The following is a 144,179-nucleotide window of genomic DNA, read 5'->3' on the forward strand; positions in this document are numbered from 1 at the left end:
CAGCGGCCGTGGGGTAAGCGTCGGGTAGTTTCGTGACGTGGTTGTGGTTGCAGGAGGCCGGCATCACACGGCGCCGAACGGATTTAGCCGTACGCGTCAGTTCCAGAGCGGATAAATATAGCGCTGTAGCCGGAGATGCCGTGAAGCCAAGTGGCGGCGCGTCGATAACCACTGTTTACAGATCGGCGGCTGACCCTGCCGCCTCCCGCTCCGTTCACACCTATAGGTATGTCGAAACTTCACATGTGTTTAAAATTGCCCGTAACAATGAGTTGTGGCGTGAGTGTTCGTGCAGCGCCGCGATGCGCCGCTCCACTGCTGAGGAGCAACACAACATGTGAACTGTTTTGTACTCAATGAACGTACTCGCAATACCAGGGCATTCGGATATTTCTTAAAGTCTGGAGTAATCATTGAAATATTTTGTCTTGACGGCTTGACGATTTTTCCACTCGTACATTGCAAATGAATGGTCATACCTAATTACGTACTTATAATTATTGTTTTTGTTTTTTTTTTCAAAGTACATATTATGTTGGTTAAGGAAAAACATTTTTATTTTTATATATGTCTACATTATAACTCTAACTTTTAAAATAAATGTAGAAAGTAATTTGTTATTTAAACATACGAGTCTGTTTTAATGTTTCTGGGTTGTCCTTTAATTCTCTTTTATCTTTTGTGCATCGAAGAAAAAGCAAAATGACCATCTGGTGACCAAGTGCGTAAAATTCTGCTAGAGAAAAAAATGTGCCTATCTGTCGTGACACATTTATAATTTCTATTATTTTTTAAATATTTAACTGACCCCTAAATATTAAAGTTGTTTTGAAAATAAATATTATGTTATTATGGATAACATAACGTTATTATGATGTAATAGTAATTTACCAATAATTATGCTCAGGTATGCCCATGCATATCTATTTAAAGTACATATATTTACATTTTATACCTAAGATAGTTAGTAAAACTCTTCATGTCAATTTCTTGTTAAAAGCTTTAAAGTAGCAACATTAAAAAAATCTGGGCAGGTACGTGTGGATAGGATATGGAATTTAATAGTCCTAGAGGAGTAGTTTTTGTTTCATATTTGAAGTTTATTATTATTAAACAATTAATTATAAGAAAATTTTAATTGGTAGGAATTGTAACTAACAAAAGAAAATATTAAAAAAAATCAGATTCGATAAAAATGATATAAGTTTAAGACGTGAGGTTTTAAGTAATTTATTATAATATGTATATAATAAAAAAAATGTTATAACAACCTACCTTAATCAATTTAGAATAATAATTAGAAAAAATTAAAGCAAAAGAAGTGAGTAAGATTTCATTTAAATCATTTAATGTATAAAGTTTGTCATTTATTTTCCTTTAATAATTGTTATTATTATATATATTGGCTGTAAAAACATTAAAACAAGCTCCACTCAGGTTAACTGAATACTAGACGGTTAAATGGTCTGAACGAACATTGAATGTATCTAATATATTATGTATTTAATGAAATAATTTATAAATCCGAATGATGATTGATCAAACGATCACAAATTCATTTATTTATTATTGTTGTCCCAGGTAGAACGGATTGAAGACAGCGGGAGGCGAAGAGCAGGGAAGTGTTTGACGTACCTAATACCTAATGACAAAAGGTAATAAGTGAACACTAGTGAATTACGAACACTAGTTCTTATTATAAAGAGTAGTCCTACCGTTTGATTCAATATTATCACTAGATATACACTTAGAAAACTTAATATAATTAATTATTATTAATGAATCGATAGTGCTATCATAGAACCTTATTAACAACGTGCCGTAATATATGTTTATATTGCGCACAATATTTAGATATCGTAATGTAATAATGTTATAAATATAATTAAAAAGTTCAATGACAGCTCTGCTTTTAACAATCGAATATTAAGTATTATATTGATTATGAGATTTTCTCCAGTTCAGTGAAAGACTACATAAAATTAATTAAATAATTGACATGTATTAATGGTCTTTAATGTACATACCACTATACATTGTTATGTTAATTACGATTACGTTAGCGATATAGGACTTTCTACATGTAATTAAGAACTATCTTTTTCTAGTCTTTATGTTGGTAGTTAGTGATTAATTACATATTAAGGTAAGAATTAAATACTGTATTACGATGTTCTAAAACAAACTTTTATAGTTTAATATAAGAATTCGTGAATACAAATATTCAATGTTTACTTAATGAATATTTCTGCGACCAGTGTTGATTATAAACATGATCCGATTGACAATGAAAAATGAAGAAAAATAGTTCTACTATACTCTGTTCTTTATTTAAAATGACATAAGTATGTTTACTTGAATATATTAATTATAATAAAACAAAAGTTAAAATGAAATCTTGTAAAATAAATTAACGATCTATTATAATAGATTTTTCTCTCGATAACTTTACAAGGTCTTCAAAAATTTGACAATTAACCGAAATGATTTTATGAAGAGTTAAAGGCGATCGTAAGTTGTACACATTGTTCTAATAAAATAATTGACTGGCGCCGTAAAACTTCCTCGAATCACTTCTTGCTATAATAATTATTATATATTGTATGAGGAATATTACAATTTATTGTATTCCTGAAAATAATTGTTGACATAGCAGTTACATTCCTGTTACGTTTCAGTATAATTTTAAGTCAATATCGAGAGCAAATTATCTAGGTACCTACTATTCGTCTACGGCATGAAGTCTAAAGTTATCTTGAGGATGTTTTATAGGCCGTTATATTATTGTTTAAAACTTCGTTTAGAATGTGGTTAAGTACTTATACAACAGAAACAAATCGTTGTTAATTGTAATTGAATTATAATGTAGTATTAGCTCGTACCATAATAGAAAACCACGATACTGAATAACAAAAAAAAAATGTTTTAAATCAATAAATGTTAAGATATATTATCTGTATAAAATTTCTTGTATAACGATCTCATCTATAAAAAAATGCTATTAGAAAAATATTTTACCTGTTAGGTATATTAAGTATTCAGCAAATTTGTCGATAATTATGTTTTATTTATATTAAATACAACATATTATATAACAACATTTTCATTATTTATAACTCTGAGATCTTTATGTACTTATTTCTTAGTATTTCTTTGCGGTTTACTAATTACATTAAATGTTGTATAAAATTATTATGTAATTAAATTTATGCTATATTACATTACATTACAAAAATATTTTTCACACTGAAAAAAATGATTCTAAATCTTAAATCGCGTTTGAGAACATAATGTTGATTTTATTATTATTTGGTTGTCATAACTTGTTTTTTAAAAATCAACATTTTGACGGAGACGTCCATTGAATACATTTCGACCCAATAATCTTATTATGTCTACCGATTAATTATACATAGATTCGTAAATGCTGTTATAAATTGTGCTTCCAAATAATTTGTGACGACCCTAAGAGAAGAGAAACTTAAGTTTTACTTTTTTAACCTTTTGATTAATACAGCTTGATATATTCATACGTGTAATAATAATTGTCTATCCACTTCTAATCATATTGATATAACATTAATTAAATATTGCAACACTATTTATTCTTGATTTTTTTTTGTAGCAACATTTCCATCTAATATTCACATAAAAATATTAAATGAATACAAATTAATATTAAAAATAGCTGCTGTGCAAATCGTGTCCGCGTGAAATTGTGGAAAGAATGCTAGCAGCATTTCCCCTTTGAATCGCAATTCCGATTCTCTGACCGAAAAAAGAACCAGCCCTTCTGTCACCAGTAGAGGCAATAAGACGGAGTTTCTTATTAGAATATATTATTCTCATTCTATTATTCTATTTATAGCTGTGTGTATTCGTATCAATTAATTTTATCTTCCGACACTTCCTTAAGGCAATATTAAAATTCCTTAAATAAAAAGCTATTATAAGCGTGCTTAATATTTTTTGTTACAATATTCTGTATGTTGAAGCACATCGATTTTTTATTTAGTTATTTAATTTATTATTATTTGTAAATTGCTTCCATATGAATGTAATCTGTATTAAACTATATCTTGCAACCTTTAGTATACCAAATGCATTTTAAAAGTACCTACCTAAAAAATATAATTAGGTTTTAGGTCCGAGTGGTCCTATTCCCTCAATGTAATGTATTCATAATTCCATAAATCTCAAGTATTAAATTATTCTTAAATACTTATCTAATAGATAATACCGACTTATTTAATTCAATACTGTAAGAGAATATTTAAAATAAATAAGTAGTGATGGAAATTTTAGATTATTTTAATTAATGACTTTGTGATAATTGTCTTAATTGTGTGTACATATGTATTTACATAATAAATGGTTATTTGTATTTAGCATAACTGCATGCGTTTTTATTTATCAATTAAAATACGTCCTTATTTTTAACGAGTAGGCACCTATCTATTTGCTAAACAAAACAAAAACTCGAGAACTCTTGACAATTTTAACTTCACCAAAGCGGTAAATCAATTTAAAAATTAATAATATTATCGACTGCTTATTATAAGTTGTATATTATATAAATAATTGTTAATTTTTGTTTTCAATAAATATTGGGACATTTCTTCTTTCAACTTGAAAATCTTTTAGAATTTTTCTATTTATACTTACCACCAAAGTAATAATTAGTTCATTAATATTTATTAATATTGCACCATAACAGAATTATTAATTAGCTGGAGGTGGAGGTATAATAAGACAAATAAATTGTGTAATTCAAAAATATTCAATTAAATATTTATCTGTTTCTTTATTCCTGTAGCTAATTTCAAGTCTTCTTCATCTTCTTCGAAGGAGTACCTACTTATTGAGAGCTATACTATATTAACATTTATTGGTACATTTTATCCGAAGTTTTACTTACGTAAAGTATGATCAAAATAAAAAAAAAACACTGAATTAGCACAGTAAACAATATTAGTACATAATACGTACCCACTTTATTAGATATACCTAAAAAGAGTAACAAATCATTCTTTGTTTTCATTGAATTAAAAAAATATATTACAAGGAAGTAAGAATAAAAAAAAACCGTTTTATTTTAAACTCACAAAAGAATTATTTATAATATAAAGTCAGTCACATCGCTGCGTGTAAAAAGAGTGAGCAATGTCATCATCGTAATCATTTCGATACGTCGAGTACGTAGTGGTACTTCAGCGTTGATTTAGACCTCGCATTCCGATGCTAACTAAAAAACACAAGTGGCGTTTCAAGGAGCTGAGCTTCATCACAACAATGCTTGGACACTTACCATATTTTTATGATCCCACAATCTGGCTTATTTGTACCATAACTCTATAGAGATATAGGTCTCTTTAAGCTGGTGGCCGCTTCCTCAAGGGGATCGTTCTGTCATTTAGTGTTGGATTCTTCAGTTGACGTCCACCACCCACTATAATCAAAATTAAAGAGCTTAAATAAAATATATACCTTAATAGAAATGTATTTTACTAAAGGCTATAATAAAACAACGTTACAACCACAGGTTTACCTACCTAAAACTTAATAATATCCCGAAATTATATTAATTAAAAGTATTGAGTAAAATAAATAATTTTATAATCAATCAATTTGTGTAGATAGGCTACAATAATAATACATTATTTATATAATTCATAAATTTATTTCCATTAAAAAAAACCATTTTAGGAAGAGGCTTTTCTATACCAATTTTTGTGTTTAGGTTCAATTTTTACGTTGATCGTTGACGAGTTCCTTCGTCTAGGGCCAATCCTGGATGCAAAACCATGTCATGTTTACATTAAAAATGTATTGTCATCGAAACTGAACCAACATGTAAAATTTTAACTCCGTAGTAAGAGGGAAAATGGTTCTCAGCCATCTTGCAAGATTAGATCTATTCTAACGAACGCATCGGTATTGCAAGCTAAATAAAAGCTTGTAAAAATACTAAATATGTAAATTTAAGAGACGCGATTTCTGCCGAATATCTTTTGAATTGAATGAGCAGTGACATAAACACTTTCAATATAATGACTTCTTTGACACCTATATATTCTTATTGTGGAAGGTAAGGGGTGCTTACTTTGGCAGTGTGTTGCTGTTTCGGTCAGTGAACCAGCTCATTGTTTATTGTTTTTCTACAAAATCTTGTTTACATTGGCATCCATATTATTTGTTTGAATGGTAAATTTCGGCCAGTTGGCTCGAATTACATAACTTTGGCTGAACTAGTCACCCACGTTCTATACTATATATTTTTTTTAAAGTTATTTTTATTGTATTTGTTTAATTTTTTTAAAGTATGATTTACCAGCTAAAATATAAGTCGAATAGTTTTTAGACGTATTTTTTTCTATAAAACATAAGAGACTAAATGATCAATATTCAAGAAAAAGTTTGGCGATAATACTATCTGGCTAATAAAAAAAGCAACCGTCCGTTGCATCGTTAATCATCTGTTGATGGTACCTTTATGCAAGTGTCATACGTATAGAATAGAACTTCTTATTTTTTTATTCTGAAATCATGTTACACTTCACACAAATGTACGATAGCTCATTGTTTCTGTATAGAATGGGGGCAAGTATGTTAGTATGAGCCGAGATGGTCCAGCTTAACCGATGATCGTGGGTTAAAATCCGGGCAAGCATCACTGAATTTTCATGTGCTTAATTTGTGTTTATAATTCATCTCGTGCTTGACGGTGAAGGGAAACATCGTGAGGACACCTGCATGTCATTATACCACAAGTGTATTCTACCAACATGCATTGGAGCAGCGTGGTGGAATAAGCTCCAAACCTTCTCCTCAAAAGAAAGAGGAGGCCTTAGCCCAGCAGTGGGAAATTTACCGGCTGTTACTGTTTAAAATTTATGTAAAAATTCGAAGATCAATTTGTGTATAAAGAAATTTAGTACAATACCATACAACAACATTAATGAATACTAGATAATTCTTAAACTAATATTTGCAAACGAATACGGATGATTTCTATTCTGCATGTCTGCAAATTTCCTAGAAATATAAATCAGTAAATGTTTGTATCAAATCCTCTAGAAACTTTAAAATTTGATGAACATTAAAGTATCGTAAAACGTATTACTGATCGCGTGTACCGAGCCTAAAGCCCACGCCATCTAACGCTCTGGTTTACGACAATGTTGATGATTATATTTTTCTCCGCCATAAACACGCTGTAAGTAGGTAACCACCGTAATTTATTGTAAAATACTAATTCAGTTTTATTTCCACTTTGTTTCTAAGCTCGAATAAACTTCAAAGTTCGTACGTTAATAAAATCGGGAGATAAAATTGAATTGTATATGAAATTGCTGTAAAAAGCGAAATTTTAACAGCGTGGATCATCAGCGATATATTAAAGTTTTACTATAATAAATAAAATGTGTACACGTGACGAAATAACAAATATTTGCTTTAGTATTCCTTGATTGTAACAGCATATTTAAATTGTATTTCTTTCTTATAGAAAGTGAGTACATAATGACAATTTATATTAATAATTGTGACAATTAAAAAGAAAGTGCCTAAAAGTAACCCCGAGTGAGTCAGACGGCTTTTCTTAGAGGATCGAAGGTCAATAACCACCTCATCTGTATGGATTATCTCTGTCTTAACGCGATAATTTAATCCTTTGTTTATCCAATGCCTCTAATAGTCCCGGCGCACCGGAATGGAAAGCATCTGAGCACAGTCATGTATCATACGTATAAGAAAATAATCCGCGGCGTGAATTACGACCGACAGTGCGGTGACGAGACTCCAATATTTAAGGTAAGTATCCTTTAATAAATAAATCAACGTTTTACAAAAGTAAAATTTAAAAAGCATCACCAAACATATTTTCGATATAAGCTCTTAAGATTTTATTTAATATTCCATCCAAATATAGCTACAGTATATGTAATATATGCATACAATTCTAAAAAAAAATATGCGAACAAAATCATATTAAATATTATATTTTATTGAATTATACAAAATCATGTAAGCTTAGTAAACATAACCTATATTACACGAATTAGTAGACATACATATAGATAAGTATACATAGGAGATATTATAACCATGTTTTTAAGATTAAAATTTACAAGATAAATATTAATACCATATTATATATAATGCTACAAATGTCTGAAATAAAGTTGACGATCGTAAATATAATGTTTTATTATCGTTGAATTATTTTTATTTACCGCAATGGCTTAGTGGGTAAGCACGTTGTAAACCGCAGGTCGAGGATGCAAGTAAGGAAGCACGATTGAGTTTTCATGTGATTAATTTGAGCTTATAATTTATAACATATTAGGTAATTTGTGGAGGAAAACATCATCACAAAATCTGCATGTAGGTATCGGATTTTTTCTTCATATAGCATTGTATTATTCTCCGTTAAAATATGCTAAGAGTTCAGTAATAGCCTTTGATTTTCCGCAACCTCGCGAGGATATTGGGAAACGAGTCCCAAGATTTCATCTTAAGCCGAGACCGACGGCACGATATTATGATCTCGAAGATATGGAAATTGACTTCTATTTATATAGCCATACATATTAAACTAAGCCTAAGTGGAAAAGAAAAATATAACCATCCGTTGAAAGCAGGTTCGCTGTTAATGTGAAGAAGATTTTTTTCAATTTAGTTACTGTTTATTTTTTATGAAGTAATGGTAAATGAACCGACCAGTTACCTCTTGACAAGAAGTTTTGAAGCGTATTCCATCACGCTCCTCCAATGTTGGAGAAATTCATCCGACAATTATTTTTTTTTTTATAGAATAGAAAGGCGGAAGAGCATTTGGTCGCCTGATGATAAGTGGTCACTAACGACCATAGACATTGGCATTGTAAGAAATGTTAACCAACGCTTACATCACCAATGCGCCACCGACCTTGGGAACTAAGATGCTATGTCCCTTGTATCTTTAAATAGACTGGCTCAACATACGAGTATATGCAGGTTTTCTCAGGGTGTTTTCATTTAACGCCGAGCAAGAAGTGAAAACTCAGTAGTGGTTGCCCGGGATAAAATCTGCGCTCCGGTTATAATTAACATGTTCTAGCCACTTAATCAACTCGCCTAATGTTTATTATAATATATTTATGTATTTTATCAGTTCTTTTTTTAGTATTGAATATAAAAATCGAAAATCAATACCGTGTATAATTCTATATGTATATAAAAAAGCTATTGTTTAACAAAATAGCAAATGACTTATATACATTAGATATTACATATAAAGGTATTAATCCTTATTCATTACTAAGAAGAAAATTTTAAAAGGAGAATATTATATATATTTACTCTTATTTAAATATTTACAACATCTAAATAGGTATATGATTATAATAATAAAGTTTTCCTGTTTTCCGATTGAATGAAGTACAGAGAAATTTTTAAGCACTTGTATACATATATATTAAAATATAATTAATCTACTATATCACAAATTTATCAAGTAACAATTAATCAATAAATATTATTAGGCATTAAAATAATACTGTTTGAATAAAGATGCTCGGTTTTAAGTTCATGTTCCAATGCAGGACTGACCAAGAACAATAACCATAAAACCGTAAAACTGGTTAGTTTTGAAACTACGGTAGCTTGTTACAGACTTTTTTCGCTAGACGCTGCTTTTCGAAACACTAGACTTACAATGTTAACGCTTTCCTGTAAAGTTTATTTCAATTAAGCACATTTGATTTTGATTTTTTGTACAAAAGCCATCTACGATTTAAATTATTGTAATAAATTGTACAAAATACTTTCCGAAATGTTAAATATTTTGTATATTAAATTATGTATTGTACTTACTATAATTGGTGTGAATAGTCTGAAAATTGTTCATTTTTTTATTTCATATCATTTTATTTATCAAAATCCACAGTATGTCGCAAACTCGGTACAAAATATTTATACAGCTTAATTTAAATAAATAATAGTTAAAATACACTTATATTATTTTTATATGCTGTTGGTATTTATATAAATTTTAATAATTATTATCCTCATTAATTTCCACAATACTTAAATTATTTGTACTTTCGACAATTTCATTATATTAACATTAACGTGTCGGTGCCGCGAAGCCACGAGTCTTTTCCCTATGATAAACCAGCGCAAAGCACCTAAAGTAGTTTTCACTTCAAAAATATTTCGTTTTAAATATGTAACGGCTATAACTTCATATTATGACGCGTTTTGACGTGAAAAAGGACATCACCCCTGAAATATAAGTCGTCAAAACGGCCCCACGTTCCTGCTACCCTCACCCGGATACGCCCCAGTCTTCCCCCAACCTGTCACAACTGTCATTCAGTCGTATTGACTGCTAGTCACTTTCATGTCACATTTCTGACTCAAATAAAGCTTGACGAAGTTGAATTAATTTGATTGCAGAAGTAAATATCTACTGCTGTTTTTTTGGAATTGAATTCTTAGCAAGTTTCCCACTTTACTAACTTTATTTAGACTAACAAAAGTTATAAGAATATTAATTTATATTATAATAGGTAACTGTTTTTTGTTTTAGATAGTAACCGTATCCGTTTAACAAAAACAAATTGTTTTATGGTGTTTATTTTATCTAATTTACTTTTAATGTTTAATTAAAATCAAAAACTATGAATTACAATTTTCCACGAGTACATTTTTGAAGAAGTTAATACGTCCAATATAAATAGTCTTGAAAAGTTTCAAGTCAGCGAGTATAAGTTTCTCGATAGATTAAAACTTTAAAAGCTTATTGGAAATCCGAGAAACTACGCTACCACCCGCAGCCGATTCGAAAAAGCAATTTGATTTGACGGTTATCTCACCTCCTACGTTTATATTGAAACTTAGATAAATATTTACTTTATCGAGTCTAATTTGGCACGGAACCGGCCACCGTACAGTGAGATGCCTTCCTTTTGGCCGACGATGCTATAAGACATAAAACAAAAGATATCTATTTCATTTTTAAATATTCATTGTTTATTTTCCATTGTTACGAAATCGATTTAGATAGCAATTATATGTGCGAATACCTATATAGAAGTGATTACCTTTATTTACAACCGTTCGTTATTTTCATAGTGAAACTATTATATTAAAATATAATTAAAACGTTATAAGCTTAATTAAATATTTTTTTATTATGATACATGCCCGACCGCCATCGTGTCCGTCGCCAAGTTTGATTCTCGCGTCGGGTATCGCCGCACACGTTTTCGTTTAGTTTTAGTTTACGTTTTACTACTAAGCACTTGTTAAGTAAATAAATAAAGGCGTTTTAAAATAAACTATTCTACTAATCCTTGACTTAGTAACGTTTACGCAACCGTGAGATCTTTGGACGACATTAGTTTTCATTTTATAAATGCAATATTAAAACCACAGTTATTAGATGTACTTTAAGATGGCTCGATCTCAATGTATATTTGTTTTAGTACGATGTAAAAAGTAACATGGAATTTAAATTAAAGTATCTTGATTTTTTTCTTTAAGATTAGCTAATAGAGCGTCACCCATGGTACATATCACTCATATAAATCTTCTATCGGGTCGGCAAAAGAAAATGGACTCGACGATGTATTGTGTGAATAGATTTATACTTCCTCGCCAATAAATCTGGATGGAACGTTAGACTACGCAATAAATTGATTTTAATAACGATTCATTCATCGAATCGGAGCCGAGCGGCACAATTAGGTGTTTCCCGGGAACGGTCGCGTCAGAACCGTTCGGCCGCCTGCGAACTGTCATTACAAAAATAGTGGGCCCAGAAAGGGTAGGCCAAGACATGGCCCATATGGACCCAGCCACGCGGCTAGTTATTTTAATTTCTTTCTTTTCGTTGTTGAAACACTCAGCGGTTATGTGATTGTCTAACGTTCGGAAATCCATCATTCTGTGGATTATACTAAGGACTTCGAAGTTGACAATCGCAATATGTTAACTATGTATATTATATTGTTATAATTTATTATAATCAAAAAAAATAATAATTTAAATACTTTTATTTATAGCATTTAAAGGGTTAAATACCTTTATAATTTATAATATCCGTAAACCCCGCCTAAGAATATTTTCTGGAAATAAAATCTTTAATATCATGGCGTCATTGATTATTATTTATTGTAACAAATCATTGATCACATAAATAGTGACAATATTAAATAATTAAAACCATATTGTAATAAAATGTCACAAACGATAAAATTTTATCCGATGTGTAACAATAAATCTTTACTTCAACATGAACACAAATTAGACAAGCGTGACAAATAGACGCGGCAGAAATAGAAACGCTGACAGTGAAACAAACGTCGATCAGCCCCGACCTAATGGTTTCACATTCCATTTTTCATGTTAATTTAAAAATAGAGGTGCTTTTATAACAATATTGTAAGCAGCGGAACTGTTAAATTATAGAACAGAAGAACACGGGTCATATTATTATATTATATGAATGGCTATTAATCTATATTTTAGGAACTTTATAATACATAACTTTAAAACATATTTTGATTATATTATTAAGATTTATGGTATGCAATATGCAATTTTGCAATTTGCATAACTTGATGCATATTTTGTAGACAAGAAATATAACACGATTAGAATCACTTTTATTCACAATTAAAAGCTATCAATTTTACAATGATGTAATCAATATCATCCAAACTATGAATATAAATGTGGTAGTGAGTTTGCTTGTGCTACGATTTGACGTCTAATGATCATCATGAAATTTAGTATACACATAGACAGGGATACAGAAAAAGATATAGGATACCTAACACCTGTCTCGCCCCCCTCCTCTCACATGCGGGTGAAGCCGCGGTTGGAATAATTATAAAATTATGTCATTTCCTGACAGTTATATGATGTCATCTAAGTGTACCTAGTTTTAATTAATCTTAATTCATCTTTGTATTCTAAGGTTTTAAATGTATCATACTTGCTTGCATTTTAGAACTATCAATAATAAAAAGCATTACCTACCTACTATTTTTTGCAGCTTTTATAATCTAAGGAATATAACTTTAATTCAATTTTGAACGATGAAGTAACATTTTTCATGTATTGTTGGTGCTCCATGTATTCAGGTAGCTCTATCTATCGTATCACACGATTTAATATGTTGTCAAATTGACAGGTAATACTGTGTACCGGTCTTTTATAAGAACTTTATTAACCAAATGATTGTACGGATATAAATGTGTTTTTCATGTGGGTACGCAAAATTAGAAAGTTTAACATGTAGTTTAATACTATTTTTTATATTACAATATTGCAGTAGGAACCTACAGATAGGTAGATAAAAAATGTTATTGAATAACCGGCATGTGACTTTGGTAAATTGATTTTAGAAATGTTTGGTGAAGGGTGAGTCTGAGGTATTTAAAGAACAATTAGTCGGCTGCTTCTCAGCCCTTAAGGCAAATATTAGCCTATTCCCGCCAACCCTCTTTTGGACCAATGCCGCCCTGGGCGTTCAGTGGAAACGGTTTATAACTCGATGTTTGTCCACTCCCCCTATGTACTCACTAATGTATTATTCTCCCCTTCCCGAGCTACGGCAATTAATACGAGCTCGTTTACGTGTCGATATTATATAAAATAAAAAATATGTTCACAACATTGATAATAAATTCAAATAATTTTTAATCCAATTCGACGTTAATGATCGCCTGCTACGAATCCGTTGTGTTTATAACTTTACCAAAACAATAATAATTAAATATTTAACGCGTTTTGCATATTTGAAGAATATACCAACAACAACAATATTATAAAATAAAAATGAAATCTAGAAGATCGTATATTTTAACACTACACAATTATTTATAATACACTTAAAAACATTTATAAATAAACAATGCAAACAATGTCAATCGTTTCGTTACGAATGCTTTAGACAACAAAAAAATTAAATAAATTACTTATTCAACGTATAAGTACAAAGTCAAAACAACAATTTAAGTGGACATAAATTTTATCCAGTAATCTTAAATTGCAATATTATGAATGCAGCGATCTACAAAACGGATTAATGTGAATTTGTCGTATTTTTCGGTTACTTTATTATAGATTAACCGAAATACAATATTATGATTTGACCGCAAATAACATCATATAAAATTGACTGACTTATTAAAATAAACTTTACTTACGCGCAACACAGACCGTAAATACATAAATATTATGTATCTATAATTCTATACATAGTTTTGTGCCTTCACAAACGTAATCTCTATCTCAACTTGATGGTGTTTAGTTGTAATAAACATATTTTTGTTAATATATCAAAACATAATCGAATGGATTTAATACTAGTAACAGGTTATAATATTATATGAGTAATTCTTGTAGGTGTATATATAAATTTATTTCGTGTATATCGGAAAGGGCTCCAACGATTTGGCTCAAATTTTCTATTAAGATAAGGGTCTTTCCTGAAAAAATAAAAAAAATCTGAAAAAAAAACTTTTTATTTGGGACTAATTTTATGTGAGCCGAAGAGAATTTTATTTGTAGTAATATAGTGTTGGTAATAAAAGTTTTGACTGTACAGTATGAATAAAGTATGTGTTAAGCTTAACAACAAGTCTACTGGTATAAAGTAGCTTTTTTGTATTAAATTGATGGATATAAAAACATTATATTTCTTTAATTATTACACCATTAGTAATAATATTTCCACATTATACTTCTACACGAAGTTATCAAAACATATATTGCAAAGAAATGAAAGTTCATGTCACCACCCTTAAATAATATGTCAGGAAAGTATTGGTTAATTGATAAAACCGCAATGTAGCGGAAGGCCACCAGAGCGCGCGTCGCCGGCGGTCTCGACCATACTCACAAAAATACCGAATGTAATTAAATGTAGATAACTTGCGCTTTATAGACGGCTGCGCGCGCGCCTGTGTTTGTTTAGTTTGTTATAGACGTGTTTTTACGCAATCTGGAAGTCGTAAATCGTGTACACCAAATTATGTCGTTTACAAAAATGAAGGGCACACCTTTCTGTTTCATTCTTTACACTATTCACTATACAATTATTCAACTTTAGTATTTAATTACGTGATTAATAAGAAATATTTGTCGTATGTTTACATTAAAAGTTACGTACGTATGTACGAACTTTGGGCACTTATCGCTCGTAAGTTACATGTCGTTATATATTTCCTATATTACGCTCGTGTGGACTGTTCCTCTATCTCTCCCTATCTTTAAAAATAATCCTATACTCATTATAAAATAATAATGAACACAATAAGCGATTACACGTTGTATTAATTCTAGATTTCGACCATAATTTATAATAGTTGTTTGATAAATGTGAAAATGTCGAATATTACGGTGTTTCTGCGGCGCGATAATCATAACAAACCCGCATTGAATGGCGCCAGGATTCGAGCTTACCGCTAACGACCGATCAATTTACCGCGGCTTCAGTTTTAAGTATTAGTCCCATATTAGTAAAAATTATTTAATGGTTTTACTTTACCACTGAAAAAATAAAATGATAATTTCTATTTTTTCATTTGTCGATAATGACGTTCTGATCGACTTTGGTCACGGCACCATTTACAAGAGATAGCGAACGGCGTAGGACACACATAGTCGTTCATGGGAAGGCAAATAAATACAATCGGAAATAATTAAGATGCTAAGGACCAAGAGCTATCCCTCTGTGCTTTTTGAGGTATGGGAATAAAAACACAGCAAAATATCATACTTCCCAAAACCCTATATATTTTTATTGGTCCCTTTGAATCTGCAATCGTACAAACTAGTCGCTAGACCAACGAAGCAATTTTACAGTGTAACAATATTGTTAAAATGAAGATAACAAAGTCGGTATTAAAAATGTGAAAAAATTAAAAATGAATGACTGGCTCCGAAATGCGCAACTATTGTCAGTTGGGAATCGATCTCGCAGTGGCTAATGTGGCGAATAATCCACCTCGCGCTCCGACCCGCGGGACAATACCAAGCTCAATATAATCCGCAAAAACTAACAATATCACAATTACCAACACGCCATTGTTGTCTAAGGCTAAACTTCTTTTGTGCATCTTAAAACATAGATATCAATAGTTAAAAATGTTGCAGCAAATTTTTTTTCAACTTTTGTATGTCGAGGAATATAACTTTAATTCAATTTTTTAACAATGTAGTAACATTTTGATGTATTGTTGGTGGTCCCCGCGCTATTCAGGTAGCTCTATCTCACACGATTTAATATGTTGTCAAATTAACAGGTAGACTGTTTACCGGTCTTTTCTTTATTGACTAGATAGTAAAAACATTTCGTCTCACTTTTGGGATAAGTGTCTAAATTTATTACAACTTTCCTCATTCGTTTTCCTTCTCATGTTATATAAGTTTTTACTATAATGTAATAAATCATGACGTTACACAGCAAATACATAATTTGTTTAAATTAATTTAAGTTACGTTAATTTGTTCGTAGCGATAAAATATATTAGTTTTGTTTTAAGTACCTTTGTCATTTATATGATACTAATTAATAAAAATAATAATGTCGGCCAAAAGAGTCGAATATAGGCCCATATTGTCCGTGTCAGCGAGGCAGAGATGTCTAAAAAATTGCAGAAAAAATAAAAGTTGACATGTCATTTTGACACCATTCATCCCGTCCGCTCGTCCCGGATTTTTTTCTCTAAAATGATAAACAAATGTTTCTAAAGATTCTATTTCAATGCTGATAGAGTTTAAAATCCACTTGCAAAAAGTTGTTTTTTTTTTTTGCTTTAACTACATTTCTTAATGAATCCCTACGAACACCATTCATGTCATTTGAAAAGTAAATAATAACTTTTGTCAAATAACAAATTACTTAGTTTTTGTAGTTGCTTTGGATTTTAGTGTGGATTACAATTATGATAATTCTAGTAAATTATAAAATAACCACTCACTGTGAAACAACTACCTACCTTTAATCTTCCGCCAATAATACCCATAGGTACCTAACCTATTTACTAAAAGGATCTACTTACCTTCTTGAAATAGTTGCCATAGCTTTAACGGTACCTATTTATCAGTACCTAATGTTAATCAATGTTTACAAGAATGCAGTCCTTAAATGAAATAAATAACATTTTAATTAAGAAATGTATGAAATTTAAGTTATAAAGATAACAAGTTATCGCGGATGGTGGGTCGCGGTACATTTGTTATGGGCGCCCGCGTGAACTCACAATGCGGGGATTAGTGCAGGTTTGTTCACTTTGTTCGCTTTTCATGGTTTGTTCAGAGCGCATGCAACTGAGGATCAGCACTCACGCATCAGCGGCGCCGCGTTATCGCGCCACGCCACAGCCTCGCAACCCCTTTCAATTTGATCCTCGGCGCGGTTTTAATTCGAAACTGTCTGCGGATCAGCATATTATGCGTTGTGGCCTTTGTAGTGATGTTCAATTGAGTCCGAGGTTGATAAACGAGAAACATCCCCTCAAGCAATTCGATTGAGGTGTAACTACTTAACTAGATTCTAATTTCGTTAGTAAGTATTTTTTATTATTATTTTTTAAATCAACAGTTAATATTTTTTTTACATTTATAATTATCATAATGAAAATAAATTGTAATGTTACAATACAATGATGATGTTTACGAATATACCCAAGGTATATCGAGTAACTTTAACATTTTTTGATGAATATAATATTTAATATGTTTATTTGTCAATAGTTATACATCTTTCAAAAGGTTTTATAGACTGAAGTGTTATAAAATGCATCAAATACTCAGCTGAAACGGACATCCGTACATATAAAAACCCGCCAAATTTCACATACTATAAACACTTTAGGCGGCGTGAGATCAAATCCAACGACTGGCCAATCTGTCTGTCATCTTTTTTGATCAGATCAAACGGTTATAGCGGGTCATCAACTGTGACATTTGAATTGATGACACCTGACTCAATACGCTATTGAATTATCGCAGGAATACCACGAAATAGCTTTACAATTAATCTAAGAAATCATTTAAGCTTCTTTTTATATAATAATCTCGAAACTAAGGTTGTGCATTTATTTGTTTGTGTATACACTGCATAAATAAATAAAACCTAATCTTAGTACCACAAATATAATAGATTATAATATATATAACATAATATTACAGTCAGTAATAAATTCGAATAGTTTGAATGTATTTCAAGTAATAGGGATTTATGTATTCATTTATGGCAATAAAAAATTCCGTTTTCGTAGTTAAAGCAATAATTTTATTTATGTATATTTTTGTCTGTAAGAGACAGAGTTAGCTATTTCTTTACATAGAGTCAAACAATAATATAAAACTACTATTTAATTCGATGATTTTTTGATATAATTAACTAAAAGTATTCTTAAATGTAAATTTAAGTGTCCTTTGAATCTGATTCTTCTTTTATTAATATTCGAATGAATGAGTGCCTTTCGTTACTCTTCTTGCAATTTTACAAGAAATGTTGAGTTGACATCTTAAGTTTCTTTAAAGTACATGCATGCCTACAGTAATAACTTCAAAGGCATTGTAATTAATTGAGCAATTCATAAGAAAAAAGAGCTAACACTCAAACTCCTTCACGGGCTAACGGTTAACTGATATTATCGCGCATTTGCGCACACTTGCATTTTGCTCATTCAATTATATTAAGTGTTTTAACGACTCAAGCAAAAACAATTCGGATTATATAATATTGTTTTGTCAAAAGCAGTATTTTTATATCAAGTATAATTTTCAATAAGGTTAAGAAATAATTGTTTAGATGAAATCTTGTAACTTATTTAAATCATTTAAGTCGTAAATAGTTTATTTCAATTATTGTTTCAGTTTTATATATAGTTGTAGGCGTAATACCTATGTTATTAAAAACAAGATAAATACACCATTGTATATTTCAAACCGACATAATAAATAAAAAAATACGTGAATATAGAAAATTGTAAAAAATTGTTGCGAATGAAAGAAAAACTAGTCCCTACGCCATATTTCAAACACTTATTACTTATAGAAATTCTCGATCCATTTAATCGATACGCCGTCGGCTTGAAGCAAACAGCTGCAATTTGGATTTAGCCTCCACGCCTAATTTCGGTCGGTAGACTTATTTTAACATTAAATACACACACACAAATATCCCCTGCGTAAACACATCTCCCCTAATATAGGTATCGGGTAAAAGAAGAGCTTATCTGTCTGAGTGTTTATTGAAATAACTGCGCTATTCGCAAAGTCATTGGGTAATTCAAATTAATTTTTATCCGAATATATTATTAATTATTACTTTAGTTTGCTTGAACTTTTTTAGTTATGTTTTACTTTTATTGAAAATTAAGAATATTTCATAATTGAATATAATAAAAATACATGTACTTAGTATGAACAATCTAATAAATAATATTTTTTATATTCTCGTAACCTGAAGACTCCTTGGCCTCTCATATCCATTTAAAGGAGCTTGGTATAAAGGCTGGTATAAAATTTCTAAGACCGTTAAAGGGAAATATTGATATTTTATATCTCGTGTTAGATCAGTATCAGCCACGTTGGAGAGCAATGTGGCGAGCACATGGAGGACGGGACGTAATTCAATGTTTAACCTCAACCCCGCCAAGTGTCCGCTAGCTACGGCACGATATGACTCCGTAGCTCGAACTATGACCAAAATACTTTGATACGAACAAAACAGTCGCGTATAAAAGTTTCACAAAAAATGTATATGTAACTTTACTTTCAGATGTCTTTTTATTTTTATTAATAAATATTAGTAAAAAAAAAACATTCTGAACGTAACGATGATCGGTTGAAAATACGTACAAAGCTAGAATAAATCATACACAGACATAATATGCAGTTTTATTCTAATAATAACAGATATTTCCATTTTGTACATAACTGCCCACGAAGGAGTGCATTCTGTTTATTGTTCCTGTATATACATCATACATGAACACTGTATATACATATACATATATGTGAATTTCTTTATTCCACCATAGCTTTTAAATGCCTGAACAGATTTGAATGAATAAGGTATCGTTAGAATCCTAGTGAAACCAAAACCCTAGTGAAACTGGCTATAAATTAATTCGATCATTCATTCAGGGCAGTCGTGTTTATTATTTTTTATGTTAAAATATTGTTTATTTCCATTATTATTTCATCAGTTACGATTTTATTTTTAAACGTTGTTTAGCGCGCGATTAATCGAACATATCTGTTTTCTTTGTCTATTGGAGCGAAATCCGTGTCTTACTAAGCAGCCACTGAGCATCTTTTATAAGTAAGGTCGAAAATCAATGAATAAATGTTGATATTTCAGTCATATTTTCCTTCTACAAACGCACAGAAGGTACATTACGGTTTTATTTTATAGGTACCTACTAAAGTTTGGTAATTAGTACATACCTACTCGCAGTGTTGCTGCTTCGACTCACATATTTTTAAAAACAAAAAGGATAAAACCATTGAAAGCGGAACCTCACAGCGAGAAACTTAAGAAGGATTTCCTAGACGGTATGTATAATATACAAGACAAACACATCGGTGTCGAGTCACTCTGGGTTCCGACAACACTTTATTTGTTTAACTACTTTCAAAAATAAATAAGATTTTTATTTATTGATAAATTATAAGTAATTATACTCGGTGCTATTTGTAAACAATGTTTCTTCTTACTCTAAATATATCTGATCATTAGTTTACAGTATCGACTGAAAGCAGTAACGAACGCGTTTTTCTGCGTCCTCGTTATGCAATAAAATGACGTTATAATTTTGCAATATAATATTATAATGAAAAAAAAAAATGGTCTTAAAAAACTCTACTTAGGTATTTTATAAGCTTCCTTAATTGAATTAGAAGTAATATCATAATAATATGTATTTTTTTGCATTATTTAATTAAAATCAATTTACAAATCCACAGGTGGTCCTCCACTTTAATAAAAAAAATGACATTTTCGAACTCAATTATTTTATAAAAAAAACATTCAGATTTAGTGTAAAATAATAGTATTGTATATAATACCTATACCAGATTGATTAATAAATCATCAACAAATCTGACACGATTACATCAATAATAATTAATGGCGACTCATTTCCAATAACAGCTATAGCTGATGGCGCCACTCACAGCTTCTCAAAATGGATCGCACGTAGAGACTTAAATGTTGATCTTTCGTAAAGCTTTTATAAAAATAAAACAACCGCTTAATATGCTTTACAAATCCGAAACATTATTTTTTATAACCGCAGAGCATGTGTCCTGAAATATGTATATCGGCTTTTTTTGAAAGCAAATGTACCTTAATTCAAAAAACTAAATATGGTTCATATGCAGCCTAAATATTTTAAAAATTTATATCAAAGACACAACACAAAAATGGTCTATATTTATAATTTATTTTATAAATAGAGACCGTACATACGTACCTATGCTACCAGTTGTGTAGCCATCGGAAACATTATTCAAAAAACCACCATATTTTTTTAAGTATTACAATTTTTATCCTCATTTTACCTCGGTCGCGGTACACTATCTGTGTCAACTAGCTAGAAAAAAATTGTCTGCAATGAATCAATTATAATAAATTATTAAAAAAAAAGCCGAGATGGCCTAGTGGTTAGAACGCGTGAATCTTAACCGATGATCGTGGGTTCAAACCCGGGCAAGCACCACTGAATTTTCATGTGCTTAATTGGTAATTATAATTCATCTCGTGCTTGACGGTGAAGAAAAACATCATGAGGAAACCTGCATGCGTCTAATTTCATTGAAATTATGTCACATGTGTATTCTACCAACCCGCATTGGAGCAGCGTGGTGGAATAAGCTCTAAAACTTCTCCCCAAAAAGCGAGAGGAGGCATTTGCCCAGCAGTGGGACATTAACAGGCTGTTACTGTACCGTACTGAATCAATTATAAGGTTATTAAGTTAAAACGAAACTTATATATCAATACAGTTAGTAAAAAAGTGACGAATAAAACACTATTTCATAGAAGTTTAAAAGTTGTTTAGCCAACGTATTGCAGTACATATATTGATTTCCATAATTAAAAAAAAAACAAAAAAAATCGAACTTACATACAAATATTTTCTACAAATTCATCATTCATTCACTTAAGGGATTAATATTTAAGAACGCTGTAAATATTGTCTTTTACTCATACAAAAAAAGCCTAAAGATAATTTCCATATTTCTAACTTCAAAAATGATTATTCAATACAAAGTTTTATCCCTAATTTTAACTTCTTGGATGACGAATTAAAAACGTTGTTCATCATTAAAAGATTCCACTCTTCAACTTCTATTTATTACAAAAACGAAACTCAGTCTTTAGGTTTTTCTAATTTTCAAGAATGACGAACTTCCATACCAAAATTCATCCTAAGTTCCTATGTATCTTAGGTGATGAATTTTCAACAAAATTTAACAGTTGTTTTGACTTATTAACGTGAGCTTAAGCTCATATAGATTTCAAGATTTCTAACATCAAAAATGACCAATTTCCATACAAAGATTTTCATTCCCGCTTTAACCCTTTTAGGAGAGGAATTTCGAAAAATCCTTTCTCAGGGCTCACCTAAGGAATCCATTTGAAAAAATCATTCGATTGACCCACCGGTTTTGGCTGTGCGTTTTATGTCAGTCGACTATTGTAAAATTGTATTAAGTAGATGTTATGTCATGTAAAATTACACTACTTGTATCATGTAGGCCAATAGTAAAATTATTGCAATTAATGTGATTATAATATCTAAATTATTCAAGTATTTCCTACAGCCCTCAAAACATGACAACGTCTCTTTTAGTCGAAAGTCATCAGTATCTTGTGCCAATTCTTAATCACATTCACTCGTACTAATGTCAAAAAAGACAATATTTGCGTAATCATATCACAGTAATAACCTATAATTTTTCTTTACACAAAAATTACGTTCCCATTGAAATTATTTTCAACAAATGTTATGAATGGAGGGCGTGCTTAATTTTAAGACACGACGATTAAATCTTCGAGCAATCTGATGCGCAAACATTGTCACTCCGCATTCCCGTCATCTTCGAGCCACCACGTAGGCGTCGATGAGGCCCACACCGATTTCAATGGGCCTCGAACAATGCTCGTCACTTGTCGCCTACCAAATCTGGTCAGTTTTGACATGTCGTCATGTTTTTATTAACGCCCGTTGTCAATAGTTCTACGGTGATTTCACGGCCGAGGGACTGCCCAATTTGCGACAATAGAGCGTACTTCTAATTCCTATTGTGGCTGTTACGAATTTACGAGTCAGTGTTATTGCGACGTACCCCACAATGAGGATTAAGATTAATTTTTTCAAATGACTTTAATGTTCCGGTGATAGGAAAGATGTTGTTCTCCCTTATCCGATACGACTTCCTCTAGTACTCTTTTCTAGATAGCAATGTATCTCGTACTGTACTTATAACAAGTTAATATTTTTTAAGAATGCTAAGTATTATTATTATATTATATATATATTATACAGGAATGTGACTGCTTAATATTGCTATTGATGCTTAATACTACTTATATGTTATAACATATGTATGTTTGTTATTTTTTAACTGGTATTTCAAAAAAAAATACAAAATATAGATATATTTTCTTTATAATCTGAATCACTAACATTATCTAGTAAAATAAAAAATATTACCTAACGTAAGATAGATAATGCACTATTAAGTGCATATATATACATACTATATATATTTATTCCCATTCACAATTCCATTAACACGTAAAGAATAACCTCTTTCTGAAGCACGCTCAACTTGAGTTTTTAATTTCCAATGTTTACACAGCCGATTGGATGATGACTTAACGTTTCGTGACAGTTTCTGATCTACAAAACGGCCAATAAAAGCTCCTATTGTTGTGCTTTATAAAATATTAAACAAAAAATACATTTATTTGTTTAGGAACCTCAAAACTATTTTGAGATCACGTTGCAAAATCTTCTGTTATTACTATAGCCATAAGGTCGTAAATTACAAAATAAAGTACAAAAAGTAGCGATTTATGAATTGAACGTGAATGACGTGAAGTACAACAGCCATGTTGTTAGGAGACCCCCCGGGATGTGATGATACGAAACGAATTAGAGGATTTATCAAGTGTAAAATATAATTGATTATGTTTTTATATACCTACTTACTTACCTATAATTTCATTTACCTTACACCATATTTTTATAATAAAAAGAAACACGCAAAGCTTTTTATATTACAAGTTGAAATATAAATTACATTAATTCATAGTATGTATGTAGTATAGTATGTAAATGTATTGGATAGTATATAAGTACTGTATAAGGTCGGCGGCCAGGGGTTGGCGCATGCGTCTTCCGTGTAACATTATTGAACGCTTTCGCTTCCCTGCTCTTGTTCTTTACATTGCATTATGGACGTCCTACTTATATAACGCCTTATATTGTATAATAACGGTATATTATTCCTAATTGTGTTTCCATTGATTGCTTATTTAAATTATTAAATAATACAGTCTAAGCTACAATTTTGAGGGTTTTAATATCATTTTCATCCTAATTATAAAATTTAAATTTCTTCACATGCTTATAAAGCTTTGTACAGCTATACCATAAAATATGCGGTAATTTTTTTTTTTTTACATATATTTCAAAGGTGCCTTAACACACTATGTTCAAGTATATATATCTACACTAAGTTGTGTTAAGGGTAATTTCATACAACAACAGTGCAGGCTCACCTACCGTCAAACGTGCTTTGTCATGAAGAGAATTCGTGCGAGTGTCCGCTCGTCACTAGTCAACGCGATGTACAATTAAAGAGTAAATGTAAAGTAAATACTACACATTTATTGTCGATTTAATCCATGACATTCGAAATAGAGTACCCATAAAATATGTTTGAAGTAATTTGAATCATACGTATAACAATTTAAAGCTATTTCTTGAAAGACAACATTGTCGCTGCGTCACTCGTTACTGCCCACGTTATAATATAAAACCTGCGGCTTGAAAACGTCGATGCTAAATATTTTTTATCGTAAGAATGAATATTTAAACATTTTAGAAACGATCTGGTTCTTTGGTTCTTCTGGATCTGATTTCGATTTGATTTCTCAATGTCCAAATCTTTTAAACGTTTATTGATATTCGATTAATTATAAAATTTATAACATCTAGTATCGTGTGTGGTCGTATTTTTTGTGCACATCTATGGCAACCTTTTGAATAACATAACTTGTTTTCCCATCCTGGTATAAGGAATTGGTTCTAAGAAACATTAAATATTTTGACGTACAATTACCGTAATAATTAATTAAACCTTTTTGCCTTATTCACTTAATACCTAATTAACGAACTCATGTTCATTATGATGACATATACTTTGATTACATTACGTTACGTATATTTAATTTTGATTACGAAAGAGTGATTATTCCACCTAAAAAGAACACCTCAATTTATATAAGAAGAAAAATTTAATATTGAATTTAATCGGACTGCAAAGTATTGAGCATAATTAGGTATCGATTCATCGTTAAGTGGATTCCTTGAGGCGGTGCAGAGTTGAGCCACAGATGACCGCGGGCTTGAGAACCCTCAGAATATTAATAATGCGATATTCAGTAAACGTTCAAACTTCACCTCGCCTTTGTAAAGATTATACTATGCTTACAAAGCAGATTAATTGTATAAATAATATTGATAACAGTTTGTTTCAGAAATTTTAAGTAGCGTCTATTTTATATCCGCTATCGTTACTGTCTTTTAAGGGCTTTATTCAATATTGTATAGTAATCGTACGTTTCACTAATAGCAAATTATTTATCAAACTACATTAATTAATTATTGTATATAAAGCACCTCGTCTCATTATCATCACTAGTGACAGGGCTGTTTATTTTTCGAGTTCATTTCTCGAGCACAGAGAATTGGAATTGGATTCGATGGAGAAATGCGGCTAGGACTCTTGCCACTATTTCACGCGGTCATGATTTGTACTATAGTTATTGTTAATTTTGATTAATATTTACTTATTTTTTAATGTTAATATTTTTTATGTATATTCATATCACCAGTAATTTACTTGATACCAAATAATGGCCATGATTTTTTCAATTGTCCATATTTAAAGTGCACTTATACTACAAATGTGACCGTATCGGCTAAAGTTATATCATTTAAAAAATAATAATATTATGATTTTTACCCTATAAACAACGAATTAAATTATATCATATTTTTTGTGTTTAATTATGTATCACAAAATCAGATAAATCATAATACAGGTAAATTTATTTTTCCATGGAAATCAAAGCGGACATAATTTAGTTTCGAACTTTATTTAATAATATTTATAATTTATTGATAATATTGTATTAACGTACGTACGAATATTAAAACGCGGTTATTAAAATTATTTCTGGTTTCTTTCATTTCCAATAGCTAACTGCGGTGGTCACCAATTGACCATCCAGCAAATGGCCAATTGTCAATCTGCCTCTCTTTTTCAAAATGAAAAGAAAATATAATTATTTAATTACATATTTTAGCCCATAGTATTAAAATTTATTGTCATTAATAGATATCTATGAGTAGGTATATTTATTGCAATGCAGATTTTGTTTACTGAAATACCTATAAAAATTGAGCAAATTGTTATTATGAGATTAATGTTAGTTGCGCGTGCAGCCGTAGTGCGGTTATTTATTTGTTTAAAGTTAACTCAGCTGAAGTGTTCGAAGGTTGGAGGAAACAAAAGCACTCAAACGGCTTTATGCCATTTCGCCTGCGTACAAGCGACTCACTAAAAACGGAACGCGGGGATACATCGGTTTACTTTTGGTTAAGAATTTGTTATTGTAAGCCATATGGGCGCAGGGCGGCGGCGCAGCGCGGGATTTTTTCTGTTACGACGAATTTACAGCCATAGTTAAACAATAGGACACATGCTTACGTGGCGATCCATCTGGGACGTACAAGACCTTCGAAGCTATTGTTAGGTCACGTTAGACCCGAAGCACTCTCTGCATTCTACAGATGGTTATGATATTGTAACGGTCGATATAGGATATATACAAGATCAGTTTTATATACCTATAATATTTATATGAATCGTGTTGTACATTTATAATGAGTACAAATTAAATGGTCTTTTCAAGTAAAAATAATTTGTTTTGAATTTACCTTTTGAAAAGTCTTTGGTATGTTATATGTTTGATTACTGTCAGTTATTTCAGACTTTTTGTATCATTTTATTCATGATAAGAAAAAGTTTTCAAGTTCTTCTCTGCATAAGAATTTATAAAATTCTTATTTGAATTATAATGTATCTGATTTTGGAAATTTTGTCAATAATTCTCGTATATTTTACCGTTTAAGCCTGTTTAAGAAAAAAGGTTGTGTATTATTTATTTATGTATTCAATTCGATATGCATTTATTAATTTACTAGTTAAAACTTAATAAATATTATTCAAACCTTATAGGCAGGTACTACCTACCTACTTACTATTATTTTTACTAGCGCATTAAATGCGACTTCACTCGCGTCGTAATTAAGAATACCTTGGGGATTAAATTTTCCTTGTAAAAGGAACCCGTGGCCAAATTTTCCCCCGTTAGTTAGGGCTCAGTCAGTTAATAAGTCTGTTATATATATATAGATAAGATAGCCTTTTTTTGGAGATTGCGGGATCGTGTCGATATAACGCATCTGCGGCTCCTCCCATGCCGTGCTCCGCTCTTGGCTCGACAGAGCTCTCGTCAGGGGGCGAAGGTAATCTCGCCCGACCCCGCACTCCTCGCTAGTGCGTACGGCACCGCGAGGCCATCCCGGGAGCCACCTTCCTCAGAGTGTCTTATTAGAGTGTCTTATTTATTTTATTAAAAGAACAATTGAAAAAAATGATTTTTACATCAATGCAAAGTGTGGCCTCCTCTGTTGTTCAAAAAATGTCGGCACCGATTATTCATAGATTCTATCTGTATGTTTATCTTATCCAGCGGCAAACACTTCCAATAGAATTTTAGCAATTCCTTCAGCTGTTGGATTGTTGTCACTCTGTCCAAGTCTGGGACATGCTCCAGAGACGTGTTTTAGAGTTGCGAGTGTGCTTGATGGGGTCAAGCGATTGTATAATAACAGTTGAGCAACTGTATGGATGAACTTCGTGAACGCACTTCAGCCTTTTCAGTGTTTCCGGGACGACGGATTCCATGTTATTTGTTCCCTACACCACTCATTTCGACGAGCGCAATTTCTGTGACGTATAGGTGAGCACCTGATTTGGCGTCGTGCTCGTTAGTCGTTCCCTTGCAATTTTGTACGATTTCGCACAATTTGGGGGGTAACTTTACTGGTGGTAGGGCTTTGTGCAAGCTCGTCTGGGTAGGTACCACCCACTCATCAGATATTCTACCGCAAAACAGCAATACTTGATATTGTTGTGTTCCGGTTTGAAGGGTGAGTGAGCCAGTGTAATTACAGGCACAAGGGACATAAAATCTTAGTTCCCAAGGTTGGTGGCGCATTGGATATGTAAGCGATGGTTGAAATTTCTTACAATGCCAATGTCTAAGAGCGTTGGTGACCACTTACCATCAGGTGGCCCATATGCTCGTCCGCCTTCCTATTCTATAAAAAAAAAAATAAATAACAACAACACCACTTGAGTTTTATAGCCTTAAACCTATCTCTCGGGCTGTTAACATCAGCTTACGTCTTGCAGTCAGTTGTACGTATCGGTGATATCGAGTAGTTATCCTCCTTCCGCGGCCTGGGTGCTGCGCAGCGAGATCTCCTGTGTTAGAGTAACGTCGCCAAAAACAGCAAAAATGCTTGTGTTGAAACTAAAATGACGAGATACTTGAGATTGTTTTATTCCCGCATGCAATACCTACAGCTCTTTTCATTTCATCTGCGCTCAAATGACGTCATTCCATGATTTTATGTCAGAGAGGTCAAGCGAGCAGGAGGCTCACCTGATGGAATGACTACCACCGCCCATGGAGACATGAAACACCCGAGGGCTGACAGGTGTGTTACAAGCCTTTAAGGAATGAGTACGCTCTTTTTTTGAAGATTTCTTTGTTATAGTTCGGTTCGGTTCGGAAAAATCACCGGTGAAAGCTGGTTCCACAGGGTGGTTGTGCGAAGCAGGATATGCCAGTTTCCAGATATCTCGGTGGTGAGGGTGTAAGTAATGGTTAACATATCTTAATTCTTCAATATCTATGGGCGTTGATAACCACCTGATGGTAAGTAGTATAATGGTATGGTAAGATGGTAGTGGTAGCTCCGCCTACCTATTTTATTTTAAAAAATTCACATTTATCCCGCGGCCTAGTAATTTATTTATGGGATGCAACTGTGAACCTGCTACTAGCGTGTAGTGTAGTATAGTATACACGACTAGTGAGTTAGCGGGAAAGACGCTGCTGCGGTGCCGCGCCGGTGTGGTTTAGATGCGATTTTTACTCTTTAACTTTGACACACATCGTGGTGGCAATTATGAAATGGATTTAAATTACAATTTTTACGCGATGTTCGGTGGTGAAATTCAGCGGCCTTCATCTAATCCAAGCAATTTCTCAGAGCATTCCCCGTGACAGATGCGATAGAAGATGCAGAGTGATCCAACATCTCTATGCAGATCCAAAGGATCAAGTCAGTCGGAAAAAACTTGATCGTCGAAAATTCGAGCTGCTCTACATTGAATGTGATCGAATAGAACAAGCTGGTATTGGTATATGGGAGGCCGAATTTGCACCTTGTAAAGTTTTAAACGATGACCCGCCGTGAAGTACTGTCTCGCCTGTTGAGCACACTAAACTTTTTTGAGTCCAACATGGCTTTACCTCCCTTTTGACCGCGGAATCAGTTCCGCAACATCAAAAATCAACATTGGAAATTTTGACGCCAAGTATCCCAATAATGGCTGTGGTAGCGAAGCGAGTTAAGAACGTAAAGAATGTCTCACAATTCAATTTTGTTGAAAACTCAATATACAAATTCTCTCAATATGAAAACTCAAAAATACAAATTATTGATAAAATTAAAAAAACATGACTAAATACCAAATTTCAATAAACAAAGAAAACACATTTAAATTCGAACAAATGCATTCGCTTTTAATTTTTTGAAAAACAAAACTTAATCGAAAAGATTTTTCTATCCATCCAGAGATAGATACGAAACGATATAACAATTGATTAATATAATATAAAATTTATAGAATGATGCATGTTGCTTAGATTTTTTTGATGAGTCTTTAATATTTTAGTCAGTGTAAGCCAAGTAAGAGCCCGGAAATTGATTTTTCTCTGTTATTTAATTTGAATAAGGGTATACTCGAATTATATATACAAAACTTTCTGAAAAAAACCTCTAAATTTTTATTTTTTTATATGATCAATCCTTTATAAGCTGCCTACATATTGAATAATTAATCCATTTTGTCATTTTTATTATGTCATCTGATCCGTTATATATATTACCTTTGTTAAGACATTATATTCATGATTAATGGTTGAATGACGAAAACAAATTATACATCTTTATATTTAAAACCTAACTAGGTATCTAATTGTGTTTTAAATGTTTGTTAAATAAAAGTGGAACCCGCATTAAATTCAAAGGCATCGAAAACGCGAATGCGCATTCATGACCATATAAATTGCGCTTGAAATATTGTGGCTAAGTTACCATGTTTATGATTAAATTTAACGCATCTTTGACGCCCTTGTAATCGTTGTGTTGAATTAAATATAATTCACTTTACATGCATTCTCTTGATGTCATTAATATAAAATTAATAAGTGTTGCGGTCAGACCTACTTGGCCGGTATGACGTAATCGTGTGGCCATGAATGATCGCTTAATTTCTCACACGTACAATTGTATTCTGCAGTCTTCATTCTCTCCTGTTTCATCATGCCTTTTAGCTGTATGAGGAACTTTTCTAAAAATGACTTCTACCCGATCTATTATTCGATTCGATTAATTTATAATCCTAAAATTATCGACTCTTTGGATTTTGAGACCTTTGATATATTGATAATTATTATTTTATTAGCTTCAAATAGTATTTTATTCTAATCCTGAAATCCGTAATTTCTGTTGGAGGCGATCACCTAGATGGAATATTAGAAAACAATTACTTTAGTTGCCTACAAGCTCGCCTAAAGCTCAAAACATATTTCGTATGTCACCAAAAATATCCTATCATTCTACAAATCAGAGAAACTATTCACTATAAAAATAGTTAGATCAAAATAATTGCAGACATCCCAAGTCACTTTGACATTCGAGACATTAAATTCTTGTTCAAAACACTAGTTATATCTGCAGGTTCAATATGTTACAGACCAGTAAAACTGGGAGTAGTAATAAAAATAATAATAAACAAATAAAAATCGCATCTAAACCACACCGGCGCGGCACCGCAGCAGCGTCTTTCCCGCTAACTCACTAGTCGTGTATACACTACACTACACGCTAGTAGCAGGTTCATAGGTGCATCCCATGAATAAATATTATTATTGTAGAGATTGATTAGGAATTTATGATTAATTTAGTGCAAGAGAGGACACCGGATAGGAGATGTGGATTTTTTTATAGAATAGTTAGCCGGACTTACCATACCATCATCAGGTGGTCAACAACGCCCATAGATATTGGCATTGTAAGAAATGTTACCCATCGCTTACACCCTCAACATCGTGATATCTGGAAATCCACAACAGCGCGATTTTTAAGGCATTTTCTGCTTTGTGCCACTCTGTGGAACTAGCTATCGATATCTTTTCAATGACAATTTTGCTGTAAATTAATAAAGAAGGAGGACATTAACCCATACCCACTATAAATGGGGATGTTGGAGAAGATCCAAAAAAGATTTGTTTATCATCTATTATATATGATAGCCTATCTGGGGGAATTGGAACCACGATCATCGGTTAAGATTTACGCGTTCTTAACACTGGGCCATCTCGGCATTTTAAAACTAACCTCGGACATAATTCTAATATGATTAGAATATGTACACAATACAACGAACTCGATAAAAGCGACAACCGACACATATTACCGATTGCCTAAATAAATTAAAAACAAAAATACAAACAATATTTAAAATAAAGTTATCTATTTTTGCTAGTATTTGTATTTTTAGTATTTTTTTTTGTATTTCTTTGTTTTACTTTTTCAAATTTTAATTTTATTTTGCTGTATAAAAGAAAATAGGATAACTTTGATAAAACATAATAAAATAAATAACAGCCTACTTGGTTAAGTCCTGAATTTTTTATTAAATTGATATCTATCTTTGTGTATAATTGAAAATTGCCTAATTCCTTTCATGTTTACATAGGTAAGGGGTACAACAACACAAGGAGGACAGTAAAACAGCCATAATAATTCTACCTATTTCTAATAAAACATTTGAACAGGTAACGCTGATTTATCAAGCAGCTGAACCGTCATCTCGTTGGAGTTGTCATTTTTTACTTTAAAGCCGGCTTATAGTTGTTTCAAATTTTCTGGTTTTGACAGATAATTTGGTAGTTTTTTTACAAACTATTTTCGTTTTAATTAGATAACAATTTCGTTTTGGTGAGGTTGCATACTTTGAGGCGCCACGAGATCGCTTACGCACGCCACCGTAATCACGCTTTAACCCAAGTATGATATTTTGTTATAAAATATAATTAATTATAAGGAATACATCTATTATATTATATCGTATGTGACTGACGGCTCGTTATCAGATCTGTGTATAAAGGAGGTAAAAGTGGAATATTATTTACACATTCGAAACACTTAAGTCACAAAACTCGTAACTAGATATTTGGATATGTATGGATGCGTTCTTTACGTATACTCCATTGTAATATGTTGAAAGTTTATGCTTTTATTAAAAAACTGATATGACACTTACACTTGATGGAGGCCACCAAACAGCAATACAGTATTGTTGTGTACCGGCTTGAAGTGAGCCAGTGTAACTACAGGCACAAGAGACGTAACATCTCACTTTTTATAGTGAGCAGCGCATTGGTGATATTAGGTATGGGTAATATATCTTAGGCGGTAGGGCGGTAGGACTACTTAGTAGGTGGCCCATTGGTCAGTCTGCTTAACCATTTGAAATAAAAAATAAAACACAAATAAAAATTGTATTTAATCAGCACGTATTGTCTTACATTTCTACTCTAATCTAAGTCCGAATCAAATGCAAATCCTTCCATGAATACCGTAAATGGTTTGATTGAAGCTTTGTTACGCAAACCTCCTTTTCCTTTTCCCATATTCTGATTTCTAAACTGTACATTCATGGTTTTTGTGGTGTTGGTGATGGTGAATGTTGCATTTGCTTTTTGAAGATAACTAGGTAATTTCTGCTTACGCTTATCAGCTTTGGCCTCCCACTCTTCTATGACCTCTACAAGGTGAAGCATCTCCAAAGCAATTTTTTGGATTTCATTCATATTTTCTATAAGCTATATAGAACAAAAAACAACGTATATTAAAATTTATACAAAAGATATAATTTCATTAAACTGTATTTTTTAAAAGTAGATCCTAATGTTTGTTCCGGTGGTTCAGAATATATTTTTTGACGTTATGACGTACCGATTTTTAGTGAATTGAGACAAATATGTTTACTTATTTATATTTAAGACGAAGTGATGAAACTCATCTCAACACTTGATCATGAAATGTCAAAAAGCGATATAAAAATAATTGTTTGCTTGTTCGGTTGACACAGATTGTTTTAAATGATCTGATTCCATTGATATATTTATTCCTATGATTATAGATACAAAACTCCTTACATTTTTTGTATGTATACTTATATTTAATGTTTTCCCGTCACTCTGAAGCTGTTGTCGTCGTTAAATATTCAATAACACAATTTTTAAGTACTTATAAAATTATATTTCGTTGTTAATAAATAAATCTGTTTATGAAAAGATTGCTGTAGCAGGTAAATATATAAAAAACCTTGCAATAGAAACAATCAAATTGAGAGGAGAAGAAAGAAGAAGACACGGCATTTTTTAACAAGCGGATGATTAGTACCCGCTGAATAACGTTGATTTTGATTAAGTGTGTAAATAAATTTGAAAGGAAAGTTACAAGAAATATTTCATAATCAATTAAAATTTGTAGGTTGTTTAAAAATAAGTAATTTTAAACAAACTACACAAAAATATAAATGTGATAGCTTGTTTGTTAGTCGATCATAGCACACAAACAACTGGACGAATTATAGTAATATGATTGATGTATGCATTATAGTTTATTTTTATGTAGTTACCTAATAACAATTTATGTTTTAAATATAATTATTTGCAATTAAATGAAGTGTATAATAATGACTAGGACGTAGTATTTAGTTCTATAAGAAAACCGCCGCTCTAAGCTTGTTCCCCCTGACGTTTTCTGACAGTCTACGGAATGCGTGACGAGTAATGCACTCGGCTACGATACGACGTAACGACATGATATCTTGAGATTTAACTGGCCATAAGATTAAATTGAACAATTAATTTTTTTTGAGTGTATATAAATTTCTTTTAATAAATTTTATTTATCATTGTTTTAAGTATTTTTATTCAGTTTATTTTACATGTATATAAAACAAATATATTAGTATACAGTATTAATTGTAAAACAAATAAAATAAGGTTAATACATAGGTACTAATATTATTATTTCTGATAAAGTTATAATTGAGCTATAATAAAGTAAACAATGAAAACTACATTATTTTTATTTATTAATCGCGTACAAATTGAAAGAAGGAAATAGAAAAATTATATATTTTCATTAATCTGAACTTTTTTCATCACTTGAAAATTCTTCATTTGAATATTCCGATATATGTTGATGATAATGTTATCCTGCGATAATTCACTAATTAACGGTCTATACGTATTATCATTGGTTTTTGTCAGCTGGTAAATAAATAATACATATAAGCCATTTTTTAATTACATTTTTTAAACGTTAAATCGTTTAACTTAAACCTCAATTCCAGACATTTCATAGTTCGCTTTTATACGATGTTAATCATTTATGTGAAAAAACTAAGGTATTAAATAAATATTACCGGATCTTGCCTATTATATAATATATAATTTATTTTGAGACGCTGAAAAAAGTCACCCAGTATATGTGGTAACATTCAACATCATTTTTGACTGTCTATTTTTTTTAATGCACTGTTGGCAAGGTATCCACATTGCAACATTAATAATATCGAGTGCAGCAGTCGTTAGAAAATATGACGCGCGTCTAGCTTTTACGTCCAAACCCGGATTTAGAGATGAGACAAGGCCTCTATAGGCACTTTGACATTTTACCCCAAACCCCCAATCTCATCCCAAAGCTGCTGTTGGAGTAAAATTATACTATTTTTGACTGGCCCCTCGACAGGTGGGGCCCCTAGACCAGAGTCATATACGCCTAGGCATACATCTGGGTTGTTTACGTTACTCACTGCCGACCGACAAAGACAGTGATAAACTCGCTAACCCCACGCCCCAAAGACAATCAGGAGGGCCAAGCTTACGGCACCGTTTTTAAGCAACGGCTTACTCATAGCAATACGATAGTAGGTATTATTAATTACGAAATATAATTTTCAAATTAACTTGACACAATAAAAAGAATTATTTGCATAAAACAACTTCAAATGAAACCACCAAGAAGGTTATATCTAATTAAAGTATTATTAACCTTATTATGACTATAGACATCCAGGTTTTCGATTGATGATATGTATAGTCTAGTCATTTTTGCGAATTTGCTCCTCATTCTGTATATCAATCGACCTATGTCGTAGGTAGGAAAAAATGTGTAATACTCCCTTATGTGGTTGACTCTCTGAACGTTTCGTATTGCGTTTAACAATAGCTCTCGATCCATATGCAGAAGTTTCATTTTCATTCTCGTGACTGAGTCACCTACGTACACTGTATTGCATTTGTGTAAAAAATCTAAAATATAAAAGCAAAACTGTATAGCCTGTTAGTCTTACTTACGTCTTACATTTCAAGAAAGGCATAAAAATATTCTAACCACACATTAAAACAAGGGTTATAAAACACAATGCAGAAGACATATTTTAAAATTTTAATGTACCTAGTTTTAAGAACGAAATGAAAATCGCTAAATCTGTTCGAATACTGAATAATTATAAAGATTTTTTATTGCAGTTTAAATTTAAACTCGATAAACATTAATTAGAATTTTTGCTTAATGTGCACTGTGTTTTCACGTGGTTTTATTCACATCACGTGTTGTTTTTGTTTTAAGATTATAATTATTGTAATATAATAACTATTAACTAATTTTTTTAAGCCGAGACGGCTAGTGGTGAGAACGCGTGAATCTTAACCGATGATCGTAGGTTCGAACCCGGGCAAGCACCACTGAATTTTCATGTGCTTAATTTATGTTTATAATTCATCTCGTGGTTGACGGTGAAGGAAAACATCACGAGGAAACCTGCATGTGTCTAATTTCATTGAAATTCTGCCACATGTGTATTCCACCAATCCGCATTGGAGCAGCGTGGTGGAATAAGCTCCATACCTTCTCCTCAAAAGGGAGAGGAGGCTTTAGCCCAGCAGTGGGACATTAACAGGCTGTTACTGTATTTTTTTTTATAAATGCAAGTTTTCTAGGTAAATACAAGTTTTATAAAAGGGTAATGGGCTTAAATATAAATTCGTATTAGTATTTTATAAGAAAATACTTGAAAGGGTAGGAACCTACCGTATACCACTTTATTTTATATTTTTAGTTATTTTATAAAAGGATATCCTTGCTTAGGGAGCTAAACGTATCTATATATAGAACTATTGAGTAAAAGGTAGCATAAATTAACTTTCTTTTAAGAATATGAAACAGAAACAAGAATTATAACGGTTAAAATCACGTTTCGAAATTTTAAAATTAAACCCCAAGAGAATCTCTGTGCGATAAAGCGAACGTAATATTCATCCTTATATACGTTCAAATTGCAGGTAAATGATTTTACCCACATACATACGTATATAGTTTACCTCGAAATTGAATTGTTGAAAACCATTGTGGTTAGAGACTAGGGGTTGTTACAAAAGTCAAGTGGGGCGGGAAGTAGCATTAGCTAGCGCCGCCCCTTTTGTGTTCCTCTATCCCTCTCTTACGTGCTAGTATTGATTTTAAGCTTCCACTTCCATTCACACGATAAGAGAATTGCTCACTAGAGCGGTACCTAGTAACTCAAAATATTTTAACTTATATTAGGAAAATCGCACAGTTAAATTAGATACCTACTAAGATAATAAATATTTATAAGACATTGGAAACTGTATTATAACAAATTTAATTCAATTAGAAGCTGTAGACGTAACTATAACTCCTTATATCCTTAAAGATGCCAAAAAATATTTTATGTTTTATCTTTTTGTTCAACAGACCATTTTAAGTTTAATACGACTGTGAAAATAATCTCGTTTTTAATTGTTAATTATTAAAAAAATATTATAAACCTTGCATTCGTATCAACCCCTGGACACCAGGATAAAATTTTAATAGGTCTATTTAAATTCATAAATTCAGCGAGCGCTTTTCACCGGCTCCTAAAATTCGATGACGGTCCGTGTTCATGTGATACCCGCCTATAAAGAGCCATCGCCATTTACATTTTAATTAAAGCCTAAGGGGATGCACCGGATAATTTCCAAATGGATTAATTGTGTTCACGGTGGCAACGGACGTGACGGGGTGATAAAATTCACAGACTACACTTATTACCTCACCCGTTTAGTCTTTTTTAAGCTACTGCGATAAAGATGTTTTGTGTTAGGAACAAAGGAATTCTTCGCAAACATTTTATCGCAATTTTTTTGTGAGTAATTTTTTTATTTCATTTTCATTAATGATATTTTATGTTCATGTACTATTTGACTTCTATGACGTGGGATTCTGGTATTTTTATACAAGTTTTGGACTGCCCTGAAATTTAATTTCTAATATATATATTATGTTAAAGCAGGCAAAAAACTGTTTCCATAACATCTACTAAGCGCACTCCATAGATGCTTATACAGACAGACGGATTATGTTTTGTGAACGAATGGTAAATTTGCCTAATAATCTCCTACATTATAGCTGAAATAGGTTCCTTTTTGTAGATTATATTTAAAATAAGTGAAAGTTTTAGTTTACTCGATTTTGTCTGTTTGATACGCGCTGGACTCAGGAATTACTGTGTCATTCCGTTTCCACATAGACAGAACTTACCTACAAGAAAGGTAAAGTATATTATTTATTTCACATATGACGTATCATATCTATGAAATTTAAATTTATAATAAGCATTAATAGGTACCTACATTTAAGGAGTCTAAACGACAACCCAGTTCTTAATTTTGACGTTTTATACTTTAATGTAGGCTATTTTATATTGTTTCTATTCTAATATTTTAGCCCAGGAGCATGTTCGGCGCAATGAGAACTTAAATCCTATCGGCAATTTATTTATTTAATTAGGATTACCAACATGACAACATGAGGTACCAAACGCTGTACTCGTTTAGCAAAATAATAGCTCGTGTAGCAAATCTTTAACTCACTCAAATTTTATCATCTAAACCATTGCAATAATTAAATAAGCTTCCATAAGTACTACTATCGACCTATTGGTATATTCATTTATTATATTTTAGCTTTAAATCAAAATTTAATTTTTATTCAAATATTTAAAAAAAGCATAATAAAATTTTACAATTAAGATAATAGCGATACGTAGGCATGTCCCCGATTTAGTTATATTTTTAAAATTTAAATAAGAATTGTATATTATTAAAATTTAAATAAGAATTGTAATCCTGATGTATATAAATTGAAGTGTGTAAACAATAATATTATCTATATCTATCTATATTAAGCTTCTATACTTTCTGATATTATAAAGAGATGACATTTGATTTTTTGTATGTTTGTTTGTAATTAATAAACTCAAAAACGACTAAATCGATTTTAAATATTCATCTACAGAAATCTACATTATCAGTGAGGAGGACAGACCGCACTTTATTAAAAGAAAAATTTTGATCCCTACAAAAAATGGAATATTGTAACCCAAAGTTTCAAAAATTTTCCTATAAAAGTCATTATTTGACGTGCGCTGCGAAAACTATTGATGATACCTAAACAAGGTATTACACGTTTATAATAATTACCAAAAAAAAAGTCCGCGAGGCTATATATAACTACTACTATTATTACTAGTTAGGTAAGTCACAATAACTGCTTTAGAGTAGAATCGAAAATTGAAGACATTTTCATGATTTTAATCCTTATGCAACTAAATTGTTTTACAATAAAGATGGATTACATACTTATAAATTCCTCTTTAAATTATTAGAATTGAACCTTTTGTTTAAATGTTACAACGTGTATTAAAATGATATAGGTATTAATTTTAACCTGTCCGCGCTTAGGCGTAAGACGGAGTCATTGCACAAATAGTGTCTTCTTCCTGACATCAACGGTGTCCTAAGCCGATGTTCGGCCTCACAGGAGGCACCCTTAGGAAACGCGTATTTTGAGCCCTTAAGTGGGCTCCTAACATCCAGCTGAGTATCTTAAAGACTCGCCCGCCGTCCGATGACGCTGTCGAGGCCATTGGGGCCAAAAGAAATAAGACAATTCGAAAAAAAAAGCTGTAGGTAAGTAAGAAAAATGCCGCGCTGTGAAGACGACGAATATCGAGAGCAAATAATACTACGTTTAGTCTTTTATTTACCTACAAATTTAATTTTTTATTAACAGCAATACTGAGTGAGATTTCTTTTTGGCGGTAAACTTTACCATTGCAATATGCTTCAAATTTGTTTTCCACCTTGATATACAATTTCAGAAACCACAAATTTTAGCTATATTCTACAGAATAACACTAAAAACTATTCAAACCTACAAATTTTTAAACTACCTGACTACATCCGGCCTCGGCGACAGGCTGTCTGTCGTGATACTCGAAAAAAATCATCTGTCGAACATCCCAAAGTTCTAAGCAAACTACTAATGTCAATTTTAAAACAATACACACTTATAAAATGTTAGTAAATATAGGAATATCAACTTTATGTTTAAAAGCGTAACTATTCTCAAAGTCACTTCGAGCGTCGTAATTTATGAATAAAAGGCGCGTCATGGGCGGACAGTAGCGTTTCGAATGTCACACTACATTAATTATGTCTCATCAATTTTTTGTAAATTCTCATTAGACTTTTTTTCCATTTTGTACCTTGTGTCAATAGGCAAAAGACTGTTCGTTGTTATCAATTCTTATGAGTTGTTGAAATCTTTCATCGTGCGTTCCATTTCTTTTACTTATGTTCCGCAAGCTTAGTAATAAATGGCCCATTTGATCCCTGGAAAAGAAATCGTATGGCCGGAACTGTAAAATGTTTATAATCTGTGTCAACAAACATTAAGTCGATTTTTTTAATTTTAAATTCATCGTCAACTTACCGACCGTTATCGTTTTTTTTGTCATAAATATATCTTATTTTAAATAGATAAAAGCATATTATATATACCTATGTATTCATTTTATACACAGTTTTTAATGTAACGCTACTACCGATTCAGAATGTAGATTCTACCATTTAGATCTACCACGAACCAGCTCAGGTGAAGGGCAGTTAGGGGAAGGTAGCCTAAAGCTGATATACATCTTCTAAACGTACGCTATTGGACATAGTTGTGAATGTGTTACTGCAATGCTATAGACCTAGGTCGACTATGGATTAGGGCCGACCCAACAGCAACAGTCGGCTCGCTCGCCTAGCGTTGAAAGTTTTCAAGGTATAAGAAAAATCTTTTTTAATTTCATTTTTATTAAAATATTTAAGTATTTCTAAGATGCGAAAAGACGAAAACTGCGTATGCTAGATGTGTATCATTATTGTATAATTATTTAATAGAAAATTACCGTACTTTTCTTTGAAAATAGTTGGCTGTTTTGTTTTGATTGGTTGGTCCCTCGAAATTTAAAGAAACTGGTTGGACAAAGCAGGTAGGGTAAAAATGTGTATACTCGCTAGAAAAAGAAGCCACGTTGCATAGTTTCTCAATATGAGGTGGCAAGATTATTTGGAGAGGCCTATTTAAAGGGCGCTAGTTCACACAACGCCGTGAGTTTAATTTCTTTCCTAGAAATTTGGTTTACAAATAAAAACATTTTCGACGATTCCAATTTCCTCCGTAAACTTTAACGGACTGACTAGAACCAACAAATAGCGGCATTGTTGCAGAAGCTATTCATTTTGCATCTAATGATATATCCGAGACTGTCTGATGATGATGACTGCTGGTCTCATCGCAGAAGAGCCTGATCTAAATACCTGTGATTTGATTGATCATACATTCTGAACCTACGAGTCTGGTCGAAATTATTATGAACCAATTTAGGCACAAAATATCCAATGGCCCCATCATCGGCTATTTCAAATGCAGGAAGATCGGGACTAGACTTTGAAGACGTTGATGATAAAAATTGTTCTAGAAACATCGCAGAAAACTTAATCTCTCATGTCACTCCTATGGATATAAGACATTCACCTAAAACACAGACAGAAAATAAATACAAGAAGCTGAAGTACTAACCAGAATCTCCATTAAAGAAGAACAAAAAACTGAATTAAAAATGCGAAGACAAAGAAAAGAAATTATATATATTATAGTATATCGGCATATACCTGCAGTAAGTAATATAAAAAAAAATTAAAAGCGTAATAAAGTAATTGATATCATTATATATTGTATACCCTTGCCCAAGAAGTATACTCCTCCTGCATCCTACAAATGATATATGATAAATGATAATATGACAGGCATTCGGTATTTATCGGATACCTGTAAATTATATAGCCACCTGTATATGTAATTGGACGGATGAGCGTATATGTATTTGTTTATATATTTACAATGATTCGAATGGTGTATTTTTAATATAGGCAGGTGGACGGGAAGATGGGTCACCTGATGGTAAGTGGTCACCACCGCATAGACACTGGCACCGTTAAATATATTAACCGTTCCTTACATCACTAATACGTCACCAATTTTGGGTACGTCTTACGTTGTCTCTTGTACATGTAGTTACATTGGCTCACTCACCCTTCCAACCGAAACATAACAATACTACTTAGTATTGTTATGTTTCGGTTGGAAGATTTATTAAATATAAGAATTGTTATGTTTTGTTGTTTGTCTGTACAAAATGTGGTGAACGGGTGGTACCTATTCAGACGGCTTGTACAAAGCCCTATCACCAAGTAAAATGGTAATATCTCAAGAATGGTGGTAATGAGGAAAATAATATATTTATTTTTTGTAAAAAAATGCATGATCTACAATTTTTGTCTAATATATTTATATGATAATACTCACCGATTAAGAGAAAAATGCACCATTGAACTCGAATATTTTTTTAGCAAACATTCTTCGTATCTTATTTGTATAGTATTTGTAATACTTTTATGTTTAACTTCAATAATTATTCTAAGTGATATATTTTTCAATAAAATATTCCATTTAAAAAACTGTTAATATAACTTAATACTAATTAAAACGAACTAACCTGAATCAGGGTCCCTAAAAACAGTAGCTAGTAAGGGTCCCTAATTAGAGCGTCAGAGTGAACCTGGTCGGCCTTACTCTCATAGTGCGCTTACTACCGTGCAGTGTAATAATACTCAGGGCAGTTAGGGCACTTTTTCGATCAGCGACGAGCCTGGAAAGCGGTCGTGTGTTTTGTTTTCGTGTATCTATTTTCGCAAGTTTTTTTACCTATGTCAGCCAATCTCAGGTAGTTTTGGAATTAATTTAGCTCCAGAACTCCTAGAATCCGCATACTTAACTGGTTTTCACTGTTTCAAATATTCTTTCTTTCAGATATGGGTTTCTTTCTTCTTCTCCTCTTTTCTTTAATATTAATTGATGTTGAAAGGACAGCCATAGCGATAGGCACTTTTTTTGATAATATAGGGGGCATGACGTACAGCCACTCCAAGATTCGCTCTCTGACTGAGTAAGGGCGTAAAATTAGTGTAGTGTTATATTGGACGTCTCTAATTAGAGCACACCCTTATTTCGGGGCCTTTTATTAGGCTTTGTCTATATGGAACCTAAAATCTTCGGGAACCTAAAATATAATGAATGAATGTGTCAACTGTACGGCAAATATCTTAGTGACACAAAAAATAATTAAATGTTGCAAATGTCATATACATTAGGTATTCCGAGAGGAAGTTGGGGCCGATTTTGTGATACATAATTTCTGCATATCTCCACGTTTCAAAGTCACCAGAATCCAAATCCAACGTTTTTATATAGATATCTGTGTATTTGTGTACGTATGTATGCTCGTTTGTACGTTCGGAATTATCTTTCACCTCTATTGCCTCGTCAACCAAAAATTACATTGACATGTGACTGGGCCCATTCGACGCGTAACAACATAATTAAGAACTGAAAAACTTTTCAGCAACATGTTACATTAAATAATAACTATACCATAATATCTCGATCACTAGTGTCTCAAATAGTCAAAAATTAAGCTATAATTTAAACACACCGAATGATATGCAAAACAGTATAGAAAAAAATATTTCGCAAGCACCGTCTATCTCACCCATATATAGACGTTAAGCGTAGAATTCAAGAAAATTCGTGAAGAGCTAAGTCTTTTACATAACATAAAGTAATTCACATGCGTGTTAATCAGGAACGAACTAATTAATCAGGTGGAGTAAAACACTTGCCTTCTAGGCGAAACTGGACGAGGCCAAAACTAAAATATTAATCTTAAAAAAAATATTTGTGACTTAAGAGATATTATTAATTCCAATTGTGGTGTTATCAACAGTCTGAAAAAAGATCAAGATCAGTCCCCCGTCCCCTATATCCAACAACAATGACACTCATCACCCTTCTAGTAACATGCTTTTCATCCCTCCTCATCACACACATACTCATACCACGTTAAACTATTACTCTTCAATTTTTCATTTATTGGTGCTACTTTCAGACTTCCTCTGATATACTCGTTTCTTATCTTGTTTATTCTAGTTACACCACACACCCCTGGCAAAAGCTATGTTTCAATTGAAAACGATGTAAAACAAAAAATAATGATTTAAAATTTTCTATCAGTATATAGTTCTACTATTAGGTCCTTACATATGAAATTAGCGTTTTGTCGTACCACTCGTGACCACTTTGATCTGAAATATCTCCTCTTTGGTTAAAAATTCCAAATTCAAATTTATAAATTCATTTAGCTGGTACATTTGAGTTTTGAAAACAGTCATTCATTTGTTTTTTCCTCATTATTTTTTTTTGGCGTCGCTTATTACCACACAATACAAAACATGTGTATATGTATGTATCGGTATATTTACGAGTAGGAGTTCTACCGTGGCACCAGTGCTGCAGAAACAGCTCGAAGGATTAATGATGTGTACGGCGCTGATGTCGCAGAAAAAAGCACGGTACGTTTTTGGTTTCAACGTTTTCGTTCTGGAAATTTCGACTTTCAGAACCAATCCCGTGGACTGTCGGAGACCAAAGTGGAAAATGAAGAATAAAAGGCTATTGTGGAAGCGGATCCATCACAAAGCACTTCAGAGATAGCTGCAGGCTTCGAGGTAAGTGATAAAACTGTTAATTTACTTGAAGCAAATCGGGAAATTAAAAAACTTGAATGATGGGTACCTCATGAATTGAGTGAATCGAACTTGCAAACACGCGTCGACTGCTGTGTTACTTTGCTCAACCGACACAATAATGAAGGGATTTTAAATCGAATCATTACTTGTGATGAAAAGTGGATACTGTACGATAATCGGAAGCGCTCGTCGCAATGGCTGAATCCTGGAGACCTAGCTAAATTCTGCCCTAAATGAAAATTGACTCAGAAAAAGTTACTTAGAAGTGTTTGGTGGACTAGCGCTGGTGTCGTTCACTACAGTTTTCTAAAATCTGGCCAAACGATTACGGCAGATATCTATTGTCAGCAACTGAAAACCATGAAGTAAGAACTAGCCGCTAAACAACCGAAATTGGTCAATCGCTCTAGGCCACTGTTGCTTCACGACAACGCAAGACCACACACTGCACAACAAACAACCACTAAGTTAGATGAGCTACAATTGGAATGTCTGCGGCATCCACCGTACTACCCAGACCTTGCTCCAACAGTTTACCATTTTTTCCGGAATTTGGACAATTTCTTACAAGGAAAAAAATTTAATTCTGATGCGGGCAGTCCAACCCACCTTCAAAGAGTTTATTGATTCTCGCCCCCATGGATTTTTTAGTATGAGATGGCACAATTGCACAGATTTATTATCTTATCGGACTTTAGATTCCTCACGTACAAAACGCCAATTTCTTATGTAAGGACCTAATATTAACTGATGTAAATAATATACAGGGTTACAGGGTAATATGTCACGATCCTTTTAAAGGGTTATAGTTCAGGACAATAGCTATCAAATGACCCCCAAAATGCTTATGCAAAAGTGTATCGTTTTCGAGTTATTAATTTTTTAATATTTTTTTTATTTAAAGGATGTTTAAGATTCTAAAATTCAATAAAAAAAAAATCAACGTATTTTCCCTATTTTTTTTTGTATTTCTTGCTAGGGTACATCCTAGTTAATAATAACCAGTTATAAAACAAAAACAATCTTCAAGCATTTTTAAATTACAGATCCAAAACTGTACAACTTTTCGATTTTTAATTTTGATTCTTTAAGTTACTCGCAATTTTTTTGTAAAAATCACTATGGCTCTTATCGTGCGGATCATTTTAAAAACATCTGCGTTTCCTTAGCTATCCATCGGTACATAAAAAGTACAGTAACAATCATAAACTTAGGAGAAAATTAGATAACAAAGAGACCAGGTAGGAAATTCTAAGAAATGCTATTGTTAAGAAATTAAATCTGGATCAAAGACAAAAGGACCTCAATGCAAAGTAGTTAAAGATTATTTTTAATAGGGGTAATAGGTAAAAAAGGAGAGATAAACCAGAGCTGTCATTGCAATTTTGAATTTAAATCAAAAACAAAATACTTAATCTTTTTAGTTACTCCATACTTTCGAAATTACACTGTTTATTATTCATAATTCGTGTTCAAAATGAGATCCCCTATTTCGTATACAAATACGCATTCTTTTTCTTAATTCACTTTTTACTACAACACTACTCAAGCTATGTCGAATAGAATTTGCAGCATTCATTATTCTTGTTTTGAGTTCTTCAATTGTTTGTACTGGTGAAACATCATAAACCAGGCTTTTCATATGCCCCCAGACATAATAGTCCATCGGAGTCAAATCTGGACTTCTCGCTGGCCATGGGATTGGTCCTCCTCTGCCAATCCATCTATTACGATAATTGCTGTCTAGCTACTGTCTCACGGACATTCGAAAGTGTGCGGGGCAACCATCATGCTGGAATATCATTCTCTGCCTAAGTTTCAGCGAAACATTTTCGAGTAACTCATGCAGGATTTCTCTAAGCAAGCTTTCATAACTTTCACCATTTAAGTTATCAGGTAGGAAATGTGGCCCAATAAGATTATCATTGATAATCCCCATCCAGACGTTTACCGAGAAACGTCTTTGGGAACCGCTTAATCGCTTTTTGTGAGGGTTTCCCTGTTCTTTTTGAGACCAATATCGAATATTGTGGTAGTTAGTAATACCATCTTTGTCAAACTTTGACTCGTCTGTCCATAAAATTTTTCTCAAAAAATTGGGATTTTCTGCATCACAGTGTAGCATAAATCGGGAAAAATCTAAACGTCTTGCAGGATCTCTTTCTTCAATCACGTGTACGGGTGTGTAATGATAGGGATACAATCCAGCCGCGTGGACAGTAAACCAGACTCTCCATTGAGATACGCCCAGTCGGTTTGCCACAATATTGGTGGAAACTGTAGGGTCCTCTCGAAAATGACGAATAATTACATCTTCTTCATCTGGAGAACGGACACGAGGGCGTCCGGAATCAGATTGTCTCCTTTGCACGCGACCAGTTTCTCTAATTCGACGATACACACCAATAAAGACACTATTGTCAGGTGTCCGGCGATCCGGAAATCGACGATTATACTCACGACGAGCAGCTGCGGCGTCACCGTTACAATATCCATAGCAAAATAAGATGTCAGCGTATTCCTCATTAGAGTACGGACGACGAGAAGAATTTTGTTCTGCAGCCATAATAGTCCTTTTTACGCGCCAAGTTATCATAAACACAAATCACAAATTCCTTTTACCTAGCCGAGTCACGAAGTTGTAAGAAACAGAGTCCAGTAAACGAAGCGGTTTTTTTCAAAAATTTAAGAGATCAATATTCACTAAAGCGCGTCCACACTATACGAGCAGTGCAAGTACAGTGAGTATTATGTACCCCGACAAGGTTTTATTACTCTTATTCCTAAAAGAAATGAGATAAAAGGAAATTAGAAAAAATGACGGTAAATTCAAAGGAATTGATAATAGTATTCCACAAACAGCTCTGGTTTATCTCTCCTTTTTTACCTATTACCCCTATTAAAAATAATCTTTAACTACTTTGCATTGAGGTCCTTTTGTCTTTGATCCAGATTTAATTTCTTAACAATAGCATTTCTTAGAATTTCCTACCTGGTCTCTTTGTTATCTAATTTTCTCCTGAGTTTATGATTGTTACTGTACTTTTTATGTACCGATGGATAGCTAAGGAAACGCAGATGTTTTTAAAATGATCCGCACGATAAGAGCCATAGTGATTTTTACAAAAAAATTGCGAGTAACTTAAAGAATCAAAATTAAAAATCGAAAAGTTGTACAGTTTTGGATCTGTAATTTAAAAATGCTTGAAGATTGTTTTTGTTTTATAACTGGTTATTATTAACTAGGATGTACCCTAGCAAAAAATACAAAAAAAATAGGGAAAATACGTTGATTTTTTTTTATTGAATTTTAGAATCTTAAACATCCTTTAAATAAAAAAAATATTAAAAAATTAATAACTCGAAAACGATACACTTTTGCATAAGCATTTTGGGGGTCATTTGATAGCTATTGTCCTGAACTATAACCCTTTAAAAGGATCGTGACATATTACCCTGTAACCCTGTATATTATTTGACATAAATACCTAGTCCGATGCAGATAACGGGCAGAAAGATTTGAACGCTTGCAATCTATAACAAAACACGGCTTTGATACATCATCTTCAACAGGGATGAGTAAGCTTTTTTTACCTGGCAAACCTGAATTTAAAGGATAGAATCTAACAAGCGATGATTCTGATTGCTCAATAATCCAATGATTTTTTTAGGATATGTTTGGTTGAAATGAAACTGTGAACAGATTCAGTGTTTTAATACTTTTCAGTATATTTAAACTTTTTTTAAAGGACTGTACTTTTATAAGTATATTGCTGAAAGTCAGTTTTTTAGGACCTTTATTTTAGATAAAAAATAATGGTATCATCGTAAGCGATCGTCCTTATGAACATTGATGCTTAAGAACTTTCAATATATTTTAGTATTTTTTTGAGGAAGGCCCATCATTTTCGCATAATTTTAAATTTAATATAAATTTTAAAATCTGGCCACACTGTGCATCATTCGCTTGTTGTTGACTCTTGTTGACTGTCAGTAGTCAATATTACGCATGCGCATGTCACAAAATTTAAAATTTACTTTTTAAAACATTAAAATACTTTTATTTAATGTAAATAAGTTTAAATTATTAGTTCATTTTGTAACAAAGAAATTGTACCCTTTGGTATATAAATAATAAATATTTGATATAAATGTATATTGTTACCAAAAACCTACAACAAATGAGTTTGTTTACACTCTCCATGGAACCGTTGTCAACGGAATAAATTATTTTATAATTTAAGCGTGTTAAGGCTGTTTTGTGTAAACGAAATCTTATTCTTGGGTTACTATATTATACAATTTAAACTCCAAAATGAGGACTATCCCTAAGTGGGTAAATAAGATTCATGAAGCCGATAAAATAGAATTTTCGAGGTACTCATTTTTTAAAGTAATATGTATTCTTCATTTTATCGTTTATCTAATAAATAATTGAAGTATATTGTCTAATGCTGAAAAAAAATAAAATCCACTTTCTTTATGCGACGTTTTGATATTTTTATTACACCACTTATTTTTAGGAACTTATTAAATCCAAATCTTTATTATAAATTCCTTTGACACATTTTTTTGTACTGCTAAGAAGATAAAATTAGTAGGAACATTACTTTTCTATTATTTTATTTTAATAAATCATGTAAATAATTCTTCTACTATTCTATTTTAGTGTTCATGCAATATGCTTTAGTCCGGATGGCACCCAATTAATTGTTGGAGCAGGGGAGAAGGTAATGGTGTATGACCCTAGAGATGGAGCCCTTGTTCAACTTTTACAAGCTCATAAAGGAGCAGTTCATGCAGTTGCATACTGTAATGATGGCAAGAAATTTGCGAGTGGGAGTGCTGATAAGAATGTTATAATTTGGACATCTAAAATGGAGGGTGTTCTTAAATATTCGTAAGTAATGCTAAAATATATTCATAAGTAATGCTAAAATATATTTGTCACTGATGGTAGGGCTTTTTCACTGATGGTAGGGCTTTGTGCAAGCTCATCTGGGTAGGTACCACCCACTCATCAGATAATCTACCCCAAAACAGCAGTACTTGGTATTGTTGTGTTCCGGTTTGAAGGGTGAGTGAGCCAGTGTAATTGCAGGCACAAGGGAAATAACTTCTTAGTTCCTAAGGTTGGTAGCGTATTGGTGATATAAGCGATGGTTAACATTTCTTACAATGCCTATGTCTATCGGTGTTGGTGACCACATACCATCAGGTGGCCCATATGCTCGTTCGCCTTCCTATTCCATAAAAATAACTGTTCCTAGTCATTGCTAATTTAAAATTTAATGAAATCATGTAAAATGACAATTCATAAGTGCTTGTGAAACTGTACCTATATAAAATATATTTTGATTTGATTTTAATTTTTTATATATATATATATATAGTTTGTTCATTTTATTATTATCCTAAATGATTTGTATTGTATAAGAGGAACTATATACATTATAAAAATTATAATACTACTACTCTACCCATTAGAGTCATAAGAGCCAAATAAAGTAATCTATAGTGTGAACATCCATCATTACAATACCTCAATTTAAATGTGACAAGCAATAAACCAGTAAAAGCATTTTCATGTAGGGTTGACATTAATCAATTGGCTGGCTGTTTAAGGTCTGATTTAGTCATATTCTTTTATAATTCAATTCGCACACTGTCAACCCTAAATAAACGGGATGAATACAAGTGAATGATCATGATGATAGAAACATTATTTTTAAAAGTGTATGTTTTTACAGGCATAATGAGGCAATTCAATGCTTAGCTTATAATCCAGTGACATATCATTTGGCATCATGTGCCATATCAGATTTTGCATTTTGGTCAGCTGATGTAAAAGCAGTTCAAAAATATAGAGTCAGTGGTCGTATTACAAGCTGCGCTTGGTCTCCAACAGGACAATATTTAGCTATAGGATTAGCTATTGGAAGTGTATCAATACGCAACAAGGTAACAACTGTATAATTCATATTTCAATATTTATTTACATAGCTGTTATTTGTGGCATATCACACCTGTATTATAAGATCTGTGATGGCCTAGTGGTTACAAGACGAGAAGCTAAACAGATGATTCCGAGTTCAACACCAGGCAAGCATCACTGAATTATCATGATCTTAATTTGTATTATTAAATCATGTTGTGATCCAGCGGTGAAGGAAATCATAGTGATGTATGATTCATATTTTCAACAAATGCAGTGTGGTGAAAATCTGTGTGTGTGTCATGTCTGTATGTGTAACCATCAATGAACATTGGAACAGTGAGGTGGAATAAGCTCCACACCTTCTCCTCGAAAAGGAGAGGACTCCTTAGCCTTTACTTTACTTACATTATGCTTATTCATAACAATATGATTATTACAGTTAGGTGAAGAAATACAGAAAATTACACGAGATGCTGCTGTGTGGGCTGTCACTTTCTTAAAACAAACCCTTTTAGTAACAGACTGGAATGATACTCTATCTTTTTATGATATTCAAGGTCAACAAGTTTTAAAAGAAAGAAACATCGGTAAATTTATTTTTCATAAAAAAAATAATCATTTTACTATTTCTATAATAGAATTACAATAATATTCTGTAATGCTTCCAGAGTTGTCAGCAGTATCAATAACAACACTTGGTGCTTTAGTGTTAGTGGGGGGCATCGGTGGTTGGTCAGTGCTAACTTCTGAAGGAGTTGTAATAGTCTCCACACCTGTTGAATGGGTTTGGTGTGTTGCACCTTCACATTCTCAGAACTCTATGGTATTATATCTTTCTTTACATTTCTGTTTTAAAATTAATTATACATATTTTTTCAATTAAATAACGGTTAAGTGTATAATTTTAGCTATATATTCTATATATCTAACATTAAAAATGAAACATTAATAAAGTAATAATTTCATTAAGTAATGATATGTATATTACATTTTACAGGCAGTAGCTTGTCAAGATGGGACTCTGTGGTGCTATCAAGTAGCTTATAGTACAGTACATGGATTGTACCGCGAACGGTATGCCTACAGAGAGAACATGACAGACATTATAATACAACACTTAACCTCGGGAAATAAAGTTCGGATTAAGTGTCATGATAGAGTGCAGAAAATAGCCATCTATAAACATCGTTTAGCAGTAAGACTTTTAATACTCTTAGTTTTGTGACGTTAAATATATATAATGGAATAGTAGAGCCATTTCAGTCCAGGCGGCCAATCTCAAGAGAGATTAGCCAACTGCACAGGACATATTATAGTGCACAAGTGTGTGCAAACACAGGTGCACTCTCTATTACCTAACACTCATATTCCAATGAGACTGCAATCTGACACGACCGGGGATTTGAACCCAGAACCACCAGGTCTTCGGCCTTACATCTAGCCACTAGACCAACAAGACAGTCGATAATATACTGTTATAATGATTCTAAGAAAGAGGATTCGGTTTCATAATTAATAATCTGCCTGAACCTGACTGCTTCGTTGGTCTAGGCTATAAAGAAGGCCGCAGATCCCGAGGTACTGTGTTTAAACCATAAGTCGGGCCATTAAAAAGTAATTCCGTTGTTCTGTCGAAGATTCTCAGTAGTAGCCCGGGGGTTGGAAGTTGGAAGTGTTTACAGTGCCGTATCTCGAAAAGCACGTAAAGCCGTTGGTCCTGCGCCTGAACTCCTTCCGTTCGTGTCGGATTACTCTCCCAGATTATGTGTGAGAAAATAAAGAGTGCATCTGTGTTTGCACCCACATTTATGCCCTATAATATTTAATGCGCAGTTGGCTTATATATCTTGAGTCAATTTCGGACATCATTATTATCAATCATAAATCATATATATCATAATAAAGGTTGTATTTAATTTTGTACATGTCTGAATATAAGTATTTATTTAAAAATGTGTATCAATTTTGTATATTACTTAAATATTTGATTTTCACCTGTTATTCTCATTAGTAACAGTATAACTTAATGTCAAAATGATATAGTATATATTTTTAATAATTGTTTTATCTAGATAAATTTCATTTAATCAGGTGCAATTACCGGAGAGAGTAGTTGTATATGAACAAGGAGACTTGGAAGGCATGCTCTATAGAGTTAAAGAAAAACTCGAGCAAAAGAATGAATGCTCCCTATTGGTTGCTACCAGTGAGGCTTTACTCATATGCCAGGTAATAATTGATAAAAAAATTCTCTTAATAATATTAGTAGAAAAGTTTATATGTATTTTTTTTCCTTATTTTAATTTTATCTCCATGGATATTTGTTCATTGTGCCATAATCCAATAGTTTTCATTCCGTTAATTGCAAATTTCAATTCTATTATATTATATACATATGTATATTACCCATTAATAAATATTTCATATCAACGATTGAAAAGAGACAAACTACTAATTTCGGCTTCGTAGAGCGTTGTCTCTGTCGCTCGAAACACTAACAGCCCAGTAACTATAGGGAATTGTTAAAACAATGATGAGTAAAAAAAATATATATTTATATTTAGAACATTTTCTATAGAACTTAATTCCCCAGCTTGTTATTGTGAAATAAGCTAGAGCATGATAGAATCCTCTATAATGTCTATAGAGGATCTCTATCGAGCTCTAAAAAAAATAACTTACTCAATTTTAACATCATAGTTTGTAACATGGTATTTTTTTTTTTAATTTACAATATGTAAAAAAAAAACACCTGCATATCTTTCAGGATACAAAGCTTTCGATGATCGGTTCAAAGCTCCCCAAGTCATGGACAGTTCCATCTCCCATTCGTTATGTCAAAGTAACAACATTACAACTAGAAGAAGTCTTACTGTTGGGATTGCTTAACGGGCAAGTGAGTGAACAAAGAATTATATTATAACGTTTATTTATATCACAAAATCAATGTTGATTTGGAACAATAAGTTAAAAATTATCGTACGTCTGTATATTGAGAATGCTGCAATAGTATTTAGCATATGCTTGTGTATATTTAATTTGTCGAAAAGATTTTAATACACTTACTTTACTAATTTTGATAAGCTGGTTGGCGTGGTTGGTAGATTGCCTTGCCGAAGGTTGTGGGTTCGATTCCCACCCAGGACAGACATTTGTGTTCATGAACATGTATGTTTGTCCTGAGTCTGGGTGTAATTATCTATATGAGTATGTATTTACAAAAGAAATGTAGTATATGTAGTATATCAGTTGTCTGGTTTCCATACCACAAGCTTTGTACAAGCTTAATTTGGGATCAGATGGCCGTGTGTAAAAAATGTCCCAGGATATTATAAAAAAAAAATGTCGAAGCGATTTCGAAATTTTCGCTAAATTATTCAATTCGGTACGTCACATTTGATCACGTGATAAATCGAATACATAATTTCTAGGCTCATTGCAAGTTGTCGAGGTGGGTAGTACCACCCACTCGGCGCTCATCATCATTTAGTTGACCGCTAAACTATTAAATTTTAATTTAATTTAACCGCTTAACTATTTAATATTGTTGTTATCCGTTTTGAAGGAAGTGTGAGTCACTATAATTATATAAGCGAGACACGATCAGACTCAAGGGCCGTAACTTCTTAGTTCCCAAGGTTGGTTGCGCATTGGCGAATTAAAGGGATCTATACTAGAGTTACGAATCTTAAAGTGGCTCTGTCTGTTTCTCTGTGCGTTACAGTACACAGTACAGATTCACGGTTAAACCACTGAACCGATTTTGTTGAAATTTAGCGAGTACGAAGCAAGCTGTTTCAAGTTCCAAGGAAATACATATGCTATTTTTTACACCTAACACTCCTTTTCCTCGAACACGCGGTCGAAACCGCGGGCAAAGACTAGTGACGCTGCAAGAAATATTTCTTACAGTGTCAAAATTTATGAGCGCAGATTATGAGACTTACCATAAACTATAAATATAGCTATACTTTTAGAAGAAAAACAACATAATTATTTTGATATTTTTTATAATTACTATCTTTGATGTTAGGATGATGTCAGGATCTTCTTTATTAATATGTGTTTAAATATGTCGATTTCCAGATATGGCAAGTGGAACCAGGCAGCGGGATAGCTAAGGTCATTCTGCAAAGTCCTGGTAACGTGCGCTGTTTGGACGTGAACGCTTCGCGCAGTCGTTTGGCGGTTGTCGATGAGGCGTCTGTTTGCCGCGTGTACAGCTTAACGAACGGCGAATTACTTTATACGGTACTGTTTTTTTAGAGGATCGCTCTTATCAATTTTTTAAATCTCGTATAACCTCTGGTCACGTTTATTTTACAAGTACGTATAGTAAACGTCAATATATATTGCACATCGATTATTGAAAAGATACAATCGACTAATTTCGGCTTCGTAGAGCGTTGTCTCTGTCGCACGAGACACTAGAAGTCCGGTATCTATTAGGAGTAGTTGAAACAATTTTGAATTTCTGTCATTATAAAAAGTGGTGGCAATAACAAGGTCCATCTTCTTTGGTGCAGAACGTAGGAAATGTTATGTCAACTTAGTTGATCGGTTATTTTGATATCAGTTAACAAATTCCATTGCTTCAAACGAGAACTCAATTTTTCAGTGTAACAATCGAACGTCCTGAAGAATATTAAACTTAAATGTTAATTTATTTCTGTAAATAGGAAGAGAACATAACAGCGGTATCTTGGAATTCTTGGTGTGATGAACTCCTTTGTCTCTCGGGCGGTGGTCTGTTGTCTATAAAAGCAGCTCACTTCGCCGCCGCGACGCAACCTTTAATCGGTTCAGTTGTAGGATTCCAGGTATTGTGACAATATTACAATTTATTTACTTATTATAATATCGCACTATAGCGATATTTTGGTAGAATGTTTGCCATGTCCACAAGTTTGGCATTTCCAAAATATCCTAACAAATGTGCGTCGCTACTAAACGAACAAAGTGTGGACGGCCGAAGCAAATATTTGCCTTATTTGACACATTTGATAACGATTGACTCAGAACCAACAAGTGGAAATAATGAAATACTTTTTGCCGTGTCCTCAGTCCTATAGATACCAGGGAAACGAAGTGGCTTCATAGAAATAGAAAAGAAAACAAATAATATTTATTATAAAAGACGCATTGTACATGGCAACATATTTAATTTATTTCTTCTTTTAATCCAATAAATATTGGATGGAAGCATACAAAGTTAAAGTAAAAGAATACTATGACGGAATCGATATTTAAATGTTAAAGTACTGCCACGAATGGTTCATTAATTAACTCTTTTTTTGCGTTTTTGTGTATAATTTTTTATCATAATATATTAGTTTAAATTTTTTATTTGTGTTATTTTTTTCTTTCCTTTATTTCTTCTTTATTTTATTTGTTTACGTATTGTTTTGCTTATGCGATATCTTTCAAAATGTTAAGTTGGAGTGAGCGAGGGTGAAATTGTGAAATTGCATGATGAGTTAGTCTATAATTGCGATGTATAGTGTTAATAAGTGTCATTCCTGCTTCCCCCTTCCTTCTTAAGTCCACGCGAGCTGGTTCTCGATGTCACCGCCTAACTGTGACATCAATTCCATCGCGAACAAAGAAATTTGGCAACTCCTTTCTTTGTCGCACTTCCAAAAAATGGAATTCCTTACCAGCTCACGTGTTCCCCTCCTCTTACAACCCGGGTTCCTTCAAACGAGGCGTGAAGAGGCATCTTGCGGGCCGGCAAGGCGAAGGCGGCTAGTGCAGAACGTTTTTCCCGTCTGTACTGGCCGTCGTCGCGTTTGGACTCTACTACCACTTACCATCAGGTGGAGTAGAGTCATTTGCCCTCCCGGCGAATATAAAAAAAAAAAAAATTATTTGGAGTTGTTATTTCCTTTAAACATTGTACATTGTGTTGGCATCCAATAATAATAAAAAAAAAATAGTAGTACTCTATATATTGAAAATTTCTATCTATATCTATGCTAAATTCCATTTCTATAATTATTTTATAAGCTAAAGACTAATTATTATAGTTCTAATTGTAGGGAGGCCGAGTATTTTGCTTACAAGCCAACTCTATGCAAACTGTAAATGTGCCGCTTTCTCACGCGGTGCACCAATATATCCAACAAAAATTATTCAAGTAAGTAATTAAGGTAACGTTTAATATCATAACTTTAAAAAGTTACATTTAAGCATATTTCTAGTTTAAGTTTAAATTTAGGAGTAATATACTGTTGAATTCAAGTGAGTTTTATCCCAAACTTGAGAAAGGTGATTATACAAAAAAAGAAACTTCCTATATTATGGCTCCAGCTGATATTGTCAGAAAACACGTTACACCAATTCTATCTATTTTTCTTACATTTACACTTAAAATTCAATGAGATTGTATGTGTAGTTACACTGGCTCACTCATCCTACAAACCGAAACGCAACAATACTAAATATTGCTGTTTGACGGTAGAATATCTGATGAGTGGGTGGTACCTACCCAGACGGCCAGAAGCCCTAGGATTTATCCTTTAACTTGTAAAACAAACAATATCATCGTTTTAACATTTTTCATATTTTGTCTCGTTTTTTAAATAAGCTTTTTAATTTGTTATGTTTCTACTACTCTTTAGTGACGCGTATGCAGTCGCATGCTTGGGTGTGACAGCTTTAGATTGGGAGCGACTCGGCACTGCAGCGTTGGAGGAGTTGTCCTTCGAAGTGGCTCGCAAAGCTTTCCAGCGCAGCGAAAATATTACTCACCTCACACTCATCGATCAATTGCAGGTAAAATAACATTCAATCTAATACCTTTTTTGTGCCTTTAATTAATAAATCAATTCTTATAAGATATGGATATATTCTTATAATATAGCCATATCTTTTTCATTAAATGTATAAAAAGTTAAGCAAAATTAGCTCTTCCCAAAGCGTTCTGAGTTCTAAGACGTGATCGGTTGATAAGACTAGATCAAAATTAATTTATGGTGGCAACTATTATTGATTCTTAGACCTCGGTTAAACAAGCCGAGGCAATTTTTATCTCCGGTACGTTCACTTTGCATGCAATACGACGAGCCGGTTGGCGTGGTTGGTGGATGCTTGCCTTTCACGCCGAAGGTTGTGGGTTCGATTCCCACCCAGGAAAGATATTTGTGTGCATGAACATATCTGTTTGTCCTGAGTCTGGTTGTAAGTATCTATATGAGTATGTATTTAAAAAAGAAAAATAGTATATGTAGTATATCAGTTGTCTGGTTTCCATAGCACAAGCTCTGTACAAGCTTAATTTGGGATCAGAGATGGTCGTGTGTGAAAAATGTGTGGATATGATTATTATTAATACAGGTGACATTATTTATAATTCACGTGTGTTGAGAAATTATTTTATATGATATGGTCTTTAATGACATTCTTACAGGAGCGCATTGATAATGGTGAGAAGCATGCCGTTATAGCGGGCGAGGTTGTCGCGCACCTAGGGCGATACACGGAGGCAGCGCGCATATTCCACGGTGCGGCAAGGGACGACCGCGCATTAGCCCTTTATCTCGATCTGCGCATGTTTAATAAAGCTCAGGTAAGAATAATTGTCATGTCTTTGCTCATTAATGAATGACGAAAATGCATATTTCGACTTTCAACCGAAAATTACTGGTGGTATTTGAGTACTATATTTATATGTTAAGCATCACAGACTTAGGTCCTTATTGCCGCGTAAACATCGTGTTAATTATGTTAAATTACATATTAAAATACTTATTATAATACTTCGATGCAATGAAAACGTCTATTTTATAAAAAAAAATATCTGCAAACAGAATACAACAACATTATAAATAATAATAACAAATAAATAAATAATAAATAATCTTTATTCACGTAAAAAGTTACAAAGCATAATGAAGTCCCTGATTTCTGAGCTAGGCTCAAAGACCTGTATTACAGAAATGAGTGTCCCCTCTCATATTTTAGTGACATATCGTTCTACGTAAAAAAATAAAATGATAAATAATTATTTCTTACTGTATACTAGAGTGGAGCGTGTAGGTATGTGTGTGTTTTCATGTGTGTATATGTGTGTGTGTGTGTGTATATGTGTATTGTTTACATTATATATTTGATTATCAATAGGAGTACGTGGGTGAAGGTGATGGTCTAACGAATCTTGCGCGTCAACGTGCGGAATGGGCGCATCGTGTGAACGAACCGCGCGCCGCGGCCGAGATGTACCTCGCGGCGGGCGACGTACCCAAGGCGGCGAAGCTGCTGGCTGAAAGTGGAAAACGGGATATGTTAGTCAGACATCTTAATTTTTTAAATAAAATCATACCCAAATAAAGGATATTTATTTAATTGTTTCATATCAAAATAATCCAAAATAAATATTGGTCTACTGGTTAATAGGTTAATAGAGCTGGCAAGGAAAATGGATAAAGGCTCAAGCGATTCTCTTCGTCATGTAGCGGAAGCCTTAGCCGCCGTTGGGGAATATGGTACCGCCGGTGATGTTTACCAGAGACTTGGAGATTTTAAGTGAGTTTGAATATCAAATATCTTCTTTCATTAAAAATAAATTTAAGTTTTAATTAAACATGTTCAACTATTTAGGAAGTGCTTATTCATAACATTAATGCAATTGCCATTGAAATGTGTGCAACTGACACATTATTTATATTATTAAAATCACACGGTATAGCGTTGCACTCAAATTTGATCTAGAAATTTTACTCTCATCGCGTCTAATAAAATTAATTTAAATTATTCTGGCATAAACAACGTCTGTGTATAATTTTTAGTTTAATTACTTTCTTCTTCAGGAAAGTAGCCCAACTGGCCGTTATAGCAGGCGAGTGGTCAAGAGCGTTCAACCTCGCTCGTGAACACGCCGAATGCAAACAGGACGTGTACTTGCCGTACGCTCATCGTATGGCACAGGAGAAAAAATTCGTTGAAGCACAGAGAGGTAGTTTAAGTATTTCTTAGTTTTGTTTTATTTGTGTTTCATAATTAAGGTAATTGTTATAATGTACACATATCTAGCTACGGATCTTTAGCAATGTGTAAAGATAAGAGTGAGAAAGAGATATGTATAATAATAATGTCCTCTAGACCGATTTTGGCGGCGGTCAAGAGAGATTAGCCAACTGCGCAGGAGATATAGTGCACAAATGTTTGCGCAAATACAGATGCACTCTGTGTTCCCTCACTCTTAAAATCCGATGGGACGGCAATCCGACACGACCGGAAAGAATTCAAGCGTAGGACCAACGGTTTTACGTGCTTTCCGAGGCACGAGAGTGTTGTTGAGAGTGAATTTTCTGACAGAAAAACCAATAACTTTTTATTTGTCCGACCTGGGAATTAAACCCAAGACCTCCGGGTCTGCGGCCTTACATCAAGCCACTAGACCAACGAGGCAGTCAGATATGTATGTATACTCGTAGTTTATCGCAAATTAACATTTAGTCGCAGGTTTTCGTTTTCTGTTCGTCTCACTTATTTTTTGTAAAGTCCATCCATGTTCAATTGTTTTTTTATTTAGTACTTGTATTTTACACAACAATTTGTTGTTGTATATCATTAAATTAAAATAGAGTTCCTTTTATTGTTGCATAGGAGACTTGTAAAAGTGGTTAATAACGAATTTGATGATTTTGAACTATAGTTGGACTATAGTTTAAATTTTTCTATTTAAAACTTTTAGACTACTGTTATATAAAAACGTACACAAAACATATTATTACATTCGAATTTATGAAGATTAGAGGCTATCGAGCGAACGATCTTCGTAACAAACCGTAAATGTTCCATATTATTATTACAATTTTCTGATACCTATTTCGGTAACTCAGTGTCCAGTACAATTTGATGTTATATATTTTTAAGCGATTTAATGTCTTATTACCTTGCAGCGTATCACATGGCAGGGGAAATTACAACTGCGATGCGCGTCTTCAATGTACTGGTAGGAAACGCGGTAACCGAAGAGCGCTTCAACGACGCGGGGTACTTGCACCACTTACTCGCATCTCAGTGTCTCGACTCAGCTGCGGCAGCGGATAGGTATTCAATAACTATTAAATCATATTGACATTGTGATTATCGTATCAGTACACACATGAAATCAAAATCTTGAATATATTTAAATAATAACTAATCTACTGGTGGTAGAGCTTTGTGCAAGCTCGTCTGGGTAGGTACCACCCACTCATCAGATATTCTACCGCAAAACAGCAGTACTTGTTATTTTGTGTTCCGGTTTGAAGGGTGAATGAGCCAGTGTAATAACAGGCACAAGGGACATAAAATCTTAGTTCCCAAGGTTGGTGGCGCATTGGCTATGTAAGCGATAGTTGACATTTCTTACAATGCCAATGTCTAAGGGCGTTTGGTGACCACTTACCATCCGGTGGCACATATGCTCGCCCGCCTTCCTAAAAAAAAATCCTCAAAAATGTCCTACATTTAAATATCATACTGCGATCCATCCAGTAAGTAAAAATAGACAACAATTTTTGATCCTTATTTTGTTGTTAAAAAATCATGTTTAAATATAAAATATGTTATCAGGGATCGCGATAAGTTGCTGCATCAGTACAAACAATACGACCGTCTGGCTCGTATCTACCACGCCTACGACTCCGTGCATCGCTGCGTGCACGAGCCATTTTCTCTGTCGCAGCCAGAGACGTTACTCAACGCCGCACGTTACGTCCTAGCGTTGCTCGACGGGGATCCGCCCTCTGGTGTCTCTATGTTGTATCCTTTAACTTATAAAACCACCTTATACTTACTCTCTATGTTATCGTACTTACTTTCAACGCTCAATGCGTATACGCATGGTATGTGATGATTATGTTTTAAGGTACAAGGAGACTGCTTATGATCAATTTCAAATTTACAGTTGGAAATTTACTACAATATTTATAATCTGTATCATTGCAACATAAACAAATAGAGAAACTGTTATAGATATATATTTATTGATAGAGAAATACGGTTTTTCCGGGTAAAAACCGGGCCTATCAAAATAAACGCGGTAAACTATACACATAGGTAACCGCGTACCGTAATCAAGTGTCCGAAAATAGGGATTACTAACTAAAGGTTACAGGAGCAGAAGAGACCAAACTGTTCTGACGCGGTGGGACCTTTAAACTATATTAATTGTATTTTAATTTAGTATTTAATCGTTTGCCAATAATTATCCTTCACTGATACCAGTTGTTTATACCTGTGTCTGGCTAAACAAGCTAAAGTTCTCAATGCGAATACGCTGGCTCGGCAAATGTTAGATAAAATATTAGGCCTCCAAGTGCCACCTAAATTTCAGGTAAAATATATTCATATTTATATATCATATGTCTAGCTATTGAGAGGCATGCGCTGCAAAGTCTGTTTATATTTTTTTTTATAATAATTATCCAATTGGACACTCACTACATTCATTACCTGATCATATTTGTTTGTTAAGTTTTAACTCAATTTGTATTTCACGCTGAAATAGTATTTTTGTCGCTTCATTTATAGTCTCGTCAAAATAAACTTTTAAATAAACCTTAATTCGCAGAATTTCAAACAACCAACAAGAGATACTTAAACTGTAAAAAACCAGAGAATTTGCATATTGCGCATAAGCAAACTCTGTTTCAAAAATATATATTCCGTTAATTTCTTAATCTGTGGTATGATGCCCAATAATGATGGAAAGCAAGTTTTGTATTTTTTTATAGTGGCTTATTTTTTTTCTAACTGTCTATACCTCCCTGAAAGTATATGACAGGTTTTTTATTATTCACTGTATATACGCCCTGATTTTTATATACATATAAACATTATCAAATGTATACATACACATTGTTATTTTAAACTTTAATAAATAGTGATATATCAGGATTTGTGGTTCTTAGGAAAAAAGTTTATGAACATTTTTTGTAAATAACTGAGAGTGTAGAATTTCTGTTTTATCTGTTTATGAGTTAAAAGCGTAAAATCAATACTTTTGGCGTTTGGCCTGTTAACCTATTTATACATATGTATAATATCTAAGACATATAACAAAATTCAGCTCTATGCGAATTAGTTCAAGCTTACTACTATTTGTTTTGTCTATTTTGACCGGATTCCTATAACGTCAATACCACCATATTACCTTGGTGCATTCAAACATTTTTTTCTTTATTGCACTGATTTCACTTTGCTTATGTAGGGGGAGGGGGATTTAATTATTGGTTTTTACTATTTGTTCCCCATGCCGAACTAACTCCTAATATTATGCTAAATAAACGCAAATTAATCGTTATTTCCAATAGCTTATAAAGAATCAAGTCGTCTTTGATAATAGCAATTGTAGAATATACCAGAAAATTTTATGCATGTTTAAATATTTAAATTACTAACACTTTTAATAATCACATTAATCTAAGTGATTTCTATGATTTATTTATATAGATACGATTTTAAATTAGATTTGCAGAAATAAAGGAATTATATAATTATATTTTTACTCGTGTTTGCTTTGTAGCGCTTGAAGCGGTCGTTATAACCGACTACTCATTACGAAGTTTTTATTAATTACACGCTATCCAATATCTATTTGAGACTGCAGTTATACAAAACTATAATTTGAGAATTATATGAAAATTGTATGTATTTTATTCCTATTCAAATAGACAATCATATATTACACAGGTGATCTTAATTGAGCTAGCCTATTGTGAAAGACAATGTGGGTTATTTATCATTTATTAAATATTTTAGTGCAACCTATATCGATATATTTAAAAGTCTGATCGTATAAGTTTTTGCTTTACAACGCCATCTGTGTTATATTTTCTGTATCTCTTTTTGAATATCTTTGTACTTAATTGGAATTATTTTGGTAGATGGCGTAAATCAATTAGAACATAATTCGGGTTATTCCGATAGATGGCGCAAGTCGTACCAAATTGAACATATGTTATTTTGTCAAAGATAAAGATATAAGGATAAAGGATCTATAAAAATGCATACAATACATTATTTAAATAGTAATGATGAATTTATCTGGGAATGAAATATACATATATTTTAAAAATATAAATATATTATTTAGTTGATTATAATTATTAGGAAGGTGTGGAACTGCTGATGCTGAAGAGTGGCGGTGTGACTGATACCGGTGGGGAAGAAGACGTTGTCCCGTTGTGCTGGCGATGTCGCCGTCATGTACCAGCGCTAGCAAATCAGTGTCCACGATGTAGACACAATTTGGCCTACTCTTTAGCTACACACGGTAAGTTCAGCCAGACGGTAACCTAATGTGCCATCCAGATTTTGTGTTAGTAGTTTATGCAGATAAAATATTTACCAATAATTTTATAGAGGTTCTACCACTGGTTCAATTCGAGCCCGCAGAAGGCATCTCCGAAGCGGAAGCAATGGACCTCATCGAACGCATGCCCATACCAGAAGTCGAGAAAAACAACACTGAAGGAGCTGACGTTCTACGTATAGACCACGACATCGACTATTCGGATCCGTTTATGGATAAAGTTGAGGAGGTTAGTTGTTTCTGTTTTGAGAAATGTAACTGAAATTATCTAATATATACATTATACATACATATAATGTCACGTCGGAGTTGTTAGCCGGTGACATCAGTTGATAGGTATTTCCCGCCGCATCAACGCCGCATCTTCACTTGTGACGGAACACGCGGTTTTGCTGATAGACTCGTGTCCATATCTGCCAGAATATTCGAAGGTCGAATACACGCTAGGACGGTTGCAGGATATCGTTCGATATCCCTGCTCTATGTGGATAGCCACTCTCCGCTGCGCTGCCGCTGCTGAGCTTCTAGTCTGCGATCGAATCCTATTCCTGCAGAGGCGGATACATTCTGTGAGACTAAATGGGTGCCACGTAGAGGACCATCGATCACACGAAACCCGCATAGAGATGACGAACGTCTTCCTTCAGTCCTCCGAGCAGCATTCTATGCATGGCACTCGCTACCTTCTCTATCCAGGTTACTATGTGCACGAAATACTAAAAAGTCCCAGTGACCCTCCTAAGCTCTTTGGTTCTCTCGGAAACCCCTTCCGGAATCTTCTCGCAATCCCTTGATAGCAGCAATAAGATGTCTGCGTAACAAACGACACTGACGCCTTCAGTGAGAGTGGCGCGCAGCATTGCGTCGTACGTGAGGTGTCAAAACAAAGGTCCCAAAACTGACACTCGCAGCACCCGGATTTCCGGGTCCTCGTACCGTAGCCACCGACGGTCGTTTGCAGGTAGGGATGAATATGAAGGTGTAAAAGCGCCCTTCCCATAGCACTGCATCGAACGAATAGTCGAACTGCTCTTAGCCAGGTCAATGTCGACACGCGACATAAGCCTACACAGACGAGAAGTGACAATTCGCTCAAAAACCTGCCACCCTATTCCATCATATTGGATGGTACGTAAAGAGAGACGGTTCCAGTGACGTCCTCGAACAAGCGGGCGTGGTAGTGGTCGTTGTAGGCCTCCGCCACGACCATTTTCCAAAAGTCCGCAATGCCATGTATATTTTATTCGATCAGTTATTGTTTAAAACAATATCGTCACATATGTGTTTCATGTAAATAAAAATTAGTTTACAATTTAGCTATTTTTGAGCTATTGCTAATTTATTTTCGGGATGTAAGAATATATTTGAAGAAGTTTGAAAAGAACATACTTAGGGTTTAGGTTTAGGCGGTTAGATGTATTAGCTCATACGGACGGATTGACGGCTTGAATCGATACTGATTGTGCTATATATATCTAAGGCTTACTAATGGTATAGTAAAAAATACTAAAACTATTTAAATAACTATTTTGTTTTCATAAAATCTTATTTTTACCACTGCCTAACTGGTTATGTACTTTGATTAAAAAAAAAGAATAATGGCGGGATTCAAGGCCGGTACGAGAATCGACTCGGCAACTTTAAAATAAGTTATTGTATAGAATAAAATATATATAGTGTTAACCTAATCCTAACTTGTTATCGGAGTATATAATTATAATACATTTTTAAAAAGGTTAGATATTTATTAAAAAAATAGGTAAAGAGTTTTGTTCTATACAAATCTCCAATTATATTTTACTAAAACATAATAACTAGTTTTGCGTGTGATCGAAATTTCAAACGTCTTCCGTATAGCATCGATGCATTCGTCTGATAAAGTATAAATAAATTATCGTATCAATGTTAATTCATTAATTTATACAATATTATACGAAAACATTCCATTGGCAGGAAGACGAAGGCGTAGTCGAGTGTAGTCGCCTCGCGCTACTCCAACTCAATCCAGCCTGTGCCGTGGTTGTAAAACGCTCGCCGCTACCACCCCTCTACTACCGCAACATGCTGCCCGAGCTGCCGGTGGCCACCTGTCCCTCCTGTCATAACGTATGTATAATAACCGACACACGTGTTTCTCTCTTCTATTTTACATGTATAATTATATATATATGATATGTAAAATTATTATCAATTATAACGTCAGATTGTGACCCAAATACAAAAAAAAAAAAAAAAATTAATGTAAATAAATTCTCATGAATATAGCTTATTTTAAAATTAACAGTTCTTTGTAAGGCTATCGGTTATAAAAACAGAGAAAAATATAAATATATATATCATCTTACGAATTGTTATATTGCCAAAGTATTTACACCGTAACCGTAACCGTAACAGCCTGTGAATGTCCCACTGCTGGGCTAAAGGCCTCCTTTCCTCTTTTTGAGGAGAAGGTTTGGAGCTTATTCCACCACGCTGCTCCAATGCGGGTTGGTAGAATTCACATGTGGCAGAATTTCAGTGAAATTAGACACATGCAGGTTTCCTCACGATGTTTTCCTTCACCGTAAAGCACGAGATGAATTATAATCACAATTTAAGCACATGAAAATTCAGTGGTGCTTGCCCGGGTTTGAACCCACGATCATCGGTTAAGATTCACGCGTTCTTACCACTGGGCATTTACACAATGACAACCAATACTACACATACCAAACACATACGCTGAGCACATGAAATAGAGTACAGTCACTGAATAAAACGAGTATTTCCGTTTTTCCGGTTTTTTATACGAAAAATCATACGGTAAAACGTATTCAACTGGGCCCAATTGAGCACTGGGCGAATTGCCTTGTTAAAAGTAGTTCTTCGTCAGCTACGTTTAAATAATGAAAAATAAAATATTTTCTTTAAAACATTTGTCAAAAACTGCCTATCTATCGTAACTGATACAATAGAAATATTTGAGTTACATGAAATCTCTAATCGATTCTAGTAATATAGTTTTTAAATAGCTTTTTCTGCAAACGAAGAAAAGTACAACAATTAAAAATGAAATAAAAATATATGTATATAATATATATTTTTAAAATCTAACCGAACAAACAAATACGATAATTTTTAAAATGTACTCAATAAAAAAATTGTGTTTGACACCATTTACAGTTTTAAAATATTTAATTAATTTCCATGATACGAGATATCTTTGAAATAGCTGTTACTATGCTCACGTTTGATAATAATGATCACCTTGTAAAATTCAAATTTTCATTAAAATAAAATATTGCAACAGTATAATTTTAAATGAACGATAAACATATTTCTTCTATTTCTGTATTTGAAATAATTGATCTCTTAAGTAAATTCTAAGTTGATATTATGCAAGAAGTGACTTTTTATCGGCTCGACTTGAGGCTTTAATTGTATGTTGTACTTTAAGATATGCAGCCTTATTAGTAGACAAACGAGGCATAATATATAATAATATGCAAAGTTGAAAAAGAAATACAGTTTTTTTTAAAGTAAACCACAATTCAATGTCTAAACCGAGATTATCCGTGAAGCGAGTCGAATGTAAAAGCTTAATATATAAATAAAATGAAAATGACATTCTTTGAAAATCGACCATTGATTGCCGAGAAATGACAGGCTGATGCAACTTCATGTTGCGTAATAAAAGGAATATATAATTTTATAAAAAGCAACGTAGAAGCTATTTCAAAGTAGACTATTTATAAATCTTCCTTGAAACATATTGGCAAGTACTGTTTCCTTTGAAAGCAGAATAATACCTGTCCCACACAGGAACATTCGAGGCAGCTCACGTTTCGCTGTTGTGTTGTATCTTAATAATAATAAACTGCGTATCGGTTTATGACATGGTAACCTACTTCGTAAAGTTGTCTAATTATTAACATGTACAGTACAGTACAGTAACAGCCTGTGAATGTCCCACTGCTGGGCGAAGGCGTCCTCTCCCTTTTTGAGGACTAGATTTGGAGCTTATTCCACCACGCTGCTCCAATGCGGGTTGGTGGAATACACATATGGCAGAATTTCAGTGAAATTAGACACATGCAGGTTTCCTCACGGTGTTTTCCTTCACCGTCAAGCACGAGCACAAATTAAGCACATGCAAATTCAGTGGTGCTTGCCCGGGTTTGAACCCACGATCATCGGTTAAGATTCACGCGTTCTTACCACTGGGCCATCTCGACTAACATGTAAATCTATTTAATATTTAAAGATACTTAACTTTAAAAAGACCTACAAAATAGGGAAACTTAATTTCAACGATTCTGCATTCATGGACGTAATTATTTGAAAAAAACGACGACTGAATATTATTAAAAAAAATAAGCACGGCTGCCGTCGAGGGTGCAATGAAACCGATATAAATTTACTTATATCGGTTTCATTGCACATATTTTAATTAATAAAAATTTAAGACGTGACAATTGTACGATGTAAGTAAAAAAAGTGATTTATAATTTTATAAAATTAATAATGGTACGTCGGTGTGGTTCGATCATACAACTATAGTGCAAAGCTTGCTGAGATGGCCTTTTCCACGGTGCCACTGCAGTAGGTTTTAGGGTTGCGTGGTGCAAATAGTCATTATATTATAAATATGTTGCCCTTAATATTAGTTTATATGATTTAAAAAAAGGATAACAAATTACTTTTATATCCGCATTTCATTTGTTTTTTTCTCGGCTATTATTATTATTATTTAATGAATGCGTATCGCATGCAAGTTAACTGATTCTTAATATTTTCGCCAAAATAATATTGTGTCGTATTATGGTAACATAACTTGACAAATTGAAATGATAATGTCGGATATCAGAGAAATCCATGTCTCGCGTAACTTTAATTAAAAGGATTTAATATATAAACAAGTGATTCAAACACATCGGCTCAGTCATTAGAATATTTAACGTAATGTGAAATGATAAGGGTAGATCGAAGACTTAAAGGGCAATGCCCTAAAAAGTAGGAACTACGAGTGGTGGATTTATATTGTGAATACTATGATAAGAAACAGTGCTTAGATTACGTCTGAAGTAAGAACTAAGCCCCAGAAAGTGACAGTGAGCATAATAGTGAGAAGGGAATGCAACTGTAATAAGGGCACACTTGCCTTTGTTCCCAAAGAACATTGACAGAATGTTAAAGCTATCTTTAAGTGCATTGTGCAGGCATGTGTTATCAATTAGCTCGATCCAATTTGCTCGCTAACATCGAAATTAGGATGATATTCTTCTCTAACGAATTTGCAATTTAAACCAAATGTGTCATAGCATAAAAACGACCCGAAGAAAGTAACGCCAAGTGTAACATTGATGTAGGTAAGCTTTGTAGTGTAGAGTTGTTATTTGCATAGAATCACGCTCGGATCGACGTAGACAATGAGGCCCTAACTACCGCACGGTATATAATATACAATTTAGAAGAAATTGCATTTCAGACAGATTTTTTGCTCCATACATTTGATATCATTTTCTTTAAATTCATTGTATTGCTCGGCAATACCCAGCAGCGAAGCACTATTATAATGAAAGTTTTGGTTTGGCCAGCACGCTCGCTTAGCCCATGTTAGAGCGTGTTGAAATTAACACTGAACACAAGTTCAACATAAAAGCCTTCCAAAGTACATAGGAATAAGAACGATATGTATTTTCTTAGTATTTGTCGTGTATTTGACATGACATTTATGACGCTTTCTTAATCATGAAATAATAAGGTTCCCAAAAAGGTCTAATCTTTCTTTCAATAACATTATTTTGTTTTCATTCCTTAGACAAAGTTAGTTTCAAATCTCAGTGAGCCCACATAAAGCTGGTTGTATGATTATTTATTTGATGTATTTCATTGAATCAAACTAAGCAAGTAGCTTGAAAATAAATAGTATTCAAATATTTAAACTCGTTGTGTTTTTTTTTTATTATATAAATCTACGTATGTAACTAGTTACGAAATTTTGATTAAACGTTCATTATAGCTCTTATGAACTAAGTTTTTCTTATTACACGTAAAACTCGATCACGTTAAATAATTTATTTTTCAATATTGAAATTCCATACGTATTCATTTTGCATGATATTGATGAAGCATTTGTAAAATTCATATGTTAGCAAGCTTACTTAATTTTGATATTTAAGTAATAAACAACTGCAAAAGTGCTGCCTCGTTGTTTAGAGAATTAATTGAATTGATAATAAAATTGATTACATAAAAACAATTCGATAAAATCCATTTTACGTTCAAAAACAGTATTTTAGTATCAGCTTTCATTAATTTACATAATTTATATATTTCTGCTTATCTGAGTATGTATGTACTTTATTTATGACATATTCAGATGTATTTGCTAATGATAATAATTATATGTTAAATAGAGATTAAAGTTTTCGTTTCGCAGTTTATAATTTTGAAAATGAACATAAAAATTACTAAACATCACTTATATGAAAATCAATGCGTTTTAAACATACACGTACATTCTGCCGCAACACATACCTACATCTACATGCTTATGTAAATTTGTTACAAGGCTCTGGAAACAACCCTTTAAACAGAAAGCAGTCGTAGTACCTACTGCGCTAATGGGTTATCTGATAGTTTCAGTTTCACAAATATCAGTCAACACAACGTTATCCATTTCAATAAATATAATAAAGCAATAATCATGAGCATACAATATTATCACAATTGTCAATGTGACTACGGGCACGTCGATCGTAACAAAGGTATTGTTTGCAGTTGTTCTACATGGAGGACTACGAAATACAAGTCGTAACGAAGGGTCACTGTCCATTCTGTAGACAGCCGCCGGATGAATTAAGGAACCTCGAGGATAGTACAGAAGGCTCGCTGTCGAACGACAACGAATCACCGACACCCCGCAGCCCCAGCAATGGAGACGTCACGTGGCGATAGTCACATTGAAATTATCGATTCTTACAACTTAAGACATTTTATTAATATCTCCTAAGCTTTGACTTATCGTCGATATCAAGCGTGGAGATAAATATTTTCAGTATTGCATTATAGTAGCACAATATATATATATGTACCTGGTAAGTATACAGCACAGTTATTGCTAACTCAGTGTGTTATTCTGAATAATTCCGGTCATTATCGTATTGTATATTCATTTCCGCAAAGTTTCACCTGTCCTGTATTTATGCTTGTACAGTATTTTATAATATTGTCAGTTTATTATTTGCGCCGACGGCGACAGCCGTCAAGGATATCGTGTTAACGGATCCTATATTCAAGAGGTTCAGTACAAAAATCATTAATCCATTGATTAATATAATTTAATTAATGCTGACTATATTTTGACTTGAAATTTCAATTTTTTTTATGACTGACGATAAGCTTTGTATGTTAATATATATTCATGAATATATTTTTATTTTTATTAATTTTATAATGAAACAATGTCAGTAACGAATTCCCTTGAACTTTAAGTGGAAGTTACTCTGAACGCACATAATATTAAGTCTGACTTATAAGGAAAAAAATAAATGGCTTCATAGTGAATGTAGGTCCGCTTACTTGTAAATAATAAATCAAAATTTTCAATTGTTAGACGCAACGTCGATGCTGTCGTAGTCTAGACTAAGATAAATATATTATGTATAAATACTACTATAGTTCATAGTCCTTAAAATATCCGTAATTCATCGAAGGTCCACTGGAAGGAGGATTTAGTAACTCTTCACGTTTAGCACTCTTATAGCAGAAGAAATTTTACGTGGTACCGTAATATTTTAGGATTTACTCGACGTGATAGTTTTTGTGACTGTAAATTGCGCGACTATTGCCTGGGCGATTGTTAAAGCTACATATGTATTCTCTTCTATCACTCCAGCTACCGAGGTATTATTATGTTCTCCTGTGAAACATCTGTTCTGTGAGCAAAAGTGGCTTGTTCTGCTTCTCCAGAACGCATTTCTTGGGGCTTACGGATGCATTTGTGTCGCTAGGTTTTGGCTCTACAACATTTTTATAGTAAACGGCGCATTTCATTATTCTACAAGTTCATTATTATACTTTCTAAAACTACAAAGAAACAGATAATGTAGCCTTGTGAGAGATGTGAGAGAAGGCACCCTTGTACACTTTCACGTATCACATAACCAACGGAGAAGATAAAGAAGCATGAACAGCATGTTCCTGGTGAATGTCGGACAGCTTAGTTCAGTTACTGCCAGCGTAATAAAATCTTCAGTGCGGCAGAAGTTAGTCAGGCTCGCAGTCGGAGATGGTCTCCTTCTGTGATAGTGTGTTGTCACAGGAGGCCGCGGAGCGGGAGTGGGAAGAAGATGCCGCTGCTGACCCGCTCCGCCGGAAAAGACCGCTTTTCCCCCCGCCACAATAGGTGCCGCCGGGACTAGGAGGGTTCAAAGTACCCTGGGAACCCTCCCTAAAGAAAGGAGGCCCACATAGGCGGTCGGGCGTCAGAGTGTCACGGTAGCGTGCGAAAGCGATCCCTTGGCGCTCCTCGTTAAGACGGAAAGGGTACCGCTGGTTTTTTGGTGCTTTGGATACCGGCGAGCCCTACATACATCCCCATTGTTCCCGTGGAGAAACGCGTAACGCGTTATGATAAATGTGGCGTGTTGTTAAGATCGTGGAGTTCTCTTATCTGAACATAACAAGTAATAAGAAGTTTTCCCTTCGCTGCGATCACACAAACGATCAATAAATAGAAATTTCAAATTAAAAAATAACATTAGGAAGCAAAAGACCAAAAAAATAATACAACGAATGTCAAATCAATGATAGTAGAAAGACGTTTTGCTAACCTTATTACTAACCATAATAACGTGGACATATACTATCGAAGTGGGTCTGTGTTATAAGATTTTCCACTCCAAATAGAAGGTTTTGATACCACGGACTCCGTCACAGTGGTGTGTAGCTTTTTTTTTTTTTTTTTATATGCCCCGGGATGGCAAATGACTCTACTCCACCTGATGGTAAGTGGTAGTAGAGTCCAAACGCGACGACGGCCAGTACAGTCGGGAAGAATGTTCTGTACTAGCCGTCCTCGCCTTGCCGGCCCGCAAGATGCCTCTTCACGCCTCGTTTGAAGGAACCCGGGTTGTAAGAGGAGGGGAACACGTGAGCTGGTAAGGAATTCCATTCTTTGGTAGTGCGACAAAGAAAGGAGTTGCCAAATTTCTTTGTGCGCGATGGAATTGATGTCACAGTTAGGCGGTGACATCGAGAACCAGCTCGCGTGGACTTACACGTTGACCATGTTGTTAGAAGTATAACAAGTTCGTACTTATTCTTAATTATGAACGCAGATATGAAGAGAGAATACAAACGGTACGTGAAAGTTAAACCACTCTAAAGTTCGAAAAGTATTTTCCTTGTGGATAAAAAATGACGGCAGATAAACAGGTGGAGGCGTGTTGACAAATTGTCAACCTAAGATTACTCGTTAAAATGTAATGCACGTTACATCGCGTTAATTCACTTACAACTACAGTGGCTTTCTGGTTTATCGAAACACAACACCGCATATTATTACTTTGAAATATAATCACGTGAGCGAATTAATTATATCAATTATGCGGTGAGGCCTAAATAAGTACACATATATATATATGTGTGTGTGTGTACTTGTATATAGTATTTAATTTAATGAAATGAAAATCCAGTGTAATATGAGTGTCGAAATATATTTTTAAATCACAAATATTTGTATATGATAATATTGTATACATAGATTGATAATGTATACACGTTTCGTGACCGTTCATGTACGTCAAATTAACCTCATATCGCAGTAATGTGCACCTTTGTTTTTGTGGCAGATGTATTTGATTCACGTTAATTACCTTCGAATAATTTTTGAACGTTTGTATATAATTTGTATCGAAGCACGAACGTTATCAAATAAATAATTTTATAGATTATTAAAATTATTTATTTGATTCCAATTGTCACATATTCAATATTAATGTCAGAAATATACACATTTTTTGTTATTATATGATGAACTCTTAAAAGCATTTTTAATGAATAGTCAATATAACGGAGACAGCAGACAACTACCGTCAACTGTATTTCTTTGCTATGACATCGAATGTAAACATTTACAGAATCAATTGAAGAATTTTAATTACAAATATATCGTTATGTCGGAAATGAATTTACCTTAATAATTCAAAGTATAGAATACTACAATATTTGTTGAAAAAAAGCAATTGAATCTAAAAATAATTGAACTGTTTAATACGAATGTTAACGTGAGTTAAATAATAATTGATACTGTTTTCCATAAAGCAAAGATGCACTCGAATTTTTATGGTTTGAACGACAATATGTCGACAGATGTTACAATGGTATCCCAATATGGCGACAGCTGCAATGTGAACATTAAAGAAAATACCATATGATTATCTAATCGAAATTAAGTTTAAGCTTTCTATTACTACCTTACTCATTTCTTGTATAAAACAAAATAAATGTCGTCAGAAGTTTAATGTGATCGCAAACTTTAGTTGTGCACGCCCATCATTACTAAATCATTAATATAAGCATAAATATTTGAATAAAACATATTCAATACTTATGGATTAATAATATTTAATATATTTATAAAACATTTTATTTAATACACGTATGTTATTGCAACTATTTTTATTCTGGATATTGCAAAGTTAGTTAAACTTTGCAATATCCAGAATAAAATAGCAATACGTCCAGGGATTATAAGTAAGAAAGTCGATGCAGTAACTTACTAAAAATAATTTTCTGTGTGTGTGTTTTGCTTAGAATCCATTGTATATTATATATACATTCTAGTGTATTATTTAGAAACTTACTACTTTACCTATAAATTTTGTTTAGAGGTGTTTCTTTAAACATCATTGAGTCTTCTTTTAAATGTTAAATCAATGATGCCAGAAATCTTTCTAATATAAGAAATCTTTTTTAACACATTTAAACACTCGTTAAATAAAATTTATAAGACCGATAATAATGTTATACATTGGCAAGTACAATATTTACATTTATGCTAAAAAAATAATCTTACTGTTTTCTTAAGAATCACGAAGTGTCCTAAGGATCACTTTATTTAATCTTCTATCTGAACTGATAATTACAAAATAAATATTTTAAATTCTAATGGGCATTTTAGAATAGCGATAATATACCGTGCTATATATTACTAAGAAACAAAATGTCACAAGTCACTATGTAGAAACAAATTATTACCTTGGTAAAGGTCCATATACAACTTAAGTAGCTTTTAATTTTTGTAAAGATATATTTGTACTTTTATTTCAGAGAACATTAAATGTATATAAAAATATAAAGGTACTGCAACACTGTCCGATTACATACAAATAAATTTAGTGTATGACATGATTTGTACTATAACAAATACTGGAGTACAGTATTAGGCGGATCGTTCCTAACTAGTGTATAACTTTGCGGAAACGCATCGCGCCACACCCGTGAAGTTTAAACATAATAGTCTAATATGTACGATTATATTACTGTTCAAAATTATGCATAATACTTAATGAAATTATTAATTGATTGAAGCATACACAATAAAACCGATGTTCTGTACTTGGTTCAGGTTACGTATGATGATATCTGCTTGTATACAGTTTCTTGTAAATACATTTGTAATCATAAGCTTAAGAATCTGATCTCTTGATTTGGTTTACTTAAGTTAATATAAAAAGAAGAGAAACGAAACATTTTGTGATAAAACCACCGTCCTTTTATTAGTTTAAATAAAGTTAATGTGCTAAAACATGTGTTCGTTTTATTCATATCGCCAGCTTAGATCATATCTAGACAAATCTACAGATGTAGATCTTTCTTATGTGTCTATGGTAAAATAAAAATAACTGTTATAACAAATAGTATTTTAAACTAGTTACGATTTAAAAAATGAAAACGTCTTATATAATCGAATATTATTTAATCTCTGGGTAAGTTCAATAATTAAAATAAAAGCTATGGCATAGTTTCACCCGGTTCTAATCTTTCCGCATCCAGGTGAGTGTGCCAACTTTCTTTAAGAAAATTGTATTATTATACATAATAGTTAAAATACTGTAACAAATAAAATATAATATTGTGTACTTTTTGAATTGTTGAAATATTGTTGCTTGAAATTACTTCTGAATACAAAGTAAGGTCGTATTTTTTCAGGGCCAATAAATATCTTATTCAAATTGATAATATTATTCAATTGAATTAAAAACACGATAAAAAATATTATACATATTACGATACGTTTACAATTCGATAAAAAGTAAATTTAAAAACCGTTAAAAGATCCCACCTCGTAATTTGTGATAGGTATTTTATGAATTATCTCAACTTTCTCTCTCTCTCTCTCTCTATACATAAGAAGATATTGACTTAATTCATTATACTATAAATTATATAACCCTAACAAATGATATATACAGGTTAAGTACATTACAAATAATACAGGGGACGTAATATCTTAGTTCCCAAGGTTGGTGTCGCATTGGCGTTGTAAGGATGGTTAATATTTTTTACAATACCTATGTCTACCTGCATAATTAATTTATAAAATTAAAAAGATTCTGAAAAATTGTGTCTGCAACTAAATGGCTGATGTTTTTTTGTTATTTGTTTGAAAAAAATTACACACTCGGGTTTCATAGTATTTATTTAGTCTTTTAGTTAGTTAGTTTAGTCATTATATTTTATTTAAATCTATTCGCTGCGGTACTATTCGCATTAAAAATAAAAATGGAAGCAAATCTACGTGTTTAGTGGAAAAAAATACTACGAAATAATTAATCGCTTACAGATTTGAAATTCGTTTATAAGAACAAAACGTGACTAAAGTTAAATTGCATTGCCACGTGCACAGAACTCAACCTCGTACCAGGAAACGAAAGTCGAAAGTATTTTATACTACGTTGACGTACGGTTTCATTTGCATACAGCTTGTGGCCTCACAACTAATACATTTAATGCTATGTAATTGCTTCGTATCGACATCAAGTAGTGACGTTCCCGATCAAGCGATGACTTTGTCCTTGGTGTTTTGGGTTCACAAAGATAAATTTTTGAATTTTATAAATGAACATTATTGCTAAATTTAAAAAGTATGTCTTAATAAAATATTATGCAAAATTTTTAATGTCATTTAGTAATAACATATCTCTTCATGCATGAAACATCCGGTAGGTTATTACACTGTATTAGTTACCTAAACCTGTCTCAATTACGATATTTAGGTCAAAATACGATATTAAACATCGATACCTAGTCGATATTCGACAAACAAGATTATCGATAAGCGGCAGGTGATGAGACCGACTGTTCGTTTTTGGCGAATCAGAGGAGGGCAGGTGCGTACGCGCAGGTGTCGCCGCGATCTCGGCCGATATCGATATACCTACAGGTTGTTTTCGATCGATAAACTGGTCGTGTAGTAGATTTAAAAATCATAATATCAAACACCCCCTTAGAATGGGACAAATATTTATTTACTTTCAATAAAATCATGTAATCTAAATGTTGCTTAATTTTGCTGCAACCTATTAAAAATACTGTTTATAAGTAATTAGCAATATTTCGTATGAGGCGACATACCTTATGACATATATGTATGATAATTTTGTTATTAAAAAATCTAACATATTCGTCGACAAAAATTCTAAACGATGAAATACACTATAAATATCACATCCTGTTAAAGGAATAAACATGACTCGTGCGCTACTTTGTTAACGTGCGCGAGATACTCGTAGGATAGGACAGATGTGCTTCGACATATGCTCCCGCGCCTCCGGCGGGACCGCTTTGCTGATCATTAACGCAAGGGAGACGTCCCCAAGAAGTCGTTTTTGGTAATTATACCTGATGTTTTCATAGTAATAGGTACAAATGATTCTGTATGCGCGAGTTTTCTCCTTATCTTTATATCATTTATACAATTACAACCCGTTTGTTTATAAATCAACAAAATCAGCTTTTTTTTTCATCAAAACCAATTATTAATTAATAATGTCTATTAAGAAAATAACGCAATGAATTTTTACTTTGATTTTAATCAGAATGGACAGTAAAACAACTCCGATATATATCCTTTTTTTAATTATTTACATAACATAATTAATTTAAAAATATATCTTTCAAGCACTTGCTATCTAATTCACTGTTTTATGTTACTCTTACCATGCTGTTATTTTTTAATTAAATAGTAATATTGGCAAACACCATAAAGTATCTTAGACCTTAAAACTGAATTTTCATAATTTACTATTTTGTGTAAATAACATTTCACTTAAGTACGCTTACTTTAAAATGAAAACATTGCTCGCTTCTGCTCTGCAACTAAAAGGATTATACAAACGTAGGTACCTACTGTGTATAATAATTAAAACTGAAGCTCGCGAGTAAAAGTTAGAATCTCCATTTTAAATTTTGACAATTTTGAAACGATTGGCTTTGATTGCATTGAGTAGCGAGTTGATTGTAAAAAATAGTGCTTTCAGATGGAGTGAACTCTAAGTTAATTAACGTACTGCTTGTCCCTATTTAAATGGAATCCCACATTTGTTTTAGTTAAATAGTGTAGAATACCAGATTATCAAGAGAATGACCGAAGAAAAACAAATTTACGACTCATTATATTCTAATCCAACTAAAAAATGACTAATAACTATTACTTTAAGTTATAATTATAACCGGTATATCGATATTTCAATAAATTATTACTAATTAATAGAATTTTATATGACTGAATAGTGAAGGTTTGTATTCGTCAACAGACTGATATCGCATACACAATATTCGTAGAGTAATATAAGTTGAACGACATTATTTTGAACAGACGCGGTCCGGGGAAACCAAAAAACTGTAGCTCAGGTAGACGCGCATTGCTTGAGCTCATTTTTTAGTAGGAGCGTGTCTTGCAGCTGTCTCTAATAACAATGTGTTTCGGCCTAATGTATCAGCGCACGCGGCACGCACGAATCTTATTGCCTTTGAAATTTCGGACAGCTGCACGCCTATCAACATTCAAATAATTCGAGATTCTATTCCTTAAAATTTCTATCCAAAATCAAATGTTTGTCACCTTTGATGTCGTTTATTTACCACTTATTATATATAAGTAGATATGTTTTAACTGAAGTTGATATAAAAATATGAATATTGCGCTAATGTCTTTAGTCACGAAATGCATTTATTTTAGTAGGATTTTATGACACGTAGGTAATAATTATTTTTGAATTTCCATGTTTTAAAATATATCAACTAAACAGCTAATTTAAAACAACTTGATAGAGATGAAATTGAAAGCTATTTAGACATTGCTCATTTATTTTTTTAAGATTTATTGAGATAGATAAAATTAAAGTTTTTGACAAGTATTCCTGCATTGTACAATTATTGTGCCTAATAATATTAAACGGCTGTTTCTATTTTCCCTCTCTTATTTCTTTTCCAGGATAATCAATTCATTAATATTAGTCTATTTTTTTTTCAAAATATTCATGTTATCTATGTTTAAGTTAATGTTCTGTGATAAAATATCATGATATTATTCAATTGGTAGTCAGATAGACGGAGTTACTTCTTCTGCATTGATAATGTTTATATGTGTAAATTATTATAATAAGAGTTATATATATAGGCGACAATAGATCCGTGTCTGCCTCTTGATGCGGATACAGGAGCATGATACACAAACGAACGTAAGTGCTATCATATTTCATAACTATTGGTGTGAAATATATCTACTCGTATCTTCCATATTAAATACATATTAGTGATCTCGAAATAGTTATCTACCTACTACCCATCGACATGTTCACATATTTGCAAATAAAAACACTTGTTTTTATGTCATGTACATATCAATGATATATCAGATCGCTTTCTTGTTTGTCCTTTCGTTTGTTTGTCTGTAATTGATGAGCTAGATACTTCAAGTTTTCCTAACTATATATTTTTTTAGTTACTTATACACATTTTTAATCGCATATAATTTGCTATTTTTTCCACTCTCAATAATATAAAATGACTATATATATATATATATATATATATATATATATATATATATATATATATATATATATATATAGCTAGGCTATTGCATATGATATTTATTACATGTTTTTTTAGCTTCTCCTGTTATTACGAGTATTCTAAATTTTATTATTTTTGTACATGGATCAAATAAAACTTTATAAAAGGACATTTAATTAATTTTACATGAAGATGAAGAAATAGGTAACCATGGGTAAATAATTAACCTAATAAGTGTTTATTAAAAATACATTAGGAGCTATGTACCTCACGTATCGAGGACTATCTTATGAACAGATTCACCTGGCGCCCGCGTAATCCATCTGCTGCTGAGTGGATTTCAGACGATTTTTTGCTGCATACCTATAGGGGTTCTACAAATGTCGATTTTTTGAAAAAAAAAACGTAATCAATCGAAGATCGGTCACACTCATATCACGAAAAATTAGTGTATAAATAAGTCAAAAATTATGTATATGCATATTATTGTATGACGGCCACAGATACAAAAAAATCAAGATTATTGACTGTACCTACCTAGGTATATTTCATATCTAACTTATGGAATTAACTTACATAGTTTTTTTTTAACAGATATTTTGAAACTAAGAGTAAGTAACTTACACGTGTGGCAGCAGTAGGTAATTACAGCCCATAAATGTCTCGCGGCCCAGCTGGGCAGAGTCCTTCTTTCATATTAAATAGGTGTTGGCGTTTATATGTCTCTGTAAGTTTTCTCGAACATGCACGTATTACTATGTTTAAAGCATACATCGAAGAGTATGAAATGAATTGCAAATCGATTTTAAAAATAGATCGTGAACCTCTTAGAAACCACTTGAAAATGTATAAATACCGCACTATATTGAGTTACTTAACGTTCAATTTTAGTGTTCGATTTTTTAAATTTTATATTAGTAACAGCCCGTTAATGTCCCACTGCTGGGCTAAGGCTTCCTCTCCCTTTTGAGGAGAAGGTTTGGAGCTTATTCTACCACGCTGCTCCAATGCGGGTTGGTAGAATACACATGTGGCATAATTTCAATGAAATTAGACACATGCAGGTTTCCTCACGATGTTTTCCTTCACCGTCAAGCACGAGATGAATTATAAACACAAATTAAGCACATGATAATTCAGTGGTGCTTGCCCGGGTTTGAACCCACGATCATCGGTTAAGATGCACGCGTTCTAACCACTAGGCCATCTCGGCTTAAATTTTATATTATATAATAAGAAATAAAGAATATTGAAGGAGTTATGATGTTCACGTGACCGATTTCACGACCGATTTCATGACCGATCATAGAGGTCATTCTCTAGCCAATTGCAATTAAAACTCCATAGATGTGCTGAAGTGGGTCCGACAATGCAATTCCTCTAATAACTCTATGAAACCGCAAATTCACCACGAGCGAAAATAGTTCAGACACAGGGCCGTCTACCCTGCTTTACGTGCATTCCGAAACACGGTAGTGCAAACACTGTCAACTGCCTGACTCCAGGATGCTGCTGAACTTTTACTCGCTCGCCAAGCAATCATATAATATACATAGCAATCTGCAGCCTGATAACCACTAGGCCCACGAGAATGTTGAGAAAGAGTAATGGCAATATTTATTGTTCTAACTTTCTAAGCAATTACAAACATTTTTATTAATGTTATTATAAAGCATTTTGTCAGATATCCATTGATTTACAGATACAAGGTGGTATTTTTCGAAGACTCTTTTTCATTTTATGCAAAGTTTTACGTTTAATATTACAAAATAATTCAACACACGCAAAACTAATGCTACATTTTAAATTAAAACTAAACGCGAAATGATAATTCCTATTAATGTTTTATTTACGAAAGTTAAAGTACGATGGATGGAAGCTTGCATGAAGCTTTCATAAAAGTTCAAACAAGCAGTTCGTTATATTACAGAAGGCTTAAATGTTTACAATTTCGTACACTTGCAATATTTTTCATAGACCATATGATTAAATACAGAGTGACCTCTTAGAATGCCCAGGTTTTGTACAACATTATTTATTTATTTAATTTTAAACATATTGTGATTTGAAAATGCTTTTTTTATATACGAATAGTACAATTGACACAGACTAATACTAAATGAAAAATTAAATTAATGTTATGAATTCATCTACGAACCAAGTTGTTGTGAAACTAATTATTTCTTATATTTGTAATTTCTTTGTTAAATGTTTGGCTTTTAGAAGTTTTTTGTCCGGGTAAAATGTACATTATTTCATCTAAATAGATTTCCATATTTTATAACACTAGCCTATAAAATAATTTTTGTGTAGAACAATTATTTATTTTACCTTAGACTAGACTTAATTGTGAGCACGACTTAAGCTGATTGTTTTTTGTTTCGAGTACGAACGTGTGTCATTATTGACGTACAATGATAATGTACGTATAATACATATATAGATATGTCGCCATAGAAGACATGCTCGGCTAAGTACACATACAGTAATATCTGCGTTGCGACTTTTGTGATTACAGCGAAACTCATTTCGAGAGTAGGTGCCCTTTCGATGCACTGATGTCTTCCTTTTTGTAAGCGCAGCTCGAAGTTAATTAAATAGTAATTTACTTAACAAGTTTTAGGGTTACAGACCCTAAAACTCGCAAGTTTTTAAATAGGTTTATTGTGTTAAGATAAATAAAATGAAGAGTTTGTTTTAGTAAATAAGATATTTTTTTGAAATATATTCATATAGTGTAAGTGACTCACCGCTGGGCAAATGCCTTGATCTTTCCTTTATTCGAATATATAATATCTGTAATATCTTAACACAGGATTTCATCCGGCGACCTGCAGCTACGATCCACGTGCATCTTTTCCATCTCGGCTCTTCTTCATATAGAAGCAGCGAACTATACGTATTGCTCGTATTTTAATCATTTCATGATAATTAAATAATAACACAAATATACATGAAGCAGTTGAAAAATTCAAATAATTACTAAGCGCATTTTAGATCTGACGTCATTGATCGCATCGTATTTAAAAATAAAAAATACGTAGAGAACAAAGCAATACTTTTTTTTAAATTCCGTTTATAAATATAAGGAATACAAAACCAATCTATAATAATCGACGTTCTTACGTTGCAGGAAACACAGTATTACAATATACATTCATGTCACCGTTAAGGCGATTTTGTTCATCATCAAAAAAATACTCTGCTACATCCAAAATCTTTTGCATGGGCAAAAGATTTTGGATGTAGCAGAGTATTTTTTTTGCAAATTGTTTATTTATAAGGGCTTGACAATACACAGGTATTACAATATCCGCAATGTTTTTGTACAGCATAACTAAAATGAAAATGCCGCTCTGCATATTTATTAATTTTGTTTCGCTCAAAACATGAAAATTACTTGTAGGTTATTTTATTAAAATTGATAGCATCGAAACAAAAGGCTGGAAATCAATAAAAAAAAAGAAATTACACTCGTAATTGTATTTTTTGTGTGTAAAAATCTATTCCATTCACATACAAAGGCTAGATTTTATTTATTCGTGTTCCACAAAACGAATATGTATCGCGAAACATTAAAAACGAAAAACGATTAGTAAATCTTAAAATTATTTGGTCTCAGCATTATTATACAAATCAAATACTATCATGATAACTTATATGTTAAATACTTTTTATTACAAAAATGTAATCCTGTATCTATATGTACTTTTAAAAAATTCCAAGTTCCTCACTTCAGTTTCCGTGTGTCGAATTGTATAAAATAAACGAATTCCGTGGGATCGTTGCAAACAAAATGCATGTGCATTTTAAGTATTTGAAATTGTATCTCTAAGAAACATATATTTTGCTCTTGTTTAAAACTTTACCATGCCATTCATCTTCTTCTTTTACTTTAGCATATGTGCATATGATTGTTATTAATACAAAAGAACGTAGTAAAATGATGTTTTATATTTTTTCATTTATTTTTTTTATTGAATAGGTAGGCGGACGAGTATATGGGTCACCTGATGGTAAGTGGACACCTACGCCCATAGACATTGGCATTGTAAGAAATGATAATCATCGCTTACATTGCCAATGCGCCACTAACCTCGGGAACTAAGATGTTATGTGTGTGCACAAGGGACATAACATGGTGCATTACACTGGCTCACTCACCCTTCAAACCGGAACACAATAATACCAAGTACTGCTGTTTTGCGGTAGAATATCTGATGAGTGGTTGGTACCTACCCAGAAGAGCTTGCACAGAGCCCTACTACCAGTAATAATTCAATTTATTTGAATGTGCATACGTTATATTTACAATATATGTATATTATGTATGAAATCCCGTGATATATATAATATAATTTAATTATTAAACTGATTGTGTTGCTTTATCGCATACAATTATGTACAATTATAATCGTAATTAAGTGTGGCATCTATGATAGCTGTATGTATATGTATTTATGTGTTTAAGGATAGAAAATCAAATGTATGAAATATAAATAATATTATTAAAAATGAACGTCATTGTAAAAAAACAACAAATTGTTTATAAGTAAAATGTAATAGAAACGTAAGCACTGCTGAGCAAAGGGAAGAACTTGAAGCTTATTCCACTAATCGTAAGATGAAAAGCACAAATAAAATCTTTGAACAGTTCTACTAGATTCGAAACGGATATCTTCAGTGATGATCCACGTACTGGATCGACAGTGCGTTTCAATTTATAGCATATTATTTAAGAATTTGTTCATTTCGATTTACAATAAAACTATTTCCCCTTTAATGTCACAGGTGTTTCAAATTAAATAACTATTTCACTTTTCATGCAGTCTTCTAAACAATCTTCTGGTTAAAGATTATGGTTAGAAATAAATAAATATGAATTTCAACATTTTTTTAAATCTAAGAGGATAAAATAGGGGTTGAAATTTTGTATAGCGACTCCGTCATTTTTTATTTAAGCAAAATAATCGTAGATCGGACATGTATAAAATAAATTTTTCTTTAACCCATTTAAGTGACTATAAAATATATTAAGTAAAAATAAAGGGATTCACAGTAAACTTAATGATGATTATTAAACTCATTCATCAATATAAAACTAAAAAAAAGCTTAATATAGTTTTTGTAAACAGAATGACATTTCATGCTTCTTACTTTTAAATCACAGACTTCCAAACAATCATTTATCCTTTACTTATATATACTTAAGCGCGACCGAAGCCGCAGGCAACAGCTAGTGTGTTATATAAGATTAACAAAACAAAATACAGACTAAAGTGTTATATAATACTTTATATAATTAAAATAAATAAATAAATGTAATGGTAATTATTGTTAACAGCTTTTTATAGTCAATATTTAATTATTTAAAAAAAGTTTTTGTTATTGCACAATTCAAGTGGAAATAATAACAACTTGTGCCAGCATTCTTTAAAGGCTTCATATCAAATTGGTTTTTGCATAATCTATAAGTATACCGATGTTAAACTCAATTAAACTCGGTGATGCATTTTCAACTTTTTTATGTAACGGTTTATCTTTTTCCAATATAATGTTGTTGAATACTCGTAAAGTATAATATCCCAAGTTCTCAGTGGTAAAAATACGTGGCTCGTGATCGTGCGAATTCGTAGATTAGAATACGAGCAAGTACAACAGAGTTATCGTTTGCTTAATTTGTGTTTGTAATTCATTTCGTGCCGTGATGGGATATCGTGAGGCAACCTGCATGTGTCAGATGAACTCCTACACATAGTATATTCGCCAATACAATGGTATAGTAGTGGTTATCAAGAGTAGAGGGTCGGTTTGCTCCGCTGTGGGAGTACCTGGATGTACCTGTGTACCTTGCAGTGTACAAAATCATGAAGTGAAATTTAATTCACTTTGTTTTAAATAGGCGTAACTGAAAATTTCCTAAACGTATTTATATTAACAATTTATTATTTCCTAACCAACACTTGGCTATCGTTTTTACCAACACCTATTACAATTTTGGTACTAATAATGAATAATTACAGGTTGCTTTAATTACGCGACATCGATGAATAAAATCAATAGAGGCTATAATAATGCTATTACAATTTGGTACATAGGTCTGCGCTCGGAACAAGATCACTGTGGGTTTCGGCGTTCGGAACAACTGTTGAACGCATCTGCGCCTAACGCACCCTGCATTCTGTATATTAAGAGTGTGGGCAGTCCGCGGCTCATTCCTGTCTCTGGCTCGGAGCGCATCGTACGCTCGCCACTCGCTACTAGTCCCCCGAGGCCCGCGCACGAGTTACGCTCGCTACATCGCGAACATGAAGTGCATTATATTTTGTGCCCTTTTATTTTGTTTTTGGAATGTGAATGGTCGCGAAATAGACTTTAAGCAAGAACTCCAGGCGCTGGGCGAACAGATCGAGTTGCTTAAAACTCTTCACCTTACCGACGTGTCCCGCCTGAAGAAGGAAATCGACGAACTCAAGTAAGTTTACTTTATATGCTAAAAAAATTAAGGGATGATTTGTTAAGCGGTTTATTATTAAATTTTATGTTTCTTTTTAAATATATTTATTATTTATAATTGATGGTAACGGATCTTTATAATATAAATAAAAGTTTTAAACAACTGTAAATAATTAGTTGACTATAAATAAATTATCCATAAGGAGAACTTGTTGAAATGGCGATTGTTTTATAACGCTTATGCGAATTATTTGCACAGCAACTTTGAAGGTCAATTAATTTTTATAGAATATATTTTTAACGACACACAACCGAAAAAATTTAATTCGAATCAAAAATATCGAATATTTTCTTTAAAAAGATATAATATGTATAAATGATTATTAAAGTTGTTGGCTAAACATTATCAAACTGCATAACGGTTTCAATCGTAGAATTTGATTTGATTTTAAAAAGCCTTGCGATAGTGATTATCTACAAATCTAAACGGCTACAATACTGCGATTATGATACTAAATTTTGTTTTATGAAAACAGAAGGCATATTCAGAATTTATACTAATAATATATTGTGAAACGTTAATTAAACCAATTTAATAAATTTTGAAGTAAAAAAATATTTTATTTACTTCGAAATTTATTAGGTGGCAAAACACATTACATGGTAACAATGTGTGGATTTTCATTTTTTTAAGGTAAATCCTGTTTGTTCCCTTAGAACAATAAAATATTCAAATATTATTTACATTAACAGCCTGTTAATGTCCCACTGCTGGGCTAAGGCCTCATCTCCCTTTTGAGGAGAAGGTTGTGGAGCTTATTCCACCACGCTGCTCCAATGCGGGTTGGTAGAATACACATGTGGCAGAATTTTAATGAAATTAGACACATGCAGGTTTCCTCACGATGTTTTCCTTCACCGTTAAGCACGAGATGAATTATAATCACAAATTAAGCGCATGAAAATACAGTGGTGCTTGCCCGGGTTTGAACCCACGATCATCGGATAAGATTCACGCGTTCTAACCACTGGGCCATCTCGGCTTATTTACAGAGATAAACATTATTTATCTCTGTAAATTATAAGTAATATGTTATGACTAATATATACCATATTAACTAAGAACTTCTCTAACGTATTAAATTCATTAAACGTATTATATTTGATAATTATTTTATTTATAATTTCTTGTATGCGTTTCATACGGGATGACAGAGTTAGTTACTCCCTGGAATCGCGCAAACGTGTCATAATATAAAAGTTGAGAACATAAGAGGTGTTTGAAGGCAACGGAGAGTCTCTTACTGAGAACCAGGTCATCTGTTCGACATAATCTTTACTCGAGAGCCTATAGATATATATTGGACATATTGCTTAAAAATATTTACGAATAGCCTTACCGAGTTACTAAGTAAGTATATGAATTAGAAATATTTTACTTTTTACCACTCCATACCGTCACGTAAGATTACGATTACGAAGCTAAATTGATTTTCGTCTTCCCTTGATGATTCTTCGCAGTTGAACTTATAATCCCGATTTTTGTATATCTTCCAAAACGTTTATTCAAAAGTGCTTACTTAAATACAAATGTAATTTTGATTTAAATAACTACTCTTTGTTTTAAACTTCAGACATTTATAATATATTTCCTTTTAAACGGAACGTTTTAAAGATCAAAGCAATAAAAATCAAAATACACTTTATTGAAGTATGATCAAACGAGAGCTTTCGAGTCATTTTGTAGGATTACATTGAATTGAAAGCACGAAATCGTCGGTTCAAAATTTAGATTCTACTAAGTAGACAGATTACATCTTGACAAATTACATCGATAACACAAAGATTAAATACTAGACAGATAACAATAACAAGATTTCGATCAATGTTGATCATTGATGTAAGTAAATACTTTTGCTGTCTTATACTTATATGATTCAAAGATAATATACCGCTTGTATTAATAAGCTAAGTCAAAAAAACATCGATTACGTAACAGGCGATAAACATGTTTTTTAATAGAAAAACAGAGAATTAATTAAAACCAGAGAATTTCATTGAAAAACATGTTCGTTAATCTTGGTATATAAATCTCGAATATTAAACTCAAGAAAAACATTACAACGGAAAACGGTTCTGACGAAAGCTAACGACTATTGTAGTTTAAAAATTGTGGTATATACATACCACAAAGTAACAATAACGGCATGTAAACTTTCCACTGCTGGTAAAAGCCTCCTCACGGAGTAAAAAGCTTGGAGTGTATATCACCTGACTCTTAGATGCGGCTTGTGGACACACATGTGGCAGAAATTTCAACCGCCAAATGAATGAATTGTAAACACAAATTCAGCACATGAAAACTCAGTAGCACTTACGTGCCATTGATTAGAAATACATTCGCTTATAATCACGCCAGATGTTCTATTTTGTCAGCCTGCACCAAGATACATAGATATAAAGAGATAGCCCGAAAGACATTTTTTCCAGCACACTCGCATTCCCTTGCATTTTTATTTACACTATTCAAAATAATATCACGTATTTCGTTAGACAGAAAACTAGAATGATTAATAAATATTTATATTATAAAATAGATTATACTACAGATATATTATCCAATTGCATTCCCTTGACAGTATGTAAATATTTTACATAAAAATTTGTAACCGTTGATCTGATTTCAAAGTTCTCTTTGAGTAAGTCTCGAATTATACATTTGTTAAAGCCTTTAAAATTTTTAAAGCGCATATGAAAGACTTCCCTCGCTATAAAACGCTAAACGTTATAAATTAAAAATATGGTTTATTTTGAATAAGAAAACATTACTACGCGTACCTACATTATTTGAAAGAATATATTTAGGTAAGTAAAGCCTACAATACAAAAAGTAATAAAAATATTTTATTTTAAGAACAATCTCTAAGTCAATATAATTAGGAAAATACTGTATGTATATTTCATATTTATTGAATATTACAAGCTTAAAATAAAAGTAAATTAAAGAATTATCATTTCAAGTATCGGATGCATAAGCCAACGCAGCACGCCCGAGCGATCCCTGTCTCTTTATATGAATGACAGAGAAGCAAAGGATGACGTGAGAGCGAACCATTAAAACCGTATAAAATACAAAAACAATTGTTTTGGTGAAAAACATAAAACAATTGTGTTTCGAAAAAAAATTAGATGTTAATCTTCTTAGTCTGTTAATATTAAAAGTACTTTTTTAGGAATTTAATTTATGATGCGACTTTTTTTCCATTAATTTTTTTTTTTGTAGAAAGTGTTATTAAAATGCTTTTGATATAACAAAATTCTTATCAACAAAAACAGGAACCACATAGTATTTTTTTGTACTCAAATTATTAATTAAATATTACGATAAATATTTAAGTGAAGACTGTTGAAGTCTTCGTCTTTAATTAGAAAGGTGGAACTGGGAAATTTAAAAATTTCCAGTTCACAGTTTTGTATATTGTTGACTCAATTTTTTGGTAATAAGAATCAATTCACAGGCAATAAAATTTCCGCTGCTGGGTAAAAGCTCGCTCGTCTCTTCCACCACGCTGCTTCCGTGCGCGAGACTAGATGTACTTACTCAATAGGCCTATGTACATAATAGTCCGTCCTCTCATTTTCTTTTCATAGAGCATTCCGCTGACACTTTGCTCTTTTAAGACATTAGCAATTAGTCTAATGAATTATTTTGTATGAAATATAATAATATCTCAGACATACATTGATTTAAAATATACATTTGTATCGTAATTCTTTTAAATACTCAAACTGAATATCCCAGAGGTAAATCTTTATAATATTTGTGTAAAGTTTTAATTGGTCGAAATATGACCGTAAACCATGTGGCATCACTTCGAGAACACCTGCGCCAGTAGACGCGCAACTTAAGAACTGGCTTTAGCGCACCGCTCAAGTATTAATCGCCGTGCGACCGTGCTCATATATTAAAACTTATCTGAGATATAGAATGCTTGGTGCTTGGCGAAACAAATTTCCCAGTTTTAATCCTCCGCACAGGATCTCGAACGCGACGCTCCGCGGCTGGTTTTACAAGTTTCGCTAAACTGCAAACGTGAACCTTTGACTATACCAACAGAATGGGTTTGCATACTTGGAATGCAATGATGCCAGCTGTTCGCTTGTGTTTTGTTCATCGATTTTTAACAATTTTATTTTATTAAGAAACTAAGTCCGATCTTATGGACCTTATTGCATTGGCGCTGTGAATCAAGATTATTATGTATAATTTTATATTCCTTACGTATCCATATCTAAACACCTGCTAGCGTTTACCAGCAGCTAGTTCTCATAGTGCACACATATAAATGTCTAAAGTAATAGATTCAACAAATAAAGATAACAAAACAGTATTAAATTGAATCCTAAATTGTCTTTTAAAGTCTTGAGAGTTTTTATATTAAAACAACAGAATACATAAGTAGGTCAAAATGATTAAAGACGGATATTACTTTTGATTAACCTTTGAACATTGACTGGCGATATATATTTCTTTGCCAAAATTACATTTTAGATCATTGTAAATTATTATAAACATTCTTCAAATCCCACTTTGAGAATATAACATTTTCTCAGTATATTTTTTTCTCTGTAAAGGTCGTTTTTTAAATATATCGATGGGGGTGAACATCTGGCTAGTATGGGTTATTTATATTCCAACCGGAAATAATATGCTGCCAGCCCCCATCCGGAAGCCCACAAATGAATAGGGCGATAAAATCTATTGCACCAGATATTTTTATATAACATGTACAAATAATTAAAAAAATATATTCAATACTTAAGCACACGAAGTTTATCGTAACGTTATGGAAAATTTTATATTACATATTATGAATTATATTAATATTTCTTGTGAAACCATTGCTCCCATTTTCCCAACATCTCGAAATCTTGATATTAAGCTGTCCTCCGCGTGTTTCTAATACGTAATCAACAAGCAGGTGTTACTCGATCATGGTTGATCTAATAGTACGTGGCTAGTCTTTAATTCCTCGTTCCAATACAGTTAAAGCGATAACGTTCACGATAAAATACGATAAAGTTATTAAAAAGAAAGTTTGTAAAATAAATTGTTGTTGCTCAAGTTATCATATTTATTTATTGAATATTATCAATATCTACCAGGAAGGAGGGCGATAAAGAGAAAATTTTAAAAAGATACCGATATAATGATGAAATGATGTTAAGTTTAATTCAATTAAATAATAATTTATAGAAATTTCGGTGAAATCAGCCAGTTGTTATTGGAAAATTTTAAGCTTAATTAATCCGTATTTCTAGTAATTTGATATTAATATTTCCAAATAAACGTCCAGCTTGTAATTAAATTAAGTTATTCAAAAGTTTCATAGATAAAATATACGGATTTAGTTATAAATGCTGCTTAGGGCCTGATAAGTTAGGCAATGCTGTGTCTTTTTCTTTTGAATGTCAAATCATTGATGACAGAAAGAGAGAAGTCAGTGTTTATCTAAACACCTGCTAAGCAACGTATAAAAATAATGTTGATAATGTTCATATCATTTCATAGAGTAGGTCGTTATAAAAAAATGTATTTAATCTTTTCAAAAGGTTCTTGTCGAAGGTTCCGTATATGACGAAACTCATTACGCGATTGGAGTTTCAACGTTTATTTATTTCAACATTTGATAAGCAAAATAAATAGAACATGCTTAAAAGAAATAGCTACAATACAATAAATCTCTGCGGGTGTGGCTTTTAACAAACCACTCTTACTTGAAAAGTAATAATTAATGTTTAGTTTTACAAATAAACCGACGTTATTAATATGGATACACACAAATTCTATATACATAAGCCTGCTTGTGCCTTCATATTTTTTTATAATATAATTATAGACTCTTAAATATCGCTTGTGTAGTTTTAGAAAGAGTCGGGCAGTCACTTACTTGTAGCTACGGGAGAATTGCTAAACGTTTATTTTAATTGAAGTATATTAAAAATAAATGTTTTACACTTGTCGCTTTACATTTACGCCATACATTTCTCGCCTTTGAATTCCAGCCTGATTAATTGGAAATACATGTAATGTAAAAGCAATTTCAAATTATTACTAATTATCGCAGTCCAATGCCTGCTATTATATCTGTCAGGGTAGTTCTACGCTATAGCATAGAACTACTCTGACATTATTTTTTTATTGTTACATATATTATTTATATATATTATTTTACAATAATATCGACTGGATGATCAATAGCAATACGCAATGACACTTAGCTATTAATTTTAAAAACTTGATAAAAAATTTCTTTCTATCTGAGTAGCATTCATATGCAAAGAGGCGTATTGTTAATCATATTTGTTATAAATTACGTGAATTGAATTTGAACTAACTTTTATTCGTAATAAGTTGCCTGGACAGTTTGGAGCAGTGTTGGACAGCATTGAAGTTGTTTTTACGTTGTAGCCTTTTACGCTCTAAAATATCACATATTTTGAAGGTATATGATTTGGTCTGAATCAATGTTTTTTATACTAATATATAATACAACTTATATGAGATAAATAAAAATTTTTTTATTCCGCAAAAGATATACTGAGAAATAAATGTTGATTATATAATAATTAACAATTACTTTCTATTATTATTCTGTATCAATTGTCAGATAAAAAGGCACACGAGGGAGACACGGTTCGCGCGCTCTTGCGAAGCATCGCATCCTGTCTACCCACACATTTATTTATATATCCAGTATCCACTAATCGGAAACTTTATATTTCACAGTGACGGAAGTAAACTCTAATAGAGGTGTATTATTTTAGTCACTAATGTTCCAAAGTTGCCGTAATACATATCTAGGTACTACTTATTAGTAGATAAAAATATATTCAACCTTTCTTAGAATTAGAATGAAGCAATTATTAAATATTTTTATTTGTTGATAAAAAACAATTCCTTAATTCCTTATAAAACAATATGAAAAGGTTTCTAAAACTTTTTTTATTTTTAGGAAAAATCCACCTTCTGCGTGCACTGACAATCATGAACGCAACGAGCATGCCACCTTGGAGTGGGCCAAGAGCTCCATGAAGGAACTTCGTACTGAGATGCGTGAGCTTAGCCGCAACGTCAACAGCTCCATTCTCCTTCACCAGCTCCACACCATTCGCAATGAGGTGAGTTTGTATATAATGCTGTAATTTATCATATCAATACTTGTCATACAAAATATATCAACAGTTTTATATCAAGTCTTTTCTAGAATAATAATTGATGACCATTCCAGATGTAGCAGTATCTTATGTTTTTGTTTGTTTTAGTTGAAACGAGCTTTGTCGGAAGCTACGGACTTGACTCAGCTCGCCAGAACCCAGGAAGCAAGAGTTGACAACCTGGATAGAGAAATGGGTCGGCTCAAGTTAGAAGGTCAGCAGATGAGAAGTGTGACTGCACATTTGCGCACGCATTTCGGAAAACTAACTAAGGAGGTAAGCGGTATATTTAATTCATATAAATTATTTACAGGATATATTTTGGCTTTTATGTGCGCATATATGAACCATTTCGCGCGGTAAAACTACCACTAGTATACCCCTACTAGTGGTGGTAGTGTTGCCATAAGTGTAAATCCAATTTTTGAAAATAGCCCTAGTCGTTATCATGAAAAACGCGTTTTTATAAATACCTATAAAGATTATACGATTTTTTTATCGAGTTTACTTGAAGTTTGTTTATTTTTAAGACTATATTTTCTAAGTTGAATTAATTGTAGGGTAACATAATGTATACGTAATAACATTTCACAGGGATTCAATTTAACAATGATATTTTTTAAATTAGTAATATAATCCGCATCACTTCTACAAAAGAATGTAAAATGATATGTGAAATCTATAGAAGAATTTTATCATATGAACAGATAGATATTTTAAAAGAATTTCAAAAACAGTAACCGTTCGCGTGTTATAAAACGAGTTAATTATTAAATTTCTCTGAGATACTTTTATTCCATTTCGAACAATCAAAACTGAAACAAAAGCTCAAACAAAAAGTTTTATGAACATTTCGAATTTGTTTTTTTGTTAAGCTATTGATAGCTTTTAGTGAAAGGAAAGCCCTGAAAGCCAACCTACATGCAGCTCCGTAAAGTTCCTTTATTACATACTCACGAGTACCTACGTAGAATGCGCTATGAAATGTCATTTAATGGGATATTCTCGGACTCTCAGCAAGAGAATTGTTGAGTTCTGAATACTTTTCCGGCAGCATTGGAAGATATATGAAATATGCGATGTTAAGAGTAACATTTTTGATTCCCGGGTCGATTCACTTCACGTAAACAAAAATAACACATTACTTCTGTGCCTAATTTATTTAGTATATATTCGTTGGAACTTGGTTAAGCAACAGACATATAGGCATTTATAAATTTAATAAGACGGTATGATTTAAAATAACATTTTAAAATACAATCAAATGAACAAATTCACATTGTTAACGTTAGATTCAATATTAAATTATTAAATATTTATATATTCAATACATTTTTTTAAACAATTCCAATATTTTCTACGAATATACTTGTAAGTTCTCATATGAAAATTGTGTTGACCTTAAAATATTATTTAATATTTAAAATGAAGTAATAATTAACTTATTTTTTACTTTTTATAATGTTATTAAAACTAAGGTTTTCGTTCACTGAATGTGGTAAAGATGAAATGTAACTTCTAATAACAGGTGCAGACCCTCTTCACGCTCGATGAATATAACCGTCGCTAACCGTTGCGCCTGTGACTTTTTACTGGTCGATATGATTGTAAAGGAATATGATTTCAATAATTAAATAGATAATTGCTTCGTCGTTCAAAGAAACTTAACACAATCATATTTTACTATAATTCGTTACAGAGACAATATTTTGCACCGGGTCAACGAACCGACTACAAAGGTTCTTGTAGCAATATATTGTATAGGTACGACAAACAATCTGCCGCGAAATTTGAATGGTATCCACCTGCGTCAATCGCATTGCAATTTCCATTGATACATTGCACAATGAAGCTTTGGGGAACAGCAAACAACCCACAAGTCGATGTGACTCGTTGAATTAGCTTTGTAATTATAACATAAACATTCGATACTACGTAATCATTATAATTATGGGGAATCCTATACTTTAAAGCTTAGAAATATATACAATCAACAATTATATTTTTATTGGATACATTCCTGATAATTACCTTATATAAAGTACAAAATATATTAAATTAAAGCAATGATAATTAGACGTCATAATTACTCCTGCTGATATTTATTATACCTTAAATATTTTATGTATTATATATTTTTTTTAATCAGACTATTTAAAACTTTCGTAATAAGATTACAAAAAAAAATATGTTGGCGTAATGAATTAAACTTGTGACAATTCAAAGAAAATAAGACGAAATAATAACTTACAAAAAAAGTCTTATAAGGATTCCATTTTAATTAATTTCGAAATAAAAAGGTAAATCAATAAGCGTGCCACATTAATAAAAGCAATCTTTATAGACTTTATTTTAATTTCATATTAAAGTGAGTACAATTCAAACTTCTGTATTGATATCTAATGAAAGAAGCACCGTGAGAAAATATTGCCCCTTGAAGTATTAGTTTGCAGTACCCGCTTACTCGTGAAATGTTGTTAAGTCGACCCATTTAATGGCGGCAAAAAGTTTGAAGACCTCACACCACACCGCGCGAAACATTTTGTACGAAAGTTGATCTCCGGCAGTAATTAATTAGGCTAACGTGATTAAGTTTTTGTCACACGCTAATCCGTGCATCGTTGTGATTTTAACATTTAACATGCGTATACTTTTTTAGGATGACAACAATAACTACATGAGTTATATTTTTAAAACTAAAACTTCGTAACATAGACTGTCAGAATTTAGACAAGTCATAGACTGCCTAAATTTTGATATTTTAGATTATGTTTGTGGCTCCAACGCGACGAGGAACAAAACTAAGTAGTAAAACAATTAATAACTACTATTTCATCTAACTAGTCATTCAAGCGCAAATTCAAAATGTTTAAGCGTCTTTGCTTTTACATACGTATAAATTCTAAATATAGAACTTCCAAACTATAATTAAATTTGAAAAAAATCAGAAATCGATAAAAATGACAAATATTACCGAATATAAAATGATAATAAACAAACCTAGTGATTAAAGCAAACATTTTATTATTTTTACTTTAATTTCATATAAAAATATGTAGATTTTCTTTTGTGGAAGTTAGCAACTTGCTGATTTGCATTTTAGTGAAAAAATGTACTAGCTGAGATATGGACTAAAACTGGTTCGGTTTCCGTGGTCGTATTAAGCATGAATAGAATTGTTGAACGAGAACATTTTTATTTTCAATAAATGATAATAATACAGACGGATACGGCCCCGCCAAAGTCTTACGTTTTTTTATTTTATTATAAAGTATTTGCAGTTAATTCACAGTCGTATATTTCAAATGTAATTTTAATAATAAAAATTGCATACGTTTATCAGTAATTTTTATTATAAAGAAATATTATAATAAGTTTTAGAGTAATTTTTCAACTCCGAATATATAATATATAAATATTTTTTATTCTATTAAAATCAGAATCAACATTGACATGTTAACTGTAGCTTTTGTTCTACATAAAATCGATACGTTCTAAAGTATCCTTCTTTATATTTTAATAAGATAAAATTCATATTCTTAATGAAAAAATGCAGCTGCCGTTATGTAAAAAGAATATTCATCGAAAATGATTTATTATTACTGTAATCCAGAGCCTTTGATTCATTAAATTAAGTATAACTCAAAGTTTAGAACTAGTTGAACAAGTAGATATAATCGCGATTGCATACAAAACTAAAATTTTATGTTATGAAACAACATTTAAAAAAAATAACGTTGACATGAATTTATACGTCAAAGTTAACCGAAAACCTACTTATCTATACATATAATAAAAATGTTACTGGTCGCTGTCTGTCCATGGAAAATATATGAGTATAACTTTTATCGAGGGTCTTTAATAACGGTATTAATCAAAACTATGATAGTTAGAATTTTTGTCTGTTTGTCTGTGCGTTCTTGCGCGCTAATCTTAGAAACGGCTTAATTGATTTGGGCGTGGTTTTCACTAACGCATTGTATCAAACTACACTTAAAATTTAGTGTTTGTTTCATTTCAATCGGTTTATAAATAAATAAGTCAATTTAAGGAAATACGTCGTCCAACATTTATCCGATAAAAATGCTATAATAACTGTTGTGTTCAATTGCCTGACTGACAACTTTAATGAATGATAGTCTATAAAATGATGATATATGATGATGATATATGTAATAGATATAATAGATGATATATATATGTAACACACATTTCTTTTGTTTTTCGATACTATATATTTAACAAGCTGTTGCTCGAGGCTTTGCTCGCGCGTAGATATAGCTAAGGGATAAATGGTTTTATGGAAGTCCGTGATTTTAAAAAGAAGAAGCATGAAATGTTATTCTTGTTAGAAAAAAGTATATTACGGCGTTTTCAGTGAACTGACATCGATGCGTAGTTTGACTTAATATAATATATTTTTTGTGACCTAAATGGGTTGAACCAAAATTTATTTTATACATGTCATTCGATCTTCGATGCTGTCCCCGTCGTCCACGTTATTGTTAATGCTGTAAATGACCAACTACAGATTTTTTTAATGAATAATTTAACTATAACTTTCATATTATAAGTCTGCTCTTAGTGATTTCTTTAAATTAAACGTGGGTGAAACCGCGGGCACATCTAATGAAAAAACATATCACCAAAAGATGATTACACACTGTGGGAACAAAACGATCCCTTCTAGGCGATTATAATAAAATTGTAGATGACCATAAAATGCAGAAAAACGTGCTATTTGTTTTTATAGGTTATTCTCGATTTTACTTTTTTCTTTCCCAAGTCGATGGTAGTTATTACTTAGACTAACGAAAAGTTTTTAGTATAGCGTGAGGTAAACGTAGCAGTTACTAAAAATAACCGCTTATACTATCAACTTAAGCAATATATACCAACATACAGGTACCATCATGTTCCACTGTCTTGTCGTTTGTCACTGCTTCCTATAATTTGTCAAGACAACATTGTTAAGTAAACATAATGTTGTTGTTAATTATTCGTGATTCAATGGCCACTTTGTAAGTACAGACATAGAGCTCTCTCATTATTTAACTTCAAAGACGGCATGCATGCGTATTTGAGTTCAACTAGGTATTCAACAGGTACCTTATTACATAGAAACTAACAACGTTCGCTTTATACGGTTAATTGTTTCATTGTGATAGCAATATCGTTCTATTTACAAGTAAATTATTATTAATATTATATCGGATCGACTAAACTATATTATTATTTTCAGCTTAAAGCTAAGCAACTTGAAGATCTTAATATGGACAGTTACAACGACGTTCTGGAGCCACATGAAATCAGGGCAGGAGAGTTGAAAGCGGAGCACAGTCATAAGTTTCGTCACAACAAAATGGTTCATGCGCAAATTTCTCGTCTGGCTCGCAGCCAAGACCAACTTGATGAGTATCAACAAAATCTACAGGCACAAATGCTTGATATACAAAAGCGCCTTGATCACGTTGAAGAATCTAACTGGGATCTTGTGTCCGCTAAAGTAGACTTTCTCGAAATTGAAACAAAATCATTGCGAGGCGAGCTTCTAAATACCTCTCAGAAAATATCAGATTTCGATAAAATACATTCTTCAATGTTAGAATTACGTGAAGACGTCGAAAGTATTGAGAACAAAGCTGATAAAACTATACCGGAATTTCGGAAAGAAATATCCAAATTAGATGTCAGTTTCGCACAGGTACCTATACAATACAAACATTGTTTTTTACTATCCTCCCCTTCGTTTTTTTTTTTTATAAATATATGTTTTAATTATCTTTTTATTCGTATAGCTCAATGCACAATCGTCTTATTTAAAAGAAGATCAAGAGAATCTACGACAGTCAGTGAAAGCGATTGCTGTAAGTGTAAGCAACGCTATTGATCGAGCCGAAATAGACCGCCTCGTTATTAAGAATATTAACGATTCTATAGCCGATCTGGAAATTAAGTCTAAGCAGCATTACTATCGCCTTAATGATCATATTCTTAAGGTAAAAATTGATTTGTTAGTGCATGAAAATACCTTTTACTTTGTTTTTGTTATTTATTGATTTCGCTTTATTATTAGTTTAGTATTATGCACCATTTATTTTAAAATTAATTATGGAGAATCCTCTATTCTCTCATACGAATTAGCTGTTTTTGAATTGGTAAGTCCGCAATCTTTTCAACTCAAAAGATATTTATATAAAATATTGTTTTCTTTGTTACAGAGTGAAACTAACCATTTTGATAAATTAACAAACGGTACAATGGGACTTTCTTTGCCAGATCTTATGGTTGAAGTTAAAGAATTACAACCTATAGAGCGCGAGTACGAGGATCTTGTTAATCAGCTGTCAAAAGACTGTTCTAGTATTTCGGGCCCTGCAGAAGCTTATCTGATCCATCCCGGCAATTACCCGATTGAGACCTGGTGCGTCAACGGAAGCACTCTTCTTCAACGTCGTTATAATGGTTCCGTGGACTTCAATCGCAAATTTAACGAGTACGTTCGTGGTTTCGGTGAGCCAAATTCCGAATACTGGATAGGACTAGAGTCTATGCATCAGTTGACTTCTGATAACTGTTCCTCCATGAGGATTGATATGACTGATATCTACGGTAGCTGGTGGTATGCCGAATATGAGTATTTTGTTGTGGGAAGCGCTGACACTGGCTATGTATTGGACATCGGTGGATTCAAAGGAAATGCGAGTGATGCATTTGAATATCAGAATCATATGGAATTTTCGACTATTGATCGCGACCGGGATATCTCTAATACCCATTGTGCTGGAAATTACGAAGGTGGATGGTGGTTCTCGCACTGCCAGCATGTAAACATTAACGGGAAATATACCCTTGGACTGACTTGGTTCGACTCTGCTAGGAACGAGTGGATTGCTGTGGCGACCAGCGAGATGCGTATGTACCGCCGACCTGGTTGCTCTTAGACAGTGCGCTGTTCATTACGATGCATTAATTATTCAATCATATAGTCGCACACTTACGTGCTTAATTATTAAAATTCAAAATAATTATTACATATATTAATCATACCAAAGATAACTTAGTAAAATGGTACTTAATATTTAAAGTTTGAAGAAAGTGAGTAGATTCTTGTAGGATAAATATATACTCTCTTGCTGTTTAGTCTGTTTATTTCAAATCAATATCATTTTAAAATACTGCATTTTATTCCCAAGTATATATTTATTGTTAAAAATTTATTTAAATTTAAAACGTAATTTCAAATGGTCGTACTCTGTAATTGCGTTTTAACGAATAAAGCTACCATCACTGAGATACGTAGATTGAAGTCTTTTATGTAAAACCAGCAATTTATTCGCATTATTTTCTCGGATCATCGCAATTTGGTCAGTAGAACTGTTTAACTGGATAATACGTAGAGTACATTAGGAAAGCAATATCCTGACAAGACTCATCTGAATATGTATACTTGAAAATTACTTTTAATGGTATTGATCTTTATTTATTTACTTATTCTTAGTATGCTTTCTGAAAGCGCATTATTTGCATGTAAATATATTACTTTACTTATAGGTTAATTTAAATATTACTTCTATTGTATAAATGAGTTAAGTCTTATTTAAAATGATTTGTCAAATTCATTCAACTATTGTTTTCACTACTCACGACTATACTAGTTATAATTATATGAAGTTGTAGTTTTATGCTTAAAGTGTCATATTAATGTACCCTTATTCCTAATATATGTATTATATAAGATATTTCGTGGCAGGTAAGCGGCCCTAGATAGATAAAAACTGTATTAATTTATTTTTATTTAATATCAATCATCACAATGTTTTTCGGCCCAATAAGTTAAAAAAAAATTTATGTAAATTAAATAATATTGAATAATATAGAAATTATGTACCAAGGGATTTAAACCAAATAAAGCATAAAAAGTAACATACGGCTTTTATTTCTTCGAATCACAAAAAAACAGCAATTTATAAAGATAATAGCGTTCTTATTATTGAAACGAAAAACGACATTTTTTTTTTACAATCATGAACTTTGAATTTCTAATCATCATCAGAGTTATTGTAATCTTCAAATTTAATATTAAAGTCTAGTAAAGAATTGTTATTAATGAATGGTTGCGTTTTTATTTTCACCCGTTGCATTATTCTTTTTTTCATATTTTTCGTTTTATTTTTAATTTGCTCCTCCTTGATAACTTGGTACATTAGACGCTTCTTTGAATGAAGTTTTTCTTCATTTATAAAGTCTCTAATGTCATACGGATTACCTTGTATCTTGGAAAGTTCCCGGTCGAGTTCTAACATCTGCAACTCTTTGTAAATGACACCGTGTTGATGATATGGCGGCTTTGAAACCCTATTCTTTACCAGCCATTCCAATATTATAAGGGACTTTGTCGCTTGGAATAGTTGAGAAAAATTACTCATGGATAGCTTACGAAATAACATAATATTCTGTGCTATCCACCTAAAAATATAGTAATTAGGCGTATAAATATAGTAAAGATACAAGTATATAGTATATAACGATTTGAAAAACGTCTCCACTTCACGCTTTTGCAAGTTTAAAGTGTATTCAGTGAAAAAACAAACAAAATACATTCATTATTCCAGCTCGGGACCTACCACATCATGACAAGTATTTCTATACGAAATTGTGGATCGATTTAGCTTATTAGCCTAGATTTAGTTGTGTTTCTGGACCAAATAAACGCGATCTCTAACTTTAAAAAATACATTTGAAGCTTTATGGTAATTAAAAATATTTCTTTCTGGTCCAACACCAAAACAATAAAAGGTTTTAATAACGATTTATTGAATTAATAAATAATGCTATGTTAAATAATTCATTGATAAGTTCGTGTAATGAATCACAATAGATCTGTAATAAAGATTTTCTTCGAAAGAGAGAAATAACATAAAAAGGGAGATAAAATATTTTTCATTCTCTAAATTACTAGTAAGAAACGAAAGTGTTTGTTACTTTGTCATAATAAAATTACATTGTATAATGCTGAACACTTGTGTACACAAGTGGAAGATCGTGAAGATATCCACAACCGAACCCCCAAGACAAAATACCGGCCAATTTGGCTTCCACTACGAGCGGGGCCCCAGGGACAGCTAAACATGCAAACGACGGGTTCTCTTCACGTGCTGCCCCAAGACATAACATCCCTGGGCCCACTTTCGTATCATGCTAAAAACAAATTGTTTATTTCTAAATATATAATGATGATATACTCGTATTATGTAGTTACCCATAATGTGTGAAATCAAAATTTACGACATAAACCAATGCCAACGAATACGAGCGGTAATATTATATTAAGTACATTTCATACAATATTCTGTTAATAATTTATGAATTTTCAGATACAATATTTTTATAGCTTACTTGGTTATAGCCTTCGCAGTAGAAATTTTTACGAGAAATACTAAACGAGACGGTTCTCAACATTGGATCCATTCTTTCGTCAGGAAACCAGTCCGAAGAGCGCGGCAGGCAGAGTTCTTTGTTCTAATTTGTGATTTGAAAGACATAAAATAAAAACTAAAGCTGAAAAATTTTCACTTAGCACAAACTAAAAATAAACTTAAAAAAAGAATATATTTTTAATCGAATGTATTTAAATATGTATAAATGCAGCTGATGTCAGAAGCAGCTTATATCTGTTACCATGGAAATAATCTTATTTTAAGTACGCACCGTTAAATCACATCTGCCCCAACCCGTAACAAATGCCTTACTGTCAAAGAGTGGCTTGTGAGGCATTATTAATGAAATGCTCTTTATCGAAGATCTGAAATAACAACTGATATCAGCTTCGCTAATTTATAAACGCAATCTCTGTATTTTGTTGTGAAAATTTCATAATCATATTGCGTCCTGTTTTATAAAATTGAGTTATTTAAATAGTCGTAATCAACAATATTAGGTTACTTATTAGAAATTTACTTGATTGTAGGGCTTTGTGCAAGCCCTTCTGGGTAGGTGCCACCCACTCATCAGATATTCTAGCGCCAAACAGCAATACTCAGTATTGTTCGTTTCCGGCTTAAAGGATGATTGAGCGAGTGTAATCAAAGGCACAAGGAAAACAACATATTCGTTCCTAAGGTTGATGGCGCATTAGGAATGTAAGGAATGATTAATATTTCTTACAGTGCGAATGTATATGGGTGGTGGTGACCGCTTACCGTCATGTTGCCCATACGCCCGTCTGACTAACTATTTCATAAAAAAAAAAATATAACAAATAATCTGATTTGTTTTTAGTCTACTCTAGTGCCTTTAATTCATAGGTTGTGCCATGACTGAATAATGAATCGCTTACATAATATTCACTAATAATAAAAAACTAGCTGGCCCGCACAGTTTCAGCCACGTTAAGCTGCGCCGCAATCGTGGTCGTCGCGTGTATTTATATATGCAATATTTCAATCTCAGTAAATGGGTAATCTAACACTTAAGATATTTAAATCGAACTGAAATATCGTAAAATAAATACGTTATTATCGTAAGATAAAGCCAAGATGGCCTAGTGGTTAGAACGCGTGAATCTTAACCGATGATCGTGAGTTCAAACCCGGGCAAGCACCACTGAATTATCATGTGCTTAATTTGTGATTATAATTCATCTCGTGCTTGACGGTGAAGGAAAACATCGTGAGGAAACCTGCATGTGTCTAATTTCATTGAAATTATGTCACATGTGTATTCTACCAACCCGCATTGGAGCAGCGTGGTGGAATAAGCTTTTATTTTTATTAACCTTCTCCTCAAAAAGGGAGAGGAGGCCTTAACCCAGCAGTAGGACATTAACAGGCTGGTACTGTAAATACGTTTAAACCTCTTTAACTTTATAATACAATTAAGAAAACACTTCATTAGAAAGTTATATAAGTCTATCTTAAATAAATTCAATAGAAAGTTATTACAATATGTAGGATAAAGATAAATAAATATTTTTTCTAAATATTTTGCTGTCTAACCGATAAAACCGGCTATGAAACATTGTGTCTACTCGATTTTATCAACAATGAAAATACTATGCACGTCGCGTGATCAATCTATTATAAAGCTTTTAGATGAAATACGGAATAATACAATTTTTTTCATAAAATATTAATAATAATGATTTCACTGGAAGAGCAATAGAGCTATATAAGTAGTAGGTATTTGAAAATTTTCCTTTTGACTTAACTAAACTTTCAATCAGTTTTGAGGCAAAACAATGAAATAGTTTTTTAATATATTTCTTTAAGGAAACCATAATAGAATGATAAAGTTTGTACTAAAAATATGTGTTTAGTGAATCATGGAAGATATTATTATAGACACGGAAAAGAAAAATAACATTTACTTTTAAAATGTCGTTGATAATAGGTATACTTAAGAGATACTCCAAACCAAAAAATACATTAAAAAATATTTTGACTATCTGTGCGTTTTCTCGGTAAATATTTAAACGAAGCAATAACTTATGATCCCTCATAAGACAAAACTCCTTTTTTTAAATCAAAGGTAACGTATTCAAAATCGTAATTTTATGATCGGTCCCTTTATGGCTAGGAAGCGGGTGAACAACATTTCTATATGATTCGCTCATGTGGCAGACGTTATTAATAATCAACATTAAGGCCCGTCTCTGCCACCATTATCAATTAAGGAGCGATTTCAAAACAGATCAAATGTTCGGGTTCTTAGTATTTCTTTTATTTCTGTAAAATACATAATGTGCAAATTATCGGCTATTTTTTGTACCGTTTTCCGAAGATGTTGACCTCATGGATTTTACTATTTCTCTAGGATAATATTAAACATCAACCTCAGAGGATGAAAGAAAACTTCAGAGATGAAACATGAGCAAATAATTTAGCACATTTTTTAATTTTACAAATTTGAAGTGTTAATAATTAAAAAATGCAGCAACTTCAGATTTTAATTAACCGATCTTAATTGTGAATCGATTATAATATTGATCTAAACTTCAATCGTTACGATATGATAACGTGAACTAATTATATACCGAAAGGCTCGCCACCTCCCTTATCACCATAATATATTTTAAACACAAATAAGAGTTTATATTTTGATAAATGTCAACCCTTTATGTTATGATTGGTATGTAGCTAAAAGCAATCAGAGATCGTAGATTAATTATTTGTCAATTGGGAGTAGCGATTGGTAGTCAAAACATTTGCTTTTCATTGCGCTTCCATTTCACGAGTTAACATTTTGTTTATTCATTTGGTGTTGCTAAAAGTTCAATACGGCAGGTATTAGTATAAAATATAACGGCTATATAGAATATAAAGAAGCATGTGACATATTCTCCATACATATGAATATAAACTATTATATTGTATATTTAAGCAGAAACCTACTAATCAATCAATTGCTTTATAAGAAAAATAACTTACTTGAATATAACATCTTCGTAAAACCTGATTATGGCCAGATCTGCGAGGAGCGTAAACGGATCAAAGTCTTCGTGAACTACAACCAGTATAACAGTCAATAGAGACGTCCCTCTGTCGGAATAGTTTTCTCCTGCAACGATCTTTAGTTGTTGGACTGGGACACTAAAATAAAAAAAAATTAATCAAAGTGTAGTATATTTTATTATTGAACCATCAAATACATACATGAAATATTTTGTAAAAAATTTCGCATATAAAATACAAAAACGATACTGCTACAATTATTGCTATAATTTTAAAGTCAGTCAGATTCAGTGAACCAATCGTTCATGGATTAAACAGAACGAGAGCTTATTTATGGCTAGTTTTTTGTTAGAAATATATTGAAAATCAAACTTTCATTTGTTTGAGCTCGTTTCGTTTCGTTTTGTAGACGAAATTAAACAACATTCTAATTTAAATTCTTACGAATCGATCTGCAAAATTATTATATTATTATATTATATTATATTAAGGATCTTATAATAAAAGATCGGAAACAGATTTTTTTAATATTGCCGCCATCTTGATAAATTCATAACTTATTTTACCATCAGTAATAATCATTTTACGAACTTTTCATAATAACGATAGTGTTTTAAGCAAGTAAATAATCCTTTCTTACTTGGAACACAGATGAGAACTAACTGTCACTTTAAGAGTAACTATTATAAAATATATATCGTTTTATGTCAGTGACTGGATTAGTTATAACTAAAAATGTTATCAGTAGAAGCCGCTGAAAACCATTGAATCAACTGATCCATCACGTGTAACCAAGTAGTATGACTGTGTGCTATTCTATTGACAATAGAGTTTTAAAAATCGAAATATTGCTGCTAATAAAATTAAAATTTTGGGGCCTAGCTCTGAGTTATTATATATTTAGTCGGAAATTATTTATTAGGCTTTATGTTGACGTCAAATGCAAACCAATATTTGTATTACAAATGAATGCCATATCTCTATAATTTTTAGACGTAGATTGTGATACTGCCTGGTAATAAAAGGGCAGGTACATTAAAATAACATATAAAGAAATTAAAAATTTAATCATCAGCTTCTTAACATAACAAAGATGCTGACAACACGTATGTGGAGATAAAAATACTTTTTTTTTAAATTAAGAATCATTTTATTCAACAAACAATAACAACAAAAACTTACATAATAATTATATCATATAAGTACATAATACGTAATTGATATAGGTATATATGATATTAGTATTAGTTTGTCATTTCAACTAATTTTAATTTAAATAAGGTTATGACGATGAACGTATAACAACAATGATTATGTTACATACATTATGTTAATTTTCCTTTAGGAATGTGGACGAAAACAGTAAATAAATAAAAATATATAAAACAGTAAATAAGGAAAAAATATCTAAATATATATGATACACTACATAATTTGATTTCAATGAATATCTTAGGATACAACACAGTTTTAAAATAACTGCGCAGCAAAATAATTATCAAATGGGCGCGGGGGGATGGCGTGATGGTAGCTCCGGCAAGCCGGTGGTTGGCTCCCTATGGAACTATTAGGTCCCGCGAAATGCCTTTTTATATGTTTTTGCGATATTGCAATGTATCATAATATTTTTTAAATAAATAACCTTTTTTTAATCTAAATTATTTTTCAATAATTTTCTTAACTAAGTAGTAGGTAGGTGCTTAGTTAACTATTAAAATAGGTACTTAACGAGGTACGTAATTTGATTTTGTAGTAGTTTTCTATTGTTATACTTAGTTTATGAGTTTTATTATGTTTTTAACGTTTGATTTTTTTCTCATTTAAGTAGGTAATTTGTAATTATCACCTACATATTTATTTAATTAATTATTTAGTACCTAGGTGCGTTATTTATCTTTTAAATTTGTTATCATTTTTTTCTTAATTATGTGGTTAATTTACAATCTTACTATATATACTAATGTTATAAGAAGGTAGAATTAGATTTTTTAATAACGTAGCCCAAAGTATATAAGGTAAGTGCTTCAAAAACAAAAATAATGTATTACATGCTGTAGCACTCATTATTTCATACAAAAAAGTCAACATATTATAGTTAAATCACAATAACTGTTTTTGTTCAAATTAGTCAATAAAAACACGGGTAGAATCGAAAAATGATGATATTCGTATCTTAATATTAATCCTTATGCAATTAAAGCTTTGTAATGAAGGTTGATTATATCGAATTGGACCTTTCATTTAGAAGTTAGGACTGGTGGACTAGGCTAACGACGGATATCGTCGAGAACAGTACTACGCTTTAGTCTATTATTTACATACACTTTTCATTATTTGTAAACTAGAAACAGTTGAATAGTACCTTTTTAATTTTAATACATTTTAATTATTATCTTAAGCTTTAAGCCGCTTTATAAAATATGAGCGACCGCAGTGCCGTTTCAAACTTTGAACATTAACGAATATTAAAAATAAAACGAATAACGGACCATCTTTTTCAAAAGGTCTATCTCATGATGTGGGACGAACGTACGATGAGCCACCACTCACACATAGAAGCCGTATCAGAACCTAAGAAAACAATGATAATAAATATAAACGCATGAAAAAATACGCAGGACGGTGATTTATGCACATGTATTATTATATGCCCCTAGCACTTTACTGTATGGGCGAATAGATCGATTGGCGAATGTTTATACCTTATTGATTAAAAATGCACTGCATATAGTCCTTATTTTACCCGTACGAAGCCGGGGCGATTAGCTAATCCACTAAGATTCAATTTTATTTAGAATAAATAAAAGGCTTGCGGTGTAAAAAAAAAATTTATGACCACAACATACACAGAAACGTGTTGGCCAAAATGAATAAGGTAGGTACATAGAGAATCAATATTGCGATGGAGAAATCCTATATCCATTATTACCGCCATACCAAGCGGTCGTGAATTTACAGCAGCTACTTTCGTTTTTATCTTTTGCGTTAAAAAAAATTGTCTTAATTTATAAACACTATAATATAACAAGGATAATTATCATATTTTGCTAATTTAACAATTTTTGCTTTTATGGTAACTGAAAATATGGAAAAAGCCTTGACTAGTATTTTTTGTTTTTTTTATTGTGTAGATAGGTGGACGAGCATATGGGCCACCTGATGGTAAGTGGTCACCAACGCCCATAGTCATTCCCATTATAAGAAATGTTAACCATCGCTTACATCACCAATGCGCCTCCAACCTTGGGAACTAAGATGTTATGTTCCTTGTGCGTGTAATTACACTGGGTCACTCACCCTTCAAAACACAACAATACCAAGTACTGCTGTTTTGCGGTAGAATAAAATAAAATAAAAAATAAAATATTCTGATATTATATATTTAGATAATTACTTTTACCTCCAGATTTGTGTATTTACTGTTGTAATAGGTATTGTTTTTCATCCGTCACGGTAACTTGCGAAAGCGATCCCGTGGCGCTCCCGTTAAGACGGAAAGGGTACCGCTGGTTTTTTAGTGGGTATTCCGATGTTCGGGGCGCACTCGGCGCCTTGGACACCGGCGAGCCCCACATACCCCCCCTACTGATCCCGTGGAGGAAACACGTAACGCCTTTTTCCAGCGTTAAAAAAGTATTTATCTTTTTAAAAATTATTGTTTTTTTTAAATTATTGTTTTTCATTGACAATGTCTGTATGTGTGAATCAACATGATGCATAAGCTATCATCAAGCAAATATGAGTGAATATAAGGGGGACTTAAGCTTTCAAGAATATTTATTAATAGATTCCCGAAGTCGATTGTATAATAAAATTTATTTAAGCAGCAGCATTTCAACGAGATGTTGAATGAAAAGAATGAAAGTATTTCAGACAATTAGCTTTCACATTTTAAATTCAATCGTTCGTGGCAAAGAAGCTTAAAAATAATATCACTATCACATTTATTTATCAAACTATCACTGTACCTGCCAGTATCAGACGGCGCTGTAATGCGGGGTATAATACTGTTTTTGTTTTTATCAAAATTGTTCCCATAACGCCTTTGAAAGGTTTTCGATATTACTCCAACATGAAAACAAGCCAACGCGAAAAAAATCATCGTGTATGCATGCATTTTTCCGCAAAATGAAAGCCCCGAGGAAACAGACAAAAACATCCATGGACCGAGTTAATAAAATCGATGCTACAAATTCGATAACAATATTTATAAGCGTTATTAGGATTACAAAAACATGTTTGTGTATTGCAATTTAGCAATGATGCCGTTGTACAGCTCTTTAAAGATTGGACATTTTATAACATAATATTGCTTTTATTTCGGTGTGTAGTGAAGTATTTTATCGTTATTAAGGACTTCTTTTTATTTCAAATATTACCCGATTATAGGATGCGCCACTGTTAGAACAAGGTTCTTCGTTATCAAAGTGCCAGTTAAATAATGACAGTTGTTTCGACGTATGCTCACAATGTAAGGATGCTCTCTTATATTAACTCGAGATCCTCGGAATATCTACAAAGAAAGGTCTGATTCACATTTATATCAACTTTTTATATTTATATTTAAAACAAATTGTATATTTTCTTGAGTATCTATTTTAAATATTATTAAAAATTATACGCTTATGGTTTAAATGATTAGGGTCGCGGCTATGTAAGGTAACATTAAAATACGTTTACGATAATTAGAAAAAAAATACATAAAATATTACTTATTTCTTAGATAATGAATAAAAATCGTTTCTTACATTTTATAATACGATTTTTATTTATAGGTCTCGTATCGCTTCAAAAATATTTATCGAGTCAATAGAGTACTGTAACTATAGCCTGTAGCTGGTACACAACAGTTTTGGAAGCCATTCTAAAAAGAATTGTAGGTTCGTTAATAACTTTTGTATCGTTTATCGATTTCATTCAAGCCGAGTGAAAGTTTAATTAAATTTTTACACGAAAATTGTTCCACCCAATGAACTTCTTTTAACAAGGGCCTTTTTAATACACGTGTTTGTACAGTGTCTGTAATAGTGCATTATAATATAACGTATTCACTGTATTTAATTACACTTAAAGACAAGTTTCTATTAATTAATTTAATACTTCCTTCTCGCTATTAAGATTTATTGACTTATACAGTAAGGCCAACTTATTTACGCATAAATGATTTGAAAAAAATGGTAGGTTTTGATTGTTTCTTGCTGTTATTGCCTACCTACTCATTAGTGATTTTATCGCTAAACAGCAATAATTAATATTGTTATGTTTCAATTGGAATGGTGTCTAATCTGAGGTACCAGGTACAAGAAATATTATATTATCGTACCCGTCATTGAAGGCTCGTTGATTATTAAAGAAGGGTTTTTATTTCTAACAGTGCCAATGTTTATATGCAAAGATGCCACCAAAATCACCAGCCATCAGATGGCTATTCGAATTATGAATATTTATGAAAACTTTGATTGACTGCCTCGTTCGTCTAGTGGCTTGATATAAAGCCGCAGACCCGGAGTCCTGGGTTCAATTCCCAGGTCAGGCCAATAAAAAGTTTTTGGGTTTTTCTATCAGAAAAGCGGGCTGCTTCTCAGTAGCAGCCCGGAGTATGGAAGTTTCAAGTGTGTACACTTCCGTGCCTCGGAAAGCACGTAAATACGGTGGTCCTGCGCCTGAAATCTTTGCGGTCGTGTCGGATTTCCGACCCATCGTTTGCGCACACACTTGTGCTCTATAATATCTCCTGCATAGTTGGTTAATCTCTCTTGAGATTGGTCACGGTGGCCGAAATCGGTGTGGAGGACATTATTGTTATTATTATTATTTATAAAAAAAACATGCAAAAATTTGTTATTTTTTTATTATGCACTGAAAAAACACATTTCTTACAAATAAATCTTTGACTTTCAATTACCTTTCGATTAAGTAGAGGTATGTCACCCGTTAAGGGATAACCGGTAACTTCGAATAATGACGCATTAGACTCTTCCTTGGCTACATTGTACCAGTCGCCTTGACAAAGGTGTCCCACTGACCAGAGAACTGTTACAATATAATTTTAATAAATTAGAGAAAATACGAAGAATTATACGATCCTCGAAAATACTAACGTAGAAAATATGCAATAGCTATCATAGTTTGTTATCTTTTTGACAAAAGACAAAAAATCTAAATGGCTTTGAACAAAATCATTTCTAATATGTAAACATTATTAAGTCATAAATAAATCCGTATGAAGGAATGTCCAATCTATTGAGGTAAGTATATATTTATATAATCACAACTCTGTTCACAATAATGAGTGTAAATAAAATGTTCATCTATTTTATTCAATACGCGAGCGGTAATATTTATTAATACATCGTATTATGGGTTGGTTGAGTAAGCCAGTACTCACACATAACGCCTTAGTCTGGAAATCACCCGCTAAGCACTGTTTATATTATTGTAAGGCCGTTTATCATTATGTTTTTGATCAAGAAACTTCAACGGAAATGTTTTAAGTTAAAATTCCACAATATACTTTCTTAGTGCTTACTTTTTATTTTGAATTATTTTTAAATAAGACGTCTATTTTTATAGCAACAGCCTGTGCATTTCCCATTGCTAGTCTAACGCCTCCTCTCTTTTTTTGAAGAAAAAGTTTGGAGCGTATACCACTACCCTGCCCCAATACGGTTTGGTTGAATACACATGTACCAGAATTTTAGTGAAATTAGACATATGCAGGTTTCCTCACGATGTTTTCACGATGTTAACGCTTTCTAACCACTAGGTCATATCGGCTATAGTCTTTTTTATAGGCATGTGCCTAGGACTAATAGAGTAGGTATAACATGTTTAGTTAAATGTATATCCACAAACGAATTCGGGCACACTAAAAGAGTGGACGTTAATAACTTTTTCTAAGCATTTTTCTTTTTTTTAATCAATGTTTTTAGTTTGTTTACGTCATATCTGCAAGCTGAATCAGAAACACTTCCTCTTATCCCACGGAATTGAAATTTCCACGTTGGTGCAATTACGATGACAATGCCTATCTGATTCTACATCCAGGATTCGCTACAGAGGAAGGAAAATCGATCTAGCAGAACAGGAAATTTTGTACATTAAAGCATGTTTTCATATATGTTTTATAGTATTATTTTTTGAAATACCATGAAAAATTGCTTTTCCATTACTTTAGTCCGTCACATCACCGACAGGTGATTGACGAATCTTTTCGGCGCGATGCCTGTTACAATTCTAACGCTATAGCACTACCGAAAACAGTTAGTTTTCGTGACTATTTTCTTAATTAGCGGGAATTTTATTTGATATTTTATGAGTAATTAAATAATATAACTTGACTTGTTTTGTGACTACATTGAATTAATTAGAAGCCGTTCGTTGTCATTCGTTGTTCGCACCCACAGAGTAACTGGGGACAAAAGTATTATGGTAGATGCGGTCAGCGTGTGGTCGATACTATTTATAACCAAAATAAAAAAAAATTAAAAAAATGCCATGTTGCCAACTAAAAAATATTAAAACGACAGTTACCACTTAAACCAAAAAATATTACGTCATACTTATTTATAATTATAACTAAATCAATGCAATATGGGAAAACAAAATAACATAAATTAAATATACTATCAATATGAAATATATATCGATCTCCTTAATCAATAATTGTAGGTAGTTTAGATAGATTTGTTACAAAAGATCCTCGCGACGATGGGGTGTGTGGTCTGTTGTCTGTCAAAATAAACTAAACAGACGTATCATCAAATCTACCCAGCTAGTTTTTGTGTTTCATTATATAAAGCCTTAACGGATTTGGTTTAAAATTGATAAAGAAATAGTGTATAGCCTGGATTGGACGCTTTTTATCTCCGTGAATGGTTGAATGGCTGTTGTTAATTTATTTTAATCCTGTACTGTAATAAAAAAAAGCCGAGATGGCCCTGTGGTAAGAACGCGTGAATCTTAACCGATGATCGTGGGTTCAAACCCGGGCAAGCACCGCTGAATTTTCATGTGCTTAATTTGTGATTATAATTCATCTCGTGCTTTACGGTGAAGGAAAACATCGTGAGGAAACCTGCATGTGTCTAATTTCACTGAAGTTCTGCCACATGTGAATTCTACCAACCCGCATTGGAGCAGCGTGGTGGAATAAGCTCCAAACCTTCTCCTCAAAAAGAGGAGAGGAGGCCTTTAGCCCAGCAGTGGGATATTCACAGGCTGTTACAGTTACGGTACTGTAATATCGTAGTAATACTAATCTATGCCATCTTACTAATATAGCTTTTGCCCTCGACTTCATTTGCATAGACTTCAGATTTAAGACCAGATGAATGAAAAGTGTGAGAGTTATAATAAAATAATGGATGAAAATATTACCCCCCATGTCAATTGTACTGTAGTAGAGAAAAGTAGCTCGTAGAGTTTCGCGTTAAGTAGAATGGGTATTTAGTACAATCGCAAAATTGGCACAGTTTTTATTTTAGACATAAATATTTCAAATTATAGCCCAGTCACATCAGAGGGGAATTCGAAAACAAATATTATTGGCAAAATTTTACTTTGCTTTACCAGTCTAAAAATTGTCTTGTATCCACATCTTAAGATAATTAATTTCAAATGTACCTAAATTCAGTTTAACAAGCTTCATAAGCCTTGAATAATAAGTTCTAGAGTATATTTTTTTTTTTAATTTTTGTTTTATTTTTATTTCTATCAGGTTACAGATGTGAAGTATTTTTTTAAATTACACATTTTTATTCCTACTCTGCGTTTATCATGACCTCATTAGGCTGGTCCTACAAAACCCTCATGCCTGGCGAACCTTAGGTACCAAACAATTGACACATCTTTATCTTTTGGACAGTTATTAAAACTATTATGGACTCAAAAAATCAGTGAATAATAAAAAAAAATAAAGACCAGAAGGGCCATTTATTTGGCTTTATTTGGAAACACACGTTATTAAGTAAAGTCTAATCCGCACTTTCCTGCGCAAAAAAAAGCATTAATAGGCTATTACTTAAACTGCCATGTTTAATAAAGCATAACTCTGAACGGACTAAATTTTGTTCAGCTCAAAAATACCTGTCCAACGTACCTATTGGCGGGTGGGACCAAAATTTACATTCTCCTTTAGATATGTACCTAAAATAAGTTCAATATAAAATATGTTTTGTGAAAAGGTTGCTGAAAAGGTTGTTGGTAAATTAAACTAATTAGTTACATCTTCTCGTCTGTTGCAAAGATCTGACTGAAAGGGATTACAAAACAAGTTGCTTGAGTTTAGCAGCAGTAGACTTCAAAAATGAAAATAACAATAAGAGTTTTACCAAATCTTACAGGATACGTTGAGTAGAAATATAATTTCAAACAATTTTATACGTACCATGTTGCTTTCCTTTCGAGTGTATTTTTTATTTATTTATATTATAAACTTAAATTAAAAATCTAAAAAGCCCTGCTTCGAAAAACCTATAATAAGTACAAATATATCTATGAACCATATACATAGTTATATATAACTATTCAGTGAGGCCATTAATATATTATCATAAACACGTTCTAACTTGTTATAGGTTGGATATCCTACTGATTCCAGTATGTAATGTTGGTAGCCCTGACTTGTTGCACAGCATCAAGCAAAGGTTTTCATGTTATTGGAATATTATTATAGTCACAGGATACTAAATTTTGAATCAATCGAAACAGTAGAAGTTGCTCAAATCCCTTCAACAATTAGAAAAGAGCTTACGATCTTTAAACAGTTAAATAGATGATATTTCTAGGTGGTAGGGCTTTGTGCAAGCCCCTCTGGGTAGGTACCACCCACTCATCAGAAATTCTACCGCTAAGCAGCAATATTTAGTTTTTTTATATATAGTTTAGTAGTAACTACAGGCACAAGGGGCATTATAACTTCGTTCCCAGTATTCGTCCGCGACCTTTCATGCTTTTTAGGGTGAGAGGGCTGAGTATTTGGTATAAAAGTAGTCTATGTCCTTGCTCGCTTCGTGAAATATTTTATCAAAATTGGCTTAGTAGTTTAGCCTTGAAAGCGTAATATACAAAAAGATCTACTTATGCTTTTATAATATTAGTATAGATATTGTTTAATTTAGTATATTTCATTATTATTTTTATTATGACCATTTTTAGTTATTCTCCTCACAGTAATTAAAGATTACTGTGAAGAGATACCTTATTGGTATAATACCACCTTTGTCCACATTTTTATTTTTGTTATTATTTATTTCTTAAATGTTCTCCTTTTGCTTCGGGGGCTTATAACGGCAGTTACTCCACGACACAATTCTACCATTACGACTGACGTCATAATAAAATCAGGCTTTTGACCAAACGGGTATAAATTAAAACATAATTAATGGTACTTAACTATACAATCTTCGAAAACAAATTAATTAGAATATTATTTTGCATATTACAAATAAGTGTAAGTAGTAGAGTAAGTGTGAGTAGTAGTCCTTTAGTAAATAGAAGTTACTGTATCCGCTCTTAGGAATCATAGTATCAATTGTTTCGACAAACAATACTCTCAACTTCATTCACGAGAAATCGGTTCATAAGTCGAATTACTCAGTCTCAAGTGTTTTCTCCGATTGTATTGTAACAGCTCCATCTAATAGGTATTCATTATTTCATTAAGATATTAAATCGAACAATACATTCGAATGTTTATTCACAATTAAACATTTATAAAGATAGTTAATTAATTATTTATAAAGTTAGAAGAGCTTAAATTATACACATACAACCATGGGCTCTACAATTCTAATTAAATTATTTAACAAGACAAAGTGTAAGTTAGTCTTTAGCTAATGTAGCTGTTCTCCGATCAGTGGTGCTCGGTGTCCCGACGTGGACGACAGCGTGCGCGGGCCAGGCCGATGATCGCGCTCGTTCCATGCGACCCAGGCACGACGCACTGCTACCCGGCTCACTGTGCGGACGACTTCCAGATGTTTTCGCCGGATGAACTGATACCACCTATATTATAATATATATATTGTTTATTATCCAGAGATACCTCTGGATTCTTAATAAAAAAATACATCAATTATTTACAAAATAGTTTTATCACTTTAAATAATGATGGATATAAAGACAGAATGAATATTATTATCACGTTATGTATGCAATCAATGACGAAACAAACCAACGTCACATACGTTGGTTTGTTTCAGTTTATAAAATGTTTAAAATTGAAACTAAGATAATCAAAATACTTTATTTTGAAGCTCACGTGAGCGTTGAAATTAGAAGATCAAAATTTTTATTATATATTCATATAAATTTATAATATAGCGTGGAGCTATTTAGATATTTCTGTGTACTACTTGTAAAGATGATTTCATACAATCCTTTCGAAATACGAATACTTCAAACTCAGAACGAAGGGAAGAGCTCGTTTGCTCTAGACAGCTGACTAAAGAAAAGAGATTGTAAGAAGAATTTCGTATTCCAATAAAAAAGGAAAAATATAAAGAGTATATAATATTCATACAAATTATATATAAATGTTAAAAATCGAATAAATTATTTTTATTAATTTATGTCTGTATATAGAATTTCGTCATACATATCTTGTCCGCTTACATACGATATATTTACATAATACCTAAACAATTTATTTGCTTGAAATACTGTCTGTCGATAGACAAATATTTATCATCATTTAATACACATTTCTATTGTGATATCTTTTATAGGTACAGAAGTTATATAGAATAGATCGACACGTAAGAAGCAGCATAGAAAGTAAATAGGGCGGATTTCGCTTTTGTCACGTATACAAACGATGCTCCGGTCTCATTGTTGATCAAGATGCAAGTGCAACCCAGAAAAAATAAAAACGGTGTTGCTTACATTACAAAACCGACATAAATTTAGTTGATAGATCTTAGTTATTATAAAAATATCTAACCCTGGAATGTGTGTGCTGTAATAATGGATGACTTTCTGTAGAGGATCCGTCTCCCTCTATTGTTCTCGAACAATAGCCTTCAGCCATCCGATGAAAAAGAAACATGGCAGCAATCAGCATACCAGCGTACACAAAAAATTCTTTCGCCTAAACGTACAGAAATGCAATATGTTAATTGTTTTTGTTATATGTTTTACATGAGCATAAAGTATAGCAGCGAATACGTTTCATATGTTCTCGAAGGACTCGAAATAAATGAAACGTTTGTTTAAATAAGGAAAATGAAATGTCAAGTTATATTATTCTGTTGTATTTTTATGTGACACACTAAATAATTAATCTTGATATATTTAGATTTTTCTCATATTTTATATTTATAATTAAACATTTTTATCATTCGAAATTTAAAAAAACGCTTAGACTTATACCATTTATTTGAGGTTAGTGTAGTGTGTGAATGTGCATGGAAAGGAATTGACAGACTTATACAGCTGCCCGCCGTTGCCATGACATTACCTCGGGTGCTCTTTGCCTGTTGACTGTCCTAACAGAATCGATAGGTGTCCTATCGTTTGTTCGTTAGGTGTATTGTTGATCGCGGCAAAAGGTTTCCATAACTACCTGATGCGGATTTTATTAATTAATTCCAACCGAAAGAGATAATTTTCAGATAATATGTTTTGTTTCTTATATAGTTCCATTAAAACTTTATTTTCAACTATAACGAATGAGACCAACACATTGTCTGTGTTTTACCTAGCTGGCTGTGTTTTATAATAATACTCATATTACAGATACGAGTTCAGTGATGTTTGATAAACTCCATTAAACGCTTGTTGTCATCCGAAACAATTATGTTCCTCATATAGAAAATAAAATATGCCAAAAATAATCCTATATATCTGTATATATAACTGACTGACTTACATCAACGTACAGCCGACGTAAAACTACTGGGACTAGCTCCATGAAAATTTGTATACGGGTTTTATTAACATGAAACCTCAGTGGTGCTTGCCTGGGTTTGCAAACGTCCTGGCTTTACATAAAAAATTAAGGTTTCACCGCGTGACTGATTCACGTGTTCTTCGTTTAAGATCAAGTGTTCTAACCACTGGAGTATTTCAGCTCATCAAAATATATCCAGATAGAAAATATTCAGAAAATGCCGTGATATGATGATAGTCTTAAATCCTTACAAAAATAAACAATCCATTGATTTCAAGAGTATCTATTTATATTATGCAATTTTGACTAGAATTATGAGAGATGTTTCTAGAGTTTTTGAATAGACGTTTGATAAAAACGATCGTGGAAGTCTCAGTACGTGACGATAGGTCACTTGGATCAATCGTCAAAACTGTAAAGAACATAATAATATTTATTTTTATTTTATGATTACATAGACAGCCACGGGGTGAACCCCTGATTTTTCATGTAAAGCCAGGATGGTAGTATCAACATATAGAATATTATATTACTTGGAGCTTGAATTGAAGCGTATGCCTTTCAAAGACTTACATAATTAAATCGTTACAATTGATCGACGAGGTTTCAAATTTTCATCGCAATGATAATTACGCAAGAATTTGAAATTCACGCTTGTCACGTCAACAGTCAATTTTGAAAGCGAAGAAACTGTACTAGGTAAATGAGGAGAAAACTTTTTTTTTATTATAGTATAGGTAGGCAGATGAGCATATGGACCACTTGTTGGTAAGTGGCCACCAACGCCCATAGACATTGACATTGTAAAAAATTTGAACCATTGCTTACATCGCCAATACGCCACCAACCTTGGAAATTAAGATGTTGTGTCCCTTGTACCTGTAATTACACTGGCACCCTTCAAACCTGAATACAACAATACCAAGCGATGCTGTTTTGCGGTAGAATATCCGATAAGATTTGCGTAAAATCCATTCTTAGTGAGCGTCTACGTCGGAAGGGGTATCTGCGACAAATTTCAAATCAATGGAAGGGATAGTTTAGGACATCATTCAGAGTGGTATTTTGTTTATATATAATTATATAAGCAATATGTGTATTGGTTTTTTAAATTTTTCAGTCAGGCATTACAAAAGTAATTTATATAAGTATTTTATTCTTATTTTAATGCTTCATAATAGTATTGTGAGAGTATTTTTATAGTATTGATTGATAGAGAGTATTTATAGTAGTATTTTTATAATTAAAAAATAATGATAATAAACTCACTGGAACTGTGAAAACTATATTAAAATGGCTTAAAATTGATTAATGAGTAATCCATTGACTTTTTTGAGTATGTGGTAGCCGTGCCCAATAATGTAGACATGGGAAGCATTTTTACCTACAGCGTATTTTGTACATATTTTAAAGTTACAAATTTCTAAATTATTGTTAATTATAATTGCTAATTATTGTAATTTAGTTAGTTATTTATTAATATATAAATAGCAACTAACTGTTTAATTAATATTTTAATGAGCATGCCGTGTACATGTTTGTATGTAAAAGCAATTGTAATTTATGTATTGTGTGAAACTATTCGTCTGCGTATTACGATCAGTTGATTGATGGAAGACAAATGAAGAGTATTAGTGAAAATTAAAACTTTTTACCCTAGATTCGAATATCTTCGTTTGTGCTACAAGGATGACTATGAGATTTCCTATAGCTACTGACATGTACCAAGCAGCAATCGTGATAGTCTTCATACTTTTCGGAGCCTGGAAATAAAATTTAAAAAAAATAACCCACTTTTTGTATAACAGTAATGTTGTATATACGATATATTGATTCAATTTTTTTTAAATAATATTTAATTTTTAAACTGTAACGGCCTTACTTATAAAGGTTGCTTAGCAGCTATTTCTATAGTTATTGTGCCATTCGAAAGATGAAGACACAGTATTGGTTAATTAATAACCCGCTAAACAAGTTTGTAAGACCGTTAGCCATTAGCCATAGCCAGGCTATCATCTTTAGCTTCTTTCTTTAAGCAGCTAATTATCTAATAAGAGTATCAAAATGTCTTTGTAAATATTGAAAGCACAGCAAAATAATAGAATCCGTAATCGAAAACAGATTACCTGCGTGAATGAAAACTCGAGCCCCGAGACTGCGAACATGATCTCTGCCATCGAAACGAGCAGATATTGTGGCACAATCCATGCTAACTGCAGCTCGTTGGGCGGGTTGGGCGCGTGCAGCACTGCCGCGTCCAGCCGGCCCAGACGCTCGCGCACGCACAGCACGTAGACGCCACCGGCGCGCACGCCCCCTTGCCCCGATCCTGTCACCTGTCCATCAGCACTCGAAGCGCGCCATTCGAACCTAATACCATGAAAATGTTGAATATAATTTACTCGTATAAATATTAAAAAATAAATAATATTAATAATCAAAAATATATAAGTATTTTAATTAAGTAAGCTCGTACAAGTATTCTTGATTGTAACTTTCATGAATAAATTCATTCGAAATGTAGATATTACTAATAAGAATCAGCAACAAAATTAACAGTTAATCTTTTAAAATATTAAATTAGGTACCTACATATTCTACATATTTTTTTATATTCAACATGAAAAACAGCAAACACTTTGAATAACTCCACGCTTTATCATTTATACAATCCTGTATGTTGATCTAATGTCCATGAACGTGATATAATATATACCCATAAATAAATATTTTGTATAGAACTTCTTTTACTTTACTTATATTAACCGATATGTTTTTAATTTAACGCACAGGCACTTAGGCAAACATTCTTATTATCTATTATGTAACCAGACAAATAACAATAGAAGATACGTGGGCGAGGACTTCATCATAGCACACATTTAATCATTACTCGTTCCACCGACAAATATCAAGACTTATCAATACTTTGTTAAAGTTTAAATAATAATGACACTGTGTAAAGGCGTGTAAATTGCGGCTTCGATCATACATTTGGCAGCGACTGGGCTCTGTAAGAAATGGTTATTCGCAGTATATCAGTATATCTCTTTTATTTTTCTCGGATAGTGAACTCGGAAACACCGAAAGCCTAAAAAGATAAAATAAAATCGATTCATTTTTGTGTTTTCAGTTCAGGTAACCAAGGACATTCTTGAAGAGACCTGATAAGTGATTATGTACTACGAGTTTGTGTGGCATTACCGTTTACGAGGGTCTCTCGTCGTGTCATTTACAATAAACGCTGTAATTTCGAAGTTAAATCTAACCGTGTCACTAGAATTTTCAAATGCTACTTGACAATTCCACCGAATTCCAAAATACGTAGTTCTACGATTTACTAATTTTATACGAAAGTATATTTAACAAGTTACCGGCCCTGATTTCATCTTGTCTATAGTAAAGGTTATTTTTTTATTTTGACGTAATGCTTTAAATTAATGATTACCATACCATGTTTTTAGTAGTTATTCCACTGAGAACAAACAAATAATACTTACAATCTTATGCAACTAGTATGATAAAGCGGATATGATCAAAGAACTGAGCAGCTCAAACGGTCAGTCGTTATCGCTTTATCTATCCGATACAACTCATTCAACCTGGTCAAACCGAAACGATAAAATAATTTATACTTTTTTTAAATGTAGGTCAATAAACTTTAATACGTAACTCAATTTAAAATACAGCATGTATGGAGAGTTATTAATTTATTTTTATAGAAATCCATTAGCTTCCATTAGCTTTTAGCCTTTACAATAACATTTTAAAACAAAATACTTATATACAATAAAACAACGATACGAACAACCAATGTAAAATAAAGAAAATACCAAGTATATAATGAATTGTTCTGCTAATTGGCGCTGTCAGTTAATTCTAAGTAATTTTACTGCTTCTTTATATTATTTACAACAAATGCTAATATAAAAAAATGACTCACTTTCCTGGCTGTAGGCACATGTATGCGGACTCTCCGATGTGATCGACCGGCGTGTTCGACACGTAGTAAATATCATTCAATCTCTTTTCTGTTTCCACATTAATCGTCACGTTCTTGTTTGGTCCCGTATCACCTATATAAACCACCCTAACAAAATGAGAATAACTTAGTTATTTAATTTCGTTCAGAGCCATGAATTTAAAATTGTTTAAAATCGTACTTCAACTTCGGTTTTCCCGTTAGTGACTTCACAAACGTTCCTGGATCCATAAAGTAGAGTGATACTTCATCGTTTGAATTTTGTCCTATAATGATCGGCATAAACTGCAGACAATTATACTACATTGAATAATTTATAAGTAATAGAACATTATGAAAATATAGTTATCAAAAATCATAATTTGAAAATGGACAGCAATGCTAAGTTCTGCTATTGAAAAACTATCAAAACAAAAAAATACTGTGTCACCACTAGGCTGTGGACACGTTAATTGCTAAGATCCTAAGAGCCTACTAAGAGAGCGCTCACGATAGGCACTGGTTGAACATCTATTCTTTATCACGTTGCTGCCCTATCTCAAACTTCCATCGTGTACATAACATTAATAGGCAGATAAAAATTAACCATTCCAGCAACAGTTTTCAGATGTGTTCTGACGGTATATCGCTTCATGATTCTACCGGCGCACTCGTAGGGGCAGATCGCAGTGACATCATATGTGCGGTGAGGCAAAGGGGACATGAGCGCTGTACCGCGTGCGTCCACCCGCGCTGTGCCCTCGCCGCTTACCGATAATTCGACCGGACATCCTAATGTATTCAGTGCTACGATACCGGTCTGTTCATGCCCCGGCGGTTGTAAAGTTGAACGCTAGCGCATAAAACATCTAAATAATTATGCCTACATCAAATATATAATTCATAAATATCTTTTCAACTAAATTAAAAGTTTATGTTACTAAACATAAATCTTATTTATAAGTAGATACCTCTATACTTATCTGAAGTATACCAGCACAAATAAAAGCCAATGCAGCTAGGATACCACCGGCAAACATTTTATGTAGCGAAGAGAGATCAGGTAACAGTGGCCAAGCTCCGCCTGGACACATGGGTATCATTAACAATACCATTGCGGGGTTCATCACTTGAAGCTGATCAGGCATCAATGTTACGCCGAATACTTCGCTTCGCAATCTAGAGGCTTGAAAAGTCCAACGTGATCCCTGTTAATAACACAAAAATGTGCTTTAGCGTTTTTTTGCAGTGTCCCATAATAGTGGACCACTATTATAATATCCAAAAGGTAATAGAGTGCATTTTTGTACTTATATTTTATGACCACCCTTTTATGCGGTCGCCGCTTAGACTATCGGTAGAATCTACATTCTGAACCGGTGATAGCTTTATATTTTATATAATTTTGTAAAATGGCAATTCAAAAGTTCTCGTAAAAGCCTACTTGAATAAAGTATATTTTAATTTAAATTGATTTAATTTTCGAATCTGTAATCAAATAAAAATACACGAGTTATAATTCGATATAATGGCAATAATAATAGTAAAAATTTTGCAAATTTTATTCTTAATTCTGAATCAAATGAGAGATACATAAAATATAAAAAACTTTTAAATAAATCTCCACTAAACAAAACGATAATTGTTAAATGGTTTAAACAGCGTGTTCACAGCGGAAAAAGTGGATTTAAAAATACTTTTATCGTAAAGTTGCACCTAATGCATTAAGCAACTTTAAGCGGCTTAACTTTTATATACATTTATTGTATATAATTACGTTTATTGTAAAAAAAACAACAATTTGAATTGTTGAACTAGGCGGCTGATTCGGTAAGTACCGGCACGGGATAGCGAGGCGGATGGTATTACCCTCCTGCAACGCGTGTGGTGCGCCACTGGCTATGGCACACCCGCAGGCATTCCCTGATCGCTATAGTCAGCGGAAATCTGTCATTGCCGAGCGTTATTTCCGTCATGGTCTTCTTCTGCAAAAGTGTCATGTCGCAAAAGGTTGGCCACGCGACGGCAGCGTGAGTAGAGTGCCTCCGCTGATCTGGTCCGCCAAAGAAGACCGGAGATGTTCTCCCCCCGGCGTAAGCATCGCCGATGCCAACATCAAAACATTTTTTTCGTCTGTCTGTCTGTTTTTCCGGGCTAATCTTTGAAACGGCTCATAATTTCAAATTAACTAAGTCAATTATTATAAAAAGTATCTTAAGTTTCCGGTTAGTCTTTATTTCATCAAAATCAGTTGAGTATTTCAAAAGTTATAAAAAAGAACGCATTTTTGTTGTTATATGTTGCGGCCATTACACTATACATGCTGGAGTAGAGTGACCTTCGGCCTTACATATTAACATACGCGTTTCGTATAAATGCTAATGCAAATTTTAGTCCCACCCTCCAATAGCGACGTGTAATACATCGTTGGATAGACATTTTTTGAGCTTAACAAAAGTTACTGTGTCTCTAAGTTTTAAATCTTAAACCATCCATAGTTATACTTTATTAAACATGGCACTATAAGTACCAGCCAAATAATGCTTTTTAATAATAGTTTGGTACCAAGGATACGCCAGGCATTAAGGATTTGTAGGACCAGACTTATTTTTAAATGATATTTAAAAATAAGATTTATTTTTTAATTAACGCAGTGTAGGAATAAACATGTATGTATTTAAAAACATAAACGTTACTAAACAAATAAAAATAGCCTAAAAGAGCTTATTTTTGTATTATTCTATATTTTTATTAAATATATATTGCATTTTATATTTAAAAAGTATGACTCTGATGATAACGGAGGAAGGTAGTTGCTACTACTTTTTATTTTTTTAATAATTTGACATTAGCGATGTAAGAAATTGTATTTATATATATTTTTTTTAATTAAATCCAACCAGTGAAATAGTATTATTTAAAAAAGTTATCCTATTTCATTATGATAAATTACCATTTTAATTATTCTAATTTGTACCACTCCTTGCACAAGAAAATTATAAGCTAATTTATTAACCAAACTGTATATTGTCAAAATGAAACGGACAAACCTGTTGATCAAAGAGCGACCAAAATATCGGCACAGGAAGGTAGAGATATAATATTGAGCAGACAATTTTCATATCGGAAACTAATTTCTCTCCATATTTCTCGATTGAGTAGTCGAGCCAATGTCCACGGGGAGGACCATCAATATTCTTATTGTACCGTATTCGCTTTTTAATTGCATACTAAAAAAATAAATGAATGTAAAAATGTAATCTTTAATGTTAATAAAGTAAACTACTTATAAAATAAAAACTGTTTAACCTCTGTTACGTCGCCTTAGAAATGAGAAATTGATTGAAACTATTTTCGCTCTATTGAAATGATGGATGTGCTTGAGTACCCTTTATGTACTGTTATGAGCTGTAGTTGGGTCATCAATAATACGATTATGATGTTCGAAATATATCATCAAAATTTTCAAACATTATCTCATTATCTCATTCAAATTCAAAGCAAAACAATATATTACAATAAACATATAAATGACATACTGATGTTGGATATTAGCAATATAAGCCAATCCTCATAATTTTAATGCGTTGCCCACTACGAGAATTGGGATGCGAGCGAATGAATTTAAGCAATTTTAAATTTCTTTATTCGCATTTAAATGGGAAGTATAAATGGGAGACTTATTCATTGTAACAATATAGTGCCACACAGCGATCAAATATCTAAAATGGCTACTTAAACGCAAATAATGGCTGGTGTAATGAAATATATAACGTATTATAGTTACTTATGAGTTAACTATGTGATATAGGTAACATATCATGAATTTGAAATTATAGAGAATTCGTGATCATTATCGATGATAAAGGACATTGAGAATTAAGCTTCTGTGTTCAGATAATTTCATATTACATTATGCAGGTGTGTGACAATCATTGTATAATATAAATAAGAACTCATTTATTAAATTATTTATAGTTAATCTAAATTTAAATAAAAGAAAATTAATAAAGCACTAATGAGAATAGTAGATTTTTTACGACAAGCGAACCGTGAAAATGCTTTTGCTTAACATTTTTTTTATAATGAAATTTCAAAATGAGTGTTGATGTTGAAGTATCGATCAATGTTCAAAAAATCGAAGATTGATTAAAACTAAAACTACTCAATTTCATTTTCAAATTTAAAACTGCATCATTGTCCCCAATAATTTTTAAGAAATATCTGTATACTGCTATTATACCTTCTCGCTTTAAGGATAAAATAGAATTTCATATTTTGTAAGAAAGTGAGATTCGTAATTAGATGACCTAGTAGTCAGTCATTCGATTTGGACATTTGCACGGCAATGAACATAAGCCACATAAAACACAGTGGTAGTAGGGCTTTGTGCAAGCTCGTCTGGGTAGGTACCACTCACTCATCAGATATTCTACCACAAAACAGCAGTACTTGGTATTGTTGTGTTTCTGTTTGAAGGGTGAGTGAGCCAGTGTAATTACAGGCACAAGGGACATAACATCTTAGTTCCCAAGGTTGGTGTCGCATTGGCGAAGTAAGCGATGCTTAAAGTTTCTTACAATGCCAATGTCTATGGGCGTTAGTGACCACTTACCATGTGGTGGCCCATATGCTCGTCAGCCAACCTACCTACTATAAATAAACCATTCCTTAAGATAACTTATCCTATGGTTTGCAATGCATTAATATTAATGCATTGCAAACCATGGGATATTATGGTCATATGCCTTGTCCCTTGTAATTAGTCATGACACAGAGTCATTTACGTAATATTATTGTAGACCGGCGGTAATTTTATTTCAAATTGAAAGGCCTTGTTATCTTTTAATAATCGAAATTAAAAAAAATCTTAATTGTGCATCAGGATCGGCCGTCACTAGAAATGCGTTTTATTTGAGTCGCCTCCACATGCTACAGAGAACAATATCTAAAGCCATTTCGTGTCATATTTCATGACGTGCTATTTAATGAACGTGAAGCCTGAAACTAACGTGTTAATTAGTAATTTTGGCTTATATTATATGTACGAGTACTGTGTTTTAAGATATCGAAGATAAAGTCATGAATAATAATAAAAAATCCTAAAAGAGGCCAATCCAAAGGCGCAAAGAAAATTATATCATGGAAGTTTTTTGATTTAAGAAAAACAAAATTCGTCAAATTAAGAAAAATCGAACAAAAATGACTATTAAACTTTTTTTCAAACAACTAATTTTTCATATAAGATGAGTATAACACACTTTTATTTCGTAGTCGTCATTCTGTTTAATAATACGTAAACATCGAAAACTATCGTTAGTACTTTAGTATCAGCTTGTTTGTAACAACAACAAAGGTATTAAAATGTATAGTATTTAAAAGCACCGTGACATAGATAAAAAATAGTCTAGTTTAGTCCAAAACTCAACAAAAATGATCATCATGAAGCATTTCTGTACCTAATTTTTTTTATATCAGAAATAAGCAGACAGACGCGCAAGAAAATCATTAGATTAATACTTACTGTATTGATCGTTTGACATCACTTTCAAATTTATATTATTAATAAGGAATACTTAAGTTACACTTAAGTATTACTTACCATCTATGATACTCTTAAAGGTTATCGCGGTATAAAAGCTTTGAAACGGTATTATGCAATATCAATTAGTACAATTAATATAATATGAAAAGGACTTTGCCACGCATCCGACGTTGGACTAAATTTGATCACCCTACTCGTATGTCTATATTCCTAACTTGCGCTAAGTTTACCGCGCCGCGCCTGCCGCCTTGGCACTTACTAAGTCTGTGATAACATATTTGCATTAGATATTTAGGATTATTGTGAAACGAGGAACACGGTTGTGAATGATGAGTATAAAACTATATTTAGTTATCGACTTACCAATGCGCATAAAACAAACTTCAATGTTATGTTGTCGCGCGGCTGCTTAATTTTATACCACGGTTTTCCCATAACAAATATAACTACAAAAGAGAAAAAAAAGCTTTGAGAGCATCACTAATACTTTCACTGAGGCGACTACCGGAAAATTGCACATGCTGAGGGCAAAACGCTACGAATCACTCGACTAAAAGTATGAGGTATTTGAATGAGGGGTTGTGTTCATTTGTCGTTGTCGTAAGGTCCGACTATGAGAAATTTGTTAAGCGTCTCTTGCTCGAACACCTCAACTACCCAAATGGCGGCGCCTTCCCAGTATTCCCAATGAGAGTACGTCGGCAGGCTGCCGATCCAATTCACTCTACCAAATCTCTCTATGATAAATCGGATTAGGGCAAACGAAGAAAACTATAAATCGCATTTATCAGAAGGCTCTGCAAAAACTCAGCTAAGTCATATTAATTTCATTATTCAATTCATTTCATGCTTATAATACGCACAATATTTAATACTTACTAGCTTCCCATTCCAGTTTCGCACGGGTACAATAAGAGTCATAGAATGTTTATATTGAAGGATAAACACAAAAAAGAAATATGTTGGATTTTAGGCCAGGACCGCAGGCGTACACTAAACAACTCACCAAAACCTCATCACATTCGGATAAAACACATAAAGGACAAACATACAATCATTCATTTTTATTTATAAATATAAGAATAATTACAATTACAATAGATACAGGGTATACATTCAATATTTAATAAAACATAAGTAATAATATTTACTAGCATTGTAATTGACTTACCGATTGAAATAAGTACAAGAATTGCAGGAAAACCAAAGCCAAGTGCGTAACAGGCGTCATCGCCAAAACACATGATGGCTCTGCGGAGAGCTGGCGTCACCACCATTCCCATAAATCCTCCGAAGTTGACTGTACAATAGAATGTTGAAAAGAATTTTTGTAACTGCTGACTATCCCCGGGCAAGCGAAACTATAAATTAGAAAAAAATTGCACTTAAGCAAAATGTAACGGCCATTAATGTCGCACTGCTGGGCTAAACTCTCTCTTTCATCCACCTCTTTTAAAGACTTTTTAAAAAGAGCATATGTCACCCCCATTGCAATGTTCAATGTGTAGTGGTGGATATATGTAAATGTGGCAGATTTTCGTCCAACGAGTGCCAACCTCGCGATGTTTTCCTTCGCCGCTAAATACAACACAAATTAAGGTACTGGTGTTAGAGCTTTATGCATGCTCGTCTGGTAGTACTCACTCATCAGATATTAGATTAGTTCTACTAAGCCAGACTGTTATGCGGTTTTTCACTTTTATTTAGAGAATTTCTTTCGAAAAGTTTATGTATACCGGTATGTATGTATAATAACACATTCTAAATCAATTTTGTAAAACTATTTTCGACCACCTCCATTGTTTACGCCCAGTTAACTATAAAATATAAATCAAATCAATATACTATTAAATCGAAGTGAACACCTTTGGCCTTCACTTGGCTGCAGGAAAAGTCCTCGATGATATATGCATGTAATCTATTTTCGTAGACAAGTTAGTTACCATTACGATATCATTGAAAATTGGAAAAAATAAATAGAATTTGAGTGCCATTTATTTTCCAAAATTTATTTATTTCTTTTTTTTAGGTACCCCATGCCTTTCTCTATACCCCTGGGAAGGTGTACGCAAAAATTTCACGAATGTCGGTTGAGAACAAACTAACTTATTTTCGCATTAATAATAGTAAGGATTATTTATTTATGCTTTATTTACTACTAACGTCTTGTATTATAGAGCGAATTTCAATCGATCTTTGATTTAGTGAAAACTTTTATAAAGTTGATTTAATTAATACAAATGCCCAAAACAAAACGTTTTATCCAGACAATATTTAGATTACGTAAAACGGTAACGTATAAATGTAAGTTTGCGAATAGTACATTGGCTTCGTATAATACGAGAACAAAATATAAAAAGGATCGAGGAAGAGACCTTATTAATATTGTCATTCTTAATAATAATAATGTTCTTCAGACCGATTTCGGCCAGCTCGGCCAATCTCAATAGACATTTGCCAACTATGCAGGACATATTATAGTGCACAAGTGTCTGCGCAATCCAACACGACCGGAAAGAGTTCAGGCGCAGGACCAAAGACTTTACGTGCTTTCCGAGGCACTGGAGTGTACACACTTCCAACTTCCAGAATCCGGGCTGCTACTGAGAATTTTGAACAGAAAACCCAATAACTTTTTATTGGCCCGACCTGGAAATTTAACCTCCGGGTCTGCAGCCTCTAAACACTAGACCAACGAGGCACTCTTCATAATAATAAAATAGTAAATTGCGAGGATTCTTCCACCACAAAGCTGCATCATCATCAACTTTACATAAAGCTATAGCAAAAAACAAATTTAAATCATTAAACTTAAAAGACACTAGAATACAGAGAAATGAAACTTTGACTGACATACTGACTTATTATAAATGGAAACGTGAACGCGGAAAATTACGTTGAGAATATTCTTAGCCTTATGTTCGTCCATTTGTACAGACTCATCGGTTATATGAATAATCAGTGCCGACATGTTTTTAACAACAGAGGAAGCCAAACTTTGTATTAAATTACTCCATTTTTTTACAATAAATTAATTTTGTTTAGCAATTTTATTTTTAAAAACTTTCCTTCGGTTACCGTACCTTAGTTTATACTACGTAGTTGTGATACAGTACACATAATATTGTTAATTTATGTTATTAAAAGAACAATTGTGCGCACATCACAGAGCGCGGGAAAATAGAAAATATATTGGAATTTTCGCGAAGTGAAGACGGTGTGTGTGCACAGCAAGCTGATAAGTATATATAAAATATAATACAGTAAGTAGATTCCTTGATCCATACAACAGCGTTATTAAAAAAAAGACGCGCTCTAATTTATAACCGCCATTTTGTAGGTGGATAGTAAGGTAAAGTAATTAATTCGTTATAGGCGCGACTTGTGATTTGTTGAATGTGTTCAAATGTGTTATTTAGATTTTTAAGAGTAACTGAATGAGTTATTTACATCAATTTGTATGAATTGGTGTTATATTTCTAAAAAGACCAATTCGAGGTTATTGCAAAATCAATTTGCTAAACATATATTATATAATTTGTAATATCGACCTTTACGCCTTAAGTTAAAAGGAGCATTACAAAAACCATTTTAAAATTTAAATTTACATGTTGCTTAGACTTTTGTGTGTATTTACATGTAAGGTGAAGGAAAAGTCTATGTTTCAATAGAGTATTTTTTATGAAGTGTTATCAAATCGTGTAACTTGTGTCGTATTTAAGGAAGAATAATAAAAATTAGGTTAGAGATGCTTATATCCTAACATTAGTCTTAATAACCCTAGTATGTAAGGAATAATGTTGGGGCATTTTATTTAATACTTTTATTTATTAAAGGGTAAAATCGATCATGGAGAACAAATTATTAAAAAATATGATGGTTAACCGGAAACAATTGAGCTTTTTTCAGCTCAGCTCAGATTCATAACAATCAGAAATGAATCTGACCTGATACTATATAGCGCGTGGTTTGTTATATAATAATTATTGTTTATTTAAATTAAGTTAGTCAGCAAAAAATACAACTGTATCTTTCACGATTATTGTGTCCAACCCGATGGTGTGTTTTTAAAACTAAAAATAGCGTATTTAATGAATTATACTACAATGCAATTTGTGATGCGAAACATCAATTATTGGCGCTGCTTGAAGGTGAGACCGGCTCGTACGCCGTGACGTCAAACAGCATGATGCTCTCTTATGCCATGCATACCCTTCCCTCTACGCCGCCGCTCTTTTATAATTCGTTGCTACATATTTTTACTAAAAAAAATATATACATTTTTACTTTATAAATGAAACTATGGTTTTCCTCCTCTCCTCTCTATATTCCTGTATATATTATATACAGGAGATAATAATGTAATCAAGGTCTGTAACTCATTTTGAAGACAGATGTCATTCATTTTTGTGAAAACTTTCATATCAGAACGTATAAAAGGCATGGGACAAAGCGTGCCAATAAGGTGGTTTTTGAAAACTTGAAAGAAGGGCCGAGTGAAAGCGTTGCTGTAGGCCAAATTACAACTATTGCTAGTAGTGTCTGTTCCATATTGACTACAACTAAAGATTTTTGTTAATAATTATTAATTTTATAAAATTAGAATAAATAAAAAATATTTCAATAAATAGTTACAATAAAGTGAATCTACAACCTACTTATTACACGCTTTATAATATTAGAAAAAACTATTTTGGGATATTGCTTTTACAATCTACAAAAACACACAGCGCCATCTTGTGATATGATAATGAATTAAACGCCGATGGCCGAGTAGAATTTTTAATGACAAGATCCTTAGCCACTACTCGTGTGAGTTTACCTAGTCGATTTTATTCTATATTTTATTAATACATAACTGTTTTTAGAATAAGCAACACTTTTAACTTACATTTATATAAGTAGTCAACGCAAAAATGATTTTAATGTGTATTATCTACATATATTATTTAACAGCGTCACCTAGTTTAATTGCAATGAACTAATGTCAATCTCAAGCTAATGTATATATTAATAAATTTATCTATTTATCCAAATTACAACTTAGCTTATTTCTAATACAAAATATACAATATTGTATATATAATAAATAATGCAGTAAGCACGTAACTAAATAATTTGTAGTATGTAATAATGCTAAGTAACCCAAGTTCAATTCATATTACCCTCGGTACTAAGTGAACCATATGGTAGAAACAAAATTCTCAATTGCGTGTCACTAACTACATAGTATACGCAAAAGTTACATACTGCTTCTATAATTTTTCGATAAGTACAGTACTTTTTTATACCAAATTTTATAGTGCAATTTGTTTCTTATGGGTAACCTATTTATGTACGCGCGCGTGCATGTGTACGCGCGCGTGTGTGTGTGCAAATGATTGTAAAGAGCATTTATTATTTTAAATTGAGCTAAGTTATAACTTTAGGTTTTAAAAGTTTCTCATATCATCATAAGTTAAAATTTTGAGATATTTATGAAGTTTTGTCTTGAGATTGTATTTAGTAAACTCTTTGAAGGTTATATTCATAGATATTTTATTATAAAGACACGGGTGGGGCTAATAAAAATAGTGAAGGCTTATTTATACGTTGGTCGATCATATACCCTGTCTTATAGCCGCTTGTTTTGGGATAAAAATGGGAGGGAATTGTTAAAACTGGCAGGTTTTTATATAGTAAAACGGTAGGATACATATACTCCTTAAATGGCACCTTTAATATGGGCTCCTCTGGGCTCGTTTTGGTGCTTACACCAAAAACAAACAGTAACAGTTAAGTAAAACATCAATGCTTAGCATTGATGTTTTACTTGCACCACCCCATACAAAAATTCCATAACGTAATAAAGAGTGACAAAAAGCGTGAAAAATGAAGCTCAGAAGATTTAAATCACAAATATACTTCAGATTCTTAAAAATGAAGTTTAATTTTCTAATACGTCTGTCAACTCACCACTGATATCTGTTCTTTCCCTCGTTAATGTTGGTCTATTATTATTCCAAGGTATTTTATAGTTTTGGTTTGATCACTTGTGCTATAATATTGCTTGCGCGGTTAGCTAGTCTCTATTGAGATTGACCGTCGTGGCCGAAATCCGTCCGGAGGAAATTATTATGCTAAGGTTGTGGCCATAACCGAATATTTGGCACAAATTCGACCTTCCGTCTGACTCAAGTGCGCTGTAATATCCTGAGTTAACACTACATACACTAATCTATTGCTATCAACTTTGCAGCCAATTTAACAACAAACATGCTTGGCTTCTAAGCTCCATTAATACTAAGGGATGCCATTGATCAAAGTCGACAGACTGAAGTTACAGCTATGGGTTAGCCAGAAAGTCCGAAAATGATCTATGAAACGTCGATCAAACATCGATCGACATCGACATCGTCAAAGTTCCACTGTTACGATTGCACTCAACATATTTAATGAAGATTAGATAAAAAACAAAAATACAAAGTCGCTGATACAGGCGAGTAATAGCTCAAGAGAATGATTTTATAAATTGGGAACAAAAGGGCATTTCTTGCAAAATACATATAGATTATAGCTGGTATTGGATAAGGCAAAATGCCGTAAAATAAATATCTTAATAAAAAACTACGATAACAATTATTTTGTAACGGTTTTCAATCGATGTACAAAATATTTATTGTCAAGTATATAATCACATATTATGCATTTTTTATACATTTTTAAAGATTATTTACATTTTCCTACAACACTTATCACTTAATTGTTCTCAAAAAAATTAAAAGGGCCATAATTTATATTTACAAATATTTTGTCTCAATCACAAAACTTTAGTTTATTATCAAAACCTAGACCTTTGGCTACTTTGCAAAATAAATCTAGTAAATCAATGTGTAAAACTAAAAACGTCCCGTTTAATTCTATCACTATAAGGACTAGCCATATTCAATCAAAACTTTTTTAAAATGCCTGCAATTTTTAGTCTAGAAGGAAAATTTATTATTTTATTATTACTAAATATGTATGAAACCTAGAACTAACATCATTAAATATATTTTGATTATGTCATTACCTGGTCTCCTCCAAATGCTGCTACGCAGGGTTTGATACCGCCTGTTCCTGTCGCTATTAAAGCAAGACCAATCATCGACGTGGAACTACAAAACCAGCATACGTTTAAGTGTACATTTTTAGTGTTATAAAAGAATTCACATCCCTACTTTATAACAACAAATCTTAAATATTTAATACATGAATACAAAATAAGAAAATAGTTTAAATATTCCGCAAACAGAAAGGAAGTGTACGAATAGGTACTATGGTACTATCTCATTTAAAGATTCTTTAAAAGTATATTATATGGTTTATATAACGTTATTAACAGGTATTATCTGTAACGTCGTTCATATGATAAATTTCTTGACAAAGCTATCAAAGTCCGCTGAAACCATAAATAGTGACTTGGAATCCGCTCACAGTACTCACAGTACTGGTTTATCTACAAGTATCTGATCTAATGATAAATTTAAATCATTTTAATCCTGAGTCAAATCAACAGTTCGTATAATTGTGAAAAAAGCTACGACGTTAGAAGTTAAAGGTGTCAGAATCGCTCAACACGATGGTGACTCGTGTTTCTCGGTCCTGTAACTTGTATTCATTGACCATGTGTATACACGTTGAGAGCAAATTATATTGAAGAGATAATTTTTTTTTTTTTATATTATTTTATTTATAACCGTTCCATTTCGCGGACTTTTTGACTTTTCATTATATCTTTTACATGCCTTCACCCTTCTCAAGAATATACTCTTAACAATTTAATTCCCATATACTATGTTATCCGTCCATAATATAAAATTAAATTAAATTCTATATTACATGCGTATCCAGTATGCATTTAAAATTGATTGTATAATTAACTTACGTTTGAGGAAGCATTAATGGTGGAATCGCAGAACAACATAACAATATCGTTCCAATAAAATAGATTATTGAAAAGTATAAAATAACCCTGAAAAGAAGCGGAATAAAGATTTATAAAATAATATCTTAAATAGGTAATAAGGTTATGTTACTATAATGCCCAACAGGCTTACAAGTTTTGTACTAAGTTTCACGGTGATGACATGACAAATCTTTCACCGAATTCTGATCTTCCACCAAACCAATCGAGTTGAAATTGCTCACACTTTTGGTTGGTACATAAGTACGCAATCTGCTAAACTAAATATTATAATTTGCTAAATATTATAAATTTCGCCAAACAAATGTTTTAAAAAGGTTTTTTTTTTAATTATTGGTATATAAATAGAGTATGTAAATAAAGTTTATTATAAATGTAAAACTGAGTAACTCACCGATATCTTCCGATAAAATTATCCGCTAGAATTGCTCCAATTAAAGGCATACTATAACACATCATAATGAATATGTGATAGACAACAGTAGCCGCATTCTCGTGAAGACAAAGTACGTTGCGCAAATATAATGATAAGATCGCTGCATGTAAGTAGGTATACCATGAGTTAATTTTTTTATACCCCAATACATGTGGGTAACTTTATGATTTTAAATACAGAAAGCATTATGTAATAAAGCCTTAGTGTGATAAAACATAACAGTATCAGGGACCTAATTCAATATTAATTAATTTAATTCAACAAATTGGCACTTTATCAAAATCGAATCGAAAGTGCACAACAATTTAGTTGCGGTTTTGTCGAAGTCGTTTCGAAATAGAATCTTGAATGTAACGTAACTGTTATAATATAGTAGAATTCTTCCCCAATTATGATTCAACTAAGGTTTTTTTTATCATAACCATTATAAATTAACAGAATTGTAGCACAGTCCAGATGATAAAAGGCTTGTTAAAATTATTCTGATCCATTTGCATATTCACAAATCATTCAGAGTTGATGATGAGATGATTATGTTATTGTCTTTTTAAAAATTAATAAAAGCCCGGTAATATCCTCTTGCTAGCCAAGTACATCCTCTCCTATTTAGGTTCGGAGATCATTAAACCATACTAGGGTAGCGCGATTAGTGGATACATGTATTTGGAATAATTTCTTCTAAGATATAAAGGTTTCCTCACAATGTGGGGACTCCTCAAAAGGTATTAAGCACGTGAAAGCGATCGAGTTATCAATTGCTTCATTATAGTAGCACCACTAGGTTCTTGCCGAATTTGAATCCGTAACCTTCGCAAGTTCTATCTACTGAGTCATTATGGTCCTCGATCATTATGACGAGGTTTTTTTAAAATTTAAACGTGTTTATAGCTTGTCAGCTTTGAATGAGTGATGATGCATTATGCTCTTTTAAAATAATGATAAATATTATATTTAACTAACTTAACTTACTTCTCAATCCACAAAAGGAAAAACGTTCGCAAAATTCTGTTGCAATTATACAAAATATTGAAGTTGGGCGACTATGCATTATTCAAAAATATATTTATAAATATTATGATTTGAAAAAAATATTTAGAATAAATAAAATATTAATACGGAAGGCTGAATACTAATGTCAATAAAAACAAATATTAATATAAAAATATTTTGTCAAATTTGGTAAGACGTGTCATAGATTATAAAGATATAAAATATGTCTTATTTTGTCTTTTGGTGTATTTGCTACGTGATTGTCTTGCAAAGAGTATTCTTTCACTACATAAGTTTTATTATCTATCTACTGTCTATGTTCAATATGTAGTAAGCTAAATCAATTTGGAGACGAATGTTTGTAAAAGAGCACCGTCGACGGATCATAACAAATACTTATGTATGTAATTATTTTTAAGCAAGTATTTAATAATATACATTATTACGTACAACATTAAACGTAAAACAAAGACGTAACCATGAATTCCTTAACTTTTTATAGCATATATATTAAGCTTGTATAAACATGTAGTAAATCATTTATGCTAACGATAATTCCTCCTGATATTGTATCTAAAGTCTCGTCTCTACCCAAAATTAATTTTCCTCTTTAATATCATGTAGACAAATATTTTTCCGTTCCTCTACAGTTATGGCAAAAAAATAACTAATGTCATAAAGTGTATCATATATATAGATTGTGACATTATTACGTAATTTTTCACAACGTAACAAAAATAATAAAACAAATTTCCATCAAAAAATAGCAAAGTCATTACTCTACGCATATATAACAAAACCATATTATTTATCAGTCACTAGATTTCACAAGATCCTTGTCACACTATATTAAAAAGTTCCGAAGTAGCCAATATTGAAAATTTATATCTATACTCTATGGGTGTCAATTATTTCCAATTAAACAATTCAGGATTTAGCGGAACTCTCCCCGAGTTTACATGTGTTTACGTTATAATCTTTAAATTACAACTCTTCTGTTGCCGATATATCTCCCTGCTTCGTCTACTTCATTGACTATAGTGGATTTTCACAGACTGCATACGAAATCATTAACATAATACTAGCTGTTCGTCCGCGACTTCGCACGCGTTATAATTCTGTAACTATAAATATAAACGGGATAAAAAGGTTTAAATATGTTAATTATGTCATTTGTAGCTGTGATAAAGCTTGAAGAAGTAATAAATATCCACAACACACACTAGTAAGTAAATAATTATCCATATACTGATCCTTCTATAGTATAACGGGTGTAGAAATTCCATTTTATAAAACAACTATATGTTTGGCATGACTTACACGTCTTACTAAATACACAAAGTATTTAATATTATCAATGTTACAATTAAATTATTGAAAAACTCAAAATAATCATATGAACAGTACAACGACAACGCAAATTTGAACGAAACACGTAGTATGGCAGGACATTCTGGACTGGATAATCTGAACTCCGCGATTTTGATGAAATAAAGACTAAACGGAAATTTGATATACTTCTTATAATAATTCGGTAATTTCAATTTGTAATTTTCAACCATTTATAAGATTAGCCTGGACATACAGACAGACAATCAGACAAAAAAAAATTCTTTTGGTTTTGGTAACTCGTAAATAGACATATTAACTTTGTAAGAGGCAGTTAGTTTAAAATCACAGACGGACACTTCAATTTTATTTATTTTTATCGAAGAAAACACATTCAAATAACAAGGTTAAGCACAAAAAATACACACTTCTATTCTACTTTCTACGAATTAACATTTAGATAATATATTAAAATGGTTTTGTTTAAAACTTCGTATACAGGTAATTAATTTTAAGTGAGATTAGCCCTCTCAACCAGTCTTAAATAATATCTGGTTAAACAAAGTAAAAACAAAAACATATATAAGTAAATATAATATTATAGTACAGAATGTCACGATCCGATACCGGGACTAATAGTCAGCTTACAATAAAAATAGTAAGTTAGTTGTTAATAAAATAGTTATATAAATAATAAGGGATGATATCAAAGGTTATAATTGATATGACTTTATATATAAGATATTGAATATCTCATACAAATTCGTTACCATGTGTTATAGTCACCACACTGACAATTAAAATGAAAACTCTAAAATAAATTTTAGTTTTTGAATTTTTTTATCTATCATGCTTATAACATTATAAGCCACAACCTTCCCGATTTAAGCCTCACTTTCATTCTAAACAGTTCAGCCTATCTTTTTCAAATATACACATATTAAAATTTTGAATAATTGACAATCATAATAACGTTATTTGGACGTACTACGCCGAATAAAACAAAAAAAAGTTCCCTTCAATAAATTAAAAAATTGCAATTTATACATTTCCCAATCAGAACGAAATGTCAAACTAACAAATATATATGTTATTTTAGTAATCTATAAAACAACAATAGACATTTATATAATATATAATGTAGTATGACAAAGTAACTTACTTCGAAACAGGGCAAGTTCTGACATTCCTTGCTGACAAGGCATAGTTGATAGTGCCTCACAAAATATTACAGTTGATTGATTACATAAAAGATCGATACCTATATAAAGATCCGAAAATACGACATATATGAACTATATAGCACAGATACATGTAGAAATTGATAACACGTGTTTACTTATTTTGCGTGTCTTACAATTTAACTATTACTGTTTTTGTTTTACATTACTGAATATTTTGTTAATATTTGTAATTTTCATAATCTAATTGGAATACATATATTTTCCTATGAAATCGTAACAAACTACTGAATGTACCACAGTTGTACAATTGTTACCGACTTAATTCAAGATGTCTTTAATATTTGGCACAAAATATATGAAATGGAAATCATTGTTTCTTTTTAAATTATGTAATGTATGTTGTTTTTCTTTTGTCCTGTCTGTCTTTGATCTTAATCTGTCCAGAGCTCCTCCGGTTCATCAGCCGCGTAGCATGGTTTTTTTTATTTCTTTTCATCTCCACTCTCAGTAGCTGACTCTTCTTCATCACTGTCTTCATCCTCATCCTCTTCCTCATCCTCTTCTTCTTCTTCCTCTTCTTCGTCCTGACTTTCCTCGGCTTCCTCATCTTCTTCCTCACTCTCTTCGATATCGCCGTCTTCTTCATAGCTCTCTGCAGCGTCCCCATCATCACTCTCTTCATCCTCGCTCTCTTCATCTTCACTTTCCATATCATCGATCTCATCCATCATATTAATAGCATTTCTTAGTTGATTCAAAGTGGGAACCAAAAAATACAATTCATGCAATCTGAAAATATTTTAAACAATTATAGATTCAATAAAACACAATATATAACTTTTGTGCTGCGGACATTTTAAAGTGATCTATTGTAAAACACTATTTCGCAATGTATATTGCAGTTGCTTTTAGTAACAAGATCTTTTAACTATTTGCCTACCATAATAGCCTCTGATTATTATTATTATATATTTTTATTGCTACAGTTACGTGGACGATCAAGTGGTTTAATTAAGACAAAAATAATTATTTGTCGTTTTATTGCACCCGTGTGACCTTAACTAAATAATAATAATCGAAGACGATCCCTTTAGTAGTTAACACAATAACTTCAAATTTCATAATCCACTATAGGTATTAGTATTGTTTTATAATATATTATTTATATTTAGTTATTATTATATATAAGTAAAACAAAAATAATAACTAATATATATGATAACTATAGCATGTCATGTTTTTTGTTAATCACTTCCAAGTTTTAATTTAAAAGATTAGTTTTATGTATCTTTATAATTTCGCTTGAGCTAGCGACGCCGCACATATTTAATATTCGGAATTACATAAAACAACAAACCAAAAAAACCTATTAATCTTACTATAATTTCCTCAAATTTAGGATCAATAAAATAGTGTAACAATCTATATAGATTTTTAATACTCATTAAAAACTTGAGTACAGCACCATTTATCGAATTCGAGCATAGTTATGCTACAATCGTCATGTCGAAACTCATATTACATATTTTGTTAATATGACTAATATCCATTTGAAAAAATATACGTGAATTATTTTTCATACTTTTTTATACTAATAAAAACATATAATCATAAATTTAAAATATAAAGAAGACATTAAAAGTTAGCGCAGTCACACCAATAAATTTATTCAACATATTTTTTTCTATTAATATATGTTTAACTACTTGCGAAATTGCTTTTTTATTGACTTGCATGCATGCTCTTGATCTTATCGTTGACAATAATTGTAGATGCCATGGCAGACAAACAGATAAACATTCCATCCAATATGTATATGAACATATTAAATAAAAAATATTTTGTTAAAATCACAACCCTAGAATTTATTGAAGATTTGAGAGGACATCTTACCTTACTTTATATTTCCAAAATTACCTGAACTGTTATGATAAAGATTCAAGTAACTTTGGAAATATTTTTCGAACGTCGTAGCTCATCTCTGTATCTGTAATTTAAAAACATCAAATATAAAAATAAAACAAGCTACTGAAACAAAGCCGTTCAAAAATAATAACAGAGACATTTCAAAGAATAGTTAGAAGTATGTATGTACCTAGATATGTTTTTACTTTGAAGAGCTAAAAAGCATGGATTACATGTAGTACACATGGACGCTAGAGGAAACAGGACATTTTGAAAACACGTGATAGGGGCTATTCACTAAATTCGTGCACCAACTGCGGTCAGCATATGCAACTGCGCTGATGGAGACAAGAAACGAAGTTTCCATTTAACCTTTGTGTTAACATGGCGTTGCAAACGAAATTTGCCACATGTTGGTCTCTCTCGATTAAAGCCAAAACTCACTAGCTACGCTTTGTGCTCGTTAAATTAGCGCCAGTGGAGCGTCTATCGCTGAGCATGCAACGTTGCATGCTTCAAGAGCGTGGACGTGGAGCGATTGCAGAAGCGCTGAGCGCTATAGGTTCGCGAACATAGTGAATACGCAGCCTCAATGTTCTTAAGAAACATGCTACATCCATAACATTTAAATTCTGAAGTCACTTTTGTTAATATTTTCGATCATTTACATATTGCAAGTTCCTCTTTTGTTTCAAATACAACAGGTTACGGAAAGAAAAAATGACCTAATGATAATTGGTTAAAGGTATTTTTGCCTCTATTTAATCTCAGACAACCTTGTTCACCAAGACCAAAAGTGATTTCGAATATGAAATTACCAAATATAATGTTTACAGCAAAACAAGCAAGGCAAAATATATGACATTAATTGCTCATGGCAAACTAACAATAAATCGCTAACATCTGAAATATTGTACTTAGTATCCGTTTTTAAATAAAGACAACAGTTTAGATGTTAACCGCCTTCTATTTGATATGATTTATAACATACTCTTCCGGAGACTGCACTTGCGGCCGGAAGTTAGGATTTAGCGAGGTGAAGAAATTCGTTATGATAGCACGGTGAAAATTTAGTTGCAAGAAGGCTATGTTCGATAACGTCGCATAGTTGTAGCGGTCGATGCTGTACCGCCCCGGATGCGGATTGAAGCTGTGTGTTTGCTCGACATAAGGAATCTCCTGTGGATATGTAAAACATTTTATAAAGTTAATATCAAGCTTTATACTTCAATTGAAATAATGACAATATCCTAGAAAATAATAATAATAAATATACCAATACGTCATCCTCGTAAGTTCGCATTAAAGATTATTAAAACTTTAAGTAATTTTACACTGTCTTTTAGAATATCTGTTAGCTTATGAATATGTGATTTGTTTTCAATCTTCAATATATTTAGACATTTTAGTAGTTTTTCTTGCCACATAATGTGGTTACGCACCGCTCGCATAGCAGAGGGTTGGATATGCTTTGTGGGACTCCGGCTGAGTGCATGATCACCCTCTAAAAGATATATTAAGACCTGCTTACACCACCTGCCAACAATCGGCATTCACTTTTCGATGACTCATAATATAAAGTCCTCCTCCGACTACTATAACTAGTTTTAAATTTTTGAAGTATTTATTTTATTTATTACTTACCCTATCGATTAGTAGATCTGCCATATACTTGATGACGCTGAGGTGTCGCAGCACTTCCGTCGGCATGCCGCGGAGCGAGCGGCGCACTTGCTCCATTCTCTTAACCT

General features: G+C 32.4%; 5 protein-coding genes across 5 annotated transcripts; 2 read left to right on the top strand and 3 right to left on the bottom strand.

Moving 5' to 3' along the window:
• The first annotated feature begins 48,985 nt into the window (after positions 1 to 48,985).
• LOC126780256 (intraflagellar transport protein 122 homolog) lies at positions 48,986 to 71,234 on the top strand. Its single transcript, XM_050504565.1, has 23 exons — positions 48,986 to 49,183; positions 49,476 to 49,706; positions 50,557 to 50,767; positions 51,184 to 51,331; positions 51,413 to 51,567; positions 51,742 to 51,939; positions 52,836 to 52,973; positions 53,512 to 53,640; positions 54,831 to 54,995; positions 55,424 to 55,564; positions 56,783 to 56,880; positions 57,365 to 57,518; positions 58,153 to 58,311; positions 58,866 to 59,026; positions 59,139 to 59,267; positions 59,552 to 59,697; positions 60,647 to 60,797; positions 61,305 to 61,493; positions 61,959 to 62,067; positions 63,846 to 64,008; positions 64,098 to 64,276; positions 66,001 to 66,153; positions 70,810 to 71,234. Exons 1-23 carry the CDS (start codon positions 49,122 to 49,124, stop codon positions 70,984 to 70,986), a joined length of 3,546 nt encoding a protein of 1,181 aa, XP_050360522.1. The 5' UTR covers positions 48,986 to 49,121; the 3' UTR covers positions 70,987 to 71,234.
• A 15,140-nt stretch (positions 71,235 to 86,374) lies between these two features.
• LOC126780266 (protein scabrous) lies at positions 86,375 to 100,953 on the top strand. Its single transcript, XM_050504586.1, has 6 exons — positions 86,375 to 86,590; positions 93,588 to 93,753; positions 93,898 to 94,065; positions 99,032 to 99,493; positions 99,588 to 99,788; positions 100,011 to 100,953. The coding sequence occupies exons 1-6, from the start codon at positions 86,424 to 86,426 to the stop codon at positions 100,731 to 100,733; spliced, it is 1,887 nt and encodes a 628-aa protein (XP_050360543.1). The 5' UTR covers positions 86,375 to 86,423; the 3' UTR covers positions 100,734 to 100,953.
• Positions 100,954 to 102,134: 1,181 nt separating this feature from the next.
• Positions 102,135 to 110,358, bottom strand: LOC126780619 (trypsin epsilon-like). Its single transcript, XM_050505234.1, has 5 exons — positions 110,210 to 110,358; positions 106,218 to 106,379; positions 103,501 to 103,594; positions 103,189 to 103,311; positions 102,135 to 102,258 (listed from the first exon to the last, which is right to left on the bottom strand). The coding sequence occupies exons 1-5, from the start codon at positions 110,356 to 110,358 to the stop codon at positions 102,226 to 102,228; spliced, it is 561 nt and encodes a 186-aa protein (XP_050361191.1). The 3' UTR covers positions 102,135 to 102,225.
• Positions 110,359 to 117,065: 6,707 nt separating this feature from the next.
• LOC126780620 (solute carrier family 15 member 2-like) lies at positions 117,066 to 125,094 on the bottom strand. Its single transcript, XM_050505235.1, has 9 exons — positions 125,005 to 125,094; positions 124,207 to 124,302; positions 123,702 to 123,947; positions 123,297 to 123,400; positions 123,077 to 123,223; positions 121,260 to 121,503; positions 120,789 to 120,896; positions 118,186 to 118,332; positions 117,066 to 117,248 (listed from the first exon to the last, which is right to left on the bottom strand). The coding sequence occupies exons 1-9, from the start codon at positions 125,092 to 125,094 to the stop codon at positions 117,066 to 117,068; spliced, it is 1,365 nt and encodes a 454-aa protein (XP_050361192.1).
• A 15,402-nt stretch (positions 125,095 to 140,496) lies between these two features.
• On the bottom strand, positions 140,497 to 142,503 carry LOC126780279 (histone H3.v1-like). The gene is made up of 2 exons (XM_050504604.1): positions 142,417 to 142,503; positions 140,497 to 141,312 (listed from the first exon to the last, which is right to left on the bottom strand). Exon 2 carries the CDS (start codon positions 141,252 to 141,254, stop codon positions 141,006 to 141,008), a length of 249 nt encoding a protein of 82 aa, XP_050360561.1. The 5' UTR covers positions 141,255 to 141,312; positions 142,417 to 142,503; the 3' UTR covers positions 140,497 to 141,005.
• Between the last annotated feature and the right edge of the window lie 1,676 nt (positions 142,504 to 144,179).

Source organism: Nymphalis io, chromosome Z (assembly GCF_905147045.1).
Source record: "Nymphalis io chromosome Z, ilAglIoxx1.1, whole genome shotgun sequence".
Lineage (NCBI taxonomy): Eukaryota > Metazoa > Arthropoda > Insecta > Lepidoptera > Nymphalidae > Nymphalis > Nymphalis io.

Coding starts and splice junctions, on each gene's coding strand:
- LOC126780266 (XM_050504586.1), top strand. CDS start 86,424: ATGAAGTGCATTATATTTTGTGCCCTTTTATTTTGTTTTTGGAATGTG. Junction 93,754..93,897: donor TCCACACCATTCGCAATGAG/GTGAGTTTGTAT, acceptor TGTTTGTTTTAG/TTGAAACGAGCTTTGTCGGA. Junction 99,789..100,010: donor TTAATGATCATATTCTTAAG/GTAAAAATTGAT, acceptor TCTTTGTTACAG/AGTGAAACTAACCATTTTGA.
- LOC126780620 (XM_050505235.1), bottom strand. CDS start 125,094: ATGACACTTTTGCAGAAGAAGACCATGACGGAAATAACGCTCGGCAAT. Junction 123,948..124,206: donor AAGTGATGAACCCCGCAATG/GTATTGTTAATG, acceptor TTTATGCGCTAG/CGTTCAACTTTACAACCGCC. Junction 123,401..123,701: donor TGAAAACTGTTGCTGGAATG/GTTAATTTTTAT, acceptor AATTGTCTGCAG/TTTATGCCGATCATTATAGG.
- LOC126780279 (XM_050504604.1), bottom strand. CDS start 141,254: ATGATGGATGAGATCGATGATATGGAAAGTGAAGATGAAGAGAGCGAG.
- LOC126780619 (XM_050505234.1), bottom strand. CDS start 110,358: ATGCATGCATACACGATGATTTTTTTCGCGTTGGCTTGTTTTCATGTT. Junction 103,595..106,217: donor TACGAAGATGTTATATTCAA/GTAAGTTATTTT, acceptor TTGTTATTTCAG/ATCTTCGATAAAGAGCATTT. Junction 103,312..103,500: donor GGGGCAGATGTGATTTAACG/GTGCGTACTTAA, acceptor ATCACAAATTAG/AACAAAGAACTCTGCCTGCC.
- LOC126780256 (XM_050504565.1), top strand. CDS start 49,122: ATGAGGACTATCCCTAAGTGGGTAAATAAGATTCATGAAGCCGATAAA. Junction 55,565..56,782: donor GTTCAGTTGTAGGATTCCAG/GTATTGTGACAA, acceptor TTCTAATTGTAG/GGAGGCCGAGTATTTTGCTT. Junction 64,277..66,000: donor TTATGGATAAAGTTGAGGAG/GTTAGTTGTTTC, acceptor TTCCATTGGCAG/GAAGACGAAGGCGTAGTCGA.